Source organism: Lissotriton vulgaris, chromosome 3_1, assembly GCF_964263255.1.
Source record: "Lissotriton vulgaris chromosome 3_1, aLisVul1.2, whole genome shotgun sequence".
In the NCBI taxonomy this organism is placed as follows: Eukaryota; Metazoa; Chordata; class Amphibia; order Caudata; family Salamandridae; genus Lissotriton; species Lissotriton vulgaris.
Genome location: NC_141689.1, coordinates 211556012 through 211700190, shown reverse-complemented (window position 1 = coordinate 211700190; position 144179 = coordinate 211556012).

Sequence of the window (144179 nt, the reverse complement as noted above, 5' to 3'; positions counted from 1 at the left end):
CTTCCTTCCCCCCTGCTTCAGAGGTCTCCGTCTTGGCTCTCCTCTGTGCCCCTTCACTTTCTCTGCTGTCTCCCGACTACTCTTTCTTCAATCAATTATTGAACCTGTGCCTCTCCCTCTTTTCTAGAGAGTCATCAGTTTCGGCATGCCCCCAGTCATTGGCTCCACCACTCCTGCAGACCGGTACCCACTCGCAGGCTTCCTTTGATCAGCTGCCTCCTTCATGCCCAGTTTGGATTCTTCCCTTGCTAGATGGTGAGGGGCCCCATCCCTCAGCATGATGGCAATCGCCGCCTGGAGGACTCATTATCCCAAATTGGGCATTGCCCCCAGGCCTGCATAGTCGCTAGGCCCTGGTGTCCCTATAATACCCTCTGAATGGGGATTAAATGCTGCTGATCACTTGTCCCCTCCGCCTTGCACTGCATTACATGTCCTGGCCCAGCGCCATCTTGGAGTCAGGCAAGGATGATCATGATCTCCCGATCTGTTCCAGGGGGACTTTGCCACTACCGCGATTGCCCCCTCTTCAAGCCACCCTGCCAGCCAAAAGTTCCACCTTCAGGTAAGCGCGCCTTGATTCAGGCAGGCCCCCCCTTTGCCCAGCATCCAGCATCGCTCCTCATGAGTCTTCTATGGGACGTGCAGGCCCCACTGCCATTGCTCCGGGGGGCCTCGTCAGTGGCATGGGGGAGAGTCTCTGTCTGTCACCCCTACCAGCCTCAACGGGGGTCTCCCTTCCTTGCTCACCGTACCTCAGGCTGCTGGAACTATTGGGTGCCGATTCGTGCACATTGTCAACTGCGGACTTCCAGCCCTCTTTGTTCACCGCATATCACGGCACAATCTGGTGGCATCCAGCAATTTAAGTTGGAGCTTTACACTTCTCTCTGTGTTGTCTGCATTTGTGTGGGCCTCTGCTGAGTTTACTTGCTGTTAAAACTGCTCTAAGTCCATCTTCCCCATGATTTTTCTATTGTTCGCTGCAGAGCTCTGATGGATCACGTCTAACCGGCTATCTTGGTTGGCCAAGCCCTGGTGTTTGCATTTTTATGCTCCTGCATTATGTGGACCAGTGAGTATGCCTTTGAGAGGGCTAACATTTTAGATTAGGCAATGTATAGGGCATTAATTACAGGATTGCCCTGATATTATGGCAACTTGGTTGAGGCTGACCCCCAACAAGACCGTAGACATGTAGAATGAGTATGCTAGAGGAACAAGAGGTGGACTGATGTCGAACTCCGTTTCGATTCTGGATGAACTATTATATATCCCATTTGATAGTAATTATGTAATAGTAGCAGGGGATTTCAAATCCACCTTTGAGCCCCTAGATGTAGAAGACATTATTCTTGCCATTTAGGAGGATATGAAAGGGGGTATCCTTGGCTCGAATTGTCATCTATAGCCAAATAGACCAAAGTAGCCTTCCAACTTAAAGACTTATGCCTTGAAAGGGGCATTAAGGCTTTTAATGGAAGATCTGTCTGAGATAGATGTGGGGCTAACACTTTTAACAAAGGTTACCACTCTAGTCACATTGACTATTTCACAGTAGGCCTGAAGTTGTGGTCCTCTACTAGGGACATGAAAGTAATTGGCAGAGTAGAGAGCGATCACAACCCCCCTGTCCCTTACAAAGGAATTAGCCACTATGGGAAAGGCAGTTGACCCTCCACCTCTATCTTCAACCAATGACTTGCTGCTTAAAAAATGATATGAGGTGTGTTAAGTGGCCTAAAGTGATTGAAAAGCCAGAGATTCTGCTCTCTATAAAGTAGAATGATTCCTCTGCATTGGCATTGTTAAGCGAGCATACCCAATGTGCAGAAATACAAGAGATAATGAAAGTCCTACATAAAAAAAACAGTTTGAGAAACTGAAACCATATTTTACATTCCATACAAAACTAATCAGAGGCAGCTATTGGTGCAGCAAAACTTGTTTAATAAAGAGTGTAGGCAGGCATGCGAGACCCATATAACTGCCATCAGATATAAATCCCCAGTAAACTTCCATCAAGCTAGGAAGGTTTAAAGAGGTGTACATGCCGGGGCGATGAAATCTTGGGACAAGAATCGCTGGAAGACCTTTAAAAGGGCATGCTTCATAAAAGATTCAGTTACCTTTTGGCATCTAGTGAATGAGGAAGAGGGGACCAATCTTTGGCTCCTCAAAATCATAGAGCCCCTGATACATGGATCAGTCCTTTATGGTTCTGAACGTTGAGGCTTTGCTAATAAATACTTCTCCGCTTGCAGTTGCAGAAAATATTTTTCTGCAAAGTATTACAAATTTTTTTCAAAGCACTCCCCTTAAACCTCGCAGTTAGATCTACGCCGAAAGGCCATAGTAGAAAAAGTAAGACTTTGCTCAAATGTATACTGGCGTTGATTGTGGACCACACCAAAGGTATCTCATTATGCTGATGCATTAAAGGATGTTATGGAGCCTGACCGGTCCCAGAAAATTGAATGGTTACAAAACATTAAAAGAATATTGATGAAAGTGAGTACCTTATGGGAGAATCCATCAGGTACACAGTTTACCTCAAGAGAGAAATTAAAAGAATTGTATTGGCTTATGCATATGACTGAGGAACAAAAAGTGATCGGGAGTACCACCGTGACTGGGAAGTTTTTAGACTTTAAATCTCCTTCCTTTTTTGAGCCATACTGGGACATTATATTGGTCCCCCTCAACAGAAAACTGTATTTTCAATTCTGAAATTGTTCGCTCCCGCTAAAAACTTTACATGCAAATGGACTCTTGAAATATAACTGCCCTGTTTGTATTAACACTGCTGAGATATATTCTCTTGTTTTATTTGTATGCCCTTGTGAAAAGCACAGGAGTAATAACCCGTCAACCACGTTGGGATTGGGGTAAGAATCTATAATAAACAAACAGTATCCCAACAGGTATGGTTCATTTAGACAATTAAATATGATATGCTAGCTGGATCCATCAGTGGGGGAGCGGCTTGAATTTACTGACTCATTCGGAAGCTCACATACACTGCGAGAGATTGATTCTCTGCACTTACGATCCCCACGAGGATCGACCGACTAATCGGACGGAGGACAATTCCGCTGCCCGCCAACCCCACTGCTTTCCTTCGACTCATCCGTGTGAATTTACAGATGACGTTTCGATTGCCGCTCCCCCACTGATGGATCCAGCTAGCATCATGGACTGATTCCTCTCTGATTCAAACGAGATGCCTTGCAGCACTGTCTTATCCAACAACCCTGTCCTGAGGATGATCCTAACTTAACAGGATCGAAACGTCGTCGACTCCCCAGCCAATTCAAAGGCGCTACCTACATTGTGACCACCTTTAGAAATCAAGAAATTGTGTTTCAAATTTATGATCTAGTTACTTTGTATTCCACCACTGTACATATTTCACACTCAGTATTCCTGCGCCGTTCACGCTGAGCACTTTTGTCACTTGCGTCGCTATTTGTGCACATCACTTGCACCTTCCTGCACCAAGTATAACTTGGGTTGTATTATAACTTTTATTCACAGTGCTGTTACTACAAATGTCTTTGTTTCCCATGTTTTTGCATAAATATGATGCCCATGGCACATACAAATGGATATAGTGAGTCTCTTGTTTCTCTCCCTGATAATGTTTTTGACATATCATATTTAATTGTCTAAATAAACGATACCTGTTGGGATACTGTTTGTTTATTATTTGTATGCCCAGCATGCATCGGGCAGTGTAACAAATGGCTGAAACCTAGATGTAAAGCCTTGGGCACCAGAAGTAGCAGCGCTGCTTTAAGAATGTTACTGTCCGATTTGTCTTCCTTTTATGCATGCTCCGTAGTTAAGTTTGTTGGTTGGATGTGGATTATTAGATAAAAATCGTTACATTCCTACTTTTTGTATCAGTTCATTTTGTGCTCTCCTGTCTGTGTAATAAATGATCACTGATTGCTGGTTCCTGTTTCTTCTTATATTTGTAAATATCTCATGTATGTTGTGATGTTAATTTTCCACGCATGATGTTTTATTATTCTTTTAGTTATGTATTTTATTGATTTAGTATTTAGAATGCTTTTATGACAATTAATGCCAAAATAAAGCTTTTGAACTGAACTGCATACCCATGCTCCCCGGCTAGTTATGGCACAAGGCAAAGAGGCTTAACTTAAAGGAACTATGTCAAGTGTTTAGAACTGCCAAAATAGTTAAAAAGTCATAGACACAACACAATAAACACCCCTCCAGTTTGTAAAAACAGAAAATAACTGTAGTTATCAAACATGACACCAAAACAACACAAATCATGCACGGGGAATTAGATGGATTAATATTTAAACATTTAAGTGCAGTTTTCAGCTTTCAGCAGTTTCTTCGGCCTGGCACAACCTTTCGTGCTCTGACATTGGACAATGGTCCTTTCCTGGTTTTGCATGAGACCCGTGAGACACGCGGCCGCGGCAGCATTAGAAGGCATAGGTGGAGGAGAGCAGTGGGGAGCGGCGGCGTGAGACCCGTGAGACACGCGGCAGCAGCAGCGTTGGAAGGCGGAGGTGGAGGAAAGCAGCGGGGAGCGTCGGCGGTAGTGCTGCGAGGATTCCAGAGGCATAACCCGGCGTAACCTGGTCCTAACAGGCAAAAAAAAGCAGAGACAGTTGAGACGGGGCCTACATTTGGTTCAGCGTTTGGTGCCGTGGTTTGTGCCGAGAGGCCACCAGAGTCCTGTTTGTTGCTCTGGTTTGTGCCGCAAGGGCTGCCAGAGGCCCCTGGAGGGCGGGAGAACTCAGGACCAAGGGGTGCAAGGGTGCCGAGGAGAAACACTGAAGGAGAGGAGGAGCAGCGATAACTACTACAATGCGAAAAAGCCGGCATAGCCCTGGTTTGAGCCCGGAAGCGCCAAAGACAGGGAACTGGACCCCAAGTCTGGCCCTGATCCACCAGAGGTGAGGCGATCAGCACTTATCAGCACTTACCAGCCTCTTATCACAGGAAGGTATTTGGAGGTGCGAAAGACTGTTGTGGGCGCAAGACTGTGGCGGGCTCAAAAGCGTAAATAAGCATACTAAGCTTAACTAAGCGGCTCAACGACTGTGGCAGGGACCGTTGGGTGCCGTGTGGTGTGCTGCCTAGCCTCAAGACCACTCAGTAGGTGGAGGAGCAGTGAACGTTTGTTAAACAAAGCAGGAAGTTTTGCATAACGCACAAAACGTGGTCGGAACCACACACTAGAGGTCTGCCTATGCCTAAGTAGGTCTATCTAGTGTGGTAAAATACGAGAGGTCTGCCTATGCCTAAGTAGGTCTATCTGGTGTGGTAAAATACGCGAAATTTGGATCAAAATAAACACAGGAACAGCTCATTGGAAATGTTGTTTAACAGAGTAGGAGCCGTGTGCTAACTCAAAACAAGGTAGACCGCAAGGTATATCTCTCATGGCGGTACCTTCTTAGGGCGGATTTAGGGTTGATTGGGCGACGTGGATCAGAGCACCAGTAACACAGTGTTTTATCAACATCGACATCAACATCAATACTAACTCCTATCGCAATTGAATAAGTACACCAGGGGTGCGCCCAAGGGGACATAAGCCATATTCTAAAACAGAGAAATATGAGATCTGGGAAAGTTTGGCCGGCGAATATAGGCAAAACCAAAAAATATAATAAATACATCAAAGAGGAAGGGCTAGACATAAGCCAAAAAAGCCAAAAAATAAGTGCTCCAAGACAGAGAGAGAGGCTAGTCTCGGCACCAACACAGGTCTCAGCCCTGGTAAAAATACCAGGATCCCCAAAATGTTCTTTTTAAAAGATCCAATGGCTTCAATTTATGCACCATCAGTTGAGGCAGCCTGGTTGCTGAGCCCCATAGCACCAGTAACAAGGGCGAATAAAAGTTTAGATAAATCAGGAACGAGCAGGCTACAGCAAAAGCATGCATTCACATTCAGTAAAGGAAGTCCCCCTTCCGCAAGGCAACCTCCAAACAACTCAAATACTCAAAAAATAAATCAAAACATACAAAAACCAATCGTGGAAATGCAAATAGGTAGATTGGCAACAGCAATAGCTCAGATACACCAGATTACTCCTCCAACAAACCACGCATTGGGAAAAAGTGCAAATGAGGACAATAAAAACGAGCACTTGGAGAAAATAAAAAACAAACTGAATGATCAGGAGGACCAGAAAAGACACCTAGGTAACACCTGGCTATGCTCATTCTCACTATCAAACAATGCCAACATGTTGCAAATATTTGATGAAAATACCAAAACACAAGAATTAATGAACAATGTAATTAAAGAGAATATCGCAATACTGCCTAACATGACACAGCCTACTGAAAAGGGCGATTCAGGAGGAGCAGAAATGATGGTATTTACTCCTTTAAATCATGGTCAAAGACCAGACCAACAGACAAACGCACAAGAGGAGGAAAGAAAGCCAACAGAAAAAGAGCAATTCAACTTGTCCTCTCCAATAGCAAATTCATAGGTCAGCAGGATTGATAAACAAGTGAATGTACAGGAGGAAGGTAGCTTCTCAATGAAAATAAATCAATTCAATGTGTCACCTCATATAATAATTTCATCGGTAAGTAGGATTGACCACGAGTCTAGAGGTACTGGAAATGCCATTGATGAACTGCACATGGCACCATGGAGTAATACTCTACTAAGCACATTGGAATAAGCAATCAGGGTACTGAACTTTCAATCAGATAAAATGGAAGTCCAGATTGACCTAATGAATCTAATTGCTGGTCACATTGCAGGTATAAATACCAAGCTGGACTCAATCACTTCCTTCGTAACGCGTAGGGGAACCCCAGAATTACAAACAAACAAATAACCCCTGCAGCTGAACTGTGGATGTGGCAAAATAATAGATAAACTGGCAAATTTGCCCGAAATATTAAATGATATCCTAGGGGCAGTGCAACTAACAGTAAAATGAAAATATACAAGGGAAGCCAAAAAGGTCACAGAGGGAAAGGAGCCAGTGAAAGATATATGTAAAGGGACAGGTGAAATTGACAAGAGAGAAGCCGAACAAGAGGAAATAGAGGTTCAAAGTGCGAAAACAATGGACCACTGAAAGGAAATTACACATAGCACTATTGAGACTTCAAAAACTGCAAAACCTACAAAAAGACAAAGGAAACATGCTAGAAAGAGTAGGACAAAATGCAATATACAACCAACTACAAAATCAGAGAACATTTTTCCTATGTTTTCAAACCAAAACACAAAAAGGAAAGAAAATAAGGCATTTATAGAAGGTATAGAGGAGGATCCAAAAACGGTCCTAGACCACTGGAATCATACATCAGATTCTAACAGTTTCAATACAAAGCAAAATGCAGCAAGTGCTCTGGCTATTCCTAACAAAGAGAATATGAATTAGATGTGTCTTATAACACCTATCTATCGGGAAGCCACAGACCCCACGCCAACTCCCGAAATCTTAAAAAAACTATTCGAAGGAACCCAACATATTGACAAGGGAGAAAAGGTAGAAAAAACTATGCAGGTCCAAACACGAGTGATAGCCAAAGAGGAGAGAGTTTCCGGCTCAGATTACTGAGTTCAAGAACCCAGCAGGGAAAAGAAGGGCAAACCAAGGAAATTAATAATTCAACATACTAAAAAGGGAGAAGAGGTCGAAAATATATCGTAGGTTCCCGCATTGATCATATCCGAAGACGAAAGGGGTATTACTCCAGAAATTGGATGGCAAACAGTTAGGAAGAGAACAAATGACATAAAATGAGAAAATCAAGAAAGAAGTGATGGAACACCGGGTAAATGTAAATGTTTTGTACTTGTATAGCGCACAGCTACCCAGACCGAATCTCCCGGCACTTGTACTCATACCGCTAAGGAACCCTTCCTGGCTTTTCCCTGTGAAATGCCCATTTCTGGGCATCCCCAAGGTGAATCCAGGCATCCCAGTGCTGTTGGGGCCATTGTAGAGATTAAGCAAGCTATTGCCCAGAGTTGTAGCGTGGGACCCATGATTAGAATAGGCACCAAGGTGAGAAATCAGGTCCGAGGAATTTAGAGCTCAAGGCCCTGCCAAGGCCAGCCGAGGCAGGAATTGAACCCTGGTCCCGGGCCAAACCTCTGCATCAGGGTCTGCCCCTCTAACCATTGAGCCACACTTCTCCACAGGTAATAAGGTATACAAGCGAACAGACAGCAACAAACATAGTAGCCAAAATGCAATAAAAGTTACAATAAATAGAAAAGGCAGAGTATGTAGGATGCCCTCTATCGACCTGCAAAGCAAGCCAAAAGAATCAGTAACACATATAAAAGAAGGAAAACTGGAGCAAGAGTCCAAGGAAGCAAAAAAAATGGATACTCTACAGGAAAAGATCAGTAATGAACAAAGAAATCAAGACAGACATATTAATAATGGAATTACGAACAACATAAATACTTAGATAGAAAAAGAGGAAAGAGCGGAAACTGCAAGTAACTTGTAAAAGTATACATCAAAATTGACATTTGTGCCAGAATATTGTACAAAAGGATGGCAAGATATACTAAATAGAGGGAACCTCCTAAGGTTGTTTGAAGAAATCCCAGAGATAAAAGAAATATCGTCGCATGATCTCCCAGCCGTGGAATTTAGGAATTCCCTGGAAAATCCGGATATAGAAGAGACTTTGACTACCTGGACCACAAAGGAACTAGAGGACAGGATATATGCTACCAGAGTAATATTCGAATCCTGGGGAATCATACTGAGCCCATACAAACACCCATGGTACCCTTACCCCTTCTTAACAAATCAGAAGTAAACACCTGCAAAAAAGCAAATAACATGCTTACATGGCGCCCGATCCACTTTGCCAACAGGGCAAACAAGTGCAAAGGAGTGCAAGGAAATAGCGAGGCAAGCCAATCCTGTACAGCCTACAGAGGGCAGGACAGACTGGTCCTGGATGCCAAAAGTACTTGGTAAAACACGTACCTAACAAACATTCAAACTCGCTTAGGATGGATAACAGATGGGGGCAGAAAATTTAAGCAGACAAATTGGACTCAATAATTTCTTCGAGGCAGTCCCACAAGTTAGGGGAAATAAGGCAGACCATGATAAAAATATGTTCATGGTACGTCCATGTTTCAAAAATATGGGGCTAGACCATGAATCTCTGTCCATCCTCGAACAACAAGACATAATATTACTTCAAGAAACCTGGAACATGACCCCAACAGCTATATCAGGTTATATAGAATATCACATTTTAGCAGAAAAATTTGCAAGATTTGGTCACCCAAGAGGAGGCTTATCAGCATATATATCACAAAGGCATGGTTGGAAAACAGAAGAGTTAGAAACAGGTGTAAACTGGCTGCACGTTACAAAACTTGCTGGAAAGAAAAATTCAAATAATCTAGACTGGCAATTAATACTAGCCAACGTATATGTTCACCCTGCCAAAATAAATCAGAAGGAAAAATTTACAACAATAATCAATCTGATCAGTGCACTGCAAAAATCACACAAATTCTGCCCAGTGATCATTTCAGGAGACTTCAACAGTAACCTAATAAAACAGAATAACAGAAAGAGGCATGAGGACTGGGGATACCAAATAATAACGCGAAAAGCACGGCCTGATAATCCTGAATGGTAACAATATAGGGGATAGACCAGCTGCAAAAACGTATTCAAATGTAAAAAAGTTGATCTACAACAGATTTTACCATCTCTAGCAGCAATCTAGTCCCAAGAATAGACTCATTCCAGGTTTGCCTATGCATAGAAAGTGACCACCACCCGCATATCACAACCCTAAATATAACCCTGGTCGGGCGAAAAAATTAAACATGCTGGACAATACACAGAAAAGTTTATTCTGAGAAAATTAAGATGGCGAGGACTAATTATGACAACCATAATGGACTCTGTTAAAGAACACATAAGTCAAACAGGTCCCTTGATAGAAGAAAATAAAAATAAAAACCTGGGCAGACCTGTGCCTCTTCCTTACCCGGAACTTTCCCTCTACCAGTAGAAACAGAAAAAGGATAGACATCAGAAAGGATCCTTGGTTTAACCTTGCACTACGAGACGAAAAGAGAAGGATGGCAAAAGAGTTACGAACTCACACTATAGCGGCCAAATTGGGTAAGAGTACAAATAAGAATAAACTAAAGGATCTACAGAAAAATCCTAAACAGATTCTGAGGGAAGCAAAGGCAGAATATAAAGAAAAAATCTGGACAAAACTACTGTTGGCTAGCACATTGCCAAACAGTAGGGAATTCTGAGGCATCATTAACAACATGACAAAGGGAAAACAATTACAACAAGAAGCAAGAATTGGTGAAAAAATCTGGATACAGCATGTACACAATAGGTACAGTAAAGCGAGGAATGATAAGTGCGTAATGGCAACAGACTACCAAAAAAAAAAAAAAAGATATAAGACCTGATGGAGAAGAAAATACTGTTTAAGTAGAGAGCTGCAATGATTTAAAGGAGCTGAATTGAGAGGAATAATAAAAAGATTAAAAACGGAGGGAGCGGCAGGTCCGAATGGATTGCCCTACGCACTATTTAAACACGCTCCGGATTTTTGGGCTGATTACCTCACGCCTTTGTTTAATCAGATCTACAGACAGAACACCGACCCCAAATCTTGGAAACGAAACATTATCCACCCAATATTTATGCAGGGAAGCCACAACAATCCAGAAAACTATAGATTGATATCATTGATGGATGTTGAGGCCAAACTATACGGATCATGCATACTTTACTACCTGCAAGATTGGATGGATGAGACAAGCATTATCCCCATACTCCAAACCGGCTTCAGACCAGGCATGGGCATTTTAACAAATCTGGCTACGTTGGCACTTTTAATCAAAAAAGCAAGAAGAAGGAAAACACAACTGTTTGCATGCTTTCTCGACTTGAAAGCCACATTCAACAAAGTTAGCAGAAATTGCCTTTGGGAAAAACTAAGAGCATGGGGGCTACCGAGCAAGCTACTGGAAGCAAATATTAGCCCTGCATAGTTACACTTGGGCAAGAGTGAAACTAGGCGATGGACGAAGTACCACCACCAGTATAAATACTCAGCAAGGCCTAAAACAAGGCTGCATCTTAACTCTGAGCTTAATTTATTTATTTATTGCTGATATTAGTAAATACATGCAAGCAGCCGAATGCCATTTGCCAAATTTAGCTAATGAGGCAATACCGTTTTACAATACGCAGACGATATAGTGGTGCTGAGCCAAAGCCCCATCGGGCTACAAAGAGCAATAAACAACTTAGCCACCTATTTGGATGGAGACAACGTGGAAATAAATAAAGAAAAAACCAAGGTTGTACGCCTTGTGGACCCTAAAAAAACCAAGTTCAAATGATTCGTAAAAAGGACTATAGTTGAAAAACAAGCGGCCTATAAACACCTCGGCTTAAAAATGGGGAGAGGTTCCACACACAAGGAACACATAATGTACCTAAAAGCAAAATCGCAATAGTTAATTTTTGCGTACAGATTATTGAGAAAAAAACTGGGTTGCCCGAACTATGCACATCTTTTAAAAGTTATGGCGACACAAATAGTACCGACATTGTCATATGCCCTCGTAGTCAGGTGTGGCAAGGAGGTAGAACTGCTAAACGAGCTCCAGACTATGGTTTATAGAGCCAATTTTATTTACCATGGTTTGCCACCCCAATACAGATTTGGCTGGAATATGACCTTCAAAATCAGAAATTCCCGAGCATGAGCAGCTTCGTGAAAATATGCCACAAATTCTGTGCATGGAAAGGGGCGACCACTCGGTCCCCCCGAACGTATGGCAGAGTGCCTCGATCCCCCCGGGAAGCCATTTTGGGCGGGAGGCGCGTCTCGGCTGGTATGCCCGAAGCGGCGTAGCCGGGGCGCGCTTTTTTCCCGCCCTAGAGTGGGCTGGCCTAGACACTGACGCGGCCGGCCACGCCCTCGGGGCAGGCAGGGGCGGGTTTACGCCCGCCCTGAAGATGGATAAAAAGGGACGCAAGACCAGAAGACATCCTCTTGTTCCTGTGCTCTGAAGCTGCACCTCCTCGCTGCACGTGAGCTCGAGACGGAACGAAGAGCCAATTTTGAGCGTTTTAATCGTTCTTGTTTGTTTTACAGTTACTTTGTTGGAGAATGCCGAAGAAAGTGGGAAAGCGCATGACTACTGACCAGATGCTGCGTGTTCTCATGAAGGAGATGTCCGAGCTCAAGAAGCGGGTGGACAAGAATGAGGAAGGGGGTCCAAAACGTCCTTTGGCGGGAGCAGCCCCGGGAGGGAAAAACAAGAGGCCCAGGAGGGGGGCAGCGGGTGAAGACATCCCGGGTCCCAGTGCCCCGCTCGAGGCTCCAACTCCCGTGCCGGAGGAGGGGAATCCGATTCCCGTTGTGGTCACCCCCGTGTCCGAGGATGATATGCCGCCCGAGCTGGCAGCACAATTGGCAGCGTGGTTGGGTAAAGGTAACGAGGGCGCCACGGCTGTCGATGCGCAGGCGCTGATAAAGCAATTGCGTGAGAAACGGGAAGCAGCCAAGGTGCCCGTGCCGGCTGCAGTAGGGGACAAGACACCAGGGACGATTGCGACCACAGAGGCAGCGTCAGGTGCAGGTAAGCGGCCATTGCCGATCGCGAGGGATGAGTCAACACCCTCTCGGAGAGAAAAGTTGGGGCAACATGTTCCTTTGGCAATTAAGGAAAAGATTTGGGCGGGGGAGTATGTGAACATTTTCTCATTGCTTGTTTATCATTATGAGGTAGAGCATGTAAAGAGTCAGAAGGATCTCATGCATCCGAGTGTTTGGCGCGCAAAAATGGCCGCCTTTAAAGTGAATGAGAATATCGGCAATTGGGGCAATGCTTGGGGAATCTTTACATCAATCTTGGGGGAACGTAGACCTGAGTTGCTTTCCGAGTTCCCAATCTATCAATCACGAATCATGGGGTACTCGACATCGCACCAGGGTAATCATTGGTTCTGTTACGATAATCTGTTCAGAAAGGAAAAGGAGCATAATAAAAGTTTAACCTGGGATTGTTATGATTCCTTGACTTGGGATAAAATGAAGGAGTCAGGAATGTTGAAAATGCCGTTGGTGGGAAGTAATGTTGGCGAATCCTCCCGGCAATATACGGGGACGCCCTTTCGATCAGGTACGGGTGCCGACGATTACTCGAAACCTGCCGGCAATACCGGAAAAAGGGGTTTCTGCTTTAATTACAACAGAGGTAAATGTACTAGACCTCAGGGATCGTGTAAATTCAAACATGAATGTAGTGGTTGTGGGTCGTCCCATCCTGAGTCCTCGTGCAGAGCCAGAACGGGTGATAATGGGGGGAGAGGAGGTGCCAAACAGGTCTAATATAGTCCGAGGGGCGCCTTTACCTACCCCAATTGATACCCTGGCGATGATTCCCTGGCTCAGTGAATACCCGGATCGTACTTCTGCTGGGGTGCTGCGGAACGGTTTTTCGTATGGTTTCCGCATCCCGGTAGGGGACTTTCAGGGTGTGGAAAAGTGTAAAAATCAACTTTCCGTCCTGCAGCATACAACCGTAGTACAGGATAAGATCCGGAAAGAGGTGACTCGAGGTCGGGTCGCCGGCCCGTTTAGTGTACCCCCGGTCCAGAATTTTGTTTGTTCTCCCTTAGGGGTAGTCCCCAAGAAAGACCCCGGTGAGTTCCGACTGATTCATAATTTATCAGCTCCACGAGGTCTTTCCGTAAATGATGCAATCGATCCAGAAGTGTGTTCGGTGCGGTACGCATCCTTCGATGAGGCCGTAGCCATTTTGAATCGCCTGGGGCCCGGGGCGCTGATGGCGAAGTCAGATATCGAGTCAGCGTTCCGATTGCTCCCGGTACACCCAGACGACCAGCGTCTCCTAGGATTCATGTTTCAGGGTTGTTATTACATGGATAGGTGTATGCCAATGGGGTGCTTTATATCCTGTGCTTATTTCGAGAAATTCAGTAGTTTTCTACAATGGGTCTTCACAAAGAAAACAGGTTTCCAAGATGTAATGCACTACCTTGATGATTTTCTGTTTCTTGGGGCAGCCGGGGATCTTGAATGTGGCCGGGCCTTGGCCGAATTTTGTGTGTTAATGAAACAGTTTGGTGTGCCATTGGCGCCGGGTAAAACAGTGGGTCCTACGACTTGCCTCGAGTTTCTGGGGATCGAGTTGGACTCCATTGAAGGGTGTTTCCGTTTGCCAGCTGAGAAAGTGTTGAAGTTCAGGGCTGCGCTGCAAGTGTGTATAAATGCATCAAAAGTTACGCTGCAACAATTACAGCAGTTGGTGGGACAGTTGAATTTTGCCCTGAGGGTAATACCAATGGCCCGCCCCTTTTCCCGTTCAATTGCCCAAGCGATGGTCGGCCTTAAAGAGTGCCATCATCGCACGAGACTATCGGCCGAGATCCGCCAGGACATGCGTATTTGGTTAGCATTTCTGGCGGACTTCAAAGGTAGAATCGTCTGGAATGAACCAGCCGTGTCTTCTGAAGAGCTGGGGCTATGGACAGATTCAGCAGGAAGCATAGGTTTTGGCGCCATCTTCGGCACGAAATGGTCGGCACAAAGATGGCCGACATGGTGGCATGAGAATGGTCTGACGAGTAATATTGCTTTCCTCGAACTGTTTCCCATCTTGGTGGCCTTGAGAACATGGCCCGATGGGTTCAAAGATCACTCTGTCATATTTTGGTCCGACAATATGACCGTGGTCGAGTGCATCAATAGTCAGGCAGCACGTTGTCAACTGATTTTAAGACTGCTTAAGGAAATTGTTTTACTATGTATGCAATTGAACGTGCTATTCAGAGCAAAGCATGTTCCAGGGGTGATGAATCAGGCGGCTGACGCACTGTCTCGTTTTCAAATGCAGGCTTTTTCGGGTTTCCTCCCCTCAGCGGACCCAGAGCCGGCACCCTTTCCCGAAGCTCTCTGGTCTCTCGGTGCCCCGAACTTCGTCACCTCGTGGGAGAGAGTCTAGCACCAAGGACGAGGAAGGCATACGAAGGGGCGTTTCGGGCCTATTTAGCATTTTTGGGGAATGATAGAGAGCGACTTTGGGGTCACGAGGAATGGGTAGTGAATTTCCTGATGTACTTACGTAGGGCTGGGAAATCGGTGGCAACGGCCCAGAGGCATCGTGCTGCCATTTCCTTTGTTGCCAGAGCACACGCTATCCAGGACCCAACAGCGTCTTTCGTTGTACAGAAAGCGCTGCGTGGGTGGCAACGCCTTGAGGGTCGCAGAGTAGATGGAAGGCGCCCGATAGGTTTGGATAGATTGTCCCAGTTGTTGGCCACACTCCCGGCCACATGTTCATCTCAGTTTGAGGCGGTGCTGTTCCGAGCTGCTTTTACGCTAGCATTTCACGGAGCAATGCGGGTAAGCGAACTGGTTGCAAGGAACAAACTGGATGTGGCGGGGGGTTTGTGCCAGGAACACGTTCAGATCAGGGGAGAAACAATGACTGTCTCCTTTGTAAAGTCCAAGACTGATCAAGATGGGATGGGTGACTGCGTCATCATACGCAGGATTCCTGGGTCCTCCATATGTCCGGTAAAGTGTTTAGAGGATTACCTAGCACGAAGGGTGGCATCATGGGGGGGGACTTTGTTAAGACACGCTGACGCCACCCCACTGACGAAATTTCAGTTTCAACGGGTGCTTGCGATGTCAATTGCCGCTGCGGGCTTGAACCCGGGCGAATTTGGGACCCATTCCTTTCGGATAGGGGCTGCTACGGAAGCTACAGCCAGGGGTCTTAATGTTGAGCAAGTGAAACGAGTGGGGCGTTGGTCCTCCAATTGTTATAAAAGATACGTGCGGTTGCACATGTTGTGAAGCTGTAATAATGTACTCACGCTTCTTGTTTTTGTTTGGTTTTCAGTTACGCAAGCCTACGAGGCGGGGCGGACTATGCAGTCGACCCTACACCGGGCCAGCGGTCAGACATCACCGGCTGTGAAAAAGGAGGTGTGGGTCGTGGGCCACTCATACGTGAGGCGTGCCGCGGACGTATTCAAAGCAGGTGACATGATTCACGTAGCTGGGGAATACGGGTACAGGATGTCCTTCTACGGAAGGGGCGGTCTCTGTATTGACCAGTTTCAAACATTTTTCGAGGGTTTGTTAGGGCGGACAAGGTCACCGCCGTCTATAGTTATAGTGCATGTTGGGGGCAATGATTTGGTCACCATCGGTAGACGACTACTCCTGGAGGCAATGCTTTCCACTGTAAGTTGGTTGGCGAGGTGAGTTCCGGGGTGCACGATTGCATGGTCCCATTTGATTCCACGAAAAGTGTGGCGGGGAGCTATCTCTATTCCTGCTTTGAACCATTCTGTTAGAAAGCTTAACAATAAAGTGAGTAGGTTGTTCCGTTCCAGGACATTGCATTCTATTTCTCATAGCTGTATTAATGATGACAGTATGTATTTGGGGGATGGTGTGCATTTGTCTTGGGTGGGGAATGAGTTACTCTTAGGAGACTTCTTAGCATGGTTAAAATCGTTGAAACATGACCTTTAGGTAGGAGTTGTGTGGGGGGTCCGGATAGCCGGTCAACTATCCGGCCTGTGGCGGTAAGGTCATGATCGGTGAGCACTAATTGGAAGATCCCTATGAGTGGGCGTCACCCAACACGGATGGGAGCGCTCGGGGGAGGTGGCCTTTGGCCCCTCAACGGGGAGGCGGTCCCTTCTAAGGATGGGTCGCCGAAAGAAGAGGAAAGGCGGTCAAGGCCCCTTCCTGTGTAGGAGGGGTTACAGCCCCCTCCTGGGGAATTTCCCGGGGCCAGTGACATCTGCGACGGCAGATGCGGTAAGTTGTGTGGGGTTGGGGGGAGGTTTACGATACCTTCTAGATACCTCACACGAGTCTTCGAACGACCTTTAACTGGCGTCGAGTTGATAAGTGCCCCCGTCAAGTCAAGGGAAATTGGTAGTAGTTGCACTTGAGTACGCCTCAGTGCTGTCACCCCTCCCAAGTGGGGGGGGGTATGTCTGGTTAGGGATCTTGACACCGGTTACGACCTTGCCGTTGGCCCTTAAACGTTAGGATGTACAATTTCAATATTTCAAGTAAATGTTTTGTAGGATGTTAGTTCGGCTAGGAGAACCTCTGTATTAGAGAATCTGTTAAGGTTAGCCAAACATCGCAATGTGGTATGAAATTGTACATTAATGTTTAAATGTCTTTAGTTTTTGTTTTAATAAATACGGCCGGGAGGGTCACTCCCTCCCACTTCCAAAAACTTCAAGAACTGTTTCCGGTTTCCCTCCTTTGGGGATTGTGTTGAGAGGGGGTGGCGGGTATCTCAGCCATATGGAAAGGGGCGACCACTCGGTCCCCCCGAACGTATGGCAGAGTGCCTCGATCCCCCCGGGAAGCCATTTTGGGCGGGAGGCGCGTCTCGGCTGGTATGCCCGAAGCGGCGTAGCCGGGGCGCGCTTTTTTCCCGCCCTAGAGTGGGCTGGCCTAGACACTGACGCGGCCGGCCACGCCCTCGGGGCAGGCAGGGGCGGGTTTACGCCCGCCCTGAAGATGGATAAAAAGGGACGCAAGACCAGAAGACATCCTCTTGTTCCTGTGCTCTGAAGCTGCACCTCCTCGCTGCACGTGAGCTCGAGACGGAACGAAGAGCCAATTTTGACCCACCCACCAGCCCCTGAGGACAGCCAGTTGTTTTAATAAAATTGATCAATTATTCTATTTCGTTTACAGGTTATTGTAGTGTTGTGTTGATGTTGAATGTGTAATAAAGATTGGTCTAATTTTACAAGTTTGTGATTAAAGAACTTCGGATGTAAGGTCCATTTATAAACAGGCTTTTTCGGTCATAGTGGCCAATGTAGTTTCGTTAGCATTTGTCGTATTTATTTTGGTCGGGCGGTAAGGTCATGATCGGTGAGCACTAATTGGAAGATCCCTATGAGTGGGCGTCACCCAACACGGATGGGAGCGCTCGGGGGAGGTGGCCTTTGGCCCCTCAACGGGGAGGCGGTCCCTTCTAAGGATGGGTCGCCGAAAGAAGAGGAAAGGCGGTCAAGGCCCCTTCCTGTGTAGGAGGGGTTACAGCCCCCTCCTGGGGAATTTCCCGGGGCCAGTGACATCTGCGACGGCAGATGCGGTAAGTTGTGTGGGGTTGGGGGGAGGTTTACGATACCTTCTAGATACCTCACACGAATCTTCGAACGACCTTTAACTGGCGTCGAGTTGATAAGTGCCCCCGTCAAGTCAAGGGAAATTGGTAGTAGTTGCACTTGAGTACGCCTCAGTGCTGTCGCCCCTCCCAAGTGGGGGGGGGTATGTCTGGTTAGGGATCTTGACACCGGTTACGACCTTGCCGTTGGCCCTTAAACGTTAGGATGTACAATTTCAATATTTCAAGTAAATGTTTTGTAGGATGTTAGTTCGGCTAGGAGAACCTCTGTATTAGAGAATCTGTTAAGGTTAGCCAAACATCGCAATGTGGTATGAAATTGTACATTAATGTTTAAATGTCTTTAATTTTTGTTTTAATAAATACGGCCGGGAGGGTCACTCCCTCCCACTTCCAAAAACTTCAAGAACTGTTTCCGGTTTCTCTCCTTTGGGGATTGTGTTGAGAGGGGGTGGCGGGTATCTCAGCCATATTGGAACAGGGACATTGAATAATCTATGCTGGAAAGAAATTAAATCCCAGATGGAACAGGACACTCCATACTTGTCGGGAGCCTATCTGAGAAGATCATTGGCAGAACTGGACATACAAATGACATGGGACAGCTAGATAGACCGGCAGCGTTTGGCAAATTGGCAAATAGGACGGCAAAGAAGAAGTCCTTCTTAGAAGATAAAATAACAACCTTGAAACGTAGACATGGGTGAACAGTGATTCATTCCTACATATTAACAAAGCCCCTGGCCTACTTAGTAACTCACTTCAGTCTAGAATTTAAAAAAAGTTTCACCAATTACCGTTTGGGAATGCATGATTCAAAAGATCTACAACCACGCTGGAAAAGCAACCAACAAGCAGCTTACTGTCGACTACGCGTTTTTTGGAACAAAACATGAACTCACCTTCTTTGTGCTTGCCCCGCAGTTAAGGAACTAAGAAGGGGGCTTTTAAAACCGATTTTTAACGTATTAAAGATTTGTACATGCAAGCAAGGTGTGATATGTTGTTTGGAAGGCTCCTCTATAATGTTGGTGTGTCGGTGCAAAATAACTGGCAAAAGTAAAATAACTTTTAAAGCAAGCCGATTTAGAGGAAATTAATACAGTACGAACAAGGATGGCAGGGACTGTGAATATGGCTCTACTTCACCAGCTCAAATAAAACAAGGACTAGGATCCTATCCCACAAGTAAATAGGAACAAGACTGAAAAACAGTGGCGGACCAAACGATACCTGAAAGTTTGCCACTTGAGATGGCTATTTTACCTCAAACAATCTATTTTAGGATAATTTTGGTCATTGAAGCGCCTGGGAATATGGTGAAGAATAGTATTTTGCAGATTGTTTAACCAAATACTCAATTTTTTAAGAGCTTCATTAATGTGATTGAGATTTTAATACTGCTAAGCTCATTGTCGATAAAGGATATTTTATGGATGAATAAGTTTAATACTCTTTTAAAGTGTAAATTGTAACAATTTTAAGTATTCATATACAATAAACGTTTTTGACTTGTCTTGACTTGACTAAAGATGTAAGTGTACAAAGTGTTTAATAAATAAAGCAGTAAATGTAAGTCAATGGTCATGGTAGACAGTGATGAAGGTGCAATTTCAGGCGAACAGTAATGGTGACCGGGTCTACGTTTTCACTGTGAAAATGTGGTGTGCCCACATTTTATTTTGGGCCATTTCCTGTCACGGGCACTAGACCTACCAACACAAGTTAGGTACCATTTTTTTCGAAACACTTTGGGTAATGCGGGGTGGGTGGAATTTTGTGAATCCACGCAGATTCCACAACTTTCCACCACAGACAAAGTTTGAGGTTTGCGAGGGATTCTGGGTAACAGAACCTAGTGAGACCCAGACAATTCACCCATTTAGGATTCCCCTGGGTGTCTAGTTTTCAAAAATGTATTGGTTTGCTAGGTTTCCCTCGGTGCTGGCAGAGCTAGGGTTCAAAACCTACAGCTAGGCACTTGCAAAAAAAGGGTACGTTTTCACTATGAAAATGTGGTGTGTCTACAATGCATTTTGGGCCGTTTCCTGTGGTCACTAGGCCTACCCACACAAGTGAGGTACCATTTTTCTCTAAAGACTTTGGGAAATGCGGGGTGGGAGGAATTTTGTGGATCTACGCAGATTCCAGAACTGTCCACCACAGAAATGTGAGGAAAATTGAGTTTTATTTGACAAAGTTTGAGGTTTGCAAAGGATTCTGGGTAACAGAACATGGTAGGAGCCAGACAAGTCACTCCAACCTCGATTCCCCTGGGTGTCTAGTTTTCAAAAATGTATAGGTTTGCTAGGTTTCCATAACTGCCTGCAGATCTAGGGTTCAAAATCTACAGCTAGCCACTTTGCAAAAAAGGGTCAGTTTTCACTGTGAAAATGTGGTGTCCACGTTGCATTTTGGGATGTTTTCTGTCACGGACAGTAGGCCTACCCACACATATGAGGTACCATTTTTCTCAGAAGACTTTGGAGAATGCGGGTGCATGGAATTTTGTGGATCCACGCAGATTCCAGAACTTTGCACCACAGAAAGCTAAGGAAATTGAGGTTTTTTTTACAACGTTTGAGGTTTGCAAGGGATTCTGGGTAACAGAACCCAGTGAGAGTCAGACAACTCACCCCATCCTGTATTCCGCTGGGTATCTTGTTTTCAAAAATGTCTCCAACAGCCGCCCAACTCCACCCCACCAGCAATCATAGTCAGCACACTAGAGTAGAGCCCGATTCACATTCCCATTCACAATGGCTCCATGGCCCGGCCCCTCAACCTCCCACAGCGCAGCCTATCACCCAACTAGAGATAGCTCTATCACTTCCCCTGAACTCTACTAGAAATAACAATACTTGCGGCTCGCCCTCCCACATCCTCCAAGACAGGTCCGTACACTCCTCCCCAACGCAGAACAACACCCTTCCTCCCCCTCCCACCCACACTAATAACCAGGCGCATCGATCCAGTCTTCTTGAAGCTCAGCCTGAAACCACAGAGTTAGTTCCCCCACCTCCTCCGAACCATATTAGAAACATTGATACATGCGGCCTGCCCTCCATCTCTCAACAAGACATCGACTCACCCCAACACAGAGCACCCCCCACCTTCCCCCTCCCACTCATACAAACAACATGTCGCATCGCCTCAAACCTTCTGGAAGCTCAGCTCGAAACCCTGGTCCAAGGCCTGAACGAAACCCTATCTTCCCTAGCCAAAATTTGTTTGTCCACCCAACAGCCCGCTGATCCTCCTACCCCCGCCCTTCCCAGAATGCACAAATCACCTCCCCGTAACTTGACTCCCTCTGCCCCCAGATCTCATCCCCCTGTCACTAAACCAGAGATAGAGAAGTGAGCGGACAGACCAAAAAGACTGAAACCCTCCCTTTCCCCCCAGGAAGCGATCATACTCGCCTCATCTTCTGACCACCCCGCGAACCCCGACCACATTACCTCACAGCCTTCACAGAGAGGGACCCCACCTGCCTTAACACAGGACCCCATGTGGAACTCCTCACCCAAGTCCTCGATTCAAGTAATTACAGGAGTGGGCAGGGAACATCCCCCCTAGAATCCCCAGGCCCCCGGCACACCTAACCTCCCTAACCAGAGCCCAACCCAGCAAGTCGAGGTCCGAAGAAGAACCCCTCATCAAGTGCATGCTCATCAACAGCAGATCTGCCTCCAAACATGCAACAGAATTAGCAGAAGCTATCCTCTCCCATAACCTAGAATTAGCTCTCATCACGGAAACCTGGCTCAACACCTTTTCCGACCCCATCATGGAAATGCTGGTACCGCCCGGATTTTCAACAACCCACAAAGACCGACATAAGCAGAGAGGTGGAGGCTTAGCTATCATTCATAAAAGTATCTTCTCTATCACGGAAAGCTCACCGTGCCTGTATAGCTCCGTCGAATGCCTCTCAATCAACATCAAATCATGCGCGAACAGATCAATACTATGCCATCTCTTGTACTACCCTCCAGGCAATTCCAAGGAATTCGGAGCACAGCTCTCTGATCTACTCACCCACTGCACGCTCAACAATGCCATCAGCATAATCCTGGGAGATCTCAACATAAGATGGAATGAAACAAATAACCCGCTCATTCAATCCCTCAATAGTCTCCTGCTAGAAAATGATCTGATACAACACTGATCTGAAGAAGCGCACCACAGAGGAGCAATACTGGACGCAATCATTGCGGACAAAAACACTATCACTATTGACTATATCACTAAAGTAGACTGGTCAGATCATCACATTATTCTTTTCCAACTGGCCCTGACTCAACCAATAAAACAAGCTCCTCTCAAATGGGTCAGGAATACTGCTCAAGTCCCATGGAACAACCTTGAAGAAGAGCTAAGCACGTTCCTCCCGAACACGACAGAGCACTTCTCAACCACAGATCTCACCTCTCTCTACCATTCCAACATGACGGCCACCTTTGACCGCCTGGCACCCTTGAAACTAAAAAAACCCAGAAACACCCCCTCCAGATCTTGGTTCACCTCTGACATCAATGATGAAGGAAGACATCTCAGATCCATAGAAAGAATCTGGAGGAGCATTCCCTCCGCCCATCACCGCAAACAACTCAAGGCAGCACGCAGAAACTACAACAAACACGTCAAGAACAAAAAATCTTCTTTCTTCTGCTCCGCTCTAGACAATGCAAAAACCGACCCAAAGAGCTCTTTAACATCATCTGAAGCCAAACAATCAAATCAAATACATCTGAGTTAGTGGCCTCCAAAGATCAATGCAACAATTTTGCCAGCTTTTTTAACGAAAAAATCACCAAGATCGATCTCTCTCTCAGCACAAACACCTCCTTTCATAGGGAGATCAAGATGCCAGCACTGATGGTCAGCACCCCAGTGAACCCACCCACTCACTGGTCCGTCTTCACGCCCATCAGTAAGCAGAGCTAGTCAATCTGATCACCAATGCCAAACCGTCATCGCACTCCCGTGATCAGTTTCCTACAAACCTGGCCAAAGACCTCTACGCGGATGACACGCAGCTTTATCTGGAAACCACTTCCATGGACGATATGCACAAAGTAAATAACACACTCAAAGAGGTTCAACAATGGCTCTCACAGAACCACCTTAAGCTTAATCAAGAGAAAACTGAAGTTCTGCTCATCTCCAATAGAGACAAAAAAAAACAAATCGAAGAATGGCTCAAAGCCGTCGATGCCCTCAACGGCACCCTCACGTCAGCGGACTCGGTATAGTCCCTAGGTATCACCCTAGACCCCAAACTAGACATGAAAAAAAACACATCTCTTGTTCCGCCAAAAGCGCGTTTCTCAATCTGAAACTTCTCTACAAAATAAAACCCTTTCTTCCTCCGAAAGACCTTCAACAGGCCACTCAAGCACTGGTGCTCTCCCGAATTGACTATGGAATCGCAGCCCTGACTGGATCAGCCAAATCGCACCTAGGCTCCTTGAAAACCACCCTCAATGTCGCAGCTAGAATGGTCACAGGAACCAAGAAATTCGATCACATTTCTCCCGCACTCAAGGAACTGAAATGGCTCCCAAATGAACAACGAGCCAACTTATGAACAGCATGTTTTACGCACAAAGCCCTTCACAGAGGCAAACCAGAATACCTGGCCACGAAACACAAAAGGGCCAGCCAGTCCAGGAATCTCAGAAGTTCCAACACGCTCCTTCTCATTCCATTGAAATCTCGGAAACGCAAAACCACAAGTAAATCCTTTGCGGGAAATGCACCCAAAATCTGGAACTCCACCCCCCACATTAGAATGACCTCCTATTTCTCAAAATTCAAGACCCTACTCAAAGCCCTCTTCCTTGACCGCACCTGAATTTAACAGGAAGCACATAGGACATGCTGGAAAAAGCTTGACAACGCTCCACATCCCTGTTGTGGATGAAAGAACAGTTGTCTCAGAATTTTAATCACCGGGATGTAATGTAATGTAATGTAAAAGGGATTTGTAGAGCGCTGCGTTCACCGGACGGTTTCTTGGTTTCTTGGGATTCTTCCATACCTCTTCCGACTTGATGGATTCCCATCTCGCAATCAGCAAAGGATCTCCCCTGTTTCATACCCCGCATCCGCAACCCTCCTGTGGACCACATGATCTGTAGGGCAACCCTCCTGTGGACCACATGATCTGTAGGGTAATGTTATTTGCAATACTCTTAAGTTTTCCAGATGTGGGTTCTGCCTTCGCCGTTAAGGCGCATTATTGTACCTGATGTGAAGCGCTCTGATACCCTTGGGTCCAGCTAGCGCTATACAAAACTTATCATAAATAAATAAATAAGTGAGTTACCATTTTTGTTGGAAGTGTAGAGCAACTGTTATTACCTATTAACTTTCGATGCATTTCTGCCTTCCAAATGCAAGTGTAAAAAAGAAGTCACTTTGAAAAATGTCCTATAATTCTCCTGCTAATATGGGTACTCACAATTTCAGAAATGTGCAAATAGCTACTGTTTCTAAATTCTATATTTTGTTCCAATTTCAGAAATACATAGGTATCTTTCATCCCTATTTTTCACTGTTCATATTTTTCCAAATGAATAGCTATATATCCAGTACTTAATAAAAAAACATTGCAGGACGCTGCTTAGTTATTGGCTCAGTGTTCATCGGGTTCTTCATGAGCCTACAAGTCCTATTTAGCCCCACAACCAGAAAGGTCCAGCCAATGTAACAGTATATTGCTTTCATGCATCTGTCATTATCATAAGAAGTTACAGGTGAAAACTTTGGTACTAATGGCTATTTTTTCAACACATTTTCAATTTTTCCAATTTTCAACTGTTATTTTCTATGAAGAAACCTTGAAGGATCTGGACAAATGACCCCTTCCTCAATTCAGAATGTTGTCTACTTTTCTAAAATGTATAGCTTTCCAGGATCCATTATAGCTTTTATACCCATTTCTACCATTAACTGAAAGAAATTGAAAGCACAAAAAATAGCAAAAATAGGCTATGTCTCAGTAAAATGCCCAAACTGCGTAAACAATGTTGGTTTTCTGACAAAAGTCTGTCAGTCCCAGAAAGCAAGGAAAATTGTGATTTCAGCCCCACAAACCCTTTGCTGATACCATTTGCAAGGAAAAAACAGATGCTTTATTTTGCAGTACTTTTTTCCATTAAAAATAAATAAACAATAATTTAGCTGTATTTTTGCTAATTTCTGGGTTCCCTCCAGGTGAATCCACAAACGCTGGGTACCTTTAGATTTCCCATGATGTTGCAAGAAAAGGACGCAAATGTGGCGTGGATACCTTATGTGGTCGTAAGTTACAGGGCCTAGACGCATACTACCACAAAAAGCCAAATAAAGTCTTAGCACAGCGCGGGGAAAGGCAGGGAAAGGCCTAGCAAAGAAGGCGTTAAACCTACAATGTCACAGCTAATATATCTGACTTTTTGTTAGTTGATAGTGATTGGGCACATTTGTGTGTGTTTCTTTGAATGAAGCTAATATAGCCACCTCTTGAGCTGTCACTTAAGTGTAATTTCCATCAAGAGTCCTTACATTGCAGTTTTTACATTTGGGTGCCCTTACAACACAGAAACTCCTTATTGCCCTTATTCACTAACCATCACCAAGGCTAAAAATCATCTAGTACCCTTATGAACTAATCATCCCCAAACCCATCCCTCAAACTTAAAAAAAAAACCTTAATAACTCCTTACTACCTCTATACACTACCTTCAGTGAGGCCTAAAAGTTCCTTACTACCCATAAACACAACCCAGCCCTGAGGAATAAAGTCTCCTTACTACTCATATACACTGCCTATCCATGACCCCTAAAACTCCTTTATAGCCCTATATAATACCCATCCCTGAACTCTAAAACCACTTAGAACCCCTATACAGTACCCTTGCCTGAGGCCTCAAAAAGCATTACTAACCCTAAAACGACCCATTCCTGAACCATAATTCCAATGACTATGCCTATACTCCACCCATCCCTGACCCTAAAAATCTGTACTACCACCATTCATTGCCCATCTCTGAACAATAAATCTATCTATCTGCCTCTGAACACTACAATTCCCAAAAGAGGAAAAACTCCAAACATTATTCAAGTCTTTGGGCCTTATTTCAAGTACGCAGTCTATAGGACCGCCCTCTCCTGGTGACAGTCTGCCACAGGCACACTGTTGCTCTACCTGTCGTATTATGAGTGTGGCCGTCTGGGCACCACAAGACCTTCGGCTCCGTCAGGATCAAGGATCCTGCTGCACCGGTGGTCTGGAAATGGCAGGAATATGCTGGCAGTGCAGGTGCTGCACCGCCAAACATATTCTGACTTTCATTTACACTGCTGTTTTCATGGCAGTGAGCCTGCCATGAAAAGGGTGGCGGAGAGAGTTCCCCCCTGGAATTGCATCCCATTCCTGCATGGTATGGCAGGCATGACATGATTCATGCCACACCATGCAGGAATGTGCTGCAGGTGCTGTCATGGCGGTGGTCTGCTGTTAAGGGTCTCCTATGAGCTTAATAGACCACCGTCATGAGACCGACCCAGCACCACCCACCCACCATGGATTACAATCGTAATCCAATGTGCGGGTGCACTCAGACCATGGCGGTGGTGGGCCGGTAGGAGGACCGACAAACTGGTAATCGGGGCCTATGTGTGTAATTGTGAAATGTCTGAGAAATAAACATCTTTACAAAATTGATACAAAGATCTATTTGCCTCTGATGTAATGACCCTACTGATGTACTTACAGGACAGGTAATAGCTCTGAAAGTAAAGTCTGAAAAGTCACTATGATTTGATACATAGACACTTGTTGCAAGTGAATAAGAATGCCACTTTAAAAGGCCATTATTTTTCCTAACTGCTAAATTGCTTTTCAACTTTCGTCATGAGTCTGTTTTGTTTTAGTACTGAAACTAAATTCACCATCAGCCTCTAGATGTTGATTTGAAAAACAGTACTACATCTCTAATATTCCCAAATGGTTACTAAGGAAACTCTTTAAAATATCACAGAACATTGTTATCATTTTGTTAAAGTCTTATGATTCATAGTAAGATCAATTTAAATTTTATGGCTGGGATTTCGCTTATTCCATCATGTTTTCTTATTTTTTTTAATTGGTTTGGGACTGTTATATGATTTATTTCTTGACTTTAGTGTTTTTGTTGTTGCTTTATTTTCTCCTAAAAAGGCCTGTGGCATGAATTAATTTACCAAGAGCAAGCGTAAGATTTTCTATAGAAATGTTATTTTACTTTTGAGATAATGTATTGTTTTCCTTTGTGGAGCTCTGCCACCATTTATATGGAGACAGAGTCAAAGCCCTATTCGATAGTGATTCCTACAGATGTTTCATATCACACTGTTTAGCGAAACAGAAAGGTGATATTTTAAATGTGTAGCGAAATTGTTAAGAATACAACCCAAAATTAAGTAGAATGATTGGTCTTTTTAATTATATACCGTAATAATCAGGAAACCTTTACTATTACCAATAATAAGAGTGAAGATAAAAATAAACTACCCTGTAGTCGTTAGTGATGGGTTGGTGTTTCAGTCACTAAGTAGAATGTGGTAATTTATGGGGAAACTAAGGAAGAACATGATAAAACATCAACGCAGGTTTTGACTATTTTTGAAAGAGAAGGGTTTTGTTCTGAAGAGTGAAAAGTGTCAGATTTTAATAGAAAAGGTGGGGTATTTGGGACACATTGTGTCGGAATATGAGGTTGAGCCTAGACCACGGTTAGTAGGAGCCATTGTAGAAGATAAAGTTGGTCTGAAATCTTTCAATGGACTGTGTGAATTGTATTTTGAGATTTGTGCCGTACTACACGTCCAAAATTAAACATTTCACCTGCATGTTAAAACAATAATATTTATTTATGAATGGGACAACATTAGTCACTAAGGGCCATATGTATGAAGAAGTCGATTTGCGATTCGGAATTTGCAATTTTCACCGAATCGCAGATTCTGAATCGCAAATCGGAATGTATCAACACATTCGCAAATATTTAGCGATTTGGCCAAAATCGCTAAATAATTGCGAGGAAATCAATAGCGATTCCTTAAAGGTAAAATTTCACTAAATTGCGATTTCCCACTGGAGAAAATTCGCAAAATTGCGAGTTTCCGGCGGAAAAAAATGTAAAATTGAGATTTTCTAGAATCATCCAATCGCAATCCTGATGCAGTTTGATGACATCACTATCCAGGAAGTGACTGAGTACCCATGGTGCAACAGCTTTCATTGTGAGAGAGTGTGAGAGTGTGTATTGCCACTGAGGAGCCATGGCTGAGAGTGGGAACAAGGATTTGCCTGCAACCCAGCAGGAGCAGCAAGAAGGGGAAACATCTAGGAAGAGAAAGCTGAAGTTCTCAGAAGCAGAACTTGAAACATTAATCACAGAGATGGTGCCAAACCATGACTTGTTATTTGGGAGGAGCTCACACAAGGTGCCAGAAGCCAGAAAGAGACACATCTGGGAAGGCATACAGGCAAAAGTTAATGCCCTTGGAGTAACACACAGGAGTGTTGAAGTGTTGCGCAAGCGCTGGTACGACCTGCGCCAGCGCTCCAAAGAAAAACTGGCAGCAAGGCTGGAGCAGTCTCAGCTCACTGGTGGGGGAACCTCCAATGTGCCTGAGTCAACACCGCTTGAGGAACTGGTAGAGGGCACACTGGCTCCAGAGAGTGTTGCGGGCGTGTCCCTGCTAGACAGCTCTGACCAACCATCTGCAAGACCAGGTAAGAAGCATGCCTTCCACCCTAAACCACCCCCCCCATCCCCCTGCAGCAACCTAGGGATTAGGGGAACTACATGTCACGCTATAGCAAGTACACAGACAGTCACAGCAATGCATTGTGGGAGATGTAGTCACAATAGACAGTAATGTTTGAAGTAGCATCCATCTCATGCAATTTTCACATGTGCAGGTCAGGAAAGGGGAATGACAAAAGTAAAGTAAGAGAAAACAGTGAAATAACTTATTTTCACATCATACTTCAGCAAAAATAATTAATGTGTGCTGTTCTATCCACAGCACCTGCATCTAATAAGCCCACAGGAGGGGGAAGAGACACAGGACCCCATGCCTCTGGATATGCTAGCCAGGTTCAGGACACAGATGTGGAGGACAGTCCTGTCATTCCACCAAAGGGACACAGGAGGAGGATCGTGAGGCCATTACCAGTCATGGAGGACGAGGATGAGGAGAACAATAACATGTCTGATGCCCCAGGTTCCCAGCATCAGGAGTCAAGGCCACAACACAGCCAGGTTCATCAGGTCACAGGCAGGCGTAGACCTTGCACGGGCGACAGCTCCATTCATCATCAGGACAATTCGGTTTTTGCTGGGCTGGAATTGCGAATGCTCCAAGTACACCGCCTACAGGCAAAACACATGAAGGCAATTCATTGTGAGATGAGGGCAGGGTTCAGGGGTATGCGTGAAGAAATTAGGGGTGCTGTTCAAGAGCTAACTGCCGAGTTGCGTGCAGAACGCGCTGCCAGGCGCAGAGAGCTAGCCCGCATGGACCGCTACACGTGGGCAATAAACCGCCTGGCCTCATCTACAAATATACTGTCACGTCGTACCATAGAAACCCAGCGTGAGTTCTCTCACGGCATTCAGGACATCGCCACAGTGGTCGTGCTGTCCACTTCTGCCCTAGATGAACTGCGTGCACTACGTACCGCAGGACCTGGAGTGCTGACTCCTAGTGAGGAGGACTCCCAGTCTGTGCGGAGCTCCACCACCCCACCACCCACTGTTGAGAGGCGCTGTAGTGGCAGAAGCAACAAACCTGCTTCACACCAGTAGTATGTGCAGCTAAATAACAATGACTTACAGGGGCAAAATCTGGCCCACTACATTGTTGACTTTGCAGTCATTAAAGTAGAACTGTAGCACTGTGAATTGAACATGTGCATCACATTGAGAGTGTTTGATGTTGCCTATGAGAATGTGTGACATTATTGCTGTAGCAATAAAAACACATTCGCTAAGATTGAAGTTGTTATTGTGTCATTATACTCACCTAGAAGTAGTTGCGCATGATCTCATCACGCCTCTGTCGCCCAGCTGCAGCACCAGCTACGACAGCTTCCATGCCTATAGGTCCTGGTCCCTCCACGTCGGAGGATTCAGATTCACTCAACTCCATTGGTGTCCCTTTCCTGGTAGCGATGTTGTGCAGCATGGCACAAGCTACAACAATTTTGCAGCACGTTTCCTGGCTGTATTGGAGTGCTCCTCCACTTTTATGAATGCACCTGAATCTGCTCTTCAATATGCCAAATGTTCTCTCGATGGTGCCTCTTGTTGAAATGTGTGCCGGGTTGTAGCGCCGCTCCCCAGCAGTAGCAGGATTGAGGTAGATTATCAGGATGAAATCCTGGACTGCATAAGCACTGTCACCTGTGGTTGGAAATGTTAACGGTTAGTCACTGTACTGGACATGCTAGTCAGTGGAAATGTGGCCTATGTATGTGAGCATTTACCTAGTAGGTATCCCTCGCCAAAGTCACCTCTTGCGAGTCTACGGTATAGCCCACTATGAAGGAAGATAAAGGCGTCATGTGTGCTTCCCGGATACTTTGCCACTATGTCTGTGATGATGTTTTTGGCATCACACACCACCTGTATGTTGAGTGAGTGGTAGCATTTCCTGTTCCTGAATACATACTCATCGTTTGAGGGGGGAATATTGCAACATGTGTCCCATCGATGCATCCTATGACGTTGGGGAATTGGGCAATGTTGTAAAACTCCTGCTTGGTCTGTGTTAGTTCCTGTGGGGTGCTGGGGAAGTGTATGTGGTGTTGCATCCTATGTGTCATGGCATCAAGGAACGCATGGAAGAAGCGCGACAGGGCACTTTGTGATACCCCTCCTGCTGAGGCTATGACCCAGTGAAAACTACCTGAGGCCAGCAGGTGTAGTGAACACAGGACCTGGATGTGTGTGGGTATGGCGTGTGTTCTGCGGGTGGGGTGTTCTAGGTAGGGTCTGAGTTCCTCTATTAAATCTAGTATGCTCTCTTCCTCCAGTCTGTAGTGGGTGTAGATGTCCTCCTCAGTGCGCTGGAAGATGGTGGTGCGCACACGGAATATCCTCTCCTGCCGTCTCCTCCTCTGCGCCACAGCTCTGTCTTCGCCTCCTCGCTATAATGTAGAGCCCAGACATTGTGGAAAAGAAAGTATTGCATTCTGTGATTCCTTATATACTTTGCACCTGGTTACCACCTGCTCCCACTTGGTGGTATTTGTGATTCCCAAAAAAGCGATTTTCCGAAAATCGCAATTTGCGAACGTTTGATACATATCATTGCGAATTCCTTAAATGCAATTTCCAGATTTGCGATTTTCGCTAAGCGGTTTCATCGCAAATTTGGAAATCACAATGGGATTCGCAGATTTCTGATTCTCACAATTTTTGGAACTCGCTAAGTTGCGATTCCGTGTTTTGCGAGCAATTTTCTTTGATACATTGGAAATTGCTACTTTTCTGTCACAAACATTATTTTTTACTGATTCACAGCGTTTGCGACAGAAAATTAGCTTCATACATATTGCCCTAAGGGCCATAAGTAGGTAGACCAATTGCGATCGCAAATGCAGAAATTTGCAGAAGTTTGCAATCACAATTTGGGTAGTGTGTTATGGTGCGATTCCTTATTTTGCAAATGCATTTAAGGAATTCCAAATTGTGATTCCTTAAATGCAATGTAGGTAACACCCAAGTTGTGCGATTTTGGCTTAAGGAATCACAAATTACCACCAACTTCAGGTTGGTGATATTTTGCGATTTCTTAGAAAAATTCACATTTTTTTCAAAGTGCCATGTGGTGCACATACATGCGCTTAGCGCATGTATGTGAACCACATGTGCACACATGTTTATTTCAGTGGCGCAAAAGGGTGTTCTATTGACACCATTGCAAGCTTGAAATTGCATTCTCAATTTGCGTTTCTCTAATTGAGAATTGCAAATTGAGAATGTCTTCCCATTCATTCCTATCGGCCTTCTAGCCCATAGGAATGAATGGGAAGGTATTCCTTATTTACGAATCTCAATTTGCAATCCGCAAATAAGGAATAGGTGGGATTCGCAAAATATTTTGCTAATCCTACCTACATTACGTTTTGCGATTCCCTAAAAATCGCAATTTGAGAATCGCAAAACACGTATTACCTACTTATGGCCCCAGGTGTTTGAATCAGTTAAATCCAAATTAGTTGGATCCAACATTTTAAAACTGTTTGTTCCCAGGGTTAAGTGCACCATCACAGTGGATGCCATTGGTTTTGGTCTTGGGGCAATTTTCACACAAAACACGGATGGTGTGGAGAACACATTGATCTATGCCTTGAGAGTATTATGAGAGGCAGAAATGAATATTCTGTTATTGAGAAAAACCTTTTGGCTTGTTGATGTGCAATCAGAAGGTTTCATCCCTGTATCTGGGGAAATCATTTCATCCTGCATACTGATCACAGTTCCGTAATCTCTATTCTTGCAAGATCAAAGAGCATACCCTATGGATTGCTAAATTGCCCACTAAGCTATTGCAATTTGATTTCAAAGTTTCATATTTGCCTGGCAATAAGAAAGGAAGGACAGATTACCTACCCAGATTGCTTACTGCTGAAGCTGGTGTAGGTATGATTGAGGATGAATAACAATGTAGTTGTTTTATAGAGCCCATTGATATGGAGAACATATGTGCTGTTAGTGAAATGGAAAGGAGAGTTTTTGCAAAGATGACTTACTAGTACAAATGATGACATGTTTCATATCAGATTGAAAGTAATGTCACAATTTCTTTGGAACTATCTGTTGAAGATGGCATCCTGGTGCATGGTGGTAGATTGATACCTCCTGAGAGTTTAAGAACAAGAATAATGTGTGGTGTGCATGAAGAACATTTAGGCAAGACTTTGACTTTGGCAAAGTTTTCTGGTGGCCCCTCATGGATAAAGTAGTGGATGATTTTGTTGATGATTGTGTGGTGTGTAACTGTGGGGAAAAGCAGTTCAAAGTGAGGACTCTGCATGTGCAACCAATAGAATAACCTACTAGACTGTGGGAAAAAGTGGTCATTGACTTATTTGGTCCATTTAACTCTTTGCCTCCTTTGTCTGGATTTGCAGTTGTGGTCATTGACTACTATTCAAAGTGGCATGAAGTCCATTTCATTAGTGAACCTACTTCCAAAACTGTGATAGATTTGTAGAAAGATGTGTTCCTAAGAGAAGCTTTCCCATATTCCATTGTCTCTGACATTGGAATACAGTTTATCTGTGCAGAATTTAAAAACGTCCTCCAACAAAAGGGAATTGATCATTACAAAAGCTCATTGAATCACCCACAAATGAATGGAGTTTTGGAACGTATGAAAATAGTTTTGGGCAACTGTGTTCAGTTGGCCATTTCAAGGAAGTCCCCCAATCCATCTTATCGTTAAGGGTAAGGCCCAAGTAATTAAAAATAGACACCCTTTCTAGGGGCTTGCCTTCCATTTGGGGGTTCGGGCTATTGCTAGTATTTGCATGAAAAACCATATATTTATCTCCAAGTCTCTCTACATACAGAATTTGCAGAACTCCTCCAATACCCGCTGCATACCCATTGGGGTCTTGGACAGTAGAAAGGTATCGTCTGCAAACATTAACGCTGATATTTTGCGGTTCGCTAACCTTGGTGAGTCTCTATCTTTTATTGCCAGTAGAGTTTTCAAATAAACCATTTAGAAAGAGGGAGAACAGGGTTGGAGCTAACACACAACCCTGTCTCACCCCTTTCTCTATGGGCAAGGGAACTGTCAATTCCCCTTTCTTGCCGTATCTTATTCTCGCATACGTGTCCTGGTGTAAGCACTTCAGCTGATGGCATAAATAGGCTGGTACTCACATATCATGGAGAAAACCCCCTAGCTGGTCACGATGCACCATGTCAAATGCGGATTTAAGATCCAAGAAGGTTAGGTAGAGGCTGCTACCCTCCAAGGTCACTGTTTTCCAGTGGATCAAATGCAATCTGAACATCTGGTCAATAGTTGAGGTTTTACTTCTAAAACCAGCCTGCAAAGGTGTTAAAACATTTTTTCGGCTATCCATGATTGCAATTCGGCCCAGGAGAACACAGTCAAATTTATTTTGAGTCACGTCAATCAGGCTTATTGGACGGTAATTTGCCGGGTTGAGCGTGTAGTGCTTTTTGTAAATAGGGATCATTTCTGCTCCTGCCCAAGTCGGGGGCAGCGTCATCCCTTCAAGGATAGCGTTAAATAATTCCCATAGGTAGGGTGCCTACCTAGTTCTTCATTCCTAAATAGGTCAACAGGGATTCTATTCAACCCCGGTGCCCGTGCTGAAAGCAATTTACCCAATGCTGCAGTAACCTTCTTTATAGTGCAAGTGGGAGCACTAATATCTAGGGGAGTTTATCCATTGTTAGTTCCCTAGCTGGTACAGCTCCGTCCGGAGCCCTTGAATATAAGATTTTAAAATGTGATCTCCAGACTTCCTCCCCCAAATTCGGTTCATTTGCAGAGTTGCCATGAGACTTCCCAGTTCTCACTAGGTTCCAAAAGCCTCTCATATCTCTATTGTCTAGGGCTTTTTTAATTGCCTCCCATTTATCTATCTCCCAAGTTGTCTTCGCTTCATCTACAATTTTTGTATATTCTGCCCTGGTTTCTTTGATACGTAGGTTGTCCTTTTCTTTAACCCCCAGTAATAGAGCACGCTTGGCTTCCCTGCATGCTTTGTTGTACCAGGGTTGTCTATTTTTAGGGTGAGGGCGATTGTTAGTTTCTTCATTATAAAAATACTCTGCGACTTTTGGGAACATATCCTGATGATTCTTGCCTTTTTCCAACAATGATTCGGGACATTGATTATTTACAGATACTTGAAACGCGATTTCCAAAAAGGGAGTGATTTGCTTGTACAAGGTAGCCACTTTTTCAATTGACTGTACAAAGGTTCCCCAGCAAACTCTTCTACCTCCTTCAGTTGCTATTAGGTTCGGGCAGATTGTGTAGGTAAATTCTGGTAATGCTCGGGATGTGAGAGGGATATTTCTAATGCTAGCGGGTTATGATCCCTTTCGCATCGGGGTTTGATTGAAAAATCAACAATTCTGTGCCATAATGCCACATCTACCAATATATAGTCAATAATAGATGTCTGGCCCTGCTTATTATAGGTAAAAGTGCCCAGATTGTCTGAAGGTAACCAGCCGTTACATGCCCTAAGTGAATGACTAAGTATGAAGGAGTTCCTCTGCAGGACTATAGGGTTCATCCCCATACCTGATAAGTGTTACATTCAGGGATTGACCAGGCCGAATCTTCCTTGCTGGTGATGGTGGTGGTTAAGCCATTTAGGGGTTTAAGTGACAATTAAAATCCTCACCAATAATTAAATGTGTGGACTTGGTCAGGGTATATAAGAAGGTGGCCAAACAATCTAAAACGTGTGAGGTTAGCCCCTGTATCACTTTGTTGTTACAGCCAAGATGTATGCCAACCCAAATACAAAGGTCACCTGATGGTCTCCCCCTGGGCCCTGGACAGCTGGAATACAATATGAGTTATACCCCACTCTATGCAAAACCATACTTGACCATGGTTTCTGGAAGTGGCATAGCTCATGTGCATCTGTATAGTCTCCCCAGTGTGGGAGGTCCATTTTTGAGCTAAGTCCTACTATATTCCAGGATAAGATCTTAGTATTCTGTAAGAGATGCCCGTCCTGCTGTATTACCTTGTAAGGGATTTTAGCCTGTTTGTTGGGCCCTGCCTCATCCTGTGTGGTGCAGTCTAAATTACTTTGGGGCCTAGCAGGTACACTAGGAGTGCCAGCTGATACGATGGCCTCCTAGATATTCTCAGTGAATTGGTCACTGTTCTCAGGTCTTTCTGGGCGTTGAGGCTCAGCTGGTTGGTTATTGGCGGGGTTCACATTTTTATGCATGGGTGTTAGTCAATAAACCAAGTCCAGGGAGCTAAATCTATAACTGGCAGGGATATTACTGGGTTTGGCAAATTGCCACTCTGAGCTCTTAGTTCCCATTTTTTTGTGCACACTTTCCACTCTATCTAACATGGGACAGGGGGGATAGAAATAGCCCTGGGGAAGTGTCTGGATGCCTCCCGTCACCCTAGATGGTCCCCTTTTAAGGATGTGCTAGACCGCCCTTCTATCTCTGAAGTTAATCAGGACACAGTCCCCCGAGATGTCTTTTTGCCTCTGCCCCAGCCAGCTAACCCTACGAATATATAGGATTTCACTGTGTACTGAGTAGGGAAGTGGTCTATATTTATTTAGCCAGCAGGTGGTTTTATTTTTCAGTTCGGAATATGTTTCCCTGCGACCTGCTTCCAGCTCTGGTACAGCAGCTAAAATAGCAACATAAGGTGTTGATGCTGGGGCAAGTCTATGCAGGGAAGAATACAATTTGTTTGTCTTGGATAGGAGTAAGTTGGGTTCCTAGTGTCTGGTTTGCCAGTTTTTGTGACTGTTGTTCAATTAATAGATCTAGACTAGTTTTCACAGCCCTAGAGTCTTGGGTGTTGTCAAGGGAATGAGGCGCCCTATTGTGGGTGATTTTGTTGTGGTGGGCAATTGGACTTAGTGGTCAAATTTGTTTGCACAGTATGCTTTTGTCTTTCAGGGGGCGGTTGCTGGGAGCAAGCAGGCGGGGTAACCTGTGTTAGTTGGGGGGTGATTACCCTGTTTGGGGATTTAATAGATTCAATGGTATGCAGGGCAGCATCAATTTTGGGTCTCCATGTATCCATAAATGTCTATATTTTGTCATTGCATCTCATTGTAACTCAGAGTTCTGATTTTATGAACTGTTCGAAGTATGATTTGAGCTCCGTTGTCATGTGCAGTATCCATGCAGGGGGCTCGGAGATTTTATTACCGCTTTCATGAGTGGTTTGTCCCCCTTGGAATTGGTTTGGCACTACCCCTGGGGTATTATCAGCGTGTTTCCATCCCTTACGAATTCTTTGTTTCCGAGTGGCTCCTTTCCTTTTTGCTCTCCCAACCCTGCTAGTGCTTTTTGGGGCTATAGTGGTTTGTGTGAGTGGCAAATCTGGGGAAGTGGGAACAACTAATGGTTGGGGCGGATGGGGGGCTTGTGACTCCCTAGATTGTGAGATTCATAACATCCTTGGAGTAAGTGAAAGGCGTCTCTCAGTGCGTTCTATTTCACTGCAAACTGCTCCTATTGCTTGTTGCAGCATTCTATTGATAGCAGTTGGTTAGGCAGTGGGGGTTCGAGTGGGGGCTTTCTGTCTAGTTGGTTTGTTTTCTATCTAGGCAACCCAGGTCCTACAACAAGACCAAGTGGTATTGATCAATGGACTACGACAAGCGTTTACCCCACATATTTTCAAATGACATGGAAACAAAGATTTTACTCTTTTCTGCCCCCAAAGTCTCAACCCAGTTCAATAATGCTCAATAGGAGCTAGTATACATACAATGGGCTCACAACAAGCTGGTGAAAGGGGGGGTGGCCCAACCCAGCCTCGATCAGTCTCGGACAGGCCCGACGGGACTGCCCTAGGCCCGCTGGATTGCTGCGCAGCTCTTATTGCCCCTCCTAGCACAGTGGCAGCATCACTGAATGCCTGAGGCACTGGGGCTTCTGGGAGCTGTTCCCCTCACAGCCATGTAATAAAGTGGCGGTGGATGGCCGTTCTCCTCACGGCAATAGGTAGGTCCAAATGGCTGTTTCTCTCACAGCAGCAGTCGTTACTGCATGGCTCTTATTGCGCCTCCTGGCGCGGTGGCAGCATCATTGAATGTGCAAGGCACTAGGGCTTCTGGGAGCTGTAGTCCCCCGGGCAGCCGTTCCCCTCACGGCGATGGATTAGAGTGGCGTGGATGGCCGTTTCCCTCACAGCAAGAGGTAGGTCCAAATGGCTGTTTCTCTCATGGCAGCAGTCATTACTGCAGGCAGGTTCCCTGCGCCACGGGAGTGCTGCGTTGCTCTGATCGCGCCCCCTGGCGCGGTGGCAGTGTCACTGAATGCGCGAGGCACTGGGGCTTCTGGGAGCTATAGTTCCCGGAGCAGCCGTTCCCCTCACGGCTATGGATTAAAGTGGCAGTGGATGGCCGTTCCTCTTACGGCAACAGGTAGGTCCAAATGGCCGTTTCCCTCATGGCAGCAGTCGTTACTGCATGCAGGTTTCCCCCATGCCATCAGGTTGAATAATAAACACTTGTGGAATACTGCCAGAGTGAAAAAGATTATGAATTATTTTGGGGTAAGTGATGAAGACACTAGGAATAATTTTAATGAGAGGAATGAAAGTCTCAGATCAGATGTCAGTATTGATGAGGTACCAACAGAGACCTGCATGAGTAAACAACAAAGATTAGTTCCATTTAGGTTTTGCTGAAGTGATCATACTGTTGATTTCCTTTGTTGATTCTGATTATGGAATTCATGCTTTCGTCTCACAATGTTGATTTCTACTTTGCTCATGCACAATAAGTACATGTTTTAGAGAAAATATATATTGCTATGATTAGTGTTTGTAGGTTTCTTTGTAAAGCTTAAGGTGTTTTAATCTAGATTCACACTTTTATGTATGCTTTACCCTCAGTAGGGACTATGAGTACTAGGTTCATGAATCTTCTAATTGTTTCATTCTATGTTGTTGAAAATATTTGAGGGAGAGGACAATGTAGTAGTTAGTGCTGGGTTGGCGTTTCATTCACCTGTTAGAATGTTATGGGGCTTTTTTAAGCATGGGCGAATTTTGCGAATCTAGCGTTCGCAAATTTGCGTATTCGTGAACTCGCAATCCGCAAAATCCGCGAATTCTCGCGAATTTGTGGATTTTTTTTGTGTTCGCAAGGGTTTCTGCCAGTTCGCGAGGGTTTGGTACCAGTTCGCAATTGCGGACTTACTTGTCGGCTCGCAACGGCCGCGACTATGTTGTTTCTACGTCTGGTTCATCATCGCAGGTTCCCAGCACCCTCTGTTTAACCACTGCCACCCTCTGTTTCACCCATGCCACCCTCTGGTACATCAATGCCACCCTCTGGTTCATCATCACTGTAGAGAATGGGGGGGAAAGCAAGCACACCTGCCCTGCTTCAACTGACATGAATTAATTTGGGGTTGGTTTATTAATGTGTCACTGTTTTAAAATTCCAGTCTGGCACCTGCTTCCTTATCTGTAATTTGCTTTCTGTTGCAATGCAACTTTTTTTCCCAGGACCTTTGTGGCCTACTTGTAGCTATTCTATGAGCCTGCTGTGAGGGTCAGAGCAGGGTCATACAATTGTTGCAACTAGCAACTGAACTCTGGAGGGGCCCCAGTCAGGAAGCACTACAGGGAATGGTTACTATTACTGTAGTGTAGTTCCTAGTTTCCCACTAGGCCCTGCGCATTGGAATAACATAAACAGTAGTATCGACGTGGAACTGCTTATATTCCAGGCCTCCACTGACTATGCTAAACTTAATTGGGTTGTGTTACCAACTAGCTCAGAGGTCACTGGAAACGTTCTTCTCTGCATAGGAAGTGATCAGCTTCCTTGGCACAGACAAGAAGGGATTCAGTTTTCCAACAACCGTGCAACATGACAACTTTGCTCCTCAGATCAAGAGTCAATCTCTAGGGTCGTGTGAAACAATAGACATAGATTTCACTCAGTCAGTCTAGTGCAGTTTACTTTCACGAGATGTAGAGAATAGAGAGACGGGCGTGTATCAATAAAGGGTTAACATTTATTGAACAGTCTTTCTTCTCATACAAGAGAAATGTATTGCCACAATTGCAATAATTGTTATTATAAAAAGTACGTACAGTAAGATAAGTATTGCGAAATAGAACTGTAAAAGCATTGATATGGTTTCTTAGCCATACAATGGTTTAAAAGTAATAAAACATATATACAGTCATATATACATTAGGCTAACATACTCAACTGGTGCTTCTAACTAAGCCTACCCCAGTGTGCCTGACCTAAGCCTAACACGTGAGAAGGGGAGCAAGTAAGTAGCTTAAGTTAAGTTGGTTTTGCCAAGGTTTGTTTCAAGAATTCTCGTCTAAGGGTTTAGTCAACACCATACCTCTGAATAGAATGATGGAGGATTGGTATCTCCTTCAGGGGTCTCTCTCGATATCCCAGTCACCCGCGAGGGTAAACCGGAAGCGCCGTGACTGGATTTCTCTGCACGAGAAAGGCAGCGGTTGCTCTTCAGCGCGTCGAGGAAGGAGGGGTGACAGCGTCCGCGGGCAGCTGGGCTGGATGTCTTCGCAGAGGACGGCTGTTCAGCTCCTTAAGCGTACTGCACCATAGGTCGCGCTGTAGCGGCGATAATGGTAATCAGCAGCTTCACCACCACAGGATAGCAGGCTGCAGCGACAGAGTGCTAGATTTACCAACACAGGGTCATGCAGGCAGCTGGCTTCAGTAGCTCGTACATCAGCAGGCAACAGGCTCTCATTGCTTAAGGCAACGTTGGTAATATTTATACCTGACAGGTGCCGGGTTTGACGCAAGTTTGCTGGACATAAGACGTCAATTAAAGATGTCACTAGGAAGTGACAGTTATCAGTTGCTCATTAGAGTTCCATTACTAATCAAAACATAGCAAGCGGGGATTTCCAGGTTTGCTAAGTTTTTATCTTGTTGAAGAACTCGGAGTGTTATCTAGGAATATCAGATAGTGACTGCTGCTCTGTCATTGCACTAATTGGTCACAAAGGAAGTAGCAGAGAGTCATGCTGGAATGTGGCTCTGTTCGTGTGAGGCCAGAGATGACTTTTCAGAAAATCGCACTTGAACGGTTATGCCAATATAGGGAATAAATGGATTTATAGCCGAATAGGGGCATAAGGTCATAGTATCGATCAGGAACCTAGATAAGCACGCAACACCCACTCCACGTTTTCATGTCCATCAAAATTACTAAAACTAAGCAATAAGATGCATGTGTAACATTGCCCACCCCAAAATACATAAATGCATTCGAAATAGGCGTACTCGTAATACATGGAATTTAGGTACTGTACGTTTTTTAAAGCATAGTAATCATTCAAAAAATTATTGCATATGAAATCAATGAACGATTATGCATAAAGAATTACACATGAAGTATCTCTGACAGAAGAAATGCGAGATAAATCATCACATAAAAATGCATTGTAATAACATGTGTGCTAGAGGCTGGTGTAATGTTGTTATGTCTCTAGATGTGCTTAGAAATAGAAGTGTGAAGCTTCTGTTCTCTAAGAATAGTTTTTACGTTAAGCAAAAAATTGTTCGTGCCAAAAAAGGTCAATTTTAGAAAAAATTGTCCAATTCAAAGAAAATAGATTTCCAAAGCTCTTGGCAGTTTTTGTTGATCAAAACTGAAGGCCGAATTCAGAGTTCATGGGAACGCTGTGTGTCGGAAAGCTTCTCAAAAGTTATTGTTTCTCTGTGGGTGAGAACATAGTATCAGACAGGCTCTCAAAGAATTGGTCTACAAATTCAGGTGATAGTTCAACCAAATTAGATAGCGCTGTAACTTGGCAGGTGTGAGAATGATTGCTGTCATCGAAGGCAGGACCAGCAATGCTCACAGAACGTTGTACCTGGATGATGCTGCTTTTGTCACTCGCTCCACTGTTACCACTTGGCTGTAGTACAGGAGTCTCCACGAATGCCGTCATCAGGATTGGTAGCCGCTGGGGACAACACAATGCGTGAGCCGTTATTGGACTGAGCAAAGTATCGACGTCCATTGGTACTGCTGATGGAAGTGAAAGACAGATGTCCAACACGCATTCATCGCCGCAAAGCATACACCGTAGCACAGGTAAAATGCAATTTTGCCATATCGGTCTGAATGAAAGGAACCAGGTCATGTTTAGATCTCTCAGCCTGGCCAATCCGAGGACGTTGGTTATCCTGTCCCTGTAGCGCATTGCTAGGATTGTCTCTTCCATTCCCATGGGAGCTATGTCTGAGCCGAGGCTTGCCATAACGTAGCAGGAGGGTCAAAAATAGAATCCCTGCAACGAGTCCCAAAAATAGTCGTATGCCGCCAAAAATGGAGTGCACAAAATTAGGAAAGATTCCCAAAATTGCCTGGAAGGGTGTTAGCAGTCCCGTAAAGACTGTCTTAAATATGCCTGGGATGCTTGTTGCACTAGACATGTTAAGGAGTTGGCTGAACATTTCTACGAAATGCACGGGGCAATTTGTTGATAAAAGGTCATGAACCTCAGTAGCCGTCCTTGCGACTAGAAGATCATACGTCTCTTTAGATGACGTTATAGGCACGGTTGTCTGTAAAAGTACAGATTTCATTTTGCTTAATGTATCAATTCGTATAGAATAGAGATTCAGACGAGGCCAGAGGGGAGTCACTATGTCTGGAGGCCCGCTCGGGAACAATGCTTGCATACAGCATTTGACCATGGACGTAACTTGTACTAGATAACTTTTCCCTGGCGTCAAGCCACAGCATCTGTGATCCGTTCTAAGAATGTAACTCCCGTTCACGAGTTGCATAAAGAAGGGCTCTATCTGAGTTGCAGGTGTGACTAGCTGGTGGCATTAAAGGTTGTTTGAATTTCCATCACATGCTCCGTGTAAATTAATACCCTGACACAAAAGTATACCGCTTAGTGAGTGTTTACAGTTGTTACCACTAAGAAATACATTTTTGTCACTGTCACTATAGCAAGAATGAGTGTATGGTAATTTCCATTCGGATTTTACATATCCTTTACCCAATTGTTCATATTGGCCAGCAGGTATGTACTCAAGGCACTTTTTAAATCGGAAAGTTGTAATCGGAATTGTGATAATTCCGTGTATTATCCATTCAATGACAGGACTCTCTGACATTGTCAATGGTAATCTCTCGAGTTTTTCGATGCTCAGGATTGTATAGTCTGCTCCTTTCTGTGCCAAACTGATCTGTTTATCAGTAAGGTTAAAACTGGAAAATAATGACGTTGTGTTGATTAAACGCCAAGGCACATAGCCTGAACGAAGATTTTGCAGCGTCCAGCCTAATTCTATAATAGAGCGTAATTGAGACTGGCCATGTTGTAACATTAGCAAATCTCTGTCTATCACATCAAAGGCAGAGGATACAATATTGTCCAAAGAATATATTCTGGAAGACAGAGTCGTTAACCCATTGTCTACCACAGAAAGTGATTTCTCCAAATTAATACGATCAATTTCTCGTATTTTTTCAGCAGTTTCAATTTGCTTTACTTTCCAAGCCTCGTTGTAAGCAGCATAGATACTGGTCGCTATGAAACGCTTTTGACGCTGTTTGCGTGGTCCAAGAATGAAATCGCGCAAATCAGCACCATCTTTTAATAAAGACAAGTGTTGCTTAATTTCAGCCAGTGTGGATGAGGTTAGCCATTCAAGGCAGAGTTTCCCTACACAGTATGTTGTTATAATCCCTGGATGTTGTCTCTGGGAGTATCTAGGGTCTAATCTGGTCATTTTTAACCCCTGTGTTTTATTCAGGAACCTATCTTGACAGCTATTTGTGTCTGTAGGCCAGATTAACCACTTTTTCCAATCAGGATTTGTTCTGTTGAAATGTAAAATTTGTGACACGTCTAACTCAATATCAGCTGTTGCATTTTCTGGTATTGGCTTTGGAATAGACGGTGTTTTAAGGTCTTTGTTCTTAGCTAGGCCAAGACAAGATGTTTGGTGTATTGTGTCATTTAAAAATAACATTTGTTCAGGTATCATGCAGGTTCTAAATAGTGCTTCAATGCCTTGCACCTGCCAATCTTTTGTACCCCAAATTGTTTTCGTTTCAATATTATTTTTCCAATAATCAAAACCAAATGTCATCATTTTGTCATAAAATGCTTCTGAATATATCAATTTAGAATTTGTCAGCATTGTTTTCATTCCTGTTTTATCTAACAGTTTATAATAAAACGTTTCTGCATCACTGGTGTTAAACCCTGAGAAGTATTTGAATTTCTCAAAAAATGCTTTAGAACTGCTTTTAGGTGGTGTAGAACAATGTTCCCATTGATTATACATAAAAACATTTCTAGGCTGTGCAGATTTATGCAAGTAATGATCCCCATAATGGGTGTAACAGAATAACTGCTCATAACTAGATGAACCTTGTAAATAATCATGATCTGTGAATCTAGCTGACATTACTAAATCAGACATCATGTCATTAATACTGTTAAAGTCCCAATCATCAGAGAATGTACTAGGCGTTACAAAGTCACTTAAGGAAACCTTTAGTTGATGAGGATACTTCAGGATTTCGACCGGACCATAGATCTCATAGTCTGTTTTCTCCCATACTACCCCACCAGGTATTGGAATTGCTGTGACATTTACTGTTGACAGTTCTCTTTTCTTCACGTGGGATGATCTGTGTGGTTTCAGGACTAGGTTGATGTTCTGACTTGCTGTGTCCATTGTAATATATTTTCCTTCAATGAATTTTCCCAAACACAGTACCATGATGAGCCAAAGCAGGAGGAAAAATACACCTAGACCGAACCAGAACTCTAGCCAAGGGGAAATTAGGTAGATTTCCTTCAATTGATGAAAGAGTTCCGTTGCTTTTTCTTTAAAAGACTTTTTTGTTTCTGGCATCACTTCGGGGTCATTTAAATCTTCAGAGAAGTTGTCGAAGTTGATGAAATAACCAGAGGCAGTTCTGTCAATTGATGGGATTGTTCTTTCAATCTGTCTCTCGGTAGCACTTTCTGATGCCACATCATTGTAGACTGGTGTTGTTTCTTGACGAACTGTTTCAATCTGTGTTTCAAGAGGCACGAGTTCCATGGCATTATTGCATAGTCCTTCATTGTGCACTGCAGGCTGATCGAATGTGATTAGTCTTTCAGTTTGAACCTCTTGGATTGTTGCAAGTTTGGGTATTCTGTTGTTTCTTGGGAGTCCACTGGGCCTACTGTTGATTATAGGCCACATGCTTGTGGTTTTACCAGATCGATAGACACGACTCTGTTCTCCTTTTTACCAGCAAGGGACGGTAGCACAACTGATCTTGTTCCGGTGACTGCTAAGACAGGTACTGCTTTTCTGTAAGAAGGCCCAAATTCCTTCTTCACCGCGATCTTTTCTCTGACTAGATCCCCAATCTTTGGAATCCAGACAGGCCTTGCTGGGGCTGTTGCGGGTGGTGCCTCGTCAGTGGTACTTGGCTGTTGCTTTAACTTTATGTTGCTTAATGATTTTCTTGTTTCATTCAGTTCCTGTAAAACAGCCAAACGGTCTTTTACATCAAACTGCGTTGTTTCTTCTTGTACCACTGACATCTGACTATCGAGGTCCTGAACGTTCATTCTAATTCCGAACAATAGTTCGTATGGGCTGAAACCTTTTAGAGAATTTCTTGGCATGTTGTTAAGACTAGTCTGGACACTTATTAAATGTTTGACCCACCCAGCGCCTGAACCTAATACCTTCGCTGTTATAGATTGCTTTATGTCCCGGTTTTTTCTTTCTACCACACTATTCCCTTCGGGGTGCGACGGACAAGAATACCACAACCCAATTCCCATGCTAGCCATGGCCTCCTTATAAGCTCGAGAGCTGAAAGCAGGACCCTGGTCAGAATGGAACGTGGTAATTGCGTATGTGCCGATAAAGACTCGCAAATCTTTTATAACCGTTCTAGCGTCAGCCGAGCGCTGGGGACCTCATTTTTTAAGTGCTTTTCGCCTTAACTGTTAATAGGACGCAGGGTGGGGTGTAGGCAGCGTTACGCTCTTTCTGACTGGTAGCCGGTAGCAAGGTTCGCTACTGCGATCCCTATTACAGTTTTCACAGTTGTTTGCATATATTTGGTGTTCTACACTCATTCCCGGCCACCAGAATACTGATTGTAATTCAGTCAGTGATTCCTTGATCTCTCTGTGCCGTAGACCCAAACCCATGTGTGCGTCTGCTATTAAAAATATTCTCCTGTTCATGTTTGGAATTACTCTATCCCCCACTCCAGGGATTCGAGCAAAAGGAACGGAGTTTGCATCGATTATGTATGCATAATTGAGTGGATAGTTTACGGGTAGTGCTGCGCAGTCGCCTTTTACGGTCATTTTTACTGCTAGCATGGTTTCCCCGTCTATGTATTTATCTGTACGCTTTTTTGTGGCTACGGAAGCCGGGTTAGTTGCTTCCGCTTTGGCTGTATTAGCCAATGAATTCCCTGCAACGTGAACGCCATCACGTTGAAGACTCTGTGCGTGAATCACGTGAGTCTTTTGTAGTTCTTTACTTAAAAGAGCTACCTCGTTCCAGAGCAATTTATGCTCTATTGTGGCACCTGTGTCATCTTTGTAGTCGTTTTCGATCCAACTCTGCAGCTTATTGTTGTAAGAGTTGACGCAAAAATGAGAATCGCACACGATAAGTGTTGGGAATTCGCGTTCTGCATTTTCGAGCGCCATCTTTAAAGATCTGATTTCAGTTCTCTGAACCGAACAGTTTCTTACAGATTCAGTTTTTGTTACTTTCGGTCTGAATTTACCGCACAGCCAACGACCTTTAATGATCGCACATGCTGCATCGTAGGATTTTCTCTCTACGTTGAAATGCTGTACAAAGCTATCTGTATAGATTATACAGGCATATAGTGGGAGAGGCAGAATTTCGATTGGCAGAGGATATTCTTCTTCATATTCTAAATCATTCAGTTCTTTGTATTGCGGGGCGAAAGAGTATTTCACGTCTTCCGCTCCTAGAGAATCTATGCACTGTATCCATTTTGGATCCAGTGACACTGTAGGCATGTTTACTGGGCTGAATAGCGCTTCGAAGGCGGATTCCGCTGTAAGGATATTAATCTGTTTGCCGTGTGCTAGTTCTCGTTCATTTGCTAATGCGATTTGCACTGCGTTCACAGTTCTTTCTGTGCGACTGAATGTTTTTTCTGCTTGTGTGTACAAGTGAGATTTAATTGAAATTGGTACCTTTTCTCCCTCATTAGAGGTTAGGTACGTGAATCCGCATCTTCCTGGGATGACACGGATTACAAGATCGATCGTGTTGTCACGCGTATCTAATTTTGTTTTTGCTAACATGTCTGTTTGCAGTGATCTCAAAATTTCTGTGTGTTTTTGAGTCCAATTGATTTGTTTTAAATCAGGTTTTATTAGTTCGTAGAGAGGTTTAACCCTCTCTGCGTAATTTAGAATGTAAGTTCTTCCGAAATTCAGAAAACCTAGTATTGATTGTAAATTCTTCAGCGTTTTTGGAGCTTGGAGTACAGCGCACTTCTCTAAGAAGTTGTCCGCTAGGCTTTTCCCTTCACTTGATAATTCGTACCCTAAAAATAGTACTGTCAGATGGGCAATTTGGGACTTTTTAAAGTTGAATTTGTAACCCTCTGCTGCGAACCCAAGTATGATGGTGTTCACTCTTTTCAAGTGAGTATCCAAGTCGTCGTCTGTGAGATAAATATCATCTACGTAAGACAATGCTTCATCATCATAGATTTGTAGTAACTCTGTTACCCTAGCTGAGAATAGTCCTGGGCTGTTCTTGAACCCCTGTGGGAGTCGACAGAATTTTTTCTGTGACCCAAATGCAGAGAAAGCGGTCAAATATCTGCTTTCCGGTGCAATGTTTTGACAAAAGAAACCATTAGAAATGTCTAATGTCGTTTTATATTTTTTCCTAACTATGTTATTCATTAGGGCTGCACTATGCGAGTTTTGTACTGCAAAAGTTTTGCAACATGTATTAAGATGTCTGTAGTCCAAAACTAGACGATATGAATTGTCTGGCTTGGAGACAGGAAACAAAGGATTCTTCATTTGAGAGGTGCATGTTTCAATCACCCCCTGGTACTCAAGTTGATCTAAGATCTCCCTGACTTGTTTTTTAGCTTCTTGCTTTATGGGATACTGCTGTTGGGCAGTTGGTTCACTTTTTAATTGGATTTTGTGAGGAGGTGAATCCTCATCCCATCCTACATGATTTTTATATAATGCAGGTGCCTGGGCCACTGCCCATTTCCTTGCATATGTGTATTTTTTGTGAATCGGTATGTGATTCGAGAAGGCAGGCATAATCACTTCTTCGCCACGAGGGCACTCCCTGACAAACTCTGGGGGCCAATCTTTTTCAGCTAACAGAATATCGTAGCCTTTTGAGAGCTTATCCCAAAATAGACCTCTTATTTTCCTAGTCTTATCACCCTCTATACGCAATGCTATTTCGTATATTTTATGGGGCTCGCTAAGTCTGGTGTCGGCAGTTTCAACCTGAATGTATTCATTCGTGTCCACTGTCTCCAGATGACTCATCAAGATCTTGCGCGCTATACTGATTTCTGCTGCACTGTCCAACATTGTCAATGCCCACTCCCCGTTTTTCAACTGTGTCCTCAGTATTCTCGGCATGGTTGATTACTCTAATACAGGCTACCTTCTTTTTCTGAAATGTAGATTTCTTATTTTGAGCAGGTTCCTTGTCTTTGGACTTGGTGTGCTCTCCTGGGTCTGACCGTCCTCTTCTTTCCGAATTCTGTGGAAAAGATCGAGAGGGACGTGTATCAATATTTTGATATCTATCAGGTTTTTTTAGATTATCCCTATTTCTAAGGTTATATCTTTTCTCAGAGGGCTCCCTCTGGGGAGACTGGCGTTCTCGAGTCGGAGTTCTTTCCCTCCGTCGAGGAGACCTTCCTCTGGACTGGAAAACTTTTTCCTTGGGAGTGGATTGTTTATTTCCATCCCAGCTCTTTTTAGAAGTGTTTAAATTATTTTTAATAAATAATTTTTCAGGATTTTCGAGCAGTTGGGGCTTAACTGGTTTCCCACCCAAGCTGTCTCTACCTAATTCTTCATAGCACTTTTCTATGATTTTTGCAAGCTCAACAGGATCTTTTATATCTGTTTCCCTCAACTTCTGGCGAATCGCCACAGATGCTGCTTCTCCCTTTATGTTGGCTAATAATATAGCCGTGACCTGCTTGAAATCTTTCAGTAATTTCATACCTAGATTTAAAGCGGGCTCTGGACCGAATTCATTTTGAATCTGTTTTAGCACTTCTGGTATTACCGCCATAGACGGAACACCGTGTGTTTTTGTGTAAATGGAAGCAAAGACTGTACCCCAAGTGTCGCAGTCCTCCACGTGTGGTGCGATTCCCATAGGAAGGCAGATGGTCAAGATTCTGTGTTTCTCTATAGGGGTAGTATCAGGAAATACTGCCTCTATTTGAGTGATTTTCTGGGCTAACCAGAAAGGAATTTGTTCCCGTTTTACGGGTGTTTTACCAAGACATGACTGTATGTTCTGTGGTGTAATTTTATTTGTGTTCCCCTGATGAGGGGTCAGCTGTGGTGTATTAACAGCTGGCTGGACTGTTGCAGTCCGCATTACATATTGGACTAATTGCCTATGTATTTTTATTAATGTGTTTAGCTGTGCTAACAGCTCTTCCTTAGACATTTTTGCAATGTCAGGATGTGGTGTGTAGCTGGCTAGAACCGGCCACGTTGCTCCTGGTCTACCTAGTGGACCGAGCCTAGTTATGTGATCATTGTGTTTTAGGGCGCCATTAAACCAGAGCAGGTGCTCTTGAAATTTAAGTGGAATTTCAACCTCCTCAAAAGGAGCGTACTCTTCCGGAGGTTTCTCTATTTTGTAATAGTGAAACTCTTGTGTTATAGCGTTTACCGCTGGAAAGTTTATCCATGAATAGAATACCTCTGTCTGCCGATACTCGTGAGCCTCTATCACGAAAATTACTGTACCACCTTGAGGTGTCAGTCCGTGTTCTATAAGTTTTAAAGTTATAGATCTTCTTAACTGGACCGGGATGATAATAGCACCCGGGTCTGTGTATTCGGGACCTTGCTGAGTCGCATCTGCTGCGGCCCCAGTGGTGCCGTTGTTTTCTACTGACATTGTATAAATGCAGTTTTTGCAGAGTAGGTCTCCAAGGAGACAAAGATTAGATGCACAATATTTTGGAACACTGTATCCTTCAACGTTGAATAAACCAGAGCTTTACATAGGAATCTCTTCCTACTAAGGTTGGGCGGATTTTAACCTTTCACCCACTCCAGACGTCTATTGGAGTATTTACGGGAGAAAGGGGTGTGAAATATGCACGACTGAGTTACTCTACAAGTCTTGCGTTAGTTTATCGCCTTACCAAACGTTAGGGCGCCATGTAGTGTAGTTCCTAGTTTCCTACTAGGCCCTGCGCATTGGAATAACATAAACAGTAGTATCGACGTGGAACTGCTTATATTCCAGGCCTCCACTGACTATGCTAAACTTAATTGGGTTGTGTTACCAACTAGCTCAGAGGTCACTGGAAACTTTCTTCTCTGCATAGGAAGTGATCAGCTTCCTTGGCACAGACAAGAAGGGATTCAGTTTTCCAACAACCGTGCAACATGACAACTTTGCTCCTCAGATCAAGAGTCAATCTCTAGGGTCGTGTGAAACAATAGACATAGATTTCACTCAGTCAGTCTAGTGCAGTTTACTTTCACGAGATGTAGAGAATAGAGAGACGGGCGTGTATCAATAAAGGGTTAACATTTATTGAACAGTCTTTCTTCTCATACAAGAGAAATGTATTGCCACAATTGCAATAATTGTTATTATAAAAAGTACGTACAGTAAGATAAGTATTGCGAAATAGAACTGTAAAAGCATTGATATGGTTTCTTAGCCATACAATGGTTTAAAAGTAATAAAACATATATACAGTCATATATACATTAGGCTAACATACTCAACTGGTGCTTCTAACTAAGCCTACCCCAGTGTGCCTGACCTAAGCCTAACACGTGAGAAGGGGAGCAAGTAAGTAGCTTAAGTTAAGTTGGTTTTGCCAAGGTTTGTTTCAAGAATTCTCGTCTAAGGGTTTAGTCAACACCATACCTCTGAATAGAATGATGGAGGATTGGTATCTCCTTCAGGGGTCTCTCTCGATATCCCAGTCACCCGCGAGGGTAAACCGGAAGCGCCGTGACTGGATTTCTCTGCACGAGAAAGGCAGCGGTTGCTCTTCAGCGCGTCGAGGAAGGAGGGGTGACAGCGTCCGCGGGCAGCTGGGCTGGATGTCTTCGCAGAGGACGGCTGTTCAGCTCCTTAAGCGTACTGCACCATAGGTCGCGCTGTAGCGGCGATAATGGTAATCAGCAGCTTCACCACCACAGGATAGCAGGCTGCAGCGACAGAGTGCTAGATTTACCAACACAGGGTCATGCAGGCAGCTGGCTTCAGTAGCTCGTACATCAGCAGGCAACAGGCTCTCATTGCTTAAGGCAACGTTGGTAATATTTATACCTGACAGGTGCCGGGTTTGACGCAAGTTTGCTGGACATAAGACGTCAATTAAAGATGTCACTAGGAAGTGACAGTTATCAGTTGCTCATTAGAGTTCCATTACTAATCAAAACATAGCAAGCGGGGATTTCCAGGTTTGCTAAGTTTTTATCTTGTTGAAGAACTCGGAGTGTTATCTAGGAATATCAGATAGTGACTGCTGCTCTGTCATTGCACTAATTGGTCGCAAAGGAAGTAGCAGAGAGTCATGCTGGAATGTGGCTCTGTTCGTGTGAGGCCAGAGATGACTTTTCAGAAAATCGCACTTGAACGGTTATGCCAATATAGGGAATAAATGGATTTATAGCCGAATAGGGGCATAAGGTCACAGTATCGATCAGGAACCTAGATAAGCACGCAACATTACTAATGATGAGTTTGAACGTTTGCACCTGCTGAGTGCTTTCATTTTTGAAAATTCGTTTTTCTGCAGAACAGCAACTGTAATGCCCCAAACAAACATAGGCAACTGAACTCTGGAGGGGGCCCTCAGGAAGTACTACAGGGAATGGTTACTAATGATGAGTGAACTTTTGCACCTGCTGAGTGCTTTCTGCAGAACAGCAACTGTAATGCCCCAAACAAACTTACTTATGAAAGTTGATTTCTAATCCAAAAGTGATCCAAAGAGAGTCAAAAGGTCTCAAATCCCCAAAAGTGCAGGCAAATGTCAACCTGAGGAGTTATTCTGATAAAAATCATAATTTTCAGAAGGTCTATGCTGCTTGCTAGTGGAGTTCTTGTGCAGATTTGCAAATTTTGTAATTTCGCGAGCGCGAGATTGTTGCTGCCCGCCGCACCTACATGTTCGCAATTGCGAACTCTCGCGATGCGTCCCCAAACTCCAGCGGGATCCCGCAGCAAGATCCAAAATGGCGCAGCACTCGCAAAAATATCAAGAAAAACAACTCGGCAAACGCTGAATGACGGTAAGTGAAGGCCGCACGCCGCAAAATTGTATCACCAAGAAAAAAAAATCCGCTGCGTGCGAATTTGCGGATTTTGCGGGAAATTAGCGAATCTCGCAAATTGCGAATTTACCGAAAATCCGCAAAATCCGCGAGCGGAACGGATTTTCCACCCATGCTTAGGCTTTCTGAGCTAAGGCAATTACACAGTAGAATTTTATGAGGGGTTTAGAAATGTCAACAGTTGTTGAGGAGCTGTGGCCATTTGAGGTGCTGCTGCACAGTCCCTGTGTCTACAATAAATGTATATTTGATTTTACATATATATGTGGTCTATTTACTACATACTTATATTTTGGATTAGATATTGAGGACAGGTTAGGCTGGGACTGTAAACATAACTGGAAGTGATCGCCAGGCACATTATTGATGCATACATTTGGTTGCAGTCCCTGGCTGATTATTTTGTTAGGCACCCACTCATAAATTTAAAAAATGGCCATCCTATCTTAAGTTTTGAAAGATATGCTTTAATTGTGTATTTACTAAACCTGATTTATCCGCTACCCTGCAGTGCACATTCCGCTGTGGAGCAGGCAAATTTCATACGTGCGCAGTTCGGATGGCCCCTGCTGTCTAACGCACATGCCCACCATGGCCATCCGACGCAGGGAAGTGGTTAAATCAGTAAACTAAAAAACTGGACCATTTAACTGGTAATATCCAATGTAGGCACCCAGGCAATTGAATAAATATACATTACGGTTATCAACACAACCATGGCCGAGCAAACATGCTAGTGTGTTGCCTGGACACAAATTCTAGATCATGAGTGCTGACAAATCATTTCTTCTTTCAGAAAAACTGCAGAAAATTGGCAAATAACGTGTCATGTGTGACTTCCTATGCATCCAGTTAGGGTAGAAGATGTATATTACTTTCTGATAGATACCATAGTGTATAGTAGTTAAAGTTGTGTATGTTTTATTGATTAGCTTCCTGGTCTACTGGTTGATATCTACTTGCAAAAAACAGATGCTCCAATCTGGCAATTCAATTTCAGAACTTTCTGAAATTAGTATCAGTACTAGACCCCCTGGAATGAATGAATTGCATCATAAGTGCACCGTAACGAACTCCATTTAAAGGCATATGAGGCATGAACTTTACCACATGGTATGGTACAGAGTATGCTGAAATACAGAAAATGTGAAGAAACTCATATGAATAGCAGTCAACTTCCCAACTTATCAGTATAGGGAACCATTGACATCCATCTATAGGATTATATCAGTATCTGAATATTTAGATGGTATGATCCTAATATGGCTGGAGAATTGATTTCTGCAATAATGTGACAATAAGAGAATTCAATGTATGATTACCTGTTGCCTTTTGCGGGTTTGTCTAGGGATTACTTTGGTCCACTCCTACCTTCACACAAGGGCTAGTAGATGGTTGATAATTATTAGGCTATTTTATAAACCATGATGCCAATTTACCAGGTACTGCAGGAAACCAACAGGGTTGGCTGGCACAGCTCGTGGGTGGGGGGACTGGAGGGGGGCTTTTTTGTGGACTGCTTAATGAAAAGATAATGATAAAAAAGTACCTTGCCGCCACTGTAGCTGGGTCCTGCATCTTCTCTCCTGCTCGCCTACAGGTTGGAGCAGGAAGCAGTTAGCCAGGCTCCCACCTCTAAGCCAATCACAACGTTCCGATGGAGAGGGCCGACCAAACAGTCATTGTGCACAGGAGTGTCTACAACTCCCCCCTGAAGCTCCTCCCCACCCCCTTCACGCACTGCCACAGCAGGAGGAAAAAATAAAATGATAACAATCCGTAATTATCATTTTAATTTTTCCTCCAGAGGGACAACACTCCTCCCCCTTAGCAGGGGAGCCGCCACTGGAAACCGATATTAACTTTTGGCAGAATTCAACTCTACAATATTTGATAATTGGTTATGATAGTATGTATAATAGTGTAGGTTGCCACAATTTAACATAATTTTCCTGCAAAACTCTGATCTATCCCATGTTAGACCTTTTACCCTTAGGATGGTCTTCCACACCTTTTACTTGCTTACCTCCACATTTTGCTGTATCTTTATGTTGGCCTTAGGACTCTGAGCACTTTACCACTGCTGACCAGCTAAAGTGCATGCTCTTCTACTCTAAAACATGGTGACATTGGTATATACCTGATTGGCATATTTAGTTTACCTATATGTCCTTTCTAAAGTGGTATACCATACATCCAGGGCATGTAATCTAAATGCTACTAGTGGGTTTGAAGCACTTATTGTGCTACCCAATCATGTATCCTTACAAACCAGTAAAACACACAAGATGATGGAGGGAATGTTGTACAAAGGCAAAATATTCACCCCCAGTCACAGATCTGGGTTTAATCCATCATTATTCTACTAACCAGGCCACCCCAGTTAAGACATGGCCATATGCAAATCAGTCTTGACCCTGTGCCTCATGGGAACAGTCCAGCCTGAACTGCCAAGCCATGTCGTCCTTGGACCAGAATCAAGCATCCTAGGACCGGTTTCTGGCTATCAGAATCTTCAGTCAGGATAGCTTGACTCCAGTGGCTTAGTGAGCACGGGACCCACGTCTGGGCATACCCTTCCCACATAGGGTGAACAGCAAAACACACAATATAATGGACAGAATGTTGCACAATGGCAAAACATTCACCCCCAGTCACAGATCTGGGTTTAATCCATTGTTATTTTGCTCACCAAGCCACCCCAGTTCAGACATGGCCATATGCAAATCAGTCTTGACCCTGTGCCTCATGGGAACAGTCCAGCCCGAACTGCCAAGCCATGTCTTCCCTGGACCGGAATCAAGCATCCTAGGACCGGTTTCTGGCTATCAGCTGTCTTCAGCCAGGATAGCTTGACTCCAGTGGATTAGTGAGCACGGGACCCACGTCTGGGCATACCCTTCCCACATAGGGTGAACAGCAAAACACACAAGATGATGGACGGAATGTTGCACAATGGCAAAACATTCACCCCAGTCACAGATCTGGGTTTAATCCATTGTTATTTTGCTCACCAAGCCACCCCAGTTCAGACAAAATAACGATGGATTAAACCCAGATCTGTGACTGGGGGTGAATGTTTTGCCATTGTGCAACATTCTGTCCATCATCTTGTGTGTTTTCCTTACAAACCAGTCTCAGGCCTGCACTGCAAGGCACGTGTGTGCAGCCTACTACGACTTGGCATCTAAAAATACTTGCTAAGCCTTACACTCCACTTTTTTTACACATAGGTCACTCTTAAGGTAGGCCCTAGGTCACCCTATGAGCAGGGTGCTGTGTACGTAAAAGGTAGATCATGTAATTTAAAGTTTTGCATCTCCTGGTAGTGGCAAACAGCTAAATTCATTTTTCACTACTTTGAGGTCTACTCCTTTCATAGGGTAGCATTCAGAATTCCTAAAAACACTTTTAACCTGTAATTCCTGATTAGAAAGGAGTAGCTAAATCATGTTAATCTTTGGAATGGTAATGATATTTCTCTTTAGTGGTGAAGTTGGATTTGACATTGCTATTTTAGATATACCACTTTTAGAAAGTGGACATTTCTCTGCTCTAAACCTAGCTCTATGTGCCTGCAGCCTGTCTCCAATACATTTCTGCGCAGTTTGATAGCTACACTATGAGCATTACTTCTAGACAGCCACAAACACAAGGTAAGGGTCATCTGCATTCTGAACACTCATATGTATTCATCTGCATTCTGATGGGTCTTCCTAGGCAAGGAGGAATGGGAGGGGTTGACACACTTCAATAGGTAGTGTCCTGTCCTCACACAAATGCAAGATGAACAATTGATGGACAGCATGTTGAACAATATCAAACAGTCATCCCAGTACAGGGTTCTGGTCCTCAATTCATAGGTTTTTTGTTCCCCAAGCCATTCCAGTTTGAACCCAGCTGTATGCAGATCAGTCTTGACCCTGCTCCCAATGGGAATAATCCAGCCCGAACTGCCAGACCAGGTCCACCCTGGACCTGAAACAAGCATTCTAGGACTGGTTTCGGGGTTTCACACTGTTCTGTAGTTTCTATAAACCTACAAAGGATCTGCGCGTTTAGGCAACATGTACTGTGGGATTGGTGTCCAAACTGATTCCAGACACCCCCACTGGGTATGTTTGCCTGAATACCAGCTAGTTTCACAGTGCCACTGTAAACTCCTCCTAACAAGGAGAGAATACTTTTTGACAACTATCGAACATGACAACCCTGTCCCATCAGGGATCATGGAAACAGTGCAGTACTTTTCGCTCAGTCACTCGTGCTCACTTTGTCTCACAGACATACACAGTATAAACATTGGGGACATTTTCAAAAAGCATTTATTAAACCAGCTTCATTTTAGTATTAAATAGGTGTGCTGAAACAACCATAAGACAGAAACAGATATAAACGATATTAAGCACAATAGAGTAAATGGATGGTAGATTTCTACCATAGTGCTAAAATAATGAATGAATGCAAACTTATAAATACATGACAATATTAATTTGTACTCCTATGATGCAATCATAAATAGATGTACCTCTGTGTACCTAGCATGTATGTCGGTGTAGTACCAAGAATCCCCTTAAGCAGAAGTCAACCCCTTTACCTGAAGTGAGAGACTGTGGGACCCCGTCTTGGTCTCGAGATGGACACCCCATGAAGGATGTCAGCCCACTGAGAGCTGGAGTGTCTGCCTGCAGGAAACTCAGCGTCTTGCGTCAGTGTGTCAGCATGGAGGTCTTTCTCCTCTGCATGTCCTGGCAATGATATGGTGTCTATATACCCATAAGGTATCCTCAGGTGACTCTACCTTCCTGTGTCTTGTCGGCCGAGAATGGCAGAATGGATGACCTTTATACACAGTTATTATGCAGAATATGGTAATCCTGCGGTGATTCTGAAAATCTTCATGCATAATTAATGAGGCTAGTTTTTGGGGAAAACCACAATACATGTATGCAGTGCTTAACTAGGTAAAAGGTCGATACCAAAACCTGTTATGTAGTATAATGGTACGGTAAATGTAGGTGAAGGGTGAGGGGAATACTCAAGACTATTTTAGGGTACCCTATGAACCATACCAACACCTTTTCAGCCAGGCTACCTTGACTCCAGTGGCATGGAGAGCATGAGACCCACATCTGGGCATACCCGCCCCACTCAGGTTGAGAAATGCAAAAAGAACAATTCATGGGCATAATGTTATTTGTGTGTTTTTTGCTGGCAACAAAAAAGCACTCATTCAACCTCCATAATTAGCCAGACAGGACTCGGCTGAAAAGGATATTGCTGGACTTCAGAGAGCTCCTTTCTAGTTACTTTCTACATCTAAGACACTTTTGGGTATAAGTACTGGGCCTCTCATCCTATCAAATCAGTACACTAATGGACCTGGGAAGAACTCTGCTGTGCTCTAAGGATTGCCACTTTGCCTTGAATTACTGTTCTGAAGAAATGCTTCCCTGCTCTTCTGAGCTGTGATGCTGATCTCTGCCCTGCTGAGGACAAGGACTGAACTCATTTCACTTGAAACCACAGTGACTCCAAGGGCTTGCCTCCTGTTTTTGGAAATCTGTTTAACACAAAAGGCTTCCTGCAATCCAACTGGTGGTACTGGACTCTGCAATCTATGAGTCCTACCCTTGTCTGAGGTGCCCCCTCCCGCCCTGCACCTCAGAACTGGGTTCTGCAGCTGATTTCTGTAAAAACTGATGTAGCACCTTGACTGAATGAGAAATTCAGCTGCATTGCCCCTTGCATCAGACATAGAGGCTTCTCGACAACAGTAGATCTACAGTAGATCTACAGTCTGTGTTGCCTGATGATGATGCTCTGTGCCGCTCAATGATTACGCTTTTTATTCAGTTCAATGGAGCTCGATGATGACGCAGGACCTGCTTTGCACAGCTCAACGGCAACTCAGTAGGTTCTCAACGTCAACACTTGCTCCAGCTAAGGTATCTCCTCAGCGGCACCTGTCGGGGTCCTGCAGCCAGTCTGCCCTCCCTTGCGGTCAGCCTGAACATTGCATTTGTACATGTCCCTTGCGACCTCAAGTAACCATTTGGCTGCTAGTAAGTGCTATTGTTTGCATTTATCCTTTTAAAATGTATATTTTGACTTCTACTGATTTTTATCTTTTGGTCTTGGTTTACTCTGATAAATATTCTTACATTTTCTAAACCTATATGGAGTTTTTTTGTGGTGTTTTTATTGGGCTGCTGTGTATGTGTGTTGCATAAACAGTTTACACAATGCCCCTTAAGTTAAGCCTGCCTGCTCTGTGCAAGGCTACCAGAGAGAGAGCATAGGTTAATTTAAACTATGTATCAAACTTACCCTGACTAAGATTGTGGTCTCTACTTGGACAAGATGCAATAAAATTCGAAAATGTTGTGATTGCTCTGTGATTGTTCTCTGTGATTGTTCTGACATAGATCACTCAGCTAAAAGACTCAATTTCCCTGACTCATAACATGAACCCAAAGAATATTTTGTATATTAGCAGTCCCAGGTGCGGCTCCAGCTTTAGTAATTTTGCACTTATGCAAAGACTTACACAATTACTGACATAGTTGCACTTCAGGCTATTGCACAACATCACATAACATTATCTATCTGTTGATATTATCGGACGAAAATGTCAATGAACAGATATAAATGTATTAAGCTTACCAGAATGAGTTTAATACTACACATTTAGCAATGAATAAAGATAATAATATTTTTTATTTAAATCATTTATTACATATTTTAATAAATAAAGCAGTTGTTAATGAACTAATGAAACAATATGTCCAATATACTCAAAGGGAATTAATTATCTACTATCCGAGCGTCAACGACTTTTAAAAATACATCTAAAGAACTAGAATAGGAAAGTCATATAGTAATCCATTGCTAAACCCTTTCCCTTCCATGTTAAAGTGAAGCAGAGCGACATATTTTTACTTTAGAAACTGCACGTCCCACCCACATTGTTTGCACATGACGACATCTGCTAGAACGTTTGAATTGTGCTTCATTCTTGACAATGTTAAATGTTTTGCAACTTTGCAATTTCAACTTGAGATGTTTTCACTTTTGTAAAGTTCTACTCCAAAGTTAAGTTTTCAGAAGAGTGCTTTTGGGTATTTCTGCTACTAAGGTGTCTCAGACCACCAGGAATGGACAGCAAATATTTTAGATAAGGAGGTTTTCTGTTTTGGATGGCTCAATAAGGAAGAGATCAGTGTTCAATTGAACCCAAGCTATTATGCTGAACCAGTGGAGTTAATGTCCTATGGTTTGATGTCATTAATATTTTGATAGACCTGTCCGCTAAATGCAGTACTGCTTTTCACGGGTGCAATATAGGAAAGGACAGCACCTGCAAGCATAGCATTACTGAAATATTGTTTATAGGACATGCTTTTTATTATGTAGCACAAACGGTGTTTTGTGCTGGAAAGGTGTTGCTTTGCCTAAACTACTAACGTAGCAAAACTAAGCTTTACATCATAACCTACTGAATAATTGAAGTAGGTGCAAACAAATGGAAATATGTTAATTGTTATAAAAAAGACAGCACATATTTGCAACAGTATACAGCAAAAATCCAATTGGTGGAAAACTTCCAGTTTGTCTATGCACAGATATGTGTAATGGAACAGTATGCTTCTACTACAAATCCTATGGTCACCAACACACTCATATCTGCATAATGGTGCGAGGCTGTGCGTCACACACTGCAATCTTGTTTCAGTACCAGCACAGGGGATGACAGGAGAAGCAGCCAAGCCTCAGTAGCTTTGGTTCTCTGGTTCTTTGGTTTTCCAACCTTGCACAATACAGCACACCAAGTTTGGGTGATGTGTTGCATGAAAAATTAATACATTTGGTCCTATCTCCCTGATCTTTGAAGAGCCAGATTTACACCTTGTTAATGTCTAGGATAAGAGTGGGAGGAGTGTTAACAGTGTACCAAAGTGATTTTTGGGTGAGAGTGAAGGAGAAAACACATTCAATTTAATGAGATACAATATCAAGTTGTACATATTACCTTGCACAAATACCAAGTCAAAAATATTGTCACCTGGAAATATCGGTGTCAACAATATATATTTTAAGGTGTGCTATGCCCATTTTAGATTATCGACGTTATTAATATCGATTACAATAAAATAGTTCTTTATTATCTACTTTTAATTATTGTTATGTATTTTGGTATGTATTTTAAATGAATATGATGTAATGTTTTATATAATTATTTTTTATGCTTTTTTATTGTAGTTGTAAACATTTTAGTAGTTTCTAAATGTAATTTAAATATTTGTTGTTATTTTTAGTGGTGTAGTAGGTTGTGGGTTTAGAGGGGTACAGGGCTGGCAGTAATTTAATTATAATAAATTAATGATTATTTTTAATTGAATATAATTATTTAATTCATAATTAGTTATGTTAATAGTGTAAATATTTGTTTTCATTTTTGGTGTGGGTTGTTGTGTTTATAGAAGTAAAGGGTGGGAATTAAATTTAAATAATTATTTTATATATATGTTTAATAATGATTGAATTTATAATTAGATATGTTAATTATGTAATAACATTTGTATTACATTTTAGGAGTGTGTTGCATATTTTGAAGGGGTACTTAATTTAAATAACAACAGTGGGAGGTAACTAAAATAAAATGTATGTTATAAATAATGTCTGGGTTAATACATAATTTTAAAATACACATTTTTTATATGACAATAATTTTTGGATTTAATAATATTTGTAATTATTTATGATATGTATTTAAAATGATAATGTGTATTTATTTAAAAAAATGTATATGTTTTTTTTATTTTTTTTATATTTTAATTTGTTATTTTGCTTTTGAAATTATTGTATTGCTTTGTAGAGAATGTGTTTGTTTCTAATGTAGTACTGACTGCAGTGGGAATATACATGTTTTCCTTCTGCAATCTAACACTTTCCCTATTGTTTCACTGACTCGAGTGGGAATAATACATTTAGTAAATGTTGCCCCTCCACAATCAAACACTTTCCCTACTGTTGTACTCACTGGGTGGGAGTAGTGCATTTTACCCCTCCGCAATCAAACAATTTCCCTTCTTTTGCACTGACTGAAGTGGGAATAGTAAATTTTTTCCCTCCGCAATCCAACATTTTCCTTTCTGTTACACTCAGTGGAGTAGGGATAGTACATTCTACCCCTCCGCAATCCGACACTTTACCTACTGTTGCAGTTATTGGAGTTGGACTGTTACATTTTATTTCTCTGCAATCTATCATTTTTATTTCGTGTTGTATTAAGTATAGTGAGAATAGTACATTTTAGTACTCTGCAATATAATATTTTATATAATTTTGTGGTTATTGTAGTGAGAGAAGTAAATTTCACTTTTGTGTGATGTAACAATTTTATTATAGTTGTGTTGTGTGAGTTGGGAGTAGTTCATTTTATATATTATTAGTATAAGAAATTGTTTATTGTTGTTTCAATTGTAGTGTAAAATGTATATGCATTCATTTAAATTTGTAATAATGTATTGTATATTGTATGTTTTTATTGTTTTAATTTATATATATATTTTTATATAATAATGGTTTTGTTTATTTAGAAGAATATTTATAATTGTTATTTTTTGTTTGTAAATTATTTTTATTAAATTGTACAAAATGTATGATGTTTACTTTTTAATTTTAATTAAAGTGGTTTGCTTTTTAAATGATTTTGGCCAAATTAAGATATCGGGCGTACTTAAGTCCGCTTAACCCCATCTTGGTCCTGGAACTGGTCCTTTGTCACGACTGCTTAATTAGGATGCTAACGAACACTGTTCGTCCCCATTCCTACATTTTCCCATGGTGCCTGCTACGGGGTGCAGGGATCAACAGGGTCCATACACACAAGGGTCCCTGCTGGGGTCCCCCAAACTTGCTTTACAACATGGTTTCTATGTCGGACAGGCTGGCATGAGCCGGTTCCTACTGGCTGACGTGTTCAAGGAATGACTAGCCAGTTTAGTTAACGGCAGCCATCATTGTGATGCGATGGTCAGAAAATAAACCAAAGGGCTGATTACGATGCAGCCCAGAAGGCTCGGACCAACAGTAATCAGCCCCCTAATGCTTTTGATATATATATCTTACCTAGTGGCGGTCGCCAGTAGGTAATTATAGTTAGAACCTAGTTTCCATAGGGGAAGCATTTTTTGATTTGCTAATAACTTTGGCGTCGTTTGAGTAATCTTCCTGAAATTCTCCCAAAACAAGTCTATACAGGTCAGCTCCTATCCTGAAAGTTCGGAGGGTGATTCGTCAAGTGGTGGCTGAGAAAAAAGGGGTATCCCAAAACGTGTTTTCCCCATGTTAATTTCCATAGGAAATTTTGTGACGAGCTACAGCCCGAACTGCTGAACGGAATTACCCCACATTTGGCAAAAAAGCAGAGCTTGGTTCAGAAAGTGAAGTTTTTTTTAAATGGTGTAAATCGGTTCAGTAGTTTTTGAGAAATTCAAAAAATAAGAGTCAATAATTCAATTTCCCACAGGAAATCTTGCAAAAGGCTACAGCCAAAACTCCTTAACGGAATTACTCCACATTCGGCAGAAAGGTAGTGCTTGGGTCAGAAAGCGAACTTCTTGAAAATGGTGTAAATCTTTTCAGTAGTTGCTGAGAAGTTAGAAAAACTTACAGTTTTGATATCTGGGCGCAGCCTAAGTCCAGTGGACGAGCTTCACTGTGATTGGCTGCCAGCACTCTGTAGTAACTGAGTCCAGACGTGTAGAGGATCTTTAGATGTTTATTTTAAGATAGTTATTAGTCATCCAAATAAATCCAATACAAGAACTCACCAGGAGCAGCCAAAGTGCTGCTCAGTCCTTCTCAACTGACATCTCTGGTTCCCAACATTCTGTAGCCCATCATCTAATGAACATTCTACTGGCAGAGCAAGAGATTGTATGAAAATGTAAAATATAGTATATAACATATCCCCTTTCCTTCCATATGTAAAACAATATTGAATGAAAACAGAAAGAAAAACAAGTTAGAGGAAAAAGAAAGAGAAAATCAAGAAAGATAAAAAGAAAGCTATAAGATGAAAATACCATCCTCTTTTCCACACAACAACAATAACAAAAAGAGAAAACACCAAACGACTATTTCAAAATACATTTGCTGGCCAGGCATGTATAAAAAGAGACAAGTAATACCAGACACTGGCAAAAAGTGGGAGATGAGAACGTCCACTAGACAAAAGAACACAACAGTAAGAGAAAGACAGAGAAAAACAAAGAAGAATAGAATCCAGAATCCACAGATCACCACAATGAGAGATAAAAAAAAGGAAAACTGGTCTGTAACAAGAAATAGTGAGACAATTAAAATAAATCACTCATACTTCCTATTAAATAAAATCTCAATACATAGTATGATGACATTGAATACCAATTGAAAGCTGTAAACAAAACACATTAAAACTGAAAAAATTGGGGGGAGGAGCCAGGACGGCGGCCAAGATGGCCGCGCGGACGCCCAGCTCCGCCGCTCACCCTCGTCTCCCATGATATCCTGCCCGTGATCCTGCACCCCAGCCGCGGCTTCGTGCAGAGGAGCAGTAGCGGAGCCCGACCGTGTAACTCCGGTCCGCACACCACCCCGGATGGCTTGGAAACGTCGTCCTGAAGTCTTCGGCCCTCAGTCCGGATAAGCCGGGACCTCAGGTTGCAGCAACAACAACAAACAAAACAGGTGATGGACAGAATGTGGATCAATGTCACACATTCACCCCAGTCCAAAGATCTGGGCCCAAATCCATCGTTTTTTTGCACTCCACACCACCCTGGGTTAGACAATGGCGATATGCAAATCAGCTCTGACCCTGTGCCCCATGGGAACAGTCCAGTCCGAACTACAAAAGCCAGGTCCTTCCCAGAACGGAATCAAGCATCCGAGGACCGGACCGGTTTCGAGGTAACACCTCTCATCAGCCCGGCTAGCTTGACTCCAGTGGTGTGGAGTGCCTGGGACCCACGTCTGAGCATCCCCAGCGCACTTATGGCGGCAATTGCAAACAAAACAGGTGATGGACAGAATGTGGATCAATGTCACACATTCACCCCAGTCCAAAGATCTGGGCCCAAATCCATCCATCGGCCATGCTGCAACCTCGGGTTGCAGCATGGCCGCCTCACAGGAGATAAACAACGGCCCCGATCGGCCATGATGGTCCGGAGCCCCGGAGGTGGAATCGAAACCACCTTGCCGCAGACATCGAGTGCTCTCGCAGCGCCGGACCTACTACCTTCATACTAAAGCTTTTTGGTTGATATTCCTGACTTTGGGGATGGCACGCTGCGAGGCAGAATCTATTGCCCGGGCCAGATTACAACCGGAATGTGGTAAGGGGTGCGTGCCGCGGTGGCTGAACGGGGCTCGAATGTGACTCTCTGCGACTCCTTTACGACCTGCACGTTCTTTGTTTAAGCTGAACTGCTACTGAGGCGGCTCTTTCTTTGTTCATTGAGTCCCGAGGTCCCGGCTGACTGCCTGGGGTGTAATGGCGCCTACGGTGCGAGATGTTTTGTTTGCCATCAATGACCTGCACACTGCCCCGAAAGATCTGGGGACGACTGTGCGCCCCGCGCAGCTGATACCTCCTCCTGTTGTGGCGCACTTGGTCGCAGATGCATGCAGCAAAGAGTGTCTGCCCACTTTATCCCCGGCTACCGCAGTAGTTGAATTCCAGGAGTGTGTGCCGCTGGATGAAGAGACTGGGGAACATTATATCTGGGATGGTGCGCCTGCTACCCTCTTTGATCTTCTACCGGCTCATTTGTTTCCCGATCATGGGCGCCATGCACCACCGCGGACTGTTGGGATGCCCTGGAGAGATGTTCCTTTGCTACTATTGTGGTCTTTGTTGTGGATCTGTGTGGCCTCAACTGGTACTTTTGGTATATTGCGTCTCACTGCGCATGGATTGGGTGGCATGCTGACTTTTTTCCGGACTGGTCAGGGCTGACCGCTGCTTCGACATCTCCTGAGTGACCTCGGTGCCTAAACGGGACGTTGTTTTTAACTGGAGACTTTGTACGGCTGGGATGACCATACACTGTTGCCCACGCTCCTTCTTAGTGGACTTCCGCTTTTTGGGGGTGGGAGGCTGGGGGTGAGTCTGGGGCTGGAGCTACAGCCCTCCTCCGTCATTTCCCGCTTTGGGGTCCTCTTGGGGCGACAGGCATGCCTATGGGGGGGGGGGGCCGTGGCCTTCAGCTGGTTTGCAGGGTGGGGGGTTGGGGGATGGGATGTGTCTTGTGTTCTTTCTTTGTTCCTATGGCCCTCTTTCTTTTTCTTCTCTTACTCTGTTTCTTTTTTGTTCTTATATACCTTTTTGCTTACTTTGGGATCGGGGTCCAGTGTTATTGGGGAGTTTACTGTATTGTGCCTTTTTGTGACGTAGCTGTTGGTCCTAGTTTCTTGCTGGTGGGACACTGCGATTCGGCGAATGCCTCCTTTTATCATGCTTCCCGCTTTGTGCTCCTTTAATGATGCCTGCTCTCCTGTTCCACGATTAGCTCCAATTCTCTTCTCTTGTTTTATAAAATTGCACGCTATAATATCCTCGAATCCTATTAGAAAAGGAAATCCTCCCAACTCCTGGAACATTGTGGACATATCCATTTATTGATACTTAACATAAGACTGCGTTGACCATTGCTGTAATGTTTTCCCTTGCTCTGCGAGGCTTTATGTCCTTGTATGCTGTTGTCGATTATCAATGATCCGTGCTTTTAATCTCCTGTAATGGTATGTTTGAGGTTTTCCAATAAAAAAAAATCAAAAAAAAAAAAACTGCAAAAATTACAAATTGATATTCAGACCAAATAACATGAGTAAAGGTAATATAGTAATAAACATATGGTGAACAGGTGCACACTGTACACTGAACTGATGAGACCTAACCCATTAAACACACCACGTTAAAATATTGTGCATTGTTGTGAAGGGACTAAAACCCAAACAACACACCCTAAGTAGAGTAAAACATAAAACTGATGTGCACTATTGTTAAGGGAATACCAAGAACAACACACCTCGTATAGAGGTCCAATGTTGTACACTGCAGTGATGGGATTGTGACCCATACTACACACTTTGAGTGGAGAGGTCAGTGTTGTGCACTAAATTGGAATGTAACCCATGTGAAACACCTCATGAAGAGGCAAAAACGTTGTGCACTGTAGAAGATGGGACTGAGAACCCAAACTGTACATCCTGTGTATGTGACTAAACTAGAAAACTGACATGATGGGACAGTTGTATATCCCATGGAGAGGTCAGTGTTGTGCACTAGATGGGAATTCAACCCACGTGAAACAACCCGTGAGGAGCTAAATACATTGTGCACTGCACAATATTAAAAAAATATTGTTATATAATTAGAGTAAGAACACCCTGTGTAAGGCAATAGTATTACTGAGACTGGAATCGGATGGATGCACAGCTCTGCGTTTTGTGAGTTGAATATGCTAGTTGGGTAATGTTACTGACCGTTTTCAGGTGCTCAGCAAGGTGACGTTGATGGCCCAAACGGCGTCGAAACACAATGCTCAAAAAGTGAGGCTAGAGGATCTCTAGTCTCATCCCTTGTTGGCACACCTTAATCGTCTTTCCTGGGAAAAAAGACTTCCACTCAATATATGTTGGGTTTACGTTTCTTTATAGTTCCTTTTCATTGAGGTTTCATTTTTTCAGAGTAGTTTCTTGTATCATCAAAATCATTATGGACTACATTTCATTCAGGCAATGTCTTTTAAGAATGTCCAATGCATTTCGGGCATTTACATCATGCCCTTCATCAGGGAATCGACACTACAAACAATAAAGTAAACTGCCATTAGTATGGCTTTTGGCTGTATAAACATATGTATAAAGTAAATTAACAATACAATTGGTGTGGTCTTCCATGGGTAATTATCAAACGTGGTGTTCATGCAGTCAAAATAGTAAAATCATGCGTGGTGCTGGGTGCCCGGGAAGTGTGGGGACTGGTAGGGGTATTCTAACATAAATGGTAAAATCGGCGTGTCACTTACATGCCTGCTTACTAACGTTATTCACAATCTGTGAAAAGACTCGAACAATGGTCAGCGTGAAATTACTAAGAGCTTCAGTGAAGCACATTAGAATAGAATCGATCGGGTAAAGTAAGGACTGACCTGAAGTTTAATGAAAAAGAGTTCTAGTCTGCTGCTCGTCTCTGGGAACGCCAGCATTGGATGCTTGCCGCGTTTACATGTTTTGAAATTGACCGGTCACGTGACGCGTCACGTGTAGGGGACACGGAAAAAATACTCTGGATGTCCGGGGTTGTGGAAAAAATATTGAATGCGGTATGATGAAACCGCTGGGTTACCGGCATGTCAATAAGTGAGGTCGTGAGAAAAAATACGTGTAAAACGTGATAATGTGTTACTAGTGTTAAGCTGAAGGAACGGGGATAAAAAAGGTGAAATATCGCGGGGGCCGAGGGTAGGGATCGAACTCATGGAGGGTGGGGTGAGAGTATGCTCGTGTAGTCTGTGTGCCACGGTGTTGTTGATGTCAGATTAAAGAAAAATTGGATAGTGTTTATCAGTGTCAGTGATTGTACATAGAACAAACACAGTAATAGCAAGAACAGTCTGATGGAGCAATATTTTACAGATAGCAAGAAAATTTGATTCTGTCATTCAGACCCATCGGTTTTTGGGTCGACAATTTCTGTATCCAGTAGTTCTCTCTTCTCAGAAGGTGTTTGTTGTTATCTCTTCCCTCTGTTTTAGCAATAGTTTCAAGGACGATAAATTTGATTTGTGCAACGTTGTGGTGTTCTTCAACGAAATGTGAGGATAGTGCTGACTTCATGTTTTTGAGGCGGATATTGGATTTGTGTTCAGTTAGATGCACTTTAATGCGTCGTTCAGTTTTACCAACGTAAATTTTGCCACAAGGACATCTTATCCCATAAATCAAATTACTGGTGTCGCAGGTTGCATTAACCTTGAGTTTGATTGGGTTGCCTTGTCTGGGATGGTGTAAAATGTTTCCTCTAATTATGCTGTTGCAGTTTCCGCAATTCAGACAAGGTTTGGTTCCTGAGTATGTTATGTTCACAGTAGGTTTGTTTTGCAACATTTCTCCCAGGTTCTTTGCCCTAGTGAAGGCAAATAATGGTGGTTGGCTAAATGATTGTTTGAAGTCAGGTTCCATGTTTAATACTGGCCAATGTTTTAAAATGATTTGTTTGAATTTTTTGCTGGCTGTTGAATACTTAGAAACCACCACGGTGGGTGTTTGGTCCGTTTTAGCTTTGGGTGTTAAGAGTTTAGATCTATCCATGGTTAGAATCCTCGCTTTGGTGTTCTCAACTAGAGTTTGCGGGTATCCCCTGTTTGTGAATTTATTAGTCATCTCGTTGAGTCTGGTGTTAAGAGTGGTTTCATCAGAGGTGATCCTTTTGACTCTGGCCATTTGGGAAAATGGTAAATTCCTGATCAAATTAGGTTCATGGAAGCTGGAAAATAGGAGCATGTTGTTTCTGTCAGTAGGTTTGACATGCAGGTCTGTTGTGAAGCCTTGTGGTGTTATTGATATTTTTACATCCAAGAAATTTACTGTACAGGCAGAAACCTCAATGAAAAGGAACTTAAAGAAACGTAAACCCAACATATATTGAGTGGAAGTCTTTTTTCCCAGGAAAGACGATTAAGGTGTGCCAACAAGGGATGAGACTAGAGATCCTCTAGCCTCACTTTTTAAGGCAATAGTATGACATAAGTATGCCCTGACCAGTGCACAGACAAATGTGCTATGTTGGAGAAATATCCAGCAAAACCCTGTGTAGGTTTAAAATACAGTAACCTAACTGGTCCTATGGGCAAAACATGCATGAAGAACAATGTTGTAGTATGCAAATAACATAACATGACATACCTATTACATGGCTCAAGGCCCGTAAAGACTCGCAACCAACACTACAAAGGCTACACTGAACTTTATTGTAAAACACTCCACACAAAAAAAACGTGGTTGGCAAATAGAAAGAGCTTGGTTAACAAAATGGCTTGTGAAGTAAGGCACACTGTAAAGATGGTGCTAACCGCAAGATGGCGGCACGTTAGATGGCGCCGTGCTGGGTGGTTGAAGGCGAGATGTGCGCCCAAAATCACTGCAGAGTGAGGCTGATACGGAGATGGAATCCAATGCATCACAGAGACTCAAAGAAACCATAAAAAGGTAGAAGCGCAAGCTGAGCATGGCGCACATTGTTATTTTAAACAACAACAAGGCAGTTGAACTGCCAAATGTAAAAGGTGAAGCCAAGGCCCATAATTAAGTCAAATAAAACTTACACCCAGAGTACACTTGCGAGGTACCACCATTTGACCCATGCCAAGAGCACGAAGCACGCAGATAAGGTAAGGCTCGTGCTGGTTGACAGTAGATGGCAGTTATTTCCTTTCAATGGCGTAGCAAATAAAGCGCCGAAAACTTAAATGGAAGCATTCCCAGACCATAAACAATGTCTAACTAACCTCACTAGAGCATGTTTCTGCAAAGCAGTAAAACAACGGGGAGGCAAAAGTCAATTAGAAGTTGAGGGAAGGGAGCAAGAAAGGATAACACTCTCCTAAAGTAGCAGCGTAGTCTGTACTGGGTACATGACAGCAGGCTGGCAGAAAGTAAGGTCTTTGGCAGTATAAATTTAGTGGCATAACTCTCCAGATGAAATTTGGCAGAAGAAGATGACGGTGTGCAGGCATCCAAAAGAGGGCACAGCAAAAGTCATTCAGATCAGTGACAGGTGTACAATACAATAGTACACATCTTCTCCTCTCCCACAGCAAAAACATTAGGAACTGGCACAGACCTGAGCACACACACTTCTTCACTTGACAGTGTGCAAACGTAGGCTTACCCTCACAGAAGTCTCAGCACCAGAAGAAGTAGGCTTTGTCTGAAACTTAAAGATGCACTCAAGAGAGTAGACAGCCTTATAAGATGAACAGCTCTTTAATTAGAACTTCCCCAGGAACACAAACAAATGGCATACTGTGCAGCATAGAGACTTGAACTGGCACTTGTGTGTTGAGGGCGACCGGTGGGAGGTCACTGGTGGGGTCAAGGGTGCCAGTTGAAGGTAGAAACTTAGCTTCAATTACTGTTAATTCTGTAGTTGGAGTTGCTTGAAGTTTGACGAGGTGAAAGCTGTAGGTTCTTTTGAAGATCATCGCCAAAAATTGTAGTAACTGAGTCCACAGGTTTAGAGGATCTTTAGATATTTATTTGTAGATAGTTATAAGTCATCCAGTTAAATCCAATAGAAGACCCCACCAGGAGTAGCCAGCATAATGGCCCAGCAATGGTGACAACAAACTCTTTGACCAAATCAACCTTGTCTTGTTCACACTGTAATCGAGATAGGAAATCAGCGGTAATGTTTTTCTTTCCTGGAACATACTCTGTAATGAAATTGTACTCTTGTAATCTAGATGCTAATCTCGCAATCCTAGCTGTGGAGTGCCATCCACCACCTGTGGATAATATATTGACTAACGGTTTGTGTTCAGTTCTGAGAGTAAATCTACTACCCCAGACATATAAACTAAAATGTTCAACTGCCCAAACACACGCAAGGAGTTCTCTTTCTATCGCCGCATATTTCCGCTCACATTCATTTAACGTGTGCGAAGCAAAAGCTACGTTCCATTCATCTCTCCCTTCCTTTTGTGAAAGAATCCCTCCTAATCCATACAGACTGGCATCAACTGTAATTATACATTCTTTCCTCATCCGAAAAGGTTTAAGTGTGGGTGCATTAATAATGTCTTTTTTTATACATTCAAAAGCCTCCTGTTGTTTATCTGACCACTCATATTTCACATTTTGTCTTAACAAAGCCCTCAACGGTTCCATTTTAGTTGCAAATCCTTCAACAAGTTTGCTGTAGTACTCACACATCCCCGTGAAAGATAACAGCTGATCTTTGTTCGCTGGTGATGGAGCTTTACCAATGGCATCCACATTGGTTTTCTTTGGAACTGTACCGTTACCAGATAGTGTGTGACCTAAGTATTCAACTGTACATTTAAACAACTTACATTTGTGTGCTTTCAGTGTAAGACCATGGTTTTCCAATCTCTTGCAAACTTCATTCAAATGGTTTAAATGCTCAGATTCATTTTTTGAAAAGATCAAAATATCGTGCTGGAAACACTTGACAAATTCATCAACATCTCTAAAGATCTGGAACATAACCCTCTGAAATACTGACGCTGCTGACGCCAGGCCAAAAGGCATTCTTGTATATTGATATAAACCAAAAGGCGTAATGAAAGCTGTGAGTTTTTTTGATTCTTCTATTAGTTCTATCTGATGGTACGCTGAACGTAGGTCTAATGTGGAAAATATTTGAGCCCCTTCAAACATAGATGCTACTTCATTGATATTTGGTAATGGATGGCAATCAATGATAATATTAGCATTAAGCGCTCTCAGATCCACACATACCCTCAATTTTTGATCGGGCTTGGGGACAAGAACAATGGGGGAAACCTACTCTGAAGATTCAATAGTTTCGATAACGCCCTCATCAGATAATTCCATTAGCATTTCTTTAAGTTCTTGTTTTATACTAATTGAGACACCTCTGACTTTTTGTTTGATTGATATCGCATTATCTTTTAACACAATTTTGTGAGAAAAGTTCTTTAGTTTTCCGAACTTATTGCAAAAAACATTACCAAAGCTGTTCAGTAAATTCTTTACCCTTTCATCAACCTTGTTATCAGAATTAATCACTGCAATTTTGTTAAATAGTGAGTCATCACACAATGACATTGGTTCAATTGCCCCTGGATTTAGAATTATGCCACATTTATACTGGTCACGCCATCCTAAGACATTGAGCCCTTTTTTTTTAGCAATTTACAGTTTAATAGATGTGAACCTATGTTTGAAATGTAGATTTACGTGGAAAAAAACTTTCACCTCAATCTTAGTACCATTCAAACTTTCTGCAACAATGTCAGATGGTTGTAAATTCTCTAGATGCAGTTGTTGGTTCAATTTTCAAAGAAAGTATTGTAATGTAATTATTGTCCATGGGGAACCGGAGTCCACCATTAACAATATATCCACACCACAAATGTAAAACACAGTATTGGGTGATTTCATAATGTGACTCGGAACACCATCAATAATTGAGACCACAAAACCTTTGTCTACGTGGAGCACTTCCTCCCCAGTGCAGCGAACGGCCAACGACCATCGCAGCCCCGCCTACTTAATAGAACGCCCGCACCACGGCCGAATTGCAGCCGCGGTTAAGGCGTTAGAGACATGGTCATTGTCGGAGTTGGGCTGCACATGCATATGTACTTATACAATCACTCTGACGATCCTCACACACTTATACATTCAGTATACACTCTCCTTGCAGTACTAATGATGCAGTCTCTACGTACGCACTTGTACAATGACCGAGACAAAGTAACATAACTAAAGTTTTCTCCCACTGTCAATGTAGAGATGGTTGCATACGCTGTCCCAAGCAATATGTAATGTGGTAGGGCGTAGGGGCAGCATGTTGCATACATAATGAACACACGGACACAGATAGATAGTGGAACTGGGTACAGGCACGTGCGCTCGACTCCTTTTTATTAACAGGGTCACATGTCCAGTGATGTCTGTGGTGGATGCGTTTGGAGGTACAGTAAGCCAACCCTCTGTGAATGGTTGGTGGTAGCAAGAAGTACAACAGTAATCATTGGATCAGACACAGAGATTCAATCATAAAGGGTCAATAATTTGTGTGCACTAAGGTACGGGTAGCAGGTATGAAATAATACGGAAAAGAATCTATCGTAAATGGTTCAAGACTTGTGATACACTGAGGTAGGCAGCAGATGTGAAATTATACATAAAATATTGTATCAGAGTTCTGCTGCACGGATGTAGGGGCATCAGAAGCATTCAGCATGTGCGCAGTCAGCTATAATGCGTGGTCTGGGGGGCCGCTATGGGAGCAATGTCTCTTGCCTATTCAACTGCGTCATCTGCTTTTGCGACTTGCTGTGAAATGTGAGCCCTGCTGTTCGCAGTGTAGGTGGACAGAACAAAAGATGAGACATTCATGAAATACACTGTCAAAATATGTAGGTTTCAGGACTTATAGTTCAAATTGTGAGCTCTGCTGTCTGCAGTATAGAGTGCCATTCAGTGTTCGTTTGCACTTGCAAGATGAATTTGGTGATTATGGTAAAGCTATAAGTGACATAAAACAAGTTCTTGAAGGAAGGATACTAAAAGGATATTGTGTAGATTTGAGGGAGGTTAGACTTAGGTGGGAGTTTCAGCAAAATATACATTAAACTTTGTTATTTCGTTTTGAAATTTGACATCACTTTTATCTTCAATCTCTTCTTCAACACGTACACTTATCAAACTGTTATATTGTGTACACTTCTCTTGACTACCAAAGAAACGTAACTATATCATCACAAACTATCATTTATATTAAAACTCAATTTTGTGTTGCAGCAAGAGCTAGATGATTCCACTTGACTTTGAATATAAACTTGCAGATGTCTACTGATCTGAACATTCGTACGATTTTCATTGTGAAGCTGTACAAATGTGTCTTTTCCTGTGAAATTTCTTCACACATTTCTTTTAATTCTGTCTTCCCAGACTTGGTAATATATGACGTTACATAATGAGAATCAGCAATTCAGTTATCTGCAACATATTGTATGCTCATATTTGCATTCCACATCTTCAAAATCACCTAATTGTAATCATTAATGTATTTTGATTGTTCTGTTCTTTTTATATTATAAATATTTTGGGTGATATTCGAGTGATAGTATGCCTCACTGCTGATATAAAACTGTTTGCTGTTCCTTACGATGACTTATGGTGCACTGAATTAGTAGTACCTTTGGCGCTCAGCGTGTACGTACCCTGCGATGATGCGTGGTCTGGGGGGCTGCACTCGGACCGATGTCTTTCATCTATTGAATTCTGCCTTAATAAAGCCATGTGGCAATTCGTTATGGTGCACCGAGTTAGCAGTATCTTTGGCACAGAGCGTGTATGTATCCTGTGATGATGCGTGGTCCGGAGGGGCAGCACTCGCAGCTATGATTTGTCTATTGAATTCTGCTTCAAAACGGCCATGTGGCGATGGCTTATGGTGCAATGAGTTAGTAGTGCCTTTGGCGCTCAGCGTGTATATACCCTGCGATGATGCAGGGTCCGGGGGGCGCACTTGGAGCAATGTCTTTTGAATTCTGCCCTAATAAAGCCACATGCCGATGACTTGTGGTGCACTGAGTTAGTGGCACCTGAAGCACTCAGTGTGTGCACACCCTGCGATGATGTGTGGTCAGAGAGGGCCGCACTGGGAGCAATACGTCTTGCGTACTGGACTGTGTCATCTGCAATCACTACTCCATCTGAATTGTGAGCACTGCTGTCCGTAGACCATGCCATTTTCAGAAGGTCCGCTGTCTTGTTCTGCGCTGCCACGGTGGTAGTAGGGTAGGGGGTGGTCCAGGGGGATGTCCCGAGGCTGGTGGCAGTGAGTGTTGTGGCCTTCATGGGTATGTGAGCTGCGTGATCACTAACTCTATGACATGTTTTGGTCTTCAGATGTGGCTCTGGGCTGGGCTCTCTTTTACACTGTAGGTAGTCGTTCAGCTTTACACCAGTAAAATGCAGATGTTAGATTCCTACTGCAAACATGGGTTAGTCCTTGTTTTTAGACTGCACCCCAGATGTGGCTGCTCGTTGAAAATATTGAGGACTGGTGCTTTTATGTTAATTTATGTACGGGACGTCTACTCTGTATAATATTACCATTAGTTGTTGTTCTCATTTGTGAGGAATTCTTTTTTGTGGTAGCTATTGCTGAAAAACTGGAAATATTGGCTGTTTTCACTAGGTTAACAATAAAGTCATAATTTACAATCACTGTAAAAACTATAGGTTTAAGAAGAAAATTATTAGAAATTAGCATTAAAAAAAAACATGAAATTCACTGAAAAAAAAACACAGGTTTCAGGGAAGTTATAGCTAAAAATTAGCATTTAACAAACCTTTGAAATTCACTGAGAAACCATAGGTTTCAGGGACATTATAGTTAGTTGGCCATTTTTCTCATACAAAACCATAGAAATTCCGCCGTTATAGTTAGTTGAGCTAACTATAACTCGCCCCCCCGCAATGAACTGCTGATGAGGTCACATAATACATCATTCATGACATGGTCAATGTCACTGATGACATCTCAAATGACATCACTAATGACATTACTGATTACATCACCCACATGAAAATATGATTCACCTCTTCATACCTTAATAAAACCTTTGATAAATCCACTCTAAAATACAGACTACCATTTTCGAAACAAAAGAGACACCAAAACCAGTTACTACATATGTACTCACTGATTCATAGGTCTACACACATCCACTCATTCACCCATACAGTCACTCATACACGCAGTGACTCATCAATACAACACTATTATAGGCACTCATACACCTATACAAACACTCACACACCACTACTCATCCAGAGTTACTCAAATACCTAGGCAGTCATGCAAAGAATCAATCACAATTCTATTTACTCACCAGTACAATTATACACACACAATCTCACTTATTCATACAGATACTAACATATATTTACTCTCTTATACAATCACTGGTACAAGTACACACTGATCCATACAGCCACTCTTACAATCCCTGGCTCTCATGTACAGTCATTTATAAACTCCAACTCTCACATGTACTGTGTTTTACATATGTGGTTACTTGGACATGTAGCACTGAGATATCCATTCACCCACCAACATACCTGTACACACACTCACCCACCCATACAGCTGTTTCCAAATGCACTCTTGAACCCATGCACCCAGTGAATGAAGCACTCACACATCTATGCACACCTCCTATCCACCTACACGCACACACTCAGGCACCCATACAAACACTCATGCAACTAATCAATAATCCATATAGACACTCATGTAGCTACTCACCAATCCATGCAGTGGCTTACACAGCAATAGATAGACTGATACAGATATTCATACAGTTTAGTCACTAACCCATTCATTCAGTAGGATACATTTAATCACTCACTTATACTGTCAGTCACGCACCTACTAAATCCTCCATCTAGACACTTATACACCCGCTCATTCTTCAATACAGAAACACACAGCCACTGGACAATGTCATCAGTGATGTCATTTGAGATGTCATCAGTGATGTCACTGACCATGTCATGAATGATGTAATATGTTATGTCATCAGCAGTGCATTGCAGGGGCGCGAGTTATAGTTACCTCAACTAACTATAACAGTATAACTATAACAATGGAATTCCTATGGTTTTGATGAGAGAAATGTCCAACTAACTATAACTTCCCTAAAACCTATGTTTTTTTCAGTGAAAATAATGTTAGTATTCAATATATTTTATTTTGAATACTTTTATTTGTTTATACTCAATATGTAATACATCTATGCTATTCTATTTTAAGTATAGGTAGTCGATATTTGAGTAGGCCAATATGTTGTAATTGAACACAATTTTCGAAGTAACTCAATTGTCTGTGATAAAAAATGTGGATGCTTTCTGACATTCAGGCCTGCAGTCTTTCAAAGCACGTATGCAGAGTGATCATTTACCATTTAATTTTAATATTATTGTCAGACTGGCCTTTTTGTGATTCTGGATGCTGGTGATTAGGACAGATTCAGGGGTTCTATATAAAGACGGAATAGAACAGGAGCTAACCTCAAAACCTTGTAGAATTGCATTGCTCCAATTCATGTGATTTCCCAATCCTCAACATTTAGGGCCTGAGTACGATGTTGGGCAGACTTGCATCTGCCCAATACCGTGTCGGTCTTGGGACTAAGCAACCTCCCAAACGTATTAAAATGCAACAGAACTCAGTTTGGTTGCATACTCCCATTTTTCAATGGGATCTCATGTTACGTCCATAAGGTCCACCAGGATGAACGCCTCCTCAGCCCCCGACATCGCCATAGCCATCCCGGAGGGCTACAAGATCACCCGGAGGGTCCACGTTAACCAAACAGGAGGAGGCATTGCCATCATCCACAGAAACACCATCAGCATCACGACCAACTCCGACGACACCCTCACCGCCTCCAAACACCTTCACTTCCAGATCCACACAGACCCCAAGACCACCCTCAGAGGCACCCTCATCTACAGACCCCCGGGACCATGCACACAATTCAGCGAAGCCATCGCAGACTTCGTCAGCCCACATGCCCTCAGCTCCACAGACTACATCCTCCTAGGGGACCTCAACTTCCACCTGGAGAACAACAAGGACTGCAACACCACCGCCCTGCTGGACAACCTCGCCAACCTCGGACTCAAGCAGCTGGTGAACACCCCCACCCACTACACCGGCCACACGCTTGACCCCGTCTTCTCCAGAAAGCACATCTCCTTCAGCCACGCCACTGGACTACACTAGACAGACCACAGCTGCGTCCACTTCAACTTCAGGAGAACCACGACCCACCACCACCCGCAACAGGTCCCCCGCAGAAGCTGGAGCAAGATCACCGCCGACCAGCTCACCACCTCCATCAGCCAGAACCCACCCACCAACATGACGGATCCCGACAAAGCAGCCCGCAACCTCACACAGTGGCTCACTAACTGCGCCGACGAACTCACACCACTGAAGAACCCTCCCAGCGGACCCGGCAGCAGGAAAACCTTGTGGTTTACCAACGACCTCAAAAACTCCAAGAAAACCTGCCGCACCCTCGAGAAAGCCTGGCGCCACGACCAAACAGCAGAACACATGACCGCCCTCAAGAACGCCACCCGCAAACACTACCAGCTGATCCGCACCACTAAGAAGACAGCATTCAAAGAACGACTGGACAACAACACCCACAACAGCAAGGAGCTTTTCAGCATTGTCAAAGAGCTTTCCAACCCCAGCGCCTGCAACACTGACATCACCCCCTCGCAAGACCTCTGCGACTCTCTCGCCTCGTTCTTCCACCGAAAGATCGCCGACATACACAACAGCTTCGGCACGCTGACCACGCACCTAACCACCAAACCAGCGCCCCCCACCACAACCCTCTGCACCTGGACCCCTGTCAGCACCGAAGACCGAACCCGCATGATGAGCACCATCTACTCCGGCTCCCCTACTGACCCCTGCCCACACCACATCTTCAACAAAGCCGACTCCATCATCGCACCCCAACTCCGGAACATCATCAACAGCTCCTTCGCTTCCGCCACCTTCCCGGAGAGTTGGAAACATGCAGAGCTGAGCGACCTCCTGAAGAAACTCACCGCGGACCCCCCGGACCTGAAGAACTTCTGCCCCATCTCGCTCCTCCGCTTTCCAGCCAAAGTCATCGAGAAGACCATCAACAGACAACTCTCCACCTTCCTCGAGACCAACAGATCTCTCGACCCCTCACAGTCCGGCTTCTGATCAAACCACAGCACCGAGACCGCCCTCATTGCAGCCACCGACAGCATCAGGTCCCTGCTCGACAACTGGGAATTGGCTGCCCTCATACTCCTGGTCCTCTCAGCAGCCTTCGACACCATATGCCACCGCACCCTGATACAACGCTTCAGCAACACCGGAATCCAAGGAGCGGCACTGGAGTGGATCATCTCATTCCTCGCCGGAAGAACACAGAGAGTCCACCTCCCCCGGTCCGATCCGTGGCCACTGAAGTCATCTGCGGCGTCCCGCTAGGATCCTCACTCAGACCCACCCTCTTAAACATCTACATGAGCCCTCTCGCAGCCATCGCCCGCCAACACAACCTCAACATCATCTGCTACGCCGACGACACCCAGCTGATCCTCTCCCTCACCAGCGACCCCGCCACCGCTTAAGCCAACCTCCAGGAAGGAATGAGAGACATCGCGGAATGGATGAAGATCAGCCATCTGAAACTGAACTCAGACAAGACGGAAGTCCTCATCCTCGGACCTTCTCCCTCCGCCTGGGACGACTCCTGGTGGTCCCCTGCCCTGGGCAGCGCACCCAAACCAACGGACCATGCACGCAACCTGGGCTTAATCCTGGACTCCTCCCTCACAATGACCAAGCAGGTGAACGCCGTCTCATCATCCTGTTTCAACACCATGCGCATGCTCCGAAAGATCTTCAGATGGATCCCCACCGAAACCAGGAAGACGGTCACACAGGCCCTCGTCACCATCTACGCTGAAACCACAGCCAAACCCCAGAAAAGACTCCAGCGCATTCAGAACGCCTTAGCATGACTCATCCTGGACATCCCCCGCCACAGCCACATCTCTGCCCACCTGAAAGACCTTCACTGGCTCCGCGTCAAAAAGAGGATCACGTTCAGACTCCTCACCCACGCACACAAGGCTCTCCACGACATGGGCCCGAAGTACCTCAACAGCCGCCTCACATTCTACACACCCACCCGCCAGCTCCGATCCGCCAGCCTCGCCCTTGCCTCCATCCCACGAGTTCGGAAATCCACCGTCGGAGGAAGATCCTTCTCCTACCTGGCAGCCAAGACATGGAACTCCCTCCCCACTCTCCTACGGCTGACCCAGGACCATCTCTCCTTCAGGAAACAACTCAAGACCTGGGTGGTCGAACAGTAGCGACCCCCAAACCCCCTCTGCACCTTGAGACCCTCACGGGTGAGTAGCGCGCAATATAAATGTTGACGATTGATTGATTGATTGATAAACCAGCCGTAAGACAAGCTCCAATTGAGAAATGGGAGGTGTTGTTCATCCCTGCACCCTTTGGCAGGCACATGAAGGTGCCTTCTACAGGGTACATAGATCAACATGGGTGCATCATAGGTGGCTCCTGGCCCCCAACCGGAGGTCACAGGCACAAGAGTGCCATGTTGGGGCCCCCCATACATGCTTTCCGACATGTTTCCATTTCTGACAGGCCGGCATGGAAACCATTTTTGGAACCATGCCCCGTAGGGCTGGAAAACCCGCCCTTTGGGATTACGAGCTGGCTCAGACTGGCCAACGGGCTTCATGAGCCATCGTAAGGCAGCCGGAATGACCAGCTGGTTTACTTTCCGACTGCCAGCATCATAATGTTGTGTTCAGAAAGTAAGCCGGTCAGGGCATTTACGAGCCACATTGTAATAGCCCCTTGGTGTCTGTTGATGAATAGAAAGACAAGGCAACACAACAAATTTCAAATTAATCTGCAATAATCAACAGTAGAGAAGCATCCTGAACAGACAGTCTAGAAGAATCAGTAAACATTAACCATGTTTGTGCAAGATGTTAAGAATCTTCAGAATAGCATTTTAGATAATGAGTCTAGAGCAGAAGGTTGATTGATATTTCATTCACAGGAGGTCTTTAGCAAAGAAAGTGATCTGTGGGCTAAGCGGCAGATCTTTCTAGCATGAAAAGTTTAACAGATGCAAATTGCAGAGTTGGTTTGAGTTGAGAGTCAGTTTTAGAAGTATGAGGGTAGTTTGACCAACGTTTAAAAAGTTTGTCAAGGTCCATTGTACTAGATAAGGATTGATCAGGTTTCATTAGGTGGCTGCAAGATGGGCAAATTGGCAATATTAATTTTTGTAAGTAGATGGGTATGGTGCAGAAATGTCAACATTTTATATCAGCTTGAACATATTTCAATTCCACTATGATGTATACCGCATTATTGTCAAGGTAAGTGGATCTGTGTGCTCAAACCTGGAAAGGTTTAGCTCAAGCAGTGTTTTGTGGTATTGTTTTTGGTGCTCAGGCAGATTTTAGCACAGAAAACGGGCCCACCAGGAATAGCAACAGGTCAAAAGGCAAATCACTGTACTCTGTGTTACTTTGTATATCTAGATTTCAGAAATAGCCATGTTTGGCAAGGTTGACGGGCACCAATACTGCAGACATCATTTATGGAAAATGTGAAAAAATGTATATTATTTATGGAATAGTTATGACATTTGTAGGCGATTCTTGGATTGAAAAGGTATTGTGATCCACACATGCCTCACAACCTAGAATGTTCCATAGCCTCTAGTTTTCTAAAAACTGAAAGTTTTGTAGGGTTTTTTTTTTAACTCTTTATTCGTGACTGTGACAATTATTACATGTTACATTCAATCAGTATACATTCTATCAGTCTTTTCCTTTTTCTTTAACTTTAACTGTCTGCATGTTAACTGTCATATATTTCTTTTTCGTCTCGTCTTACATTTCTCCGAGTATCATTCCGTTACAACATTTATCATGTGCACTCAAATTACAGTATCACCTGTATGTTGATCTGTAACCTCAACCCCTTCCCTCCCTGTCCCAGTCTCCTGGCCATTTCCTTGCGTGCACTCTGTATTCTTGATATATTAGTTTTAGTATTTTCAGAGATTGTTTCAGTCTTTAGGCTTGGTTGACCGGTGTATCTAGCATTTGTATTTGTACGCGCTGGCAATCTACATTCCGTGTGTACAATCACATGGTGTGTCCCGTGGCATTTCTAGGTCCATATCCTCCATCTCTATCAACATTCGTTCCCATTCTTGCGCTATAGGATATTTGCGGAGCCCTTTCTCTTCTTCCCTACACAGTGCCGCAGTTTCCGCTTTGCCCCATTTTAACAAGTCAGAGCGCCATATTCTGGCTGATTTCCACCTCATAGTGATAACCCTGAGTGCCAACAAGAGGGCTAAGTCTAATAATTTCAGTTGTACTTTACAGGTCTTGGGTCTCTTCCTGTGTCCTATCAGGCAGGGTAGTGCCTCCTCAGGAATCTGCATGGCTGTGACAGTGTGTAGTGTGTTTCTGATCATCACCCAGTAATTGCGAATTCTCTGGCATGTCCACAACATATGGAGGATGCCTGCTTCATCCTCCTGACATCTAGGGTAATTGTGGGGGGTGGCAGGGAATATCCTGTGGAGCCTTTGGGGGGTGAGATATGCCCTGTGTAAAATCATGGCCTGTATGAATTTGAATTTAACGTTTCTGGACACTCTCCTGTGGTGACCTAGGATGATCTTCCATTCCCCGTCCATTATGGCCTCCCCTGTGTCCATAGCCCAAGCCTCCCTGAGTGTGGTGAGGGGCAAAGCTGCATGTTCTCTAATGCCCACATAGAGCCTTCATACTAGGTGTCCCCCCGTCCCCATATAATGGAGGAGATGGACCAATTCATGTTGGTCTGGCTTGGTGTGTTGTGGAGCCCATGTACGTCATATATAGTGGGTCACCGAGGCGTGCAGAAGGTACATTCGTGGTGGGGCACCCGTGGATTGTGCAAAGGAGGCATGATCCAGTAGAGTGTCGTCTCTGAACAGGTCGCCCACTCTATCCACCCCTGTGTCCGTCTAGGGTTGTAATCTGCGCTGTGTCAGGTTCCCCTGTGGTGTTGGGAGCCCCAGGAGGGGAATGTTGTCTGCGTAGGGAATGGTTCCTGCTGTGTACGCCAATGCCTTTCGCCAACACCTCAAAGCAGTGTGTAACAGGGGGTGGCAGTCTCTGGGGATCTTGGCAGTGGGCAGTAGAAGGGAGTGTAGGTCTTTGCGTGCCAGTCTGTATGTTGTGAAAGCAATCTCGTGTAGGTCCCTACCCGCCACCCAACGTGTCAGCCATTGGAGTTGGCTTGCGTAATAATAACTTCGTAAGTCTGGTACGCCTATGCCTCCCTGTCTAGTATTCAGTTGTAGTTTCTTGAGGCTTATTCGCCGTCTTCCCGAACCCCATATGAGGGTGACTAATAATGTGTTCAGTGTTGCAAAAATGTGCTGTGGAAGTAGCACAGTATCCAGGGAAGTAGGACCATCTTTGAGATCGCCACCCGTCCCAAGACAGACAGGGGCCGGGACGTCCAGAAGTTCACACTACCTCGAAGACCATTGATCGCCCTCCGTACGTTACCCACAATCTGGTCTTCCTGACTTCGATACACGTTAATGCCTAGGTATTTAAATGTGGTCGGTGCTACTTGGATCTCATAGGTACCAAACTGTATATGGGAAGGTCGTTGTCCCTCTCGAAAGTAGAAGCCTAGGGATTTTCCCGGGTTTATGGCCAGGCCAGAGACATTCTCAAATCGTTCAAAGATGTTCGCTAAATGTAAATGATTTCCATGCAGATCTCGGAGGAACACCAAAATATCGTCGGCATATATGGAGACCAAACTATGGGTTCCTCCAACTGATATGCCCGCCTCCGCTGCCCTAGCTCGGAGTGCAATCGCCAGAGGCTCCAGTGTGAGCACGAACAGTAACGGCGACAGCGGGCACCCCTGCTGGGTGCCCCTGTGGACGTCATAACTGTCCGAGGTATACCTGCCTGTGCGTGCTCTAGCCGTTGGGTTTGTATACAGCAGACAAATCCACTTTATCAGGGCATCCGGGAAGCTGAAGTGTCTTAGGGCCTCAAACATAAAGTCCCTTGTCAGGGAATCAAATGCTTGCCGGAGATCCAGGGCTATGCAGTCGGCGTGTGGCAGATCCTGTGTGGTGGTCGCCATGAGGGCGTGGAGTCGTCTTGTATTCTGGGAAGTGCTCCTCTCTGGGAGAAAGCCACATTGGTCAGTATGAATCAAGCCAGAGAGATGGGCTTGTATACGCAGAGCGATAGCTTTGCTAAGGATTTTGTACTCCGTGGGGAGCATGGAGAGGGGTCTATAGTTACTCGGAATGGATATTACCAAGGCCTGCATAGTCGTGGCTGGTAGGTGACAGACTTCATAAGCAGTTTTGTATATTTTCACCAAGACGGGTGCCAGCGTGTCAGAGTAAGTTTGATAAAATTCCCCAGGCAGTCCGTCCATACCAGGAGTCTTGCCCCGGTTAAGTGTGTGGATAGCTACTTTTATTTCCTGCTGCGTTATGGGTCTGGCTATGGCCGTCTGAACCTCCTGGGTCAGGGTTGGAATTGTCAGTTCCCGTAGGAATTCTATCATATCATTCCCAGCACCTTCGGGGGGACATAGAGTCTTTCCAGATGGGCTTTAAACACAGTGTTGATTTCCAGTTCTGTGTTTACCTCCCTGCCTGTTTCATCTCGGATGGTCGTAATTACTGGGACATCAGGGGTACCCCGGATCAAACGAGCTAGTAAGGCTCCGGATCTATCCGCTTCCGCCTGTTGGCATCTCAGATAGTCCCCATAATCCATAACCCTCAAGGTTTCCAGGAGTTCTGCGTGCTCAAAGTTACATAATTGTAAGTCATCGTTGCGCCCAGGGTCTATTACCGTCTCTGTCTCAAGCTCTCTCAGGCGGTTCTCCACCTTGCAGAGTTTTCCATGAATTTCTTGTCGGGCTCTCACCAACCGGCCAATTGCATCTCCCCTTATTACAGCCTTCATAGCATCCCATACTACCAAGTTCGAGGACGTGGAGTCCCAGTTTTCCCTGAAGTAATTGGTTAACGTGTCAGAAATGTGTGTGCGGAACGGGCCATCTTCTAGTAATGCGGGGTTGAGCCTCCAGGTGGGTACTGGTGAGGGTATCTTTCCCCAGTGTAGGTCAAGTGTTAGCGGCCTATGATCCGAAAATGTTTTAGCGAGGTAGTCTGAGGACGTACACTTGGCCGTTAAGGAGTTAGTACAGATAAATCTGTCTAGGCGGGAATGTAGGTTATGCATTAGGGAGTATTATGAATACTCTTTGTGTGTTGGATGTAGTGCACGCCATACATCTGTCATTCCCCATCCCTGAAGCCATGTCCCAAACGAGTCAGACAGTTTGTGTACCCCTGTCACCTGGAGGGGAGGGTGTGATCTGTCCAGGTCCACATCCAGTATCATGTTCCAGTCTCCCCCCCAAGATCCACGGGACGTCTATTCAGTCTGTCAGAGCCCGACCCAGGTTTGCAAGGAACCTGTCCTGATCAAAGTTCGGGGCATAGATGCTACCCAAGACTACCATTGTACCGTCTAGTGTGCCCTTCACCAGTATATAGCGCCCTTGGTCGTCCACCCTCCTCTCCAGTTCCACAAAAGGGGTACCATATCGCACCCATATTGTGGCCCCTCTGGAAAAGGCAGAGTACGTAGTGGAGAATGTGGTTTCTCTCCATTTTTTCCGCAGTGTATGTGCCTCGGACTGCGTTAGGTGGGATTCCAGTACGAATACTATGTCCGCTTGCTGGCGAATCAAAAAGGCGTGTACTCTATGTCGTTTTTTTTGGTTAACCCGAGCCTCATCATATCAATAGGTAAACATATTCATCTACCCTTTCTGTAGGTCCCCCACCCGCACTATGTCCCGGCTGTGCAATCAGTTTATAATAGAAAGGATACCAATATGACCTGAAGTCCCAGGTCTCATCCATTTCAGGAGTTATTCCTGGGCATTGTCTAGAATTTCATCTGCCGCTCTCGGTGTTACAGTCGGGAACAATACCATACTATTTTCCGAGTCCGAGTGAACAGTGCTGTCTTCAGTGTCCGTATTGATTGTCCCTCGTTCCTCCCTGAAGGAGCCCACCATTGCGACAGCATCATCCTGTCCTTGCTTCTGTTGTTAGGCAGTAGGTTTAGGCCTTTTTGGTTCCGTACTCCGTGCACTGGACCTGTCCCCAATGTGATCAGATCCGTCCTTGGATCCGTTGATCGACGATCCCTGTGTCGGTTCCAGGTTCTCTTCGATGTCCATCACTTCCAGCCACTCCTCCACATTCGTGGGGCTTTCAAAGAAGTGAGTTTTGTTGTAATGAATCACCTTGAGGCGTGCAGGAAATAACAGGGCGTAGCGGAGTTTGGCTCTCTGGAGTCTCTTTTTTACCTCGTAGTATGAGAACCTCTGCTTCTGCACCAGGTTGGTATAGTCTGGGTATAATGAGATACGTTTGTTTTCATACTCGATGATGGATTTTATTCGGGCCTGTCTAAGCAGCACGTCTCTCTCCCGGTAATTGAGAATTTTAACAATCAGCGGCCGTGGTGCTTGTCCCGGTCTTGGTCGGCCAGTGGGGATCCTGTGTGCTCTCTCCACACAGAAGAACGGTGACAGGCCCTCTGTAGCTACGTTGTCTCGAAACCACTGCTTCATGAATTCCGTCACGTGGGGTCCCTCACTGCGTTCCGGAAATCCAATGACGCAGATGTTTTTGCATCGGTTGCGGCCTTCGGGATCCTCCACCTGTTCCATAAGAGATTTTACTTGGTGTTGAATTTGTTGGATGGAGTCGGTGTGTTCCGCCACCATCGGGGCGAGGTCCGTCAGCGTCATCCCTTGATCTTTAACTTTGTCCACCAGTTTGTCATGGTCGGCTTTAAGCAGTGAGAGATTAGTGGTAAGGGTGCCCATCTGCGTCTCCATCGCGGCCCTGGAGTCTCTGATTTCTTTGAGTATCAGATCCAGCTTGTCCACTTGTTGGTCATCCGAGAGGGTAGAGTTCAGTGTCAGAGGTGTGGATACTCCCAGGCCCGAATCCAGAGCAGGTCCCGCAGATGTCCCCTCCTTGCCATCCGCAACTTTCGTTCCCTTTCGGACCATGGTTGTCGTCTGTAGGCCCACACAGTGGCCGGGTCTACAACGCAGGGCAGATGCCTACCACCTCCTGTGTCCCTTACACTCTGTTTCTCGTCTCAGCCCTGCGGGCCCTCAAGTCTTCGACAGGTACTCAGCCCCTCTACAGGGGTCCAGTTAGGCCACCGCTATGCATGAGTTCGCAGGCCGCACCCACCACTCTCCACCTCAATAGGGCATCAGGAACCAGCCCATGGGGTGGGTAGCCATCTTTCACCGTCTCCTCAGTCCTAGGGTGGGCGATTTAGTACCCCCCGCTCAGGGTGGCAGTGGCGGCACTCTTCGCGCCCTTACTCGTCCCTTAGGCCTGCTCCCGCATCTTCACTAGGTTTGGCTCCGGCCGTCCTTGCCACCACACCTCCGGCGTGGTGCACAGACATAATATTGAGTCCAAAATATCGTTTGGACAAAATATCGACAGGACAGAATATCGACTACAAAAATATTGTTTTTAAGGTAAGTGAAGTAATATCGACTGTAAAAAATATAGATAGTTAAAATATCGAAGTATATAATATAGATAGTACAATATATCGAATTTTTAATAATATATAATTTTTTATAGTGTATTTTTATGTTATCATATGTGTGAACATTGTGTATTTATGTTATAAATAATTATATTTAACGAATTTTGTTTTAATAATTTGTGCGTAATTTTAATCTGTAGCGTGTTGTGGGTTTATAGGGGAATAGGGTGGGAAGTAATTTATTTATATTTAATTAAATATGTACATTTATTTATTGTTAGTAAATAGTAATTAATTGTTAATTAATTTATATTTGTTAATTAATTATTTTAAAATTGTTAATTAATTTATATTAATTGGTAATTATGTAGATGTAACTAATTTAATTTATGTAGCGGGTAGTGGGTTTATAGGGGCATAGGGTGGAAATTAAATTATTAATTATTAATTAAATAATAAAACCAATTACAATTTATTTATTTGGAAATAATTGTTATATTTGTTTAAGTTATAAAATATTTATTTGTTAATGTTTAATTAATTAGTATTAATAGGTGATTAATTTAATTAATTATTGTTATTTTTTTTTTAAATTAATTAATAATAGATTTTTTTTGTAGATTTTTGAATAATATATGAATTATTTACTTTCCCTAATGTTGTATTCTCTGGAGTGGGAATAGTAATTTTAACCCCTACGCTTTCCAATGCTTTCCCTACTGTTGCACCTACTGGAGTGGGAATAGTAATTTTAACCCCTACGCTATCCAACGCTTTCCCTACTGTTGCACTCTTTGGAGTGGGAATAGTCATTTTTACCCCTACGCTATCCAACGCTTTCCCTACTGTTGCACCCACTGGAGTGGGAATAGTAATTTTAACCCCTACGCTATCCAACGCTTTCCCTACTGTTGCACCCACTGGAGTGGGAATAGTAATTTTTACCCCTACGCTATCCAACGCTTTCCCTACTGTTGCACCCACTGGAGTGGGAATAGTAATTTTAACCCCTACGCTATCCAACGCTTTCCCTACTGTTGCACCCACTGGAGTGGGAATAGTAATTTTTACCCCTACGCTATCTAACGCTTTCCCTACTGTTGCACCCACTGGAGTGGGAATAGTAATTTTAACCCCTACGCTATCCAACGCTTTCCCTACTGTTGCACCCACTGGAGTGGGAATAGTAATTTTTACCCCTACGCTATCCAAAGCTTTCCATACTGTTGCACCCACTGGAGTGGGAATAGTAATTATAACACCTACGCTATCCAACTCTTTCCCTACTGTTGCACCCACTGGAGTGGGAATAGTAATTTTAACCCCTACGCTATCCAACGCTTTCCCTACTGTTGCACGCACTGGAGTGGGAATAGTAATTTAAACCCCTACGCTATCCAACGCTTTCCCTACTGTTGCACCCACTGGAGTGGGAATAGTAATTTTAACCCCTACGCTATCCAACGCTTTCCCTCCTGTTGCACCCACTGGTGTGAGAATAGTAATTTTAACCCCTACGCTATCCAACGCTTTCCCTACTGTTGCACTCTTTGGAGTGGGAATAGTAATTTTAACCCCTACGCTATCCAACGCTTTCCCTACTGTTGCATCCACTGGAGTGGGAATAGTCATTTTTATTCTTTTGTTATTGTACGTTAATAATATTGGCTATTATTTAATTATATTTTGTTACTATATATATGTTTTAAGAAATATAATTAAATATTTTTTTTTTTACCTTCATTAATTATTTAATTATCATTAGTTAATTTAAGTATTCTTAAGTATATTTTAGTACTTAGTTTTTAATAATAATTTAAATTAATAGTGTTTTTAGTAAAGTCGATATTTTTAAAACTATATTTTTGTAAACGATATTTTAAACTCGATATTTTTGAACTTACCTGTTTGTAGATAGAAACTCGATATTTTGTCAGTCGATATTTTTTACACGATATTCTTCCAGGTCGATATTTTGGCATTCGATAATATTTCAGTGATCCTTCTGGCGTAGCGCGACTCAGGGCCGGCGGTTCCTTTCTTTCATTACCTTCTTTTCGCCTAGGGCAGTATCGATGGTCTTCCCTTCGCCACTGCCCCCAGCTCAGGCCGTCAGCGCTTGCTCAGCCTCGCCGTCTCGGCGTCTAACTTCAGCAATGTCAGTGGGGAGGGGGGAGGAAGGCAGAGGGGGCCAAGTCCGTTCCCTTTACTGCGTCGTCGTGCCTCCCTCACCCATTGGTGCTCTACCGGGCCTCCGGTCAGGGATGCAGGTGCGGCGCGGCCCCGGGGGCCTCCCCCAGTCGGAGCTCACCTCGTCCGGCCAGATCGTCTTCCGAGGCGGCCGCTCCCAGGCTCACAAAATCCTGTCACAGGAGTGTAGGGTGGTACCATCGGCTCTGCCGGCAGTCGGGCAACAATTCAGGTAATTGCGTCGGAGCAGTCTTCCGGCACCGCGCCAGACAGCATCTAGTAATCCGGGTACAGTTCGCACTCAAGGCCCCGGCTTGCAACGTGGGGCTAGGCCTCAGGCTTCTCCTTTCTGTCCGCCGAGTTTCCTCGACCCCTGGAACCCTCAAACTTTCGCCAAGGCGAGCGGGGCACCACAGCAGCAGAATCCGACCGTTGGTGCGCAGAGCAGCCCCCTATCCCGGCTGTCAGTGTGTCTTCTCTCCCGGCGGCACCGGAGCTCTAACAGACTCCGTCCGCCATGATGGCTTGCTAGCCACGCCCCCGAAAGTTTTGTAGGGCTTTACTGGTGCTGGCTGATCACTACCTCAAATACTTCAGTCATCCCCTCTAGAGAAGTTTCTAGGCTTAGTTATGACATTTAGAGGGCATTCTGAGTCCCACAAATTGTATTGGAAACCATGAACATCTCAACATCTTACACTAAACTTTGTATCTAGTTTTCTGAAGTGTTTGGGGTTGGTAGTGTTCTATTTCCTGTTCCCAGTTATAGGGCCTGATTACGAGTTTGGCGCAACGGCAAACCCGTCCATGGACTGCCAGCCGTATTATGAGTAATACGGTTGGCTGTCCTTTGGCCTTTCCCATGGCAATGCCTTGAAAACAAGCACTGCAATGAGAACGGCCTATAGTATCAGCATGGCATGGATGGTGATGTCTATGCCATGCTGGAACTGGGGGAATAAAGACAGGGGGGCCAACTTGAATGTATGCCCATGATGGGGCGAAATGGTGGCCCTCTAGGGCCCCCTTTGTTCTTGCACCGCCAGCATTTTCATGGAACTCGCAATATGCTGAGCGGGTCTGCGCTAGTCCCTGCTCAACATAAAAGCGTTGAGGTGCTTCATAATCGCATGTGCCACCACCAGTCTGGCGGTCCCAAGACCGCCTGACTCATAATCAAGCCCATACACCTATCCACACAAGAGGGGTATTTTTTATCCAAGAGAAGAGTTGGAATGGTGAGTAATATGACTTTTGTCTTGCCTCTCACAAATGAGAGAAAACATCTTTGACATCACCTAAAGTTTGATGCAAAAATGCAAAAGCAAATGCAAAAAGAATCCTTGATCCTTGTGACTGGGATGAAAGGTTGCATTGTCCAGCATTCCGTCCGTCAATTGTTTCTTTTGCATATGTCACCCTAAGTTGGAAGGGTATGCCCAGACGTGGGTCCCTTGCTCACCACACCACTGGATTCAAGCTATCCTGGCTGAGGAAGGGTGATGAAGGGTGATTCCCTGAAACCGATCCCAGGATGCTTGTTTCCGGTCCAGGGAGGACCTGGCTTGGCAGTTCAGGCTGGACTGTTCCCACAAGGAACAGGGTCAAGACTGATTTGCATATGGCGGTGTGCAATCTGGGTGGTGTGGTGAGCAAACGAGTGATGGATTTAACCCAGATCCTTGTGACTGGGGGTGAATGTTTGCATTGTCCAGCATACCGTCCATCAATTGTTTCTTTTGCATAGTACACCTAACGTTTGACATTTGCAAGGCATTCTGAGTATGAAAACTTAGTGGGATCAGTGCAAACCATATAATTGTTGACTCCTTTATGTCTCTATCTCTCAGTTGTTTCTGGGGTAAGATGGTTTTATTGGGCTACGGCTACCTTAGGAACAAATACTGTAGCTACACACATCCCAAGAGTTGATAAGTTGTAAGTTTGAAGCAAAATTCTTGACAGTTCCAGAATTTGTTTATGTGCGTCTCTGTTCCACAGAAGTAGGGTACCATATTAAAAAGGAGAAAAGTAAAATAATTGGTGTTAGGAATTTATTAAACACATTCTGGAACTTTCCCATACAGAAACGTGGAAAACCTCAAACTAAACTTGGAACATTTGCAAGTTATGTAAAGTTTGCAAAATCCATGAAAGCCACGCCACTTTGAACTGTTCAAGGTGAATTGTTTTGAGATATATGTCTTGGGATGGTCTTTTTCCTTGGTGCTGACTGACTCAGGTATGAATACCATACATTTCCTTTCCACATTCCAAGAATCAATGTAGATTGATGGCTAAAAATGTTGACAGTTCCAAGCTATGTTTTTGAGCATTTCCTTTCCCAGGCACTAGTGCCTGTACTGGAAAGACTTAAAACTGAATGCGAAATATATTAGCAGAAGCTTAGGAACTCTGGGTGGTAGTATCTTAAAAGCAGATTCCAGATCATTCCATCACAAAAAAATGTGAGGAAAAACTATGACTTCACTCTATGTGGTGGGCATTCTGTGTAAGAAAAATAATGGGATATATGTTACATTACATCAGCTACACTGGTTTTAGGTCCTCAGAAATGTCTAATTTTAGTAGGTTTCTCTGTTTGCCATTCAACCCCCGTCACTAATATACAAAAAATAATGACTTTGGAGAACGACAGAATTCCTTTATTGGGCCTTTCCTTTCCCACTAATAGGCCAACCTATGCACATAGGGTGTCATTTCTGTCAGGAGAAGTGTAGGACTGCTGGATGGTGAGACTGTTGCTGTTCCCTGCAATTCCTTGAACACAATTACATCAGATACATTTTAAAAAACTCAATTCTTTTAAGAGTAAATTGACATTCGCATTGGAAAAAGTGATGAGATCCAGGCGAGCCACATCACTCAGTGCTTTCCAGCATGGGTCCTTAGCATTAAGATATTTTTGGGGTTTCTTAGGTTTTAATTGTCAGGTTTATTTTTGCGGTACAACCAATCAAACACTCACACCCAGTCAACAGTCAACAGATCTGGGTTTATTCCATCACCGTTCTTTAGCCCACTCTGCCACCCCAGTTCAGACATGGCCATATGCTAATCAGTCTGACCCTGTGCCTCATGGGACCACTCCAGCCCGAACTGCCAAGCCATGCCTTCCCTGGACCGGTTTATTTTTAGGCTGCCAAACAGATAGGGCCTCATTTCCTTTTCAGTCGAAAAGCTGCTAACCACTGTTCGGAAGATAGCCGACCGACAATGAAGGTTTACATTACAACCCTCAAATTACAGTGTCTGTGGTCAGAGTGTAAACCAGCTGGTGAAACCGACTAGGTTCTGACGGGTTCCAGGAGCCCATCGGCCAGTTGGAAACTGCTAGTCATTATCCCTTAAGAACGGTGTTTCCACCTTCAGGATTATGATGTAGGTTTCTGACAGCCTTACCTTGGTGGCCAACCGTCTCTGTCATTGCTCTCAGTCCACACGGGGGCTGATATAGCACCATGTGGAGAGGGCAAGGGCAACATGGTCATGTTCTGGTGCTGTATGGGCCATGAACTCTGTAGGGTACAACCAGTAGAAGTAAACTGCACCTGCGCGCTATTAAAATAGAAATCCATGTGTGGAGCGCCAAGACCACCCTGCTTAAATGGGAGAGTGAGTACCTCCCGGGTAATCCTCAGGATCTTTCTGGCTCACACAAGTGCAATCATATGCGATCACATCTAGCACCTTAAGCAGCCAGACAATGCAAGTGGGAGATTAAGAAACAGATATAGAAACTTGGGTAGAACAAACATCTTCAGAATTGCTAGCCTTGCAGTAATAGAGAGTGGGAGTATCTACCACTGCGTCACACGACTTTCAAGCCAGTACATCAAGCAGCCATAGTTGGACTCCCAAAGTATTTTATTGGGCTCTTCACCTCCTGCAATGGATATTCAGGAGCAAACTGCCAGGTCACATCCATGAGTAGGAAGATAACAGCGTTTTCCCAGTTGAAAGCCCTTCAAAAAGTGTAAATTCCTCAATCAGGTGGTCTAAATTCTCAATAGGTTTTTAACATATAAAGTGACATCAAATGCATACATAGATACCAGTACAACCTGAGGTGTAAATTCTAGGCCTCAATGGGAATGATTTTGCCTGAGTCGGGCTGCTAAAGTTTCCATTGCTATGGCAAAAAAGATTGGTGACGGGAGTTTATATATAATATTAGGGGCTTCATTTGGATGTCAGTCTGAAAGCCTACGTCCACTGGCCGGAGGCTTTTTGACCAACATCCATGGTTAAAACTCCAACCGGCTTATTGCAGAGAAGACAGTCTGAGTTGAATCCGGCTCGTCATTCTGACTGGCTTCTGACGGGCTCAAAGAGCACATCTGCTAGTAGGAAACTGATCATAATGCCTTAAGGAAGACAATTCTGCAGTAGGGATTAGGATGTCCATTTCCGACAGGCTTTCCATGTTGGGCTTTCCAACATGGAAAGCGTGTTGGAAAGTGATTTTGGGCGCCCATTCAGGGTAACCCTCCTTCCTCAGCCCGAGGGATGGGCACCCTAACTCCCTACATCCTGTGAGGTGCCTGCCACATGGTGAAGGAATTTAAAGTAGCTCCAATTTTTTTATGGGAGCTTGTGCTGTGATTGGTATGGGGATAGTAATAGAGAGCAAATATTAGATCTAACCCATTAAGTGTCCAACACCTTTATTGAAATGGTCTAGATTGAAGTGGGAATGTAAATTTAACCCAGTTAGTGTCCACCACCTTCCTCAAAATGGTTTCGATTGGAGTGGGAATAGTAAATGTAACCCCTTTGTGTTATATAAACTTAGGCTGCGTTATGTTATATCGTCATGTGCTGTTATGTTGTATTATGTTATGATTTACTATGTTATGATGTTATGTAATGTTTTGGTATGTTCTGTTATGCCATGTCATGCCATGTTATGTTATGTTATAGTTGGAGGTTTAGGATGTGTCTTGGTACGGCGTTCTGAATGGTCTGAAGTCAGTGGAGGAGGTGGTTGGAGATTTAGGCATAGAGTTTATTTCCATAGTTTAGTCTTCTTGCGATGAGAGCTTCAGCAGCGGTATATCTGGTATTCTGGGGTATCCATTAAGGGTGGGCGCAGTATGCGTAGTAGGGCTACGCGAAGCTACGCAAAGTGGGCATGAAGCTACGCCCACCCACGCAATTCACGTAGCCCCACTATGCGGTTCCCGCCTCCCTCCCGCCCCCCTCCCGCCCTCTTCTACATACCTAATTTCATTAAATAATACCAGAAAAGTAAATTAAAGACACTTACCTGGTCTGCGGCGTCCCGGGGCTCCCTCTTCTGTTTCGTGCCGCTGCGCCTTCGACCCCAATGCGCATGTGCAGCCACCCACACATGCGCATTGCTCGTGAGAAATGCGCATGCACGGGCGGCCGCGATTGCGCATTGGGATCGAAGACGCAGCGCAAAAGAGAAGAGGGAGCCCCGAGTCGCCGCGGACCAGGAAAGTGCCTTTAATTTACTTTTCTGGTATTATTTACTGAAATTAGGTATGTAAGAGAGGGCGGGACAGAGGTGGGTGGCGGGCAACTTTGCTCCGTCCACGGAGCGTGCAAAGTGTTGCCTCTACTTTGCAAAATGCAAAGTAGGCAACACTACGTACACTCCGTGGGCAGAGCGTAGTTTTGAGCCCAGGGTTAGTATCCATATGAAACCTTGCGAAGCATGCAACGAATAAGGAAGTAGGAAGAACTCACTGCAGTGAGTTTGCTGCCAAAGATTAATCCATGTTTCTTTCATGGTTGGTTGGTGTGGGTGTCGATTCGAGCTGCGGTAGCTAGCGTATGAAGTCCCAGGGGCAGGTCTTGTTCCCAAAGATCAATACTGCTATCTTGTTGGAATTTAGTTTCAGGCAATTGACTTTTACCCAATCAGCAATGTTGATCATGCATGCTGAGAAGGTAATTCTCATGGTAGTGGACTTGTTGGACAGCGGTAGGATGTGTTGGATGTCATCAGGCTAGGAAATTATGGAGACGCTATGTGCGCTGATGATAATGTCAAGCATAGTCAAGTAAATGTTGAACAAGGTTGGGATGAACGATGAATCATGGGGGATTACATAGATCAGGTTTGTGAGTTCTGATGTGTAGGATGGTAATGGGGCTTACTGTGTTCTTCCTGTGAGGAAGGAGAAAATCCAGTTTAGGGCTGGTCCTTGCAAGCCTCTGTTGTGCAGTCTTCTTATAAGAAAATAGTGTGGTACTGAATCAAAGTAGAGCAGAGGTTGAGTTGAATGAGGGCAGTGATTTCTTCGCTGCCCAGTATTGTGTTGATTACATCTGTGGCAATGATGAGTGCTGCTTCTTTGCTGTGATTGCTAATAAAAATCTGATTGGATGTGTTCAGGAGTTTGAGGTGATTGGTCTGCTCTTAGTTGATTGCCTTCTCTATTACTTTGTCTGGGTACGTGAACAGGGAGATGGGTTGGAAGTTACTCAGCTCTCTGGGGTCAGCTGATGTTTTTTTGAGGAGGGCATTGCCTGATGAATGTTTCCAGTATTCAGGGACGGTGGCTGATTTGATGGAGTAGTTGATGATGTGGGTGAGGATGGTGCTGATTTGTGGTCCTCTCGTATTGTATATGTGATGAGGACAGAGGTACCTTGGGGCCCTTGAGTGGACTTTTTTTCATGATTGCTGTGGTGTCTTCCTCTGTGAATGTTTTCCAACCAGTTAGGTGTGTTTCATGGTTGGTGGTGGACAGGTCAGTTATGAGATCCTGAGGGTTGGGTTGTTGTTCCAAGTTGCAGTATTTTTTTTTTATTTTTCTTTCAAAGAATTTGGATAGATGTTCGCAGAGCTCATGTGATGGTGTGGGCTATGACATTTGGAGTTGTAATCTCCTTAATGATTGAAAATATCTTTTTGCAGCTATACTTTTGGTTAGGCCTCTTTTCTTTGTGTTTCTCAGAAGAGGGTTGTAGTGCCTGAGTGCAGTCTTGTAGGTGGTTCTGGCATTGGCTAAGTTGCTGGATCTCCAGTGTCCAGTGTCCAATGTCCAATGCACTATTTTAAGGGTTGCATCTCGGAGCTACACGAGTTCTCTACCTAATCCAAAGTGGTGATCGTACAGACGCCGTAGCAGCAACCCGGGAATACGTGCCGGTGAATACAAGCAGCCACAAGCTTTTACTACCCATGTGCGCCAAAGGAACCAACAAATAGAGATCATTGATCTATAATAGAACCAAAGACAGAACGGATATCCATCTGGACTTGGACAATAGAACACGAGAAACCTTGGAGGTTGCTTTATGGCAATAGGAACCTGATGGGACAACCGAATATGAAACAATAAAATAGAATGAGACAGAAAGTGAAAACTTAAATCGGTTTCTCACCCTTTCACACTGAGGAATGTGGGAAATCGTAAAGGTGAAAACGACCCCAGATACAATATAGAACAAATAACAAACAGCACTGCATCGGTGATACACAGTGTTTGGAGAAAACACATAGAGACTGTCTTGAGGAAGGGGGACATAATCATCTAATGCGTCGACGCATTCAAAAAGAGTCACCTTCGGAGTTGCCAACAAACATTTTGGTTATAAGGAAAGATTATTCCTCCCATTGTTGTCAAACGAGGGCCCGAAGTGACAAGATTACGACAGATACTAGTGTCTTTCCCTACCTTTTCTCCATTTCCACACTAGGTGGTTTTAATTGTCTAACTATATGTTTTTAATTAGAAATGCTTAAGAATTCATATGTTTTTTTATTGAAATAAATTGTATTTTTTACATACATATTGTTTTATCCTCCTGGTAAGTGTCTCCCAAGCCAACAGACCGAGGCCTAGATGTATCAAGATTCCATTTTGCGAATGTTAAATAGCAATTTTTTGCGAATCGCTATTTAGAATTCGCAAAATGGAATGTATGTAAAAAATTGCATTTTTTTTGCGATTCTTTATTTATCTTTATTTGCGAATTCGCATTTTGCGAATTCGCAAATAAGGAATAATTCCCCATGCATTCCAATGGGCCAGGAGGCCCATAGGAATGATTGTGCAGTAATTCTCAAATTGCGAATTCGCAATTTGCTAATCGCAATTTGAGAATTATTTCAAGGGTGCAGGGGTGTCTCATGGACACCCTACTGCACCCCTAAAACTTACATGTGTGTGCATATGGCACACATACATGCCCTATGGGCATGTATGTGTGTCACATGCCACCTTCAAAATAGTCATATTTTGTTTTTTAAAAGGATTTCGCAAATTAACACGAACCTCAAATTGGTGTTAATTTGCGATTCCTTAACCCAAATTCGCAATTTAAGAAAGTTTCATACATGCCATTTAAGGAATCGCAAAATTGCGATTCCTTAAATTTCTAAGCAAAATAAGGAATCGCAATTTTTTGCGATTCCTTATTTTGCTAATTTCTGATACATCTCAAAAGATGCTAAATGTCCGTTTGCGATTCCTTAAGGCCGAAATTCTGCGAATTTCGGCCTTAACGAATCGCAAAAGGCTTGATACATCTAGGCCTGAGAGTGGAGTGAATGTTGCAGATTGAGCATGATAGAACTCTGAATCATGTTTGGATCTGAGAAAATTGGATCTCCCATAGGGAAAATACTTTGTTTACTTGGTAGTGCTTTCTGACCCCGATCAAAATCAGCCCCATTGTGTTGTGATTCTCCTGTGCCACTGCCAGGGAAGCACTGTTTCCTTGTGCAGCTAGTGGAACCCGGCCCGTACGACTTTAACAGTCTTAATATGGCAGACGCTGGACTGCCTGTGTGCACAAGACCACCAGACTCATGATGAGGCCCTTAGTTATCAGTAAAATTCACAGTTATTTTGATTAACACAATGCAGCTAGTGCTGGGTGCTGAAGAAGGGAGAGAAGCCACCAATTCTTCTTCTGTTGGAACAAGTCCAGGTCACCAGATAAGAAATTCTGAGTACTCCAAAATAAGCCCACGTAGAGTTATGTTGTGTGTTATTACCAGCAGCCTTTATTCTTTTCAAGTAAACATTATACATTTCCTAGAATCTGCCAACATGTGTTTCGGCTTAGCTGCACATGTGGTGAAAAGAGACCTGATGATCTGGGTGACGGCTCTCTGATCACGTAACTCTCTATGGACTTATTTTGGAGTGGTCGGAATTTCTCATCCTAGATTGAAACAAGATAAAGGCATACTACTTGAGGCTACAAGTCCTTATATATCAGGCCCAATTAAAAGATTTTTATTGCAGATTAGAATGATCGACTTAAAGCGAGGTGAAATATACTAAGAACAAAAGAATACAAAATGTGACTTGGTTTCACTAAATGACTGACTGGCAAAAGAGCAATCTCAAGAATCAATTTTATTCTCTTTCCTGTTTTACAGTCAGCAAATTTAATGTAAGGAAGCAAATTCTAAAATGAAAGAAGGGTTTAGCTCTATGGGACGTGATCATTTCCATGAAGGGTGCATATTTGGGCATACACTTATGTTTTAGAAACCTGTCTGCTCAAGCTCTCCAGGCGTGGTTGATGCCAAATTTCCAGGAGGGCATGCTCCCAATATTATCCAATGTAGTCTCTTAATCTGGGTAACCATGTTACTACTTGGATTTTCCCGATGTTCCCACATCTCTAACAGATGTAGCCTAATGTAGAGCTCTTTTACTGCTTTTATCCAGTGTGTAGAACAATTTTAATCACGGCTGGTCAACTCCTTCAGGGCCATTCCGTAAGACTCCAACCTCAGAGTGCTCCAGAGTCTGATCCAATACTTTAGGATCCTTGGATTGACAATATGATCAACTCACTGAATATTAAATGCATCTTAGTGGTAGCATATGGGAACTGCATGGTATATTTAGTACAGACATTAAGAATCTGCTTTCCATTCCGACAAATAAACTAATACCATTGTAAACCCAGATTACAGCCCTGTAGAGGGAAGATGTCAGAGCTACCGCTCTTTAAACTTCTAGGACAGGAGAAAGCACCATACAGGAGGTGTGCCTATGCTTTTTTTTTTAAATAATGGCAGATCTATGCTGCAAAAAAGATATACTCTTATCTATTGAGTTACCCAGGAAAGTTAATCAGAAAAACTCACACCACGGTAGTCAAAATTCTTGCCCATAAGATGTGTGACCTGTCTCTAACCATGTGGCTTTTAAATAAATTGTGGGGGTTTAAGGCCATAAACCTAGTATTTCCGTCGTTGATTTCAAGGCCTCTATCTTCACAAAGCCTTTACAATTCCCCCAGCAAAGCTTAAAGGCCCATAGGAGTATGTGATATCATCCTCAAACATTAGCGCAGGAGAGCTACCATTTGCTAGTTTTGGAGCATCATTCTGACAACCCCTCATCAAACCCACCAAGCCAATTATATACAAAGAGAACAGAGAGGGCAGAGAGGGGGCTAACACATATCCCTGTCTAACCCCAACGTTAGTGGGTAACCTTTCAGTAAGATCTCCTTAGCTGTTCTACCTAACTTAAACTTCAGAGAGTATATTGTTTAGTATTTTAGTTGTGGGCTTTGTGGGGCCAGTGCTTGCCTCTCCTAACTCTGGTAGTACATGACTTACTTTGATTTCAGTGACATTAGGAGGGTGGCTGTGTTTCCTCACATTAGTAACAGCTTCATCTTTTGTAGTGGCCCTTCCATAGCAAGTTTTAGAGTAATATTTAGTAAATTTCAAAATGATATTTCTGTGCTTCTATTTTCTTCGCTGTGAGCATAGCCAATGTCGGAGAGCAAGTCTTAATTTTCCTTTCTGTGATGTGATGTCTTTTCATTATGTCAGGAAATAGTGCAATAGTACAAATAATTAAATGTTGAAAATGTATAATACATGTATTATTGACATACAAAGTTATGGTCTTTATTATACTTACATATATGTTCTTTCTGAAAATTGCAGTATTCATTTTCAGATTTTTAGGTGAAAAAATGGTGTTACTTTTGATTTAAATGTTTGCTTGTTGGTCTTTAGTGGGGTCTGGTTTCTGTCATTTTTCAGTAGATTAAAAGTTTCTCAATGGTGTAGTCATTTTTTTGTAGAATCTAAAATTAAAGACATGAAAGTAGTACAGTGTTTTGTTACAAATGTGTTTTTTTATTTCTTACATTATTTAATGTATAGATTAGTATAAAGAAATGTTTTAATTATTTTGGGAAGTAGTTGTATGTATGTTTTCTCAATTGTATTCAAGTGGTGTTCGGAAAATCAAGCAGAGCGTCGTTTTCTTGCAGCTTTTGTAGTTTCTGAGAGAGAAAATAGAGTGCCTATTTTATAGTTAGTTCAAATGTTAGTATAATTTTAATAGGTACATTTTCTTTATGGTTTGTTTTTATTGGTTTATGTCCTTTAAGGTAGATTTTTTTTCTTTCCATGTATTGCTTTTCATGGTAAATGCTAATTGGTGTTTATTATAAAATTATAAATATATATCTCTATATCGCATGTATTTTTTACATACCAGCGATTCCTAGTAGATATTTATAATTAGGACCTAGTTTTATTGGACAAAGGTTTTTTTGTTTTCCTAATACCATTGGCTTTGTTTGACAAATCTTCATGAAACTTCAAAAGCTGTCAAAGCTAGTAGACAAGTTACTTCAGCTGCTGTATGAAGAGTTTCAGGGTGATTCTTCAAGCAGGGACCAAGAAAAAGTAGGTGTCCCAAACCACATCTTCCCTATGCAATTTTCCATCGGTATTTAGACAAAAATAGAGCATGAACTGCTGGACCGAATTAACCAAAGTTTGCAGAAAGGCAGATCTTGGTCTGAGTTATTAAATTAAAAAAAAATGGATATCTAATGACATAAATCCTCCACGGATCCGACATACCTCATCCTGAGATGTGATTGGCTGCTTCAACCAGGAATTGTCTGCAGCCATCTTGGGATTCAGACTTGTCTGAGCCCCAAGAAGAAAGAAGGGGTTAGTGTAGGAATATCAGGACTCCCTTCTCCTGGTGGTGGGGTCCCCCAGGGCTCCTGCTATGTCCGGGGTGGCTGCCTCCTCAGACATAGTAGTATTCCTGCCAACACTATTGTGAGCAGGGAAACCTCTGTTTGCTCTCTCTTGGCTGGAGCAATTTAAAGCTTCTGCCAAGCTTGAGCAAACAGTAAGTCTGCTTCCAGTGGGTGGAAGCAGGAAAATGTCTGTGCCCCTTGGAGTGAACTTTTCAGCTGTTTCCCTGCCCACTGTGAAGTGGGCCGAGAAACAGATGCAAAATTGCATGTGTACGCAGGAAGCAGCATTTTTTGCTGCTCCCTGCATGCCGGAGCAATGCCAACTCCAGCTGAAGGTGGGCAGCTCTCTAAGGCATTGGGGCCTCCCCCACAGCCTCCATCAAAGAGGATGAAGGCTAGGTCCAGGGTAAGTATGGGCGAATTTTGCGAATCTTGCGTTCGCGAATTTTGCGGATTCGCGAACTCGCAATCCGCAAAATCCGCGAATTCTCGCAAATTTGCGTTTTTTTTTATTTTATGTTCGCACGGGTTTCTGCAAGTTCGCGAGGGTTTTGTACAATTTCGCAAATTGTGAAATTGTACAAAACGCGTGCGAACTTGCAGCAACCCGTGCAAACCCAATTATATGAAGAGAAAGAAGCTCCTGGCCACAGGAACAGCACGGGGATTGCGCTCATGAAAGTCAAGGATGCAAAGGCCTCTACCCAGCATCACAGCTGATTTTCCACAGTAGATTTGGGAAGAGGCACACCTGTCCAGCCTCGAAGACGCTCATGATTGTTTTTGGGCTAATGAATGAGTCACTGAATTTGAGCATCAACTAGTTCGAGTGACCATGTGTGTGTTACTATGCAATCGCCCTGAAGGGCGCAGGGGTCCCTTGAGTGACCTGTGTAAGGCTGTGCCTGTAACTATTTTACAATGGCGCCAGCAAGCTGCCAGCGCCGTTGTAAAATAGTTACAAAGTTAGCTTGCACAGGAAGCGCTTAGATAAAATAAAGCAGCACCTGCTTCGTTTTATCTAGTGGTTCCTGTGCAAGCTAACTTTGTAACTATTTTACAACGGCGCTGGCAGCTTGCTGGCGCCATTGTAAAATAGTTGCATGAGTGGGGGTTCAACTTTTGAACCCGTTACGCTCGCGGATTTTTTTTCGCGGATTTTGCGGGAAATCCGCAAAATTTGCGGATTGCGGATTTCCCAAAAATCTGCAAAATCCGCGAGCGTAACGGATTTCCCGCTCATGCTTAGTCCAGGGTACCCACCATAAACTGGTTGGGGCCCAGCAGATTGGGTCCCCAAGGATTTAATGATCCTGGGGAGTGGGGAGCTGCACTGACCCCACCCCTTCACTAATTTTGGCAAGGCCCCAGAGAATGAGGTCCCTTGGGCAAAATCGGTCAGGGGAGGGGGGCTGCACAGACCCTCTCCCCTAGTTTTATTTGGCTAGGGTCCCCAAGACCAATATTGTCCCAGGGAAGTGGGCTGTATTCCCTATTCCCCATTTAGATTCTGGCCATATCCCAGGAGATGGGGTCACTGATGCCTATATTGGCCCAGGGAGAGGGGAGCGTGCCCTCCTCCCCATTTAAATTTAAAGTGGGTGCTCTGGGTGGGCTCCTGGTCACCTACCATTCACTGGGCAGGCCTGTCGAGGTTCCATAAGAATAAGACCAACCCCAGATGATGGCGTCCCCAGGGCCAAGTATGGGCCTGATAGGAGGGCCACATACCCTTCCATAAGAAGGTGACAGGCATGGGTATATGGGGATGAAATCGTCCCATAGAGGGGAGCTGCTTACCCTTCACTTTTGTTGACTGCCTTTGAGAGGTTGGTCACAGGGCCTGGCCACAGACCAGGTCCTGCGGTCAGCCCCCCGCCACACATGCCCACTTCTCTGAGCAATTTTATGACCTTAGGCTCCCTTCACCAGGGAGGATTTGATTTTATGACAAGAGGGCATGTGCCCCATCACCCAGGGGCCAAACAATCAGTGTCCCAGGGCCACAGTACCCTAAGGCCACGAATTGTTCCCTGCCCAAGAGAGTGTATGCAGGAAATGCAAATCTAATTCCTTGTTCACACACAGCTTTGCTCCTGCTTTGGGGAGCAGACAGAAAATGCTCTCCTGCCGGGTGGCAGAAAAGTAATATAGCTGGCTCCCGCGGCCCTCAGGTGGATGCTGACAGGAAGCCAAATGGGCTGAGCTTCACAGGCCTACCCTGCGGTTTGCAAACTTTAGAATGTTGTTGGGTGCCCTGGATGGGACCAAGTCACCCAATGTTCAAAAAATATATTTTTTAAAGGTGTGGTAGAGTCCTGTGAGTTGAGTCCTGTGGGTCGAGTCCTGTGATGCCTCACGAGAATATGGCCGGCCGTCCTGGATTGGAGCAGGATGCCCTTAAAAAAAAACATCACCCTCAACAGGAAAAGAATAATAAATGAGTGACTCTGGGTCACCGTATTATTCACTGCACCTGGCAAAGGGTGACCAATAATACCCCCATGGGCTAATATACATACATTTTTCAGCATGGTAGTGCCCAAGTCTGGGCAGGGGCTCCACCAGCATGTCTGTTAAATGTTATCAGGGCAGAGAGTGCATCCGCTCTCTAGAAATACAATAAAAATATTAACATTTAGACATGACTCTTGGAAAATGTGAAGATATTTTCAAGCATTTCCAGTGCTGGACCTTTTACTCTAATGCAGGGCCTTCTTGTGGTTGATCTTACAGCTGCATTAAATGGCTTGATGAATCTTGGAAAGTAGATTATTAGTAGTGATTAATATGCATCTGGCGTTAAGGCCACTAACACAGTGAGGGGCTCCGAAAAGGTCTCAGAAAATGATTCCCATGTTCAACCCTGGGTAGCATTGATGCAAATAAGCAGGCTTAACTTCAGAGACAGGTATGTAAAGCATTTAAAAACACCAATTCACTAATTAACTAAGACACAACACACAATAAAAATCCAACACCAATTTATAAACAATGTAAAACATTTGTATCTTTAAAATGACACCAAAACCAAAATAATCCAATGTAGAGAACTGGAGTTTTTTAGCACTCTATAACACAAAAAAAACTATAGCCTTTATTGGGACCTCTGGTTGTGCTGGTATGAGGCTGACCACTATAGGGCCCTGTGCAGCTAGCCCTCGGGATTGGCCTCGATCGAAATTTTACCTTCAGACTTCAAATCATTTCTGCAGCGTTGTCTGCTGGGGCCCCTCCATTCTTTTCACTAGCCAGTGTTCTGTTAAGGTTCGCTGGCTTCCTCTCCAGGTAGCTCCCAGTCATACTCTGGAAGTCAGATCTCCAGAGCTTTTCAGCAGGACGAACCATCAGGGCAGGCTGGCTCAAGGTTGAAGGCCGCCAGCTTGGCTCTTGCAGTAGAGTCGGTCCCTGACTGGAGCTTTTTACCAAAGTTGTTCCAAAGTTCTCAAAGCTTCCGGAACTTCTTCGTGAAGTTCCTATGTGGGCCCCAAAGTGTCCAAACACAATTTAAGGGTCTGGAATCTCCAAGATGGTCCTTGAAATCTTGGGACATCAATGTCCATAATCCACTATGACAAAACCCTTACAACTTGAATGGATGCAATCCAGGCTGGGGATTCTTGGTGATGATGGTCCAGGTGAGGTATGTTAAGCCGCAGCTTGCAGGGAGTTCACTGTTAATTCCTCTAGTAGTAAGTTAGGTCCACAGGCTTGTAGTTCCAGTTTGTGCAGCAGGTGCAATCAGTCAGAGTGCAAGGCCTGGTTGGTGCAAACTTTCAGCATGGACCCCTCTTCTTCTCCTTGTTTAGACCATACTCCTGACCCCCCTTCCCAGTTACCCCAGTTGAATGTTTAGCAGAGAGTTGACACTGAAACACCTCAGTTATTCTGGCAGCCAACAATTAAGTCATAGAAGCGTGACAACACTGACAGTGACTACTGGCAAGCACACGGAAAGTCACGGGAACACCTCGTGCGTGGGGTTTGTGAGACACATCTGCAGCGACGATACACAATGTGGAGTGGGTGGCCCAGGACGTCTGCCTATGGGCGTGCCTACATCATGCCACATACCTGGTACAGACGGGAGTGGCCTCACTGCTAACCTATACCACCAGATACGCTCGCAAACCACATAATAAGGCATGACTAAGTAACAATAATCATTTCTCAGACAAGATGGAGGTATCAACTCAACTAAAATTGGCACAACACTCAGTGAAGATAATGAGCATGAGCTCACACTGTAAAAATGAGAAATTGTTATGTGATCTTTATGACTCATTACTACCAGTACTACTACCTGAGGCATAAGACTAATGAAATGTGTAATACTGATGATATATATGTTTAATGCAAAGCCTACCATGATACTATCTCCGACTGTCTCAATCAAATGGCAGTACTGTGTAATATTTCATTGCTATACTCTCAATAAAATATATTCAAACAACAAAAATGGACCCCTCTTCTTCTCTTAGTTTCAAGCAGCAGCTCTGAGAGGCTCTTTCCCTCTCAGATACCTATTCAGAGTTCTCTGGGATCAGGTACGAGGACACTCCTGTCCAATAAGGTGCAGGGCAACATCCCAGAGCATGACCACTCCCTTCAAAGTATGGCACAAAGGTCTCTATTCACAATTCCCCCAGAAATTCAATATGGATTAAATCTAAGCAGAGGAACAAGAAGTAGTTAACCAACCTTCAGTGTGGCTCATTTCAAACAAAATCCTCCCCTGACATCTGCATATTCCTTCTTTAAGCCTGCCATCTGGCTGGGTTTCAGAGGGGATGGAGGTAGATGGACCAGGCCTTTTCTGTCTGTCCTCTTCTTTCGTTGAAGCTGATTGTTTTAAAACCCTCCCAACTGCTCTGGCAATCCTTTATAGCAGAACCCTCTCCTGCTAGATAGCCTCTCTCCCTGGGTGCCACTTATCACTTCATCAAAGCAGCCTGGCTAATCCTCGTGACTCTGACCAATCACGGGAGAGAACAGGATGGCTGAATTTGGGCTTACAGAAAAGAAAGTCTTATAACCTATTTTCTTTATGTTTTAGGATAAATTCAACAAGAGCATATTGTTGGATTTATCAATACCATTCTCCTAAGTCTTTGAATGGTATTTTTGGTAATCCTTCATAACCTATTACAATGTTAACCTAGGTGGCCGGGGATCCTCATTCTGGAAAATTTAATGTCCAATTTCTCCAGGGCCTTCCTTATAGCTACATTGCCCTCAACCCTGGTACACCTAGGGGAGATCTTAGGGATCCTCACACATGCCTACTCTGCTCAACTTGCCCTGGCCACTGTCCCACGGATACACAAGACCAGAACCAGAGGAAGATCCTTCTCCTGCCTTGCCGTCAGGACCTTGAACATCCATCCCCTCCACCTCAGGCAATCCCTGTCGCTGACCCAATTCAGGAAGGATCACAAGAACTAGTACTATAACTGAACCTCTACGCCCAGAGGCATCAGCAGCACCACCCCCAGCACCTTGAAATCCACTCTGCAAGCTCCTGATTGATTGATTGATTGATGGATGGATTGATTGAATATGCAAAACTAATGTAGATCCTCACTCCACAGTCCTCCTAGCACCGCTGTCAATTTTTGGAAGCACTTTACTACAACGAGGGAAGTGAATTGTGCAAGGTTTCTATCCACAGGAACTGTAAAACATATTTTATAAGGACACTCTTTATAAGTACCTGATCTTCCACCCCTGGGTCTCCTAGGAGAGACCCTGGGGGTACCTGATATGCCGAAATATAGTAGTTAATCAATTGTTTAGCGCCCCTACCACCATCGAGTTTGGGCACAATTTAAATTTAAAAGCTGTCCTGCAACACAAGGCTGCTTTCAACATTACCTCAGGCTCTCAGCAGTGCACACCTGCAAGTGGTCTGTTGCCCCTAAACTGACATGCCCTAATGTATACTATGTACTTAAAGGTTGCATTAATCCCCCTGCCCAATCATGTACCAGGGACTTATAGGGTAGGTCATGTTAATAATAGGGGTACCCTAACCCATAGTGTACCCTAATGTATACGTGGGTTATCACTGTGTTTTAAGCATAGCACTGGCCCTTGGACTGGTTAGGCACAGCCGAGACACAGAGTCAGTTACCACCAGTACCAGTCAGCAAAACATAGGGGTGCTGGGGGCACAGGATGAATTTTCAACAATGAGTGTAAAATAAATACTGTAACACCTGTTTAATGTTATTTTTATTAAAAAAATGTGTTTAAATGTTTGTTGACAGTCATTGCAATGATTGCTGGATAAAGCCAGTGGGTTTGTCTTGTATCTTTATTTCATCATCCTTTCACAAAACCAATAGGCTCGCCTTTTATATATTGACAGTGACTTACATTAAAAATAAACCTCTGAAATTCACATTTTAAAATAATGTTATTGTTAGCTGATAACATCAGTTGCAACATAAAATTTTAAACTAAAAAATACACTTATTTTCAGCCGTAATAGCTACCTGAATTAACTGTAACTCACACCCTCACCATTGGCTATTTGTACCCTCGCTTATTACATCACTCATGACATGTTCACTGATAGCCTTGATAAAATCATTGCTGGCTTCTGAAATGGCATCATTTATGACAACACTGTGCTTGGCGTGGGGGCTAATTATGGTTACATTAGGGCTAGAGTTATAGCCCCAGCAGCGTGACATTTAAAAAAAAACAACAACACCAATCAGCAAGCAGTAGGTTGAGAGGCACTTTCAACAGTGCCAATATGGATGATCACTTGAATAGACATATGTACATAGTTTATGTAACATCAAAAGCAATTAGCAGCTCCATATTTTGTTTTCAATTAGGCTAATGAATAAATGGGTAACTCATAACACTTATGGAGTGAACCAAACTGAAATGTATTTTAATTAAATAATTGGCTGGATTAAAGTAATTATAAATCACATCCTCCTCTTATAATCTAAAGGTTTGGGCTGAGAAAAATTAGAATATTAAGAATAACGCACATTGTTTATCTGAAATGAAAGAATAAACAGGACTGTAACTACACACAATGTAGTATTTTAATTTAAAATAATGTAATAGCAGGATAGTGAAAAAGTGTGAGCAGTCATTTTCAATTTAAGTTACCTTGGAAGGAAGAAAAACACAGTAATGAAAAGTCGCATATAAAATTGAATGTTGGATGTAAACATGTTTTGAGTTATTCAGTTGTATTCGATATTTAGAAAAGAAAACTGAAGGCATATTTTCAATGACTCTAGATGATGTCAAACATGAAGTGAGATTCGTGCACATTTCAAGAAAAAGACCCAGAAGGTCCGGAATGAATAGACACAGGGGCTCCATGCAGAATTTCAACCTGATAGAATAGAATTAAAATTTTCCGAAATTATTCGAGATGTGTGGCCGCATTATGTCATTCGGTAGTATAGAAGACTGGTATGCACATTGTGAGGGTGTTTGGCCTGGGGACAGTATAGTTATTTTTAACAAATAGGTGTTCTGTTGCTTGCTCATTATTTTTATGCCAGTAGTATTGCCTTGGAGTTTCAGAGACCCCTCCGAGAGAGCCCACTGTGTCAAGGGAGCCTCATGCAACGGAGATGTGGGAATGATTCCCCTTCCCCTGGGATCACAGCTTACAGGACTTTGGATCCAGCTTTTACTCGTCCTTCGGTTTGTGCCCCCTTCACCCTCCTCTACTCTTTCATTCTCCGTCTCTCTCCCTCCCCGACCTCTCTCCCTCCTTCATTCTTTGTCTACTGTCCCCTCTCCCCTGAATCTCCCCCATGCCTGCTATTTCCCTTACGTATATGTCCTTATTGTTTTTCTTGACATAACATGTAACTATGTAACTATGCTTTGAAACTGTGTAATCTTGTAATGATGTAACCTGAAACTATGGTCCGATACTCATGTAAAGCGCTAAGATACCTTTCGGTCTAGCCAGCACTATATAAAACCTTTCAAATAAATCAATTTAAAAAAAAAAGTATCTCAGTGGGGCTCAGGACAACTTCACAGGTCTTTGAAGAAAAAAGATCTGAGGAATAGTGACATTTTCCAGATGGCTGGGACTAAAGTCAAGTTTCCAGCTCTCATTAAAGATGAGTCAGAGGCCAGCACATTGCAAAGTCTCACAGATGAGTTGCAAACACAAAATCACAAGGAACCACCCATGGTTCCAAGAAGAACTGCCGAGCCCTCGAGAGAACCTGGCGCAGAGACCCAACACCGGACAACATGACTGCCCTCAAGCTCGCCACCCGAAAACACCACCAACTCATCCTCGCAACCAAGAAAACTGCATTCAAGGAACGACTGGACAGCAACGCACACAACAGCAAGGAACTCTTCAACATCGTTAAAGAGCTCTCCAACACCAACGCCGGAAACAACGACATCACCCCTTCGCAAGACCTCTGCAACTCCCTCGCCTCCTACTTCCACAACAAGATCGCGGACATACACAACAGCTTCAGCACTCAACCGACGCACGCCATGACCGAACCACTGCCCCCCACCACCACCCTCCGCGCCTGGACCCAGATCAGCACGGAAGACACCGTCCACACAATGAACTCCATCCACACCGGATCTCCGACCGACCCCTGCCCTCACCACGTCTTCAACAAGGCCGATGCTGTCATCGCACCCCACCTGCGGGACATCATCAACACCTCCTTCGACGCCGCTACCTTCCCCGAGAGCTGGAAGCACGCCAAACTCAGCGCTCTACTAAAGAAGCCATCAGCCGACCCCACCGACCTTAAGAACTACCGCCCCATCTCGCTGCTCCCGTTCCCTGCAAAAGTCATTGAGAAGACTGTCAACAAGCAGCTGGCCGCCTTCCTCGAGACGAACGGATCCCTCGACCTCTCGCAGTCTGGCTTCCGGGCCAACCACAGCACCGAGACCGCCCTGATCGCAGCCACCGATGACATCCAAGCCCTGCTTGACAATGGAGAAACAGCAGCCCTCATCCTCCTAGACCTCTCCGCGGCCTTCGACACTGTCTGCCACCGTACACTAGTGCAGCGACTCAGCAACGTCGGAATCCAGGAGAAGGCACTGGAGTGGATCATCTCCTTCCTCGCCGGAAGGACACAGAGAGTTCGCCTCCCCCCGTTCACATCTGAAGCCACTGCAGTCATCTGCGGTGTTCCTCAAGGCTCCTCGCTCAGTCCAACATGAGCCCCCTTGCAGACATCGCACGCCAGCACAACCTCAACATCATCTCCTATGCCGACGACACCCAGCTGATCCTCTCCCCCACCAACGACGCCGCCACCGCCAGGGCCAACCTCCACGAAGGGATGAAAGAGGAAGCTGAATGGATGAAGAACAGTCGCCTGAAACTGAACTCGGACAAGACGGAAGTCCTCATCCTGGGATCCTCACCCTCCGCCTGGGACGACTCCTAGTGGCCCCCCGCCCTAGGCAGCACACCCAAACCAACAGACCACGCACGCAACCTAGGCTTCATCCTGGACTCCTCCCTCTCCATGACCAGACAAGTCAACGCCGTCTCCTCGTCGTGCTTCAACATCCTGCACATGCTACGTAAGATCTTCCGGTGGATCCCCACCGAGACCAGGAAGACGGTCACCCAGGCCCTCGCCACCAGCCGTCTGGACTACGGCAACTCCCTCTACGCAGGAACCACCGCCAAACTCCAGAAGAGACTTCAGCGGATCCAGAACGCCTCAGCACGACTCATCCTGGACATCCCCCGTCGCAGCCACATCTCCGAACACCTGAGAGACCTGCACTGGCTCCCAGTCAACAAGAGAATCACCTTCCGTCTCCTCACCCATGCTCACACAGCCCTACACAACCAAGGACCAGGATACCTCAACAGCCGCCTCAACTTCTACGCTCCCAAACGCCAGCTTTGATCGACCGGCCACGCCCTCGCCGCCGTCCCCCGAATCCGAAGAGTCACCACAGGGGGATGGTCCTTCTCCTACCTCGCCGCCACGACATGGAACTCTCTCCCGACCCACCTCCGCCTGACCCAGGACCACCTCGCCTTCAGGAAGCAGCTCAAGACCTGGCTGTTCGAGCAGTAGCGGATCCCCCTCCCCTAGCGCCTTGAGACCTTCTGGGTGAGTAGTGCGCTATATAAATGCTTTGATTGATTGATTGATTGATTGATGGTGTAAGTAAATTCCTCACTGGTCTACAACATTGCTGCATTCCTGAGACCACCACCTCCTTATTATACAGTCAAAAACTAAATATTGATGAAAGATGGCCTGCATGGATTGAGACATTTGATGATTTTATTGATGCACTCAAAGAGCCTGATAACAAAAAGATTGTAAATCTTGCTGGTGATGGTGTGAAAAAAGTCATAAAGATACGCTGAATCGAAAGTTCAATCCAGTACCCAACATTGATCACAAAATATATATTTTTAGTCAAGAATGCCAAAAAGTTGGTGAAACCCCTGAAGGATTTGTGGAGAGACTTGATACACTCGTCAAAAACTGTAAGTTCAGTACATTTAATGATGAGGAAGCTATGCAACTTAGAGTAAGTCAAAGTCAAATACAGCTTTATTCGATTGCTATTTCATAAAATCATAAAAGCACAAATTAAAAACATGCATATAGTTTAAAAAAGAGGAAAACATCCTATATCTACATTACTAGTTCAAAGGCTTATATGAGGTACAAAATTGTCTAAAAACTAGATGTAAAGTTAAAAAGGAATAGCAATAGGAATCTGGGGGTCATAAAAAGACTTAAAATCATCAGAGCAGCAACAATACCATTTTGCTATCATATGACCTTTAGACGTAAGTTATCATCCTTTTCCTGGGGTTAACAACGTGCTTTAAAAACAATGCTATCTTCCAAATGATATTAACATTGTTTAGGAATTGAAAAACATTGAAAGCTGGCCTGCATTGTCTCATTCCAAAACATTTTAGAATAGGGACAATTCACACCTTTCTCAGTTCTCTGTAAAATTTGCACAACAGCAACACTTGTATAGTGGATTGCTCTGACAAGTTATCACAAGGACACAATAGCAATTGTCGGGTCCAGTCATTCATTGTTGGTGGACTCACAATTCTAAGGAATATCCCCAGTCTAAATATGGTTAATAAAAAACAATCATACCACCCGGGGACTACTTTCAGGTAAGGCTGGGTGTTGAAAGTAATTAAAATCTGTTGGTGTAGCTGAATGCTAGGCTTCACACTCTCAGACAACAGTCTTATTGCTTCGAGATAAAGAGTCACATAGGTTAACATTGCAATAGTTTATGAATCCATAACTACCACAAGGAACAACCAAAAAAAATCATCTAAGAACTTAGGAGAATGGTATTGATAAATTCAATAATCTGCTGTTGCTGAGTTTATCTTAAAATGTACAGAACAGAAGTTATCAGACTTTCTTGTCTGTAAGCCAAAATTCTGCCTTCTAGAAGTCTACCCTGGTTGGTCAGAATAAAGTGGGTTAGCCAGGCTGCTTTAATTGAGTGATAAGTGGCACTCAGCGATAAAAGGCTTCCTTTTGAAGAGGACCCTGCTCCAGAAAAGGGGGGAATGGTCATAAAGCTTCAGCTTCAAAGGTAGAAGGGGACAGGCAGAGACAGCCAGGACTCTCTTCCCCCTTTACACTCTGAACCCAGCCAGATGGCAGGCTTAAGGAAGGAATATTTAGATGTAGGAGGGAGGGTAGTTATTTAAATGAGCATCCTAGAGGTTTCTTTAGCTAGCTCTTGCTTCTCTGCTGAGACTTCAGCCATATTGCATTTTGCAGAAATAGTGCTTTCTGGGAGACCGTTATGTCACACTTTGGAGGAAATGGTCATGCCCTGGGGTGTTGCCCTGCACCACATTTAGACATGAGGGCCCTCCTGATTTACCTCAAAGAACACTGAATATATATCTGAGAGGGGCTGAACTTCTCAGATTTGCTGCTTGAAACAACAGAAGAGGAAGGGTCCATGCTGGAAGTTTGATTTGCACAACCAGGCCATGCACTCTGACTAACTGCACCTGCTGCACAATCAAGAACTACAGCCCTGTGGACCTAAACTGCTTCAAGATGAATAAAGAGTGGACTGCCTGCAAGCTACAGGTTAACAGGGCTCACCTGGACCATCACCACCAAGAACCCCCATCCCATGGTGCCTCCAGTAGATTTGTAAGTGTATTGTCCAAACTTTCAAGTACCATCTAGGAGCTCCCAGACCCTTGAAGTAAGCTTTGGACATATTGAGACCCTAAGATGAGCTTTAGGAAGAAGTTCCAGAAGTTTGGCGCAAAATTGGAAAAACTCCATAAGTGGACTGACTCGACCTGGTCAGCCAAGCCAGCAACACTCAACCAAGAGCTGTTCTGCCCTCCAGGCGTGTCCTCCTGAAAAGCTCCGGAGGTCTGACTTTCAGAATTTGACTTGGAGCTTTTCCAAGGCCAAGATTGCGAACCCTCCCCAACACTGGCCTTGTAAAGGACATTGAGGAACCCCAGGACAAGGGTTCCAAGTCCGAAGGTAACAGACTTGACTAGTCCCAACTGCAAGAGTCAAGCCACCCACCTTCAACCACAAGCTGGCCTGGATCTCTGGTTCGTCCCACTAGAAAGCTGCTGAGGTCTGACTTCCATAATTTGGCCCTAAGCTCGTCAAGAGGCAAACTGATGAACCCTCACCAAATCCAGGCTGGTGGAGAGAATCTAGGAACACCGGCAGAAAAAGCTCCAGGAACATTTCTAAGTCAGAAGTTAAAAACTTTGACTGAGGTAGACGTGCAGGGATCCATCGTGGTCAGCCTGAAACTTTGACTTTGTATCGGTCTAGTGCAACCAGATGTTCCAATAGTCACAATAGATTTCTATGTGCTAGATAGTGCTAAATCTTTGAACCTCTGGTTCCCTACATTGGATTTGTTTCATTTCAGTGTCATTTTAAAGATAAAAATATTTCCTGTTTATAAATTGTTTTTTTATTGTGTGTTGTATCTTAATTATTTACTGAATTTGTGTTTTGAAATGCTTTACATATTTGAAGTTAAGTCTGCCTGGTTGCAGCCAAGCTACCAAGGGTTGAGCATGGGAATTCTTTTTTGAGACCTATTCTGGGCCCTACACTGTGTTAGAGGCCTTAGTGCCAGTGGTGGATACATCATTATCACTACTAATAGCTTACTTTCCATCAAAAGCCTTTTACGCTGGTAACTGATCCTCAAGCTTTTTTGACTATCGTTGGGAATGTAAAAGCCAAGATGCCTACTCACATTGAACAGTGGAGATTTTGATTACAAGATTATGATTACACCATTTTACATCGTCCAGGGAAAGATCGATACCCTGCGGACTACAAGGTCAAGGTACTTTATCCGAGAAGCCTGAAGCCTACATTAATTTCATTGTAAAGTCAAATACACAAGCTGCCAAATTGTTAACCGAGGTCATCACTGCCACAAGCCATGATAGTGATAGGCTGAAGTTGAAAGATATAAATACTCATCCGTCATGGAACTGACATGCTTGACCTCTCACCAGTGATGGTAAAAACCAAAAGAGCAAAAACATTAAGAATGAACTGTCTATAACTCAGGAATGAGTTACACTGCGTGGGTCAAGAATCCTAATTCAGAGAGTTTAAGACAGAAGATAATAAAATGACTCACAAAGGACATTGTGGTATTCTTCCCTGCAAGAGAGCCCTCTGAGATCGAATCTGGATTCCGTGTCAGACCTTCCTTAGCATGCATGTTAGCGAATAACCATTGAGTCTAGTCTAGTTGAGTGTTTTATGAGTATACTAAAGAAAGCAGTACAGTAAGCAACACTTGAGAGTCTCAATTTCTACTCTATGTGCCTATCGATCGACACCTCACTCGACCAAGGAGGAAAGTCCTATGACTTTGATGGTCGGGTGAGCAATGACAACCAGCTTACCTTAAATGACCAACAAAAGATAAGGAGAAATTATGATGCTCCATGTGATGCTGCACCTTCCTACTTTGTGTCCATCAAGGGACATATTGTGACTGCCCAGAATCCTGGGAAGTCTGTTGCCAGAAACTCTTCTCACTTTTGGCATTTGATTCATCTGCCTTCTAATCCAGATGGTAAAAGAAAAACTAAACCTTAGAACCCAGCAACTGCTGTAATATTTTCACTGTCTTCAAAAATCTCTGACGGTGAAGATGACAGTTCTCAGCTTTCAGAAACAAAATCAGTCCAAGTAATTAAAATGCAGAGGAGGTTGATTAAGGAAATGTGATTGTATAATATAGATATATATTTGGTGATTTGTAAAAACTGTACATTTTTTATTTAACTGAGGGTGTGATGTAGTTTCTTGCATTATTTTAGAACTGAACCATTTAGCTTCTAACGGACTCTGTGGAGCTGTGACGTAGGTATTAGAGGACAATTCCATGAAAGCTTGCTTTAGAATGTTGGGTTCACACTTACACGAAGCAGAATAAAGACAAATAATACTAGGTTCTGTGTGTGGCATGGTTCTTGGTGGGTGCCCAGGCTGGGAACACACTACCGGTTGAAACGTGGGACCTGATTTAGAGTGTGGTGGACGATTTAATCCGCCGCAAACATGATGGAAGCTCTGTCCTTGTAAAAGGGTAGGCAGATTTCAACCGATAACCTTTAAGTATTGCCCAGCGTTAGCCGCCTCTCATACCACTCGAGATTATCAAACAAAGAGGCAGGCGCTGGAGACTGGAAGGCAGGAAACAGAAGTTTATTCCGATGGAGCAGAACACATCAAATCAGACAACAGGGTATCTTCTCGGTGTGCTCTAACCGCATCTCTGAGGCCTGGCCTCTTATACACAGGTTTATGGCTTTATTGCATGAAACACATTCTTGTCAATACTTTGATGTATGGAAAGACATCCTCTGAATCCCCGCTTCAAGCCCGTTCCCACACCCATCTACAGTAGAAGTCCCCACCCCGATCTCAGTAGGTGATGACTGTCGCGCAGCTGGAAATTCTGCCAATTCCCGGAATGTGTGCGGCTGATCGGATCTCATGGGGTGGGGGCTTTGATCAGTCATAGATCCTTTGAAGAGGGACAGCTTCCTACTGTAGGGGGCAATAAACTGCATCCGAAGGACCAGGTGGTGGCCTGGGATCGGGTCGGACAATCGGGCACAGAGGAAAGGGGTTCATCAAAGGATGTGTGATCATGAAAGGGATGGAGGGAGGTGTTAGTATGGGATGTGGTTCCGAGGCAGGACCGTGCTGAAGGGGAGGTTTATGGCCCAAGCATGTGAGAGCGGGGGCTGTCAGTGCGCGGGGATGCTTGCAAGGTCAGAGAGAGGGGGAGAGATGCGCTGGCTATCGGCAGTGGGCAGAGAGGCCATGGCATTCAAAATGGCTGCTACTTACACGCACATACAAGCCTGAAAAGGGACAAGATGGTGCCGATAATGTTTACGCCGCAATCTAGATTTTAACATCCTCCTTATTACAAGTGTATTTTATGACACTTGCAGTAAGGTCGACAGGAGATCTGCTAGCCTTGTTACAGAGTAACCAATCTGTAAACTCATAATCAGGCACTATGATTTGTAAGTTCTAATGTAGCACAGACAATTTTATTAGGAAATGCATGCAGAATTTTTTGATAACTTTCTAAAATGATGTGATGTTTAGTCGTAATCATTTAAATATATGTACAGTTATTTTCACTATTCAGATAAAAAAAACTGTTACATGAGTGTACAGTCTTGGTGCACTTTATATTGCAAGAAGAGAGACAGTAAATCCAATCTATCTATCTAATGCATTGCCTCAGAAATCTTAGCTAGTTTGACTTACAAAAAAGGTATTTTTGTTCAAATTTGTACATAAAAGGGGGTACATAGAATAGGACAGATTTGTACCCCACTGAAGCATTTTTTTTCTTTTTTCTTTTCAAATTGCAAAGTAAGTACACATACAAATTTACATTGAAGGTCTGTCGCACCCTCCCCCCCACCCCCCACCCACCTGTACCAATGAAGAAAAAGGTTACAGCGGGAATTGGAATAAAGGGCACAAAAAAAACTAGAGGAAAATCAAAAGAAAAAAAGAAAAAAAGAGGGAAAAGAAGGAAGCAGACATAGAAAGATGCAGAGAAAACTGACCGAGAGAGCAGGCACCGAATAATACAAAGAAGAACAGGAGTACACAGGCTAATCGGACAGAGTGAGCCAGTTAGTTAGATATTCCCACACCTCAGTGCCCTTTCTCCGGCCCTTACGTCCTTTTTTTGCATATACAGCTATTTCCAGGTGATATGTTGCCATAAATCTGGCAAGCCATTGAGAGAAAGAAGGGGGCTCTGGGTTTAGCCAGGATGTGGCAACACAGATCCTCCAGACGGCCATTGCTATAAATGTTAGGCCCTCCCTCTTCAGATGTGGGGCTTCTGTTACTATCCCAAGCATGATGGTAGTATGGTTCAGAGTTATTGGCTGAGAGGTGACTTCTCTTAGAAACCCCTGTATTCGGTTCAAAGGAAATGCGAGCTTTGTGCAAGAAGCAATTATGTGTATGGAGTTGGCCCCGAATTCAGGGCATCTGGGGCAAAGAGTACCTTGGCCGGTCCCCCATTTTGCTATTCTGCTAGGAGTGATATATAGGAAAAAAATTGTTTTCAATTGCTGAGCTTGTAGTTTAGCAGACAGTAAAATATTTTGTGATATGGTAAGTGAATTAAAAAAAACATTCCTAGGAGAATCAAGTTTGATAGACCATTTGCTTGCAATAGTTTGCAAATCGTCAGGAGTCTGTCTATTTAGGATGCTGTATAGGAAGCCAATTCGGGGGGGGTCAGAGGTTTCCGTAGGACATTAAGGAGTTCTACCTCCATAAAAACAGAGGTTCCCCCTACCTTCCTGGAGAGAAAGTCATAGATAAACATATATTTAAAAGCGTCCTCTTTCTTGAGGCTGAATTTATCTACAAGGTCAGGGAAGGGGATAACTCCCTCACTGGTGATTAAGTCACCTAATTTTCTAATACCAGCCCTATACCAGTCAGATAAGTAGGCCCTTCCAAAAATGTCAGGGAAATTACTATTACTTAGAATAGGAGAATAATGGTTGTGTCTGCTTATGCCAAGGTATCTGCGGATACTTCGAAATACTTTAAACGAGTTGAGCAAGGTCTTGAATCTGACCCATTTAAAGTATCCAAAGGTAGTTTCTCGTAACAGACACCCCCAGTGGTGTTCCCCCGCCAGTAGTTGGTGTCAAGAACGCTGTACCTGAACCTCCAGAGTTCTGTGGGGGCGATCAGTTGAAGGTCGTCTAGATGAGAATTTCCCATTTCCCAAAAACCCCTGGTCCAGAGATCTCTGAGCCCAGGAATGAGGGGGAAAGGGGAAGTGGATAACGAACAACAGAGAGACTGCCACACCCTGGTGTCTTCAGCTTACCGGCACCTGCAAGAATAACATAACATTAATACATTCTCACAAGCTTGACCAAGATTGCTCAGGCTATATCGATCCAAATGCTGCTTCTCTTGTACCTGTAGTTGGCGTGGAATTTGCCTCTCTCTGGAAGAGGAGATGAAGTTGGTAACTTGCTTCACAAATGAAAAGAGATGGAGGCAACTGCGTAAACTACACTTGGTGAGTAAGAGAATATGACTACATGCGCATATAGATAGCCCCCTAAACACTTTCTAGACCAGAAGTTTGGTGTAGTGAGTAGGCTCAATACTGTTCTCCAATTAATCCTCTTGGTACATAGAGTCAAGATTGAATGTTCTTAAACAACTGCTGATGTACGGGCAATAGCCATCACCCATATGCCGAGTCTTTATCAAAGTCTTTAGAAATAAGTTCTTAAGAATTCAGTGACGGAATTGGTACTCTAATTCACACAACGGACTATCTCCAAGAGACTGCTTCAAAATCAGAATTTGTCTGGAAACAACTTGAAAATCACAAGGTTCAAATGTTCAAAGGCTTACCGTTACTCTCGGACCAAACTGCACGGCAAAACGAGAGTTGAGAGATAACGGAAACCAGACCTTATTCACGAAGGCTATTTTACTGCTGACAGGACTGCTCACGAAGAATTCGTAGCTCTCTGAGTCTTCTCCGAACTCGAAGGAATCTTCATTGACGAGCGCTACAGGAATAGATACGCCAAGGAAGAGGCTCTCTGGAACGCAACCGACTCCGTCAAATTCTTCAGTTGAAGTGCGCAGCACCAGAGCAGCGCGCGCACAAAATGGCGGAACTGCTGCAAAAGACTAGAACGCTAACCGAAGGTTGGCGTTTTCAAACAACGGAACAACTGGAAGCTCTCCACCTGAACTGCGCCACCAATTGACTCCAACTGGCAGAAGATTGGAGATGGGGTAAACTGTTATTCCGTCTTGGTGAAGTCCAAGTCCCTGAAAGCTTCAACACCAGAGCGGGCTTGACAGTTGGAAGGGAGAGGGCAACACTGTAGGGTACACGTCAGGATGTTCTTTAGTTAGCTCAGTACTGTATTGCATGACCGCGGCCCAGTTATACAAAGTGATGTTGGGAAAGGACCAGCCGCCTCGATCTTTAGGCAGGCATAGTTGTCTGAGTGCCCTCCTAGGTTGTGAATATGCCCAAATAAATTGTGTGTAGATTCGTTGGAATTTCATAAGGTTAGCTTTACTAAATTCTAAAGATATTGTCCGGAAAAAATATAGAACTTTGGGATAATAGGTCATTTTTACGACGTTGCATCTACCAACTAAAGTGAGGTGGAGGTTATTTATTTGTTTCAGTGCTTTCCTGGTTTGTGTGGCGAGCGGGAGTAGATTATTGGAAACAACTTCGTCCAGATTAGATGAAATAAATACTCCTAAATATTTAGCTTTAGCTACCACCCTGTGATCGGCCCAGGAGATTTTGCTATTAGTTATTATCTCTGTCTTATTTTTATTAAGAGTATAGCCAGAGATCTTTCCAAACTTTTTTGCCTCATGTTCTAATCCCGTTATGGCTTTTAGAGGGTCTGGTGATGTAATGGCCAAGCTATCTGCGTATGCTATCATTTTTGTATTGGAGCCTTGGAAACTAATCGGTGGGATGTTATGGTTGTTTTCAATCTGTTTAATAAAGGGGTCCAGGTACAGGGCAAACAGCAGTGGGGAGCAGGGGCAACCCTGTCTGGTGCCTCGGGATATCTCCAGTTGCTCGGTTAATTGACCTTTTATAGAGACACAGGCCGAGGGGCTAAGGTAGAGCGCTTTCACGGCCTATATGAACTTTGGCCTAAAGCCTATCCTCTTCATGACTGCCCACAAGTATCTCCAGGAGACTCGATCAAAGACCTTCTCGGCTTCAAGTAGTGTTAATGACATCGGGTCTCCTGCTGCCTGTGCGGCGTCATATAGAGTGATGGCTCATCTGACATGCTCTGTGGTACCCTTTTTAAACCCATGATAACAATAAACCCATGCTGCCACTCTGATACAAGGGATTCCACCACAGAAGAGATTCGATTTGCCAATACTTTGGAATAAATCTTAGAGTCACAGTTGATAAGTGTTATTGGCCTGTATGAGCTCATCTCAAGTGGAGATTTGTCTTTTTTCGGAAAAATAGCTATCCTATCATTAGACCAGGAATCTGGAGGCGAAGCCCCACTGAAAATAGATGTTATCAGATCAGTTAATATTTTCAGAATTTGGGGCGCAAAAACCTTATAAAATTCCATAGGGATCCCGTCCAGACCTGCAGCTTTGCAATCAGGGAGGGACTTAAGAGATTTCTGTGTCTCTTCCCAAGTAGGAGTTAGTTCTAATATATCGATAGAGTTTGTAGAAAGTGTTTGAATATTAATCTCGTTCAAATATCTGGAGATATCATTCTCAATTATGTCAATCGGATCTTTATTCTCCTCAGCGTACAGTTTAGCATAAAAGTCCTGAAAGCCCTTACGTATTAATTCAAAATCTTTGGTCTCCTCTCCTGATTGGAGTTTAATGGTGTGTATTTCGTTGTTCGACACCTGCTGTCGGGTCTTGACCCCCAAGTGGTGCCCTATACTGTCGCTACATTCGTAATTTTCTTGTCGTGTAGCGGCCCACTTTGCAGTGATTTTTTCAGAGAAAAGTGCTCCAATTTTAGCTCTGACCAAAACAACCTCATCTTGTATAGCCTCAATATTTAACCCTGCTTGAATGTCTTGTGTTAGTTTGGTTTCAGCAGTCTTAAGCTTCTCCTGGAGATCAGAGATGACAATTCTATCCTTTTTGTTTTTACCCACTGAAAAACCAAGATTTTCGCCCTTGATGCCTGCTTTAAGTGTGTCCCAAACTATGGCCAAGGGTGCTGACCCCACATTTATTTCTAGAAAGTCCTGTATCCAGCCCCGCATATGCGTCTCATACGTTAAATACTGTAGTAGGGCTTTCTCAAAGCTCCAAGTGGAGGGAGTTCTAGGTTTTAACAGCCCCTTGATGTTGAGAATAAGGGAGTTGTGATCGGACATAAAATGCGGGACTATCTCAATAGTACTGTTGTTAATAAGACAGGATGATATGAAGAAATAGTCTAGCCTGACAAGAGTGTGGTGAGGGGCAGAGTAGAAAGTGTAGCAGGGGTTGGAGGGTTTCAGACTGGCCCAAACGTCTTTTAGGCCATGCGTCTCTCCCAGGTTAGTCAGGGCCTGAAAGACCAGTGGTTTTCTGCCCTTATATTTCCAGGTACTATCGGTAGCCCAATTACTGGGTAAGTGTAGGTTGAGCTCGCCACAGAGAATTATTGAGATAGGCCAGTGTGCTAATTCCCCTAACACTAAGTTGAGGACCCCAGGATCATCTGTGTTGCTACCATAAATAGAACAAAGTGTGAAAGAGGGGCTGTTAGGAAGAAGACATTCCGTTATGACCCACCTACCGAGAGGGTCTGCTTTGGACCTGGGAGTGTTAAGAAGGAGCCATTTTTCTGACAGGATTCCCACCCCCCTGGTTTTCGACCCTTGACAGGTAGCCCCCAGGACTTTGAATCCTAGAGAGTCAAGTAGATATTTCTGTGAGCCTTCGACATGTGTTTCCTGCAAACAGTAGATGTCTCCCCTCAAGGTTCTGAGGTCCTGCAAGACACTTTGTCTTTTGGAACGGTCATTTAGCCCACAGATGTTTAAACAAATGATTCTTAGAGTATCAAAGTTAGCCATTTGAAAAAGAGTGTTGTTCGTCATTCGGTGCCATGAAGTTTACAGTCTGCTTGTGTGTGTCTACAATAATTGAGTAGTGAATTAAACCAAACAAAATATAGTGCCCATTCTTCCAATTGGAGTGCAAGTGCCTCCGTCCTCCCCTCCTTCCCCCCCACCCTCCCTTTTCTGAGCAATCAGGTAAACCCAGAATGATGGTAATCTACATGAGCCCCAGTCGTTAGCCACCCTGGAATGAGAGAAAAAAACAAAGCACAAGTAAGCTTCCTCCTCTAGAAGGTCAGATGTCAGAAATCCTCATATAGTCACTATGTGTGGATTGACAAAATAGGAGAAGAAACTAATAAAAAAAAAGAGATAAAAAAAAAAAGATAAGATTCTAGTGTAAAGGCATACGGGTTGAAGGCATCATTATGTGTGGTAGGAAGGCCAGACATGATCAACAGTCAATAGTCAATAGTCGATAGTGGCTTATAATGGGCGCCTTGCCAGGCGTCTTGCCGGGTGGGTAGCGTAGGGTAAAGTTAGGGCTAGAGCTAGAGCTATAGTTTTAATCATCCGTTGTTTTTCTTGGATTTCAGCTCTTCTAGATATTCCCCGGCTTTTTATTTAAGATACAAAGATTTTGGTTGTTCCATTGCGTATGACCTTTAATCTGGCGGGATTCATGAGATACACGTCTGCCCCTTGTTGCTGAAAAGGCAAAATTATTTGTCTTAGGCGTCATCTGTGCTCGACTGTCTGATGGCAAAAGTCTGGCTTCGCGAAGAAGTTTATCCCATTGGCACCTTTTTTAGAGTTGAAGCGGGCTTTATCGTAAATCATCTCTCTGAGAAGAAAGTTTCAGAAAGAGACCAGGAACACCCTCGGGTGTCCTCCAGCTGGGTTATGTTGTCGTTTTAGGTGAAAGGGGAAATGATGCGCCCTCTGTACCTCACGGTGCCAGTCCCAACCGGATTCTTCAGGGAAGGATTCTTGAAGTAGCTTAACGATGAAGCGTCTTGGATCTTCCCCCTCCTTCCCTTCGGGAATGCCAAGTAAGCGTAGGTTGTTTCGACGCCGGCGGTTTTCCTGGTCCTCCATCGTTGTCATTAGGTCGATCATACATGCTGTATTGGACTCCCCCTGTTGTTTGGTGGTCAGGGCCTCTGTTTCCAGGTGTTCTGTTCGAGCCTCCACCATAGTGACCCGATCACTGATATCGGAGCAGGTTTTATTCAGTCGCCTTAGCCCGCCCTGCAACTTTGCAAAAGTTGCAGGGCGGGCTAAGGCGACTGAATAAACCACTGATGCATTTTTAATGTAAATTCAACAACTTACGTATAATAGGGCAGCATTGTACCCCACTGAAGTACTTTTAACATGAGGTATACGTTCTCTTTTAAATAGATCGTCTACATTAACTGTGATGCAAAGATTTCATTAAAACCATCCATATCCTATTATTAAATACTATAGTTCATTGACTGTCTCCATGTTCTCCTGTTGTAGTTGCATTGTGTACAAAGATTTGACGTCTAAAGTGCAAAGAACAGGATTATCAGTAGTGGTGTCTAGATGCTTAGTTTCTACAAATAATATGATATTAATGAATACAAAGTTATTATTAAGCACCCAGATGCCCCTAAGACTTCCCATGTACTAATGATTAACAGTAAGGGCATCTCCATGGTATGAGTTGAATAATTGATTTAATGGTGTAAACGATGGGTTGTAAAAAAGTCAGCAGAGCTTAATATGTGAAAATAAAAGTGTATATACACAGCTCAATTTTTCCACTAGCACCACTTTGATATTATAACTGGCACCACTCAGTTCCACAACTGGCACTGCTCCCTGCCAACAAGAATATACAGACAATTGCAGATAGTGAGTTCTCCTTCCTCAGTGCGGGTCTGATGGAGTTCTCCCCAAGAGAAAAGTTTTAAAATATTGGGTCAGACAGTGCATTTCAAAGACAAGTATACACCTGAATTTGGTAAAACCTATTGGCTTTGTAAGGAGTCTTTAAAAGAGAACCACAATTGCCAACGTTATGTCAGCATTTCAGATTTTAAAGCTAATAATTAGAATGGCACTGGCATTTCTGGAAATGGTGTCACAACACTTTCAGCACAATAATGACTTCACAGGAAATCACATTGCAGGTTATAGGAATTAGATCAGAGAATATAACTCCAAAGTCAAGTGGTGTCATGAGAAACTAGTGTAAGTTGTATTGTGAGTAGTCTCAATAGTCTCAATATCACTTACTGGTGCAACGTATCGATGTCAGTAACTCTCAAAGAAAGCCTTGAATTTCAGAGCACTCCTCAGCTTTTGGAGATGTGTTGGTAATTCTGTGCCTCCTCAAGGACCCGTGTTTAACCTCAACGTAGACTTTGGGGCTCATTTATGAGCTTATGGTGCAGTGCAGCAAATCACCTTGGTGCAATGCACTGCGTGACAGGGAAAGGGCAGGAAGGTGCTGCATTTAAGGCGATATGACACATTACTGTTCTTTCCCTTTCACTGCTGCCCTTTTGGCAGCATAGCGTCAATGCAGGCACCCTTGCACCATAGTGCAAGGGTGCCTGTTTTGCATGCTTGATTGTTTTATGTAGGAAGGGGCACCTTCCTGCAAAAAAACAATCCTGAGTGGTATATTCTCCTTTCTATAAGTGCTGCAAAATGCAGCACACATAGGAAAAGTAAGACGCAAGGGGAAATAGAGATGTTTCTCTTTGTTACACCTCCTCTGGAAGATGTAAACTTTTGGCACAACCCCAGGTTTATAAGTTCTTGCAAACCTGGGGATGCGTCCAAATCCATGGCAGAGGTGTGTGGTAACACTCATGCAATGACCATGGATTGCCTTTCCAGAGTAGAGTAACGCAATGCAGCAATTTGCGCTGCGTTGACTTCATCCAGATTTTTTAAACCACTCAGAGCCACGCTTGGAGTTTTAAGTCATGCATGCACCAAGTTAAGTGGTATAAACATGATGCAACCCTCTCATAAATTATCCGCTTAGAGTGCAGCCTCCTCAAAATCAATAGGGTGACTCCAAGAAATCAGTAGCCTACAGTTTGCAAAAACAGTGACCAACCTCCTACACAGTATAACAGATTAGTATTTTATAGATCTCTCAGGTGTGGAGCGTGTAAGTGTGGAGCTTAAAGGTGTGGAGATGAGAGAGTTGAGGTCTCTTATGGTACTGTGGAATAAATAATGACAAACTCCTATCACCATATAGTCTTAATCTGAGCACTGCACTTACAATGTCTAAGAATGGACTTAGACACTGTATGGGTACAGGGCTCCTGCACCTGTACCTTCACCACTGGTATAGTGCACCCAGCTAGAGGGGTGACTGATCTATGCCAGGGCAGTGGGATGTTGGCATGGCACACTGGGATGTGTGCCATGTCGACTCTTCACTTTATTTTGCACCAAACTACACAGCCTGCAAAAGGCAGTGTGTAGGTGTAAAGGTACAGGGCCTCTAAGGGAGGCACACGTGCTGCAGCCCTGGGTACCTATAGTACCATTTACCAGGGACTGAACTGTGGACAGAGAATGCCATTTGGGTTCAGTCTTTAATGCAGTTTTAGAGAAAGAACATAGGCTCTGGGTACCTAATTGGCAGGAGCCCTAGGCACACTCAGCAAAAGCACATCAGCAGTTCTGGAAAAAGTGGGGGCAACCATGCAGAAAGAGGGCACTTTCTCACAGGCTGTTCAAAGGAGTAATATGGTATGGATCTGGGAGGCCTGAGGTGTGAGTTTTGGAACCATGTACCAGGCAGATGTAGAGCTCAGAACTGTGAGTTTGGAGCTGGTAGATGCAAAAACGTGTAAGGTGTTTAGGTGAGATGTGGTGCTGAGAGGTGTGAAGTGAGGTGTTGAGAGATGTGCAGCTGAGAAGTGTGAGATGTGGAGCTGAGAAATTAGGTGGTATGAGAAATTTAGTTTAGGGGTGTGAGCAGTGCAGTTGAGAGGTGTAATCCATGCAGAAGTGTGCAACAGAAAGGCTTGATGTAAACAGCTGCAGTGTGAGGCATATAACTGAGAGGTATAGATCTGAGAAGCATGAGTTGTTTAGATGACACGTCTGATGTGTTGAATAGCTAAGTGAGGAGATATATTGAGGGCTGGGGTGGGAACGGCATGATGTTCAGTGCTGATCTGTGAGAAAAGTGCAAGACAGTGAGTACATTTTATGTACAATAGTTAAAATTGGACTACTGTTCACACATCATTGTGTTTTTTGACTTCAGCTAAAAAAAAATTCACTGGTGTCAGTCTGTCCAATTCCTCTCAGAAAGTTCCAACAAAGTAAACAGGGAAAACACTCTACCTCTCGTTTATGTGCCACAGAGGGTCATAGAGGAGACATCTGTTAAAAACTAGGGGCCATATGTACAGAATTTAGGGATTGTGAGTCACTAATTTAAATTACAATTCCTAATGTACAAACAAAGTGCAAGTTATTAATAGCAATTCCTAATGGAGGTTTCAATAGACCTACCTCATGAATATTAATGAAGCAGGTCACAATTTGCGACCCATTACAAATTGCAGCCATCACAGGGAAGGTGAACTGTCAGCAGGCCACCATGTCTGTGATTGCTTTTTAATAAAAGTGATATTTTTCTAAATGCAGCCTGTTTTCCTTAAAAGGAAAACTGGATGCATTTAAAAAAAAATATTAAATGTTCAAGTGTTTAAGAGTAGGCAGAGTAGTAACAAGGAGTTCGTGGTCATGAAGGTATTCAGTTGGTGTCTGTTAATGGTTTTCTCTAAAACCTTGGCTGGGAATAGTAGCAGGGACATTGGTCTGTAATTGACAAATGTTGAAGGTTCTGTACAGGATTTCTTAAGCAATTAAAGGAAAGTAGCATGTTTCAAAGAGACTGGAGAACTAACGGAAGTCGTGGAGAAAATCGAAATGGGTGTTAGCATGGCACTGATGAGCTGCTGACCTTTGGAGTATGACTGATGGGGTGCCTGAGTAGATGGCTATATCGTGGTGGCATTTTCTTCGGGGGGTGATGGCTGGGCATATGGTTAGCATTGTGGAGAAAGCCTTTTCAGCAGGATCACCCCTAAACCTTTTCTCTTCATTCTCATACAGAATTTATTTTTGCTGGCTTTAGGACTTTGCTAACCAGTGTTAAAGTTCTTGTGCTCTCTCCTTAAAAAGTCGTAACATTGACTTATCGACAATTGGCATATTTAATTTACTAATAAGTCCTGAGTGAAGTGCAATACATGTGTCCAGGGCCTGTAAATTAAATGTTACTAGTGGGCTCCTACTTAAGTAACTCTTAAACATATCTCAGACCTGCCATTACATCCAGTGTGTGCAGTTTACACTGCTAGGTCGACCTGGCAAGATAAACCTCTTGCCAGGCCAAACCTTCCTTTTTAATACATATAATTCACCCCTGAGGTAGGTCTGGAACAGCCCATGGGCAGGGTGCAGTGTAGTTGAAAGGTTGGACATGTGCGTTTTACATGTCCTCGTAGTGAAAAACCCTTAAGTTTATTTTTCACTGCTGCAAGGCCTATTTCTCCCATATGTTAACCTGGGTCTTACCTCATTACATTTTATAAGAGTTATTCCCAAATGGGAAGCTATCACTAATTCTAGTTTGGTGTCTCTGGAGTCACAACTTAAAATCACAATTTATGGTGAAGTTGGATTTCAAATTGCAATTCTGAAAATGCCATGTTTAGAAAGTTGTGCTGTGGCAAAAAATGATGGACGGAATGCTGAATCAGTCAAACATTCACTCCAGTCAAGGTATCTGGGTTAAATCCAACTTTTTCTTTCTCACTGCGCCAACCCATTTTGGACCAAGCCATATGCAAATCAGTCTTGACCCTGCTGCTAATGGAAACAGTGCATTGTGTATCAATGGGGGATACCCGAAGGACTACCAGACCCAGGTTAATAGTACAGTACAGTAACTAAATGGTCAGCTAGTATAGGATAGATTGAATACAAACAGTAAATCACATGACTGCCATTAATAAGGATATGATCAACACCCTAGCCAGTCTTGAGGCTGGCTTGCATAAAAATCCCAACTTCCGAAAGGAAATTACTGGCATCCATACCTTTTATCTCCTAAGGTTACGCACTCACTTTGTAAGGCGAAAGCCTAGACCAAAAATTCCTGCCCAGACGCAGAACTCATGGTTTAATGAGGCTTGTAGAGCGGCACAAAATATATTAGGGATGGAGCTTAAATCAAGGAATCCTGTAAGAGTCTGTGAGGCACGGAACTATTATAGGAGGACTCAGGTTTTGGCTAAAAAAGAGTATGATGAGAATAGGTAGCAGGACTTAAGAGTGGCATGCACAAATGGAGACTCTAAATTGTTCTTGAATCTTGCTAAATGGGGTAATGGGGGCCACACGGAAGGCCTGCAGAATCATGTCGATAAACACCAGTGGGTGGATTTTTTCAAACCTCAATATGCCCGTAAGGACGATAATGTGAGGGCACCGGAGGATTGTGTGTATACTCTTTTTAGAGATGCACCCTTTGTACCGGCCGATACAGAGAGAGCGTTGGGAGCTGTAACGTAGGGTAGAGCCCCAGGTATTGACAGAATCCCCGGTGACCTTTTTTAAACGATAAATCTAACTGGGTTCAGTACATCATTATTTTGGCTAATGCCATTGCTCAAGGTGCACCAGTCCCAAAATCATGGAAAGAGGCTGAAATTGTACCCATCTTTAAAAAAGGCGACAAGTTGAGACCAGAAAATTACAGGCCCATAAGTTTGATAGACTGCTTACAAAAAGTTGTGGGTCGCATGGTCTTGAATATTGTTCAGGAGTGGATTGATGAACATGCAATTCTGTCACCCTTTCAGGCAGGCTTTCGGTCAAAAACCAGTACATTGGACCAGATCCTTCGTTTTATATAACTATATTGGCGCACTGTGGTCTTGGGGAATGGTTCACTTTACGTTGCTTTTGTTGACCTCAGGTCAGCTTTTGACCTAGTTTCTCGCCGCAAATTATGGTCTGTCCTATCTGAGCTGGGGATGGCACCTGAGTTATTAAAATTAATAATTCGCCTGCATGAGGACAATTTTGCCCACATAAGATGCGGTGATCAGGGCAGTGTCACAGATGCATTCCCTATTGCCCGAGGAGTCCGCCAAGGATGCGTGTTAGCGACAACACTATTCTCTCGTTACATTAATGGTATAGTGAACTCCTTTATGGATGTATCCACTGATGCCCCAGCTGTGGCCGGTATCCGCACACCTATTTTACTATTTGAGGACGATACGCTCATTTTATCTAAAACACCCAGCGGCCTCCAATGTGTCTGAAGTGTTTTAACGATTTCTGTACTTCTCGGGGACTGGAAATTAATAATAATAAAACAAAATACATGTTCTTCAACCAGCATAGATCATTTAGGGGTGGTATAACAATGGATAACCTCCCCTTGGAACAGGTTAAGTCTTTTGTATATTTGGGCATATCTTTACAAAAAGATATTTGATGGAAGGGCCAAATGGATATGTCTGTTTTGAAATTTCGCCAAAACGCAGGGGCTATTTATACCAATCATAGGCTGCCACATACCAACGCCCTGTCCATCATCCCCTTTTGTATCGCTTTGTTGGCAGGGTATGCTCAGACGTGAGTCCCTTGCTCACTTGGCCACTGGATTCAAGCTAGCCTGGCTGATGAGGATTATGAATCCGAAACCGGTCCCAGGATGCTTGTTTCCGGTCCAGGGAAGACATGGCTTGGCAGTTCGGGCTGGACTGTTCCCATGAGGCACAGGGTCAGACTGATTTGCATATGGCCATGTCTGACCTGGGGTAGATGAGTGAGCTAAAGAGTGGTAATGGATTGAACTCAGATCAGTTGACTGGGGGTGAGTGTTTGATTTGCTCAAACGCTCCGTCCATCATCCCCTTTTGTAGCGCTTTGTTCGACCTAGGTGTGGCAGGGTATGCTCAGACGCGAGTCCCTTGCTCAATTAGCCACTGGATTCAAGATAGCCTGGCGGATGAGGATTATGAATCCGAAACCGGTCCCAGGATGCTTGTTTCCGGTCCGGGGAAGACATGGCTTGGCAGTTCGGGCTGGGCTGTTCCCATGAGGCACAGGGTCAGACTGATTTGCATATGGCCATGTCTGACCTGGGGTGGCTGAGTGAGCTTAAGAATGGTGATGGATTAAACCCAGATCAGTTGACTGGGGGTGAGTGTTTGATTTGCTCAAACGCTCCGTCCATCATCCCCTTTTGTATCCCTTTGTTCGCCCTTAGTGTGGCAGGCTGTGCTCAGACGTGAGTCTCTTGCTCACTTGGCCACTGGATTCAAGATAGCCTGGCTGATGAGGATTATGAATCAGAAACTGGTCCCAGGATTCTTGTTTCCGGTCCAGGGAAGACATGGCTTGGCAGTTCGGGCTGGACTGTTCCCATGAGGCACAGGGTCAGACTGATTTGCATATGGCCATGTCTAACCTGGGGTGGCGGAGTGAGCTAAAGAATGGTGATGGATTAAACCCAGATCAGTTGACTGGAGGTGAGTGTTTGATTTGCTCAAACGCTCCGTCCATCATCCCCTTTTGTGTCACATACCAAGCCTATAAGTCCGGTCATACACATTTATGATTCGAAAGTTTTAAGTTCTACGTTGTATGAGGCTAAGTTGTGGGGCTTTGGAAACTTTAGAGTGATTTATATTGCAGAAACAAAGTGTTTAACGAAAATCATAGGCGTCCCACAAAGTACCCCCTCAGGCCTGTTGTTGTATGAACTTGGCAGGAAACCTGTAGCGGACCTGGCCAGACTTCACCCCCTCTTATATTGGCGGAGGCTCTGGTCCACAAAGGAATTAAAAAACCCTATGTGTTCGGCATTATGGATGTTATTTTGGCAGATAGCCAACATAGAATTAAATGGCTTCGGGAAATCAAGTTCCTTCTTGAAATGATGGGCATGAGTGTATTATGGACTGACTCTGCCAATGCGCCTTTCCCCTCTAAAGAAATTTTCAAGGCAAAATATTGGGAAATGGTGTTCTGCAACACATACCGCAACTAATCTTCTTTATCTTTAAAGGGTTAATTTATACAATTTAAATCCTCTCCCTTCATTGAGCAATACTGGGACACCATAACTGTACACCGTGAACGGAAATTATATTACCAGCTAAGGATAGTCACTCTGCCAATCAGACAATTTACTGCAAAGTGGGGTTAAGGCGAGTGCGATAAATGCCCTTTCTTCATAGACCAAATTGAAACAGTACCCCATGTTCTCATAGCCTGCCCTGCATACTCTACTCCTCGGTGTGCATGGCTAAGTCTGATAGCTAAATCACTCGGCATTAGAAACTGTGTCGAGGCATTGAGAGCACTTTGTTCCGATCCTGCACCGCCAATTGCCATAGCAATGACTACATTTCTAAGCTGGTCATGGAGTATACGTATGCGCCACATTGGTGGAATCCAAAGCTGAGTAAAACCTAAACACCCCTGATTACAATAACATTTTCAATTAATTACCTTTGTATTACATTCTGATTCTTTTAAATACCTTTTATTGTAATGGATTAAATGTCCTTTCCTCTTTTTATTATATTTATACTGCACATTTTAATGTTTTGTAATTCATGGTTTTTAACGCACTTGTTCTGTTATATGTATGTGCTTTAAGACTTAATTGTCGTAATAAAGCTTTTCAATTTGTAAATCACATTAGCAGTACCAAGTTTTTCAGAGTCCAATAGATCGGAACTCCAATGTATTATATTGGTATTGTTTGTGGCAACGCAGTTGCTCAATGCTCCTAAACTGGTACTAATATTTACAGATATTTACACAATTTGGTGCTCAGGGTAGGATAATGTTAGAAGGAGTGCTTGTGAACATTGTGGAGTTGTGAGCGAGTGGACATGGACAGGGTAGTGTGACATATATCCATCACATTTGCTTGGTGATACTGATCCACCCTTAAACATGGGTCAGTTTTTCCACATAAATTACAGACCTTTACATGGACACCGTCAATAATTTACAATTGTCTTTGCTTGTAATCAGATAGGTAGTTGTCGACATTTCGACCTCTGTATATTGACCTAGGTGAATCCAGACCTAGGGTGCGGTCTTCATCAGGACTGTGATAGAGCACCTAATTGGACTTCCAGCATGTGCCTTGTTGCTGGGCAATTGAAAGAGGATGTAGCGAGATGAGGCAAATTTTTGCCCCAAACCAATTGCACAGCTTTTGAACTGCCTCCTTGGCGAATTCATTAATCTGTTCAACCATCAGTTAATCAATTTCATCGATATACTCCAAAACTTTTTCTTTTTCTTTATCCTTTTTGACTAATTTTGTGCTCTACATACAGGATTCATATGGCTTTTTTTCAAGTTTCTAATGTTTAAACTGTGCCCATCCGAGCCTCTTGTAAAGACACAACTGATGCCATGATTCGTTCCAAGCAGTGTTTATTAATAGCCCAATGCATTTCGGGCGGAATACGCCCTTCGTCAGGGGACACTGCTTTGGAAGTTGTCAGTGCTACATTCTCCCAGCTGCAAACCGATATCTCGCATTGTCAATTGAAAGAGGATGTCAGCTCGACAGAGCTCTCAGAGGGGTGAGTGTACGGCCTTCCGTGTGTGTACGTGGTAGATGGCAGGTCAAAGGATCAATGGCATGATACAGATGAATCTAATAATCGTTCTACCCGTCTACCCTAGGGAACTCCTCCCAAGCACAGAATAAGGCAATGCAGCGATTTGTGCTGCCTTGCCTTACTCCCTATTTAGGTGGCCATTCAAAGCCACGCGAAGTGACTTGCTTGACCTCTTAGAGGTGATTTTGGAGTTTGTGCTGCCACAGCGTCACAAAAAGTGCCTGTCCGGAAGTGCAAGGTTCTCATCAATATGCCCCTTAAAGTCCCATGAGCAGTTATTCCATCATGCTTGTTTACTGTATATAGTTTTATGTGCTATACCATATGTGGGCAAGCGTCTGTTTAATCTGGAACAAAGCCGATGCGCTCAAAGGTGACTTTTGTACACCTCAAAGTCCCATTTTTTCTAACAAGTATATGAGTTAGGCCCGGAGTCCTTTATTTGCCACCAACAAGATCACGTGATGTGTGAAATGACGTATGAGCCATTTCATAAGATTAAAAATAGTTTGGTTTATTAGGAAATTGGTAGGAAGGTAGTGGTTTTATTTTTTCATATTAATGGTGGCTAGTTGTAAAACTGTGTGATTTTTGCTGCAATAAGAAAGATGATGTTTTGATAGACAGACAACCCTCTTGCTTCCACAGCTATTCCTCAGTGTAATAATAGCACTGTAGGTTGGACTACCTGATTTTATTATTTTGTTGCAAATGTGTTTTTTTTCTCTCGTACTGTTTGGCTACCAGAAAGGAGGCGCGCATGCTGCAAATTGATTGCACACACACACACACATAAGTGCACACATACACACAATCATGCACACTCACACATAACACACAAGCATACACATTTCACACCCCATTAAGGTTTATGAAATACACTTCAGATTGTTGATCACAAGGATATCTCCTTTATGTGAACGACACTGCATAGGGATCTTTCAGCAATGCAGAACTCAGATTTCTTCTACAACTAGAAGCACAAGTCTACTGTTGCTGCACAAAGTTTTAACAAAGTCTAAGATGGGTTGAAAAGTGCTTTATCCTTGTATTTATTTTTATCAGGTAAAAGCATATTTTTCTATTGATGTTTTAGGAGCTGGATTTTTCAAACATGGGAGAATGCCTGCTGTATTCCTTAAATCGAGTTGTCAGGCGTATTACCAGCCTTCAAATAGCAGCCAGCACCTCGCAGTGCTAGAATTGTTCTCTTTAATCATTCCATTTCTGGCCCTCTCTTGCCCAGAATGCAAATCAATGTGAATTATGTGACGGTGCTGTGATTTAAAAAGAATAAAACATTTTTTGGATGGAGATCAACTTCTTCAATGCATGTGAATCAACATGATTTAGGATGTTCTGTGCCGCAGTAAATACACCCTTCTCGGTTCCACTCGCTGCTTTTGTACTGCTCCTGTATTTAGGAAAAAAGTGGGACCATTTCGCACCTTCCGAATAAAGGTTTGCACACAAAAAGGAAACACCTGCTTAGATAGGGCTTATAGTCAAGAATACTTGGCAGGAGTTGGCATCACCAGGTGTTATTTACTATGGCCTCTTGTCATCTAAAGGGAATACAGACACCCTAATGGAAGTTAGTGCTTGTTGCATTCAAATGATATTCAGCCTACTTTAGAAAGATATATTGCCTTAAGTCATTATTCTCCAGTGGATGCCCAAAAGGCCATAAACCATTTCAGATTTTCAGAATCTCCATTTTTGATATATGTATATACAATACTCTGAGTGGAAAACCTTTACATGATTGCATATTACCTTGAAATTCTGTCGTGGACCTAGAAGTTCAAGGTATACAATAAGCATCTCTAAGTTACAAAAATAACGTAGTTCATGAATTATATTTCACAGAAGTACCATTTAAAAGACTGTATCCTCATCTTTTGTTTGGTGGTGATTGATAAGAAAAGTTAAGTGTATGTTGTTATTTATTTATAAACACAGTTATGCCCATGTCAAAGAGAAATAAACCCTTTCACACAATCCTCCAGTGCACATTTCACTGGTGAGATAACTCAGTGGAATAAGTCACCGCTGAAGATGCAGGAAGGTAGAAAAACACGATTATTAAGACAATTGTCCATAAAACATTCCAAAAACTCATTTGACGATTAAAATCATAAAAAGGGCCCCATCCTAACTGCCCATCCCCCCGACCCATTACAGTTCATCATTAAAACTATGTTTAACGGACCGTAAAAATTGAGCAATTCAACTACCACATCTAAGTAACGAATTTCTGACAACAGCTCCACAGCTTTCCTCGTATGGATAACATCATATTTAAAAAACTTACAGCCTGATTCATCAAGCCGAAATGGGCTCGCAAAGGGCCAGATTCTGAGAATCTGGCCCTTTGCAAGCGCTATTTTTGCATTTGGGATTCATCATCCCAAAAATCGGTAATAGCGATTTCGCTATTTTGCGAGGAATTACATTTAAGGAATCTCTATTTGAGATTCCTTAAATGCAATTCATCATCCATTTGAAAATTGCGATTTCGCAATTTCGCCCCGCTATTTACCGCGAGGTCAAACCTCGTGGTAAATAGCGAAAACTTAGAAAAATGCTTTTAAAAGCATTTTTCTAAGTTGCATGTTGCACACACACATATCCTTTGGACATGTGTGTGCGCAACACCTGCTCGTATTTACTTTTAAGGGGTGCTACAGGGTGTCCTTTGGACACCCCTGGCACCCTTTAAATCGATATCTTATTTGCGATTAGCAAATTGCTAATCGCAAATAAGGAATTCTCCCCATTCATTCCTATGGGCCTTTTGGCCCCTTAGGAATGAATGGGGAGTTATTCCTTATTTGCGATTAGCAATTTGCTAATCGCAAATAAGGAATATGTAGGAATCGCATTTGTTTTTGCGATTCCTACATGAATGCCGTTTTGCGAGTCTGGAATAGCGATTCCTTATGAATCGCTATTTCGAACTCGCAAAACGGCACTATGATGAATCAGGCTGATAGGTCTTAAAAAATTAATTCAATTTGCAAGAAAAAAGATGCAGTACATAAGTATATGCAGTAGGGAGCATTTAACTTTCAGGGGGCAGAGACCACTATTAACCTGAGCCCTGTCTAGATTGATTTACATCCCACCTAACCCTTAATATTTCATTTAGCAACCCAGGGTCTGGTAACTGTGATAAGTAAGGGAAAATAGTCACCTGGCCCAGAGTTTAGATTGAGAAACTGATGGATGGCTTCTTGCTCAGGTAAAATAGGTCATTTGATTCAGACACCAATGCAACTGATTCTTTTCAATGCATACTTGCCTGAGAAGGGGGGCCAAGATGCACCAGTATCTGAATGTAGGTTCTCAAGAGAAGTTAATCTAGTTCTTACGTCCTTTGTCAATATTCTTCTGCTACATTGAATCTCTTCCCAGCGCAATTTAGAGACTTTAGACTCCTCATCAACCCCCCAGGAGTGTCTTAAAGTATCTTAGGGCCAGAGTAAAAGACATTAGGTTCCAGTGGACGAGCTTACAATCTTTCTTTATGACCTAAACCATGGTGCCTTGGGAGAGTGACTGCAGCCTTCTAAGCACTACCCTTTCCAATCTGTTCCATTCATATGTCGGTTGCACTGAAAAAATCCCTCCTCCATACAAACCTAGTGGAGGTATCTTTACTTCGTAAGCCCTTATTTGTGGAATATGGGAAAGCCCCCAAATATACTATTAAATCTTGATAGACAACTGGCCTGCAATAGAGCCTTCTGCTTGATGCCATCCCAATGTGTAGGTTAAATCCAAATATTTATATTGGTCGACTTGTTCCACTTCCCGTGTGCTAAGTGCAAGTTGAATTTCTTTACTTTTTTCCCAAAAACCAAAATCTTGGTCTTTTCCAAAATAATGTAAAGTGGGTTCTGCTTACTATAAGTTTCCAGAGCATTTAATTTCCTCTGCAGACCAATAGGGGTATATTCCAATAACACCAGATCAACTGCATAAAGCAGACAGACAATGTTCTGTTTCCAGATTTTAGGGGAAGATGCAGTGTGTGATGAACTATGTTGGCACTGGAAATCCCAGAAATTCTTTGATTTTAAGATGTATCCAAATACTTACCTCATATGTCTATTTATATATATGGTTTAGATTAACATTTATAATTGTTTATTCATCTACCTAATACAATTGTGAAATGTCTGTTATACAAGATGTATCTCTAAACTACCTCATGTAATGTGAAGTGCTCTGATACCCAAGGGTTACGTTCGCGCTATACAAAACTCTTTAAATACAATAAATAAAATAAGTCCAATTAGCATTAACTTATTTTAGATGGTGATGACTAATGTCCATACAACAAGTCATCAATAATTCTGATGTGGGTCAAAACAGGACTTTTCACCTGAATCAGGATCACAAGATATGCAGTAATACTGCTGTTGAATACTGAGCCCACAGTGCTCCTTCTCGGATCAGTGTGTCCTATTACTGACTTCTGTTCCATTTGCACACCAACATGTTGCCAAAGGAACAGGGAGACTCCAGTGCTGTTAGTGCCGCACCCAGAGGGGGAAGTTGCCGAGTTAAATAGCCGGCCCGGAGAGAGATTGTCCTCCGGAAGACTCATGTGCTGCCCAGTGGATCCAATGGTTGCCTCAACTGCCTGAGGACAGCCCTGTGGAGCCCACCTGTCACTTGTCTATGCCGGCTGTAAGGTACAGAAATCCTAACACCGGACCTCTTAGGTACCGCTGATACTGCCCCGAAGTCCTTCGTGAGCACCTATGATCATTTTTGAGAGTTGGTTCTGATCGGCTCCATTTTCTTTGACCAGAGTTGCATGTTTGAGTGCCCTGAAGGGCTCCAGACTCACCAGAACTTGGGACCATTACGTTTTCCACATCATGGGACTAAGCGGCCCAGACCAAGATTTTTATCACCGATCCCCGAGGGGGATACTTGAATCGTACTAAAAGTGATGTTTACTCTCTGCATTTAATGTGATACTTAAAAAATACATACCTTGGAAAGTACTTATATGTTACATGCATTTAAAGTGATATTTATGAAAAGTTGCATATCTCCAAAAGTATACATATGATTTTTGTTGGTTTGGTCTTATTGTGGTCAGAATATACTAAGCTATATTTCTAAACCTGTGTGTAGTCTTTTTGTGATGAACACATTGTGTTACTGTGTGTGTGTTGCACAAATACTTTGCACATTGCCTCTGTTGGTAAACCTGCCTGTTCTGCACCAAGCTGCCAGAGGGTAAGCACAGGTTATCTTTAGTGTGTCTCTAGCTTACCCAGAATAGATTGGTGGGTTCTGCCTGACTTGTGTGTATAACTTAGCTAACCCGAAACTCCATTACTAACATTGGCGGTCAGCGCTGACGATAAGACTTGTGTTTGTGCAATATCTTACAGTAACCCAATGTTCACTATAACTCTATAATTTTTTTCAAAATTCTCTTCTCCAACTCTCATTGTTTTTCTACCATGTTTGTGGTCTTTGCAAGGTGCAATAGAATTCAAGCTGGCCAATCTGGAAATCTACACAGTGACTGAGCTCAAGGGGTTCTGCTAGGAGACAAGGGAAGTGCCAAGAAGTCAAAGCTACAGAGAGCCTTGTGAGTAGGGGCAGAAGCTCTCCCAAAGAGAGAAGTAGATGAGGAGGGAGGAGACAAGGAAGCATTAGAGCAAGACCGGAGAATCTGCGAAACGGAAGGCACACAAGGTATCGCATCGCTTCCCATACATACTGGATTTGTTGCAACACGCCCGCGGCGCTCAGCGGGGTTGTCGCACCGCCTCCCAGGCGTCTCAGAAGTGACGCATCGCTTGTTTTTCACCGCTACAGTTGCCGTTTGGAACTTTTGTTGCATTTAAAGGTACTTTGGGCTAAAAGTGACGCAACTGTGAATTATTTTGACGCAAACCCGAGAACTCTGTGAAAATCATATTCTTGAACTGTGTATGTTGGATTTTTGTCGTTTTGGTCTTATGTAGCTTAGATGAAGGTACTTTATTTTTCTAAACTGGTGTGAAATCCATTTGTGGTGTTTTCACTGTGTTACTGTGAGTGTGGGTACAAAGACTTTACACATTGCCTTTGATAAGCCTGTCTGTTCATGCCAAGCTTCCAAGGGGGTGAGCAGGGGTTATCTAAAGAGTGTATGCCCTTTACCCTGACTAGAAGCAAGGGTCCCTATTTGGACATTGGCACCTACCTCTCCAAACGAGAGACCCTCAGATCTAACAAAATATATACATAAAATCTTTAAAATAATTAAAAAGTTTTATACACACTGCTTCATGTTTTGGACAAAATAGAAAATCACGGGCTGAAGCTACATTTTTGACACTATTTAGTAACAACATTGGCTGAAGCCAACAACAGCGGCTCGGGGCCAATGCTGGGAATGCAAATAAAACATGATCCAGGGCCTGAGAACTCAGTTAGCAAAGGTTGCAGGTTTTTCCATTTCTCAAATTTTGGGATCAGTTTGCTGTTAGATCGCTTTAAGGTAGACATTCGACATAGTGTGAGAAAACGTCGGGTTCCATGTTGTAAATTCCAGTAGGTCAAAGGAAAATGTATCTCTCAAGTATGTATCTGTATAAGCACCTATGTGAGAAATAGCCAGTGGGACATCAACCAAAAAGTGTGAGTTCCCATCAGTCAACTCACAAGACCGCCCTTCATCATTTGGTGAGCCACAGTATGTGAACACAATAGTTCCTAGTGGAATTCCCTTATGAATTAAAAATGGACCCGCAGCCGAGGCTGCACTAGAACCACAAAACACTATGAAAGAAGGGTCCCAGGGGAAGATTACCGACCTATACTGCTATGACCCCCACACAACTAGTCACACCAACAACAAATAACAGAAGGTCAAAGGAAAATGTATCTCTCAAGTATGTATCTGTATAAGCACCTATGTGAGAAATAGCCAGTGGGACATCAACCAAAATGTGAGAGTTCCCATCAGTCAAATCACGAGACCGCCCTTCATCATTTGGGGACCGTCACGTTTAGTAGATGGAGTCCACAATAGATCGTCAGATGTCATAAGCCTGATCTATATCAAACGTGTCAGCAGGACAGCGTGTCTTGTGGAGAACTGAGTAGCAGTGCATAAAAAGAAAGTGAGTGAATCAGTGAAAACGAAAACAAAATGGTTTAAGATTAAGATTGGGTAATGATCGGGGAAAAATCATTTATTCTGTACCCCTTCAATCCCAAGGTATTAAAAACAGTGCAATAGTAGTGTGAACCAATAACTACTAGAGAGTATCTTAGGTCGACATGTTTCTGCAGACTATTGGAGCCAGATGGTCTCCCGCTGCTTCTTCAGGACCATTATGTGCTACTGCTAATATAAAAGATTAATATCACCTTATACGTGATCAGTTACCATCTTCCTGGCTACGTAGAACAATCACACGGCATGGAAGAACAGATACATACAAGAGAAAAGAAAAGCACAAACAGGGCACTATTAGTATGTGCTTTAATTGCTACCATAAATGCAAAAATCTTTTGCTGACTTATATATTACTAGCCAACATACAGACAGTAATCACTTGTCATCGCAATAACCTGCTCACTCACCTATGTGGCAGGAAAGAGTAGCCCCACCTCACCTGGCTTCAACTCAGGTACAAGGGTGCACCACTCTAGCGGAGGGAATAAACAAGTATTTACATTTCTGAAAACACAAAACAATGTAACAATAGTGCTCAGCAAACTGCTAGGGCCCACCGGGCGATACCAGATATCTCACCAGCTGTCTATAAATGACCTAGGCTCTCGCCTTCTTGTAACTTGACCGTTTCAAAAAACACCGTATAGATTGAAAACACCACTGAACGCATGTGCTCAATAACTCAGGGTAATGCGCAGGTCAGTAATATACACCTCTAACCGGTGTACTTAGAAAACAGCAACATCATCGTGCTAGTATTGCCAGAATCAAAGCCTTAGCACTTAGCACTGAGACATGTAGATACCAGCGTATTGGTAAGAATGCCCAACCAATGGATTATCTCAGTGAACTGTTAAGCAAAGCGCAGTGCTCACTTTCATTACTTCGACATACTCACAACACCTATGCTGAATCTGAAACGCGTATTTAGGCAAAATCGCTAAGCGCCACGCACTGACCTCTCCGTCGGTACCCCGGACGTCCCTTTGGGTTGTATTTTGGGGAGGTACCGATGCTACAGAAACCACTCGGTGTAATGCGTTCTCGCGTCGGCGTCGCCTAGGCGTGTGACATCATCAGGGCGTGCCGCGCTCTGAACCATAGGAAATGTGGTTTCTCGTTCGCTCCGTGATCCGTACAAGGCGTGGTGAAAGCGAACTACATGTAAAACCGGTGAAAAAAACATACGGTACAGTCTTGGTAAAGAGCCGAGTGGCAATAATGATGAACGGCCCGTGTATATATGACCCTTATGTCGGTTTAAGGCGAGGAAATCACACTCATGATTTTCAGCTTGTCATTGCTCGCCAGTGTGTTATCAATCATTTATGCCATAGCTTGGACATTACCACCAACTCGCTTGCTAAACAGAGGCTTATTGGTGCGTTTGTCCTGGTTATTAGCTCTAGTCTTTTTTTGGAATTATGAAATTCAATGTCTCTATCAAAGCTAATCTTACCACTAGAGGTTTTTAAAAAAGATTTAAATTCTGATGGTAGGAGAGTAATCACTAATTCTTCTTGTACAGAGAAGTATGTTTTTTAGTGCAAATAAGTGAAAATAAAAAATCCTGAACACCGAAAATGTCTTGACTCATGATACCTCTTAATGAGTCCTGCTTGCTATTTTTCAACTAGTATCCCCAGTGTAAAACCCTAGCTAGACCATGAATATAGGAACTTATTAGGCCAAATTCCAGCCTAATAGTAGCCGTTGGAACTAACGTATTAAAACTACACAATTCACATAATATCTGACCTTTGATACTATCCAAAAAATCCCAATCCTTGACAGGGATGGATTCAATGGCATTGAGCAGAGCTGGGGGAATGTAAAAAATGCCTTCTACCCATAGCATTATAAAAGATACACAAACCATTGGTGTGAGATACTGCTTTACTGGAGCTATGTTCAATATGGAGTTTTTTCTTTGTACTACCTGCCATTAGTTTCCCTAAAAAAAGATATGAATCTACCACATCCAGCTTTTCAGAACCAATATGCCAATTAAAATTACATGATTTTTTTATTTTTTTTACATTTCATAACTAAAATATTACTTTTAGAAACATGTATTTTCAAGAAATGATTGACTGTATAGTTCTGCAGGGATATCAACTGTTTATTCAGCCAAAAAGGATTTAAATCCATTACTACTATATCATCTGCATATAAGAGACATGCAAAAGGCCAGTTACATATCTTTGGAGCATCTCCCCCTGCATGATCAATATAATCGGGTAGATCAGCTATATATAGAGAAACCAGCAACGGTGCTAACAAGCAACCTTGTTTCAAGCCATTTTCAGTAGGGATAGCATCTGATAAGCCTTGATTGCGCTCCTACATCTGGGAGGTCTGGGAGTATTTCTCTCAAAGTGATCCAGTTTCGGTGGTCCCGTTATACAGGGTAGTTCTTAGTGCGATTGCTGGAATGCGAGCTTGGGTGAACATTGTGTTAGTCTGCTTATTATTTGCGAGGGACTCAAATCCTTTGCAATGAACAACCCAGTTTTCGACATTTACGTACCTGGATGTGTCTCGAATCTGAGGAGTGATGCCACTTCTTAAGGGTATTCAAAGCAGTTAGCTTGCTAGGATAGGATTCATGTCATAGTTGTCATAGTCAGAAGTGTAGAAGGGATTGATTTTTCTTGCCATTCTTCTTTGAACATTTCAGAAAAAGTTGATTGCTTGCTCTGTTGAACACTGCGTAATTTTGCTGCTGCTTGCACTAAGGTTGTTACTTCTGATTTATCACCCTAGAGCACAGTTTTGTCTAACAAAAAAGTATCCAACTTCTTGATTTGGAACTATTATCACAACTGTGCATTTTGTAAACACCTCAGGCTCCGGGAAACAGGCTATGATGTGTTGTTGAAGCTTGCGGAATGAGCACTCGGTAGAGTTCCTCCAAGCTGCTCTCTTGTTCTGCAGTATAGCCACTTATTCTTAAAAATTTAAAACATAGTTATTTTCTTCACATTGTAGAGTAAATTGAATAAAAGCTATAAGAACTTCTGAATGGCAAATGCTGTGAATAATCCTTTTCATCACTGGCTTGTTTGTTTCCTATTTTTAGGATAGTATACCCTGCGTGGTATACTGCTCCTCTAGCAATCATCTCAACCACACTTAGCTTGGATATTAACAGTTCATCCTGCAGTCAGGGGTGGCTCTCCACTATGGCAGAGGACCATGGCCCACTGCTTTTAAGCAGTGCGAGGAAGACGAGAAACATAAAATTATAATAAATTAGAGTTATTATCATTTTCTGTTTCCTGCCTCTTTGCAGGTGGGCGGTGCTGCTCTGCTCTTGGAGCAGGGTAG